The following is a 139,537-nucleotide window of genomic DNA, read 5'->3' as shown; positions in this document are numbered from 1 at the left end:
CACGATAAGGTGTGAGGACGTGGTGAAGGCCTTTCCGCATACTTTACATTCATAAGGCTTCTCTCCAGTGTGAGTTCGTATGTGCTCGGTTAGGCTTGAAGAAACAGTGAAGGTTTTCCCACAGTCCTTACATTCATAAGGTTTTATTCCAGTGTGAATCTGAACGTGCTTATTCAGGCACGAGGAATTTCTGAAGGATTTCCCGCATACTGTACATATAAAGGGCTTCTCCTCTGTGTGAGTTTTCACATGCTCATTCAGTAGATAAACCCTATTGTAGGCTTTCCCGCAGTCCTTACATTCATAGGGCTTTTCCCCGGTGTGTGTCCGCATGTGTTTAGTGAGGCCTGAGCGCCCCGTGAAGGCTTTGCCACACTGCTTACATTCGTAGGGTTTCTCTCCAGTATGGATTCTCGCATGCTCAGTCAGGCTTGAAGAAACAGTGAAGGATTTCCCACAATCTTTACATTCATACGGTTTCTCTCCAGTGTGAGTCCTTACGTGCTCGGTAAGGCCTGAGGATGTACAGAAGGCTTTCCCGCAGTCCTTACACGTGTATGGCTTCTCGCCCGTGTGAGTTCGTATGTGTCTAGTAAGGCCACAGCGCACAGTGAAGGCCTTCCCACAGTAGCTGCATGTATAGGGTTTTATTCCAGTGTGAATTCGAACATGATTATTAAGGCATGAGGAATTTCTAAAATATTTTCCGCAAACCACACATGCAAAGGGCTTCTCCCTCCTGTGAGTTTTTACATGTTCATTCAGTAGATAAAACCCACCGCAGGCTTTCCCACAGTCCTTACATTCACAGGGCTTCTGTCCAGGGTCTGTCTGGACGTGTTTAGAAAGACCTGAGCATCCAGTGAAGGCTTTTCCGCATTCTTCACATTCACAGGGCTTCTCTGCAGCATGAATTCTTACATGTTGAGTCAGGCTGGAAGAAACAGGGGAGGCTTTTCCACATTCTTCCAATTCACAGGGCTTCTCCCCAGTGTGGACTGGCACGCGACTAGTAAGGTAGGCAATGTATCTAAAGGCCTTCCCACATTCCCTACATATGTGGGGATTCCTGACAGCATGCATTTCAACAGGTGGGGCACAGCCTGTGGAGTGAGTGAGAGCTTTCCCACACTGTTTCCATTTCCATGTTCCTTCTCTGTTGTGACTTCCCGCACGCGCCTGAAGGTATGACTGATTAAGGAATGCTTCCCCACAGTCGCTGCAGTCAAGAGATCTGTCCCGACTGCATGCTTGCTGGGAAACAACATTTGGAGTAGGGCTGAAGGCTTTTCCACACTGACCCAACGTGGAAAATTGCTCTCCAATTTTGAACAAGGTTTTCTGGCATAGAATAAAAAAGTCTTTTTCATAATGATTAGACACACAACTGTCTCCCGTATTTTGAGTTCTCACGTGTGTGCTGAGGCCTGAGTGTTCACTGAAAGCTTCTCCACGCTGCGTGTGGTCACAGAGCTGCCCTCCATTGTGGCTTCTTGCCTGTTGGTGAAGAATGAGTGGTGGTCAGGGGGTTGCTGAGGCTGATTCATAGATCTCACCCCGCTGAAGACAGAGTATGACGATGATGATTACAATTTTTGCCATTTTCATAACATGCAAGCAGCTCCTGCCCTGTAGACGTCTTTCATGTCAAATGAGGAACCCAACTGCAAGAATCCTGTGCCATCGGGACGGGCGCGGTGGCTCATGCCTGTAATCCCACAACTTTGGGAGGCCGAGGCTGACGGATCACCTGAGGTCGGGAGTTCAAGACCAGCCTGACCAACATGGAGAAACCCTGTCTCTATTAAAAATACAAAATTAACCGGGCATAGTGGCACATGCCTGTAATCCCAGCTACTCAGGAGGCTGAGGCAGAAGAATGGCTTGAACTAGGGAGGCAGAGGTTGCAGTGAGCTGAAATTGTACCATTGCATTCCAGCCTGGGCAACAAAAGCAAAACTCCATGTCAAAAAAAAAGAATCGGCCGGGCGCGGCAGCTCACGCCTGTAATCCCAGCACTTTGGGAGGCTGAAGTGGGAGGATCACGAGGTCAAGAGATCGAGACCATCCTAGCCAACATGGTGAAACCCCATCTCTACTAAAAATACAAAAATTAGCTGGGCGTGGTGGCACACGCCTCTAGTTCCAGCTACTTGGGAGGCTGAGGCAGGAGAATCACTTGAACCCAGGAGGCAGAGGTTGCAGTGAGCCAAGATCATGCCACTGCGCTCCAGCCTGGTGAGAGAGTGAAACTTCATCTCAAAAAAAAAAAAAAGAATCCTGTGCCATCTGCTCTAACTTCGAAAAGTCTGTGCGCACAAAACAGCTCTGCAATCTCAATACCTCATCACATGTGTGCTGATGTGTGTCTGAAGCACCAAGTTTCAAGACAGGATGAGGTCCTCCCAAATTCCGCACATTCAGAGTGTTCTCTACAGACAACCCCTGCCTGAGTGAATCCTGCTTCTCTAAATTCTCTCAATTTTGCTCATTTTCTATAGTGGAATTCCCAATCTTTTATGAGTGTGATAAATAAAAAAATCTCTCTTGTTAATCTTACCGTCTGTGTCTCATTTGATGCTCTGAACCAAGATCTATCCTGCCGAAGTGCTGGCCCTTTGGTTTTAAGTCGCCATTCTGAAAAGAAAAAAAAAAATGACCTAAAAACAATCAAACTCATTGGTATTTGCTTTCATATAAGACATGGCAGAAAAAAAAATAAAGCAAAGATAGATTTGAAGAGTTTGGCTATGTGTAAAATTTGGAATCATAGGAACTGGGAGTCATAATTTAGAAGATTTTAAAATACATTTGGTCCATAAAAAAGAAATGTGAGGTGAACAGAAACAGTATTATCAATGAAAGAAAGCAGGAAAGATCTGGACAAAGGGCATACATTAAAAACACAAACTTGGCTGGGCGTGGTGGCTCACACCTGTAATCCCAACATTTTGGGAGGCCGAGGCAGGTGGATCACGAGGTCAGGAGTTCGAGACCAGCCTGACCGACATGGTGAAACCTCGTCTCTACTAAAAATACAAAAATTAGCCGGGCATGGTGGCACACACCTGTAATCCCAGCTACTCAGGAGGCTGAGGCAGAAGAATTGTGTGAACCCAGGAGGCGGAGTTTGCAGTGAGCCAAGATTGTGCCACTGCACTCCATCCTGGGCAACGGAGCGAGACTCCGTCTCAAAAAAAAAAAAAAACCCCACAAACTCAAAGAACAAAAGAGCAGGTTTTTTATGAGATCACAGGAAAGGGAAAGTCCAGATCAGATGGAAAATAAGGAATTATGGGAAGCTCAGGATACCCAGAGCTTTTGAGTCCAACAGCCTCATGTTCTGTGCCAGAATGCATCTTAAAACGTGCACTCAGGATCCTTCCACAGCCGCTAAACTTGAAACTCAGGATCCTTCCACAGCCGCTAAACTCGACACTCAGGATCCTTCCACAGCCGCTAAACTCGACACTCAGGATCCTTCCACAGCCGCTAAACTCGACACTCAGGATCCTTCCACAGCCGCTAAACTCGACACTCAGGATCCTTCCACAGCCGCTAAACTCGACACTCAGGATCCTTCCACAGCCGCTAAACTCGACACTCAGGATCCTTCCACAGCCGCTAAACTCGACACTCAGGATCCTTCCATAGCCGCTAAACTTGACACTCAGGATCCTTCCACAGCCGCTAAACTTGACACTCAGGGTCCTCCCACAGCCGCTAAACTTGACACGATCCTCCCACAGCCGCTAAATTCGACACTCAGGATCCTTCCACAGCCGCTAAACTTGACACTCAGGGTCCTCCCACAGCCGCTAAACTTGACACGATCCTCCCACAGCCGCTAAACTCGACACTCAGGATCCTTCCACAGCCGCTAAACTTGACACGATACTCCCACAGCTGCTAAACTCGACACTCAGGATCCTTCCACAGCCGCTAAACTTGACACGATCCTCCCACAGCTGCTAAACTCGACACTCAGGATCCTTCCACAGCCGCTAAACTTGACACGATCCTCCCACAGCTGCTAAACTTGACACTCAGGATCCTTCCACAGCCGCTAAACTTGACACGATCCTCCCACAGCTGCTAAACTCGACACTCAGGATCCTTCCACAGCCGCTAAACTTGACGCGATCCTCCCACAGCTGCTAAACTTGACACTCAGGATCCTTCCACAGCCGCTAAACTTGACACTCAGGATCCTCCCACAGCCGCTAAACTCGACACTCAGGATCCTCCCACAGCCGCTAAACTCGACACTCAGGATCCTCCCACAGCCGCTAAACTCGACACTCAGGATCCTTCCACAGCCGCTAAACTTGACACTCAGGGTCCTCCCACAGCCGCTAAACTTGACACAATCCTCCCACAGCCGCTAAACTCGACACTCAGGATCCTTCCACAGCCGCTAAACTTGACACGATCTTCCCACAGCGGCTAAACTCGACACTCAGGATCCTCCCACAGCTGCTAAACTTGACACTCAGGATCCTTCCACAGCCGCTAAACTTGACACTCAGGGTCCTCCCACAGCCGCTAAACTTGACACGATCCTCCCACAGCCGCTAAATTCGACACTCAGGATCCTTCCACAGCCGCTAAACTTGACACTCAGGGTCCTCCCACAGCCGCTAAACTTGACACGATCCTTCCACAGCCGCTAAACTCGACACTCAGGATCCTCCCACAGCCGCTAAACTCGACACTCAGGATCCTCCCACAGCCGCTAAACTCGACACTCAGGATCCTCCCACAGCCGCTAAACTCGACACTCAGGATCCTCCCACAGCCGCTAAACTCGACACTCAGGATCCTCCCACAGCCGCTAAACTCGACACTCAGGATCCTCCCACAGCCGCTAAACTCGACACTCAGGATCCTCCCACAGCCGCTAAACTCGACACTCAGGATCCTCCCACAGCCGCTAAACTCGACACTCAGGATCCTCCCACAGCCGCTAAACTCGACACTCAGGATCCTCCCACAGCCGCTAAACTCGACACTCAGGATCCTCCCACAGCCGCTAAACTCGACACTCAGGATCCTCCCACAGCCGCTAAACTCGACACTCAGGATCCTTCCACAGCCGCTAAACTCGACACTCAGGATCCTTCCACAGCCGCTAAACTTGACATCGACCAGGGGTGCTCTTCACACTTACTCACCTTGGAGAACTCTCCATCCTGCCCTCATCTCCTCTTCCTCCTCCAGCCAATAGATCACGCTGGGTTTGAACAGGTGATGTCCTGATCATAGGGAAAGAGACATCGATGGAAGAGGCTCAGGCAGGGGATGACAAACCTACCCATGAACAGGAACTACATTTCCTTTTTTTTATTTTTTGAGACGGAGTCTTGCGCTGTCGCCCAGCCTGGAGTGCAGTGGCCCAATCTCGGCTCACTGCAGCGTCTGCCTCCTGGGTTCAAGTGATTCTCCTGCCTCAGTCTCCCGAGTAGCTAGGACTATAGGTGCCCGCCACCACGCCTGGCTAGTTTTTTGTATTTTTAGTAGAGATGGGGTTTCACCGTGGTGGTCAGAATGGTCTCAATCTCCTGACCTTGTGATCTGCCCACTCTGGCCTCTCAAAAGTGCTGGGATTACAGCCCTGAGCCACTGTGCCCGGCCTCCCAGAGTGCTGAGATTACAGCCCTGAGCCACTGCACCTAGCCTCCCAGAGTGCTCAGATTACAGGCGCGAGCCACCGCGCCCAGCCAGGAACTAAGTTTCTTTTTTTTTGAGATGGAGTCTCACTCTATCACTCAGGCTGGAGTGCAGTGGCGCGATCTCGTCTCACTGCAACCTCCGCCTCTTGGGTTCAAGTGATTCTCCTGCCTCAGCCTCCCAAGTAGCTGGGACTACAGGCGTCCGCCACCATGCCCAGTTTTTTTGTATTTTTAGTAGAGATGGGGTTTCACCGTGTTAACCAGGATGGTTTCAATCTCCTGAATTTGTGATCTGCTCGCCCTGGCCTCCCAAAGTGCTAGGATTACAGGCGTGAACCACCGTGTCCAGCCTCCCAAAGTGCTGGGATTACAGGCGTGAGCCACCACATCCGGCCCCCAAAGTGCTGGGATAACAGGCGTGAGCCACTGCGCCCGGTCAGGAACTACATTTTTTTTTTTTTCTGAGATGGAGTCTCGCTCTGTCGCCCAGGCTGGAGTGCAGTGGCGTGCCAGGAACTACATTTCTAAAGAATGCAGTGAAATTGTTTCAAAAGGGCTCAAAGTGCAAATACTCCATCCTTCTATGCCCCAAAGAAACTGGTTATCTCTGATTCCTGAAGCCCACATTCAGGCTTAAATATACATGTAAAAACCACAAGGACTCTTATTCAAATAGGAAATAACAGAAGTGCAAAAAGAGATCTTCATTCACTTGGGAAACTACTACCCAGTGGTTCTCAGCGTTAGAGTGAATTGGCATCATCGGGAGGGCTTGTTAAAGCAGAGATGACAGGCCCACCCCCAGCAGACATTCTGATCCAACATGTCACAGGTGAAGCCTGAGAATGCACATTTCTAGATGAGTGACAGTGATGCTACTGATCCCAGGACCACATTCTGGAAACGACCACACTAGAACCCCAGGACCACATTCTGGAAACGACCACACTAGCATCAAGCCCATTAGCGCAGTCATTATATCTGTTACTTCCCATGGTACTCGGCTTTGCCATCACCAACCCTGGAACACAGTACAGACACATCATGTACTGGTTCCACAGAAGTTGCAAAGGACAGTGGCAGCCTCACCTACTGAGGCCAGGTTCTTGTAGTTTTCCAGCATTACGTCTCTGTAGAGGTCTCTCTGAGATGGGTCCAGTAAAGTCCATTCCTCCTGGGTGAAGTCCACAGCCACGTCGTCAAAGGTCACCGAGTCCTAAATCATCACACATGACGGTTGGAGCCTTCCAGCGTGTCCATGAGTATTAACTGCAGAATGAGGAGGCGGGGCCCTACGCCGACGGGACTGTGAGGCCTCCTGCTGTCCACCCCATGGCCCAGTGGTCCCGGGAACCCTTCTCTGCCCACCATACGCACTGTCCGTCTCCTCCAGTCACACAGCCGGAACGGCACCTCTAACGTGTGAACTTCTCTCACCACACTCACTGGGCGCTCCCCTTGCCTTATGTCCCTCTCCTGAGCACACTACAAACAAGTGATAACTCGTGATGTGGAAGTAAGTTCCCAGAGAGGACACCTTCCCCTTCCATGTGTCAGAGCACTCAGCAAAGTAACAAACATGCATTTAGCACAACAGTCAAAATAATGAGTAACGCTGAGGCCAGGTGCAGTGGCGCAACCCTGTAATCCCACCCCTTTGGGAGGCCAAAGCGGGTGGATCACCTGAGATCAGGAGTGCAAGACCAGCCTGGCCAACAAGGCAAAACCCTGTCTCTACTAAAAATACAAAAATTAGCCAGGTGTGGCGGCGGGCGCCTGTAATCCCAGCTACTTGGGAGGCTGAGGCAGGAGAATTGCTTGAACCTGGGAGGTGGAGGTTGCAGTGAGCCGACACTGTGCCACTGCACTCCAGCCTGGGTGACAGAGCGAGACTCCATCTCAAAAAAAAAAGTAACACTGAAATACGGGGAGGGTTTTCACAGTAACACCTGACCACCCAGGTTCTTCTCCCTGGGGGCATTCAACTAGGGACTCGGTCCTTGAGTGAGGCTGTGGAGACAAGTCTGCTCAGACAGAAACATGTCTATCTGCTGAATGACCAGTATGTTATTTTAAGAAAAATACAGTTTTGGCATACCTGATAACAATTTATCAGACAGCCAGCCACCATCCCTGCTGCCTGTGTCTGTTCTTCATGAAGGCAGATTGAGTCCCTAGGAACATGACCTCCTAAAAAACAAAGAAGGCAAGAAGGCGTGAGAACCCAGAGCTGACCCTAATTCCATGCTCATGGACCCGGAAGTTATTCCATCCTAGCAGGGAATTCCCACGTACTCCTGCACACTCAGGAAAACACACGCACACAGCCATACAGTGCCTCAGGAGAAAACACACACACACACACACACACACAATCATACAGAGCGAGGGAATTCTCACGTACTCCCGCACACTCAGGAACACACACACACACAGCCATACAGTGCCTCAGGAAAACACACACACACACAGATATACAGTGTCAGGGAATTCCCATGTACACCTGCACACTCAGGAACACACATACACACAGCCATACACTGCCTCAGGAAAACACACACACACAGGCATACAGTGCCTCAGGAAAACACACACACACACAGCCATACACTGCCTCAGGAAAACACACACACACACAGCCATACACTGCCTCAGGAAAACACACACACACAGGCATACAGTGCCTCAGGAAAACACACACACACACAGCCATACAGTGCCTCAGGAAAACACACACACACACACACACACACACAGTCATACAGAGCGAGGGAATTCCCATGTACACCTGCACACTCAGGAACACACACACACACACACACAGCCATACACTGCCTCAGGAAAACATACACACACACAGCCATACACTGCCTCAGGAAAACACACACACACACAGCCATACAGTGCCTCAGGAAAACACACACACACACACACACACACACACAGTCATACAGAGCGAGGGAATTCCCATGTACACCTGCACACTCAGGAACACACACAGCCATACACTGCCTCAGGAAAACACACACACACACAGCCATACAGTGCCAGGGTAGTCTGTCTCGCCTGGTGACACAGAAGGTTTGTGAGCTATGCCGCCCATCAGGAAATGGTTAACAGGCTCCTATTGCAGATACGGAACTGTACGCCTGGAGAAACATGAGTCTTCATTTGCCCGTGGTGAGAAAACTCATGAAGGAGTTTACGCATCATCCCTCCCCAAAGCACACACTCTGGGGCTGACTTACAGGCCAGCGTTCTCTGGCTCACTCCAGCAGCTGCAATAGGAACCCGGAGCGTGACTACTCAGGCCCCATCCATGGGACTCACACCGTGTATCACGACCTAGAGCAGAGGCTCTGAGAAGGAGTCCCACCAGGACTTACCGTGGGCCAGGTCAGGGGCTGCCATCCTGGGAGGCTGATGGAAGCGTCTGAATATTCCTTTCCCGAAGCCAAGGCCACTGCAGGGCGGCTTGTGAATCTATGTGGAAGGTGTGGTCTCCATCCCTCCTGACCCAGGGATGGCTGGATCCCTATTTCCTAGCAACCATAATGAAGAAGCATTACTTCCCAGTTATCAAACCTCACGCATTAGCTTGTTTCTGCAGATGATATATGTGAAAGCCACTATATCCAGTTTACTCTGTTGAGGACTAGTAATATCCATGTCACCTACTGAAAAGCAGTATATGGGTCAGAAGACACAGCAGAAGCCTTATTTAATGATCAGAACAGCCATTCACAGATTTCACCCGTGTTTATACCTAAAACAGCCTGGTTTCAGATAACACAAACTGGTACACATCATCCACTTAGGAAGTGGTGAACCATGAAGGTTAGCTGGTACAGGTTCGACCATCTCGTCACAGGTTTTTTTTGTTTGTTTGTTTTTGAGACGGAGTCTTGCTGTCACCCAGGCTGGAGTGCAGTGGCGTGATCTCAGCTCACTGCAAGCTCCACCTCCCAGGTTCAAGCAATTCTCTCACCTCAGCCTCCCAAGTAGCTGGGACTACAGGTGCCTGCCACCACGCCCAGCTAATTTTTTGTATTTTTAGTAGAGGTGGGGTTTCACCATGTTAGCCAGGATGGTCTTGATCTCCTGACCTCGTGATCCGCCCACCTCGGCCTCCCAAAGTGCTGGGATTACAGGTGTGAGCCACCGCGCCCCGCCCTGGTCTCGTCAGTTTGTACTGCTGAGTCTGTGGTAACTCCCCAGCAGGACAAAGGCAGGTCTAGAGCTGTACTTTCTTATTCTCCCAATGAAGTGACTAAAACAGTAAAGTTTCACATGTCAGAAAAACATGTCCATTCTCCTTGTATCAACTGTCCTTACTATTAGGTGTCTGAAACAGGGCGGGGGCAGGGTCTTTGGGCTAAAAGACCCACAAATGTGTTCAGTTTGTTGTCACCTGCACAGGCTCTTTTCCCTCCTTCAAAAAGGGATGTAATATTCAGTTCTCTGCCTTAACATCATCCCCAGAGGACCTGACCCTCAGACTGAACTCATACACTATGTTGACATAAGGCTGGTTGGATACAGTGAACAGGAAATGAACACATTTTAGATACCTTCATATGAAATATACACAATAGAGGGCTTGTGATTCAGGGGCCATAGTTTCTACGAGTTCAGTAGTCTGGATTACATAAACACGTCCCCTCCAATATGCACCTCCAAGTTACTGCACCTCATGACACCTATAACCAAAAAAGAGGCACAACACTCTGCAGATCTTTTAATTTTAGGGGCAACGTATATAACAGCATTAATGCTCTACACAGTTGCCTGTAAGGCTGCCAGTGCCAAGTGTGGATCACTGCACGTTCAGGGTGCAGGACAAACTTCTTAAGCACTTGGTGGAAATGACCCAGCAGACCCACTGACACAGTGTCCATGGTAAACAGGATACCGCTGGATGCCTCTGGCAAGCACTGATAAGACTCAGAGCACAGCCCTCTGGGATTTTAGAGTAAATCTACACCCTCTAAACGGTCATCTATGCAGCTGGCCACTTACCTTTTGAGAAACAGGCTGGGGCTTGGAGCCAGGACAGAGCAGACAAGGAACAGCTAACATGGGACATGAGGTGACTAAGGCTGAACTCAGCCATCTGAGACCTCGTGGACCCAAAGGCATAAGGTGCTTGCTATCCGCCCTTTGCCAACCTCTCCTCTGAATTCAATTACAAGTTCACAGGAAGCAGCAAGAAATGGAGGAATATTTAAACGTATCACGAGAAAACAATACCAAAGTCAATATGATAGAGAGACCATAGGAGTTGTTCTAGGTGAAAAGACATAAACGATGGGAACAGATAAACCTTGAAGGGCTCTTAGTCCCCAAAATACCCAACAGCGCAATGTTGGAAAAATGTTGAGAATCCTAGATATTACACAAAGTGGACAGTGGATGACCTCCTTCTTCTTCTTATTTTTTGAGATGGAGTTTTGCTCTTGTTGCCCAGGCTGGAGTGCAATGGCACGATCTTGGCTCACCGCAACCTCTGCCACCCAGGTTCAAGCGATTCTCCTGCCTCAGCCTCCCGACTAGCTGGGATTACAGGCATGCGCCACCATGCCAGGCTAATTTTGTACTTTTAGTAGAGACGGGATTTCTCCATGTTTGTCAGGCTGGTCTTGAACTGCCGACCTCAGATGATCCAACCGCCTCGGCCTCCCAAAGTGCTAGGATTACAGGCGTGAGCCACCGTGCCCAGCGGACCTTATTATTTTTAATTATTATTATTATTTTTTGAGACGGAGTCTCGCTCTGTCTCCCAGGCTGGAGTGCAGCGGCGCCATCTCGGCTCACTGCAAGCTCTGCTCCCGGGTTCACGCCATTCTCCTGCCTCAGCCTCCCGAGTAGCTGGGACTACAGGCGCCCGCCACCACGCCCGGCTAATTTTTCGTATTTTTAGTAGAGACGGGGTTTCACCGTGTTAGCCAGGATGGTCTCGATCTCCTGACCTCGCGATCCACCCGCCTCGGCCTCCCAAAGTGCTGGGATTACAGGCGTGAGCCACCGCGCCCGGTCTATTTTTAATTTTCTTAGGTGAAATACCAGTATTGTGGTTTCAGTAGGCTAATGTCCTTATCCTTAATAGACGCTTTACCAAGTATTTAAAGGTTAAGTATCATGTGTGCCGTTTATTTTCAACTTACTTACACTCAAATAATAGTTCACCATAAGGTTTATTTATTGGGGGAGAGAGAAAACATGGCCCAAAGCTAAAAAGGAGTAAAATGATTGCAGTGGATATTCCTCGTAGTAGATGTTCACATTTTTATTAGATTCAGATTTTCTAAAGCAAAACGTGAGAAAAAATACAGTTAGTCGAAACACGTTGTTCACCGTGGATTCGATCACTCCAGGACCAGCGGGATAACGGCCGCATCCCTCCTCCCCAGGGGCCGCGCCTGGAAGTCCCGGCGGCGAGGGACGCGCGCTCCCGCTGGCCCCCACGGGCTAACTTCCACCGGGAGCTGCACGCCCGGGGCGCTCAGGGGTCTACCTTATGCTTCGGCCCCAACGCAATGTGCCAGCAACAAAAAACGTCAAAGCCGAAGCCAGATTCTCACAGAAACTCGCCCTGTTCAAAGTGAAGAAAGCAGAGGGCCCCTCTCTCACCAGCTCCGCGGAATGCAAGCGCTGCCCGGGTCCACCGCGAGCGGCGGCGACTTTCCCTTCTGGAAGCGGTGCCGGGGGCGCAAGGCGCGAGGCGGGCGGGCGACCACTCCCGGGCCAGCTTCCCCGCGGACAGCCCGAGGACACGCGCGGAACTCCCCGGCGCCGGGACGCATCGCCGCAAGAACCCGATCAGCTGTCGGACAGGCGGAGGCGGGGCCGGCGCCGGCGCCGGAAGAGGTGCCGGCGCGTCTTTGGCGTCACTTCCGCCTCCAGCCTCCGGGCCGAAATTTTGGCCTATGGCGCGGAGAGGTAGTAGTTTCTTCCGTGAGGGTGCGGGAGGGCCCCGGGGCGCCCTCGGGAACCGGGCTGGAGGCAGAGACAGGCCCGGAGGACCAGGCGGACGTAAGGATCAGGCCTCTGGACGCAACTGCGGAGCCGGAACAGACCAGGAGGGCGAGGCTGGGCGGGTACAGCCAGAAGTGCTCGTCGCGAGCGCGGCCGGCGATTCGGCCACAGCCAGAAGCCCGCGGGTGCCGGGAGTGCTCGGTCTTCTCTCGATCGCTGCGGGGAGTCACTGGCCCCGTTCCTTATTATCTGTCTGATCATCACGCCGAACTCTTAACAGTTGATTCCATTGCATTTTCAATGTAGTATTTTTTTTTCTGTAAATGTTCATCTATTTTTCCCTTCAAATATGCGTTTCTGTTATTTTTCTAATGTACCGTAGGGGCCAAGACCACCTATACTACTTTGCAAAATAGAACTGATACCAGGAGTTCTCCCAAGGTTCATTCAGAAATGTCACACGATTCCAGTAACAATACGAAAAGGGTTTTTTTTGGAACCAGGCATATTGATCCTGGAGTTCACATGGAGGAACAAACGTCTCATAACGAAGACGACACGGACAAACAAGCGCAGTGCCCGACAGATATGAAAACAGCCTCTGTCATTAAAACTGTGTGCTACTGACACATGAAAGGAAACAAATGGAATATCCAGACATCAACCCAGTAACATGGAAATTTGGTTCATAAACATAATTTCAGAGCAGTGAAACAAATATGCAGTTTATAATGAAAGGTGCTAAGACAAATGGTTAGCCATCTGAGAAATGATGAAATTAATTCTGGACCTCACAGGGATAAACTCCAAACGGATCAGGAATCTAAATGTGAAAAACAAAACCAAACCACATGTGAAGTGTTCACGTGATTTCGTGGCTGATTAAGAAACAAGATGTGCCCAGGAGGTGGCAGTGGCGCACAAGTTTGACAGGTTGGAGGGTGAGGGAGTCTCACGCACCATGAGATTATCCACAGGCTTCAAATTGGGGGTCACTAAGAAAAGAGAAAAAAATGGGCGTGGGGGGGCGCGCAGAGAACTCCCAGAGAAGAAGGAGATCAGACAGGGGGAGGACTGACGTGACTAGATCACGTTTCTCACCAGCCTGACAGGTGTCTGAGTCACAAAGCTCTGAAGGGCAGCAAGGACTTGCAGTCTTTAGAGCCCCAGGATTTATCTTATCTATGGCTAGCAGAGATTGGACACAATTTCACGAAGTATACAAAGCAACCACATGGTAAATGGTTCAACACTATGCGTCTTTGGGATGTGTTTTATTTATTAATTTTGAGACGGAGTCTCCCTCTGTGGTCCAGGCTGGAGTGCAGTGGCACAATCTTGGCTCCCTGCAACCTCCGCCTCCCAGGTTCCAGCTATTCTCCTGCCTCAGCCTCCCAAGTAGCTGGGATTACAGGTGCCCACCTTGTAATTTTTAGTAGAGACGGGGTTTCACCGTGTTGGCCAGGCTGGTCTCGAACTTCTGACCTCAGGTGATCCGCCCACCTCGGCCTCCCACAGTGCTGGGATTACAGACGTGAGCCACCGCAGCCACCATGCCTGGCCTTGGGATATTTTTTTTTTTGTTTTTTGTTTTTTTGAGACGGAGTCTTGCTTTGTCGACCAGGCTGGAGTGCAGGGGCACAATCTCGGCTCACCGCAACCTCAGCCTCCCGGGTTCAAGTGATTCTCCTGCCTCAGCCTCCAGAGTAGCTGGGATTACAGGCACATGCCACCACGCCCAGCTAACTTTTGTATGTTTAGTAGAGATGGGGTTTCAGCATGTTAGCCAAAATGGTCTCGATCTCTTGACCTCGTGATCCTCCCTCCTCGGCCTCCCAAAGTGCTGGGATTACAGGCGTGAGCCACCACGCGGATATGTTTTAAGTAACTGAATGTATTAAAATTTGACTTTGGCACTAGCAGGCTATTGTGAATAATGTTGCTATGACTATCGTGTACAACAATCTCCTGGATCCTTGTTCTCAGCACTTTTGGATATATATGCAAAAGTGGAACGGCCGGGTCACACGATAATTCTGTCTGATGTTTTGAGAAACCACCGTCCTGTTTTCCAGAGTGGCTACATCATTTTGTGTTCCCATGAGCAGGTGCACAAGGTTCCAACTTTACCACATCCAACCAACACCTCCCTCCTATCTAATGGCTAAGAGCTGTCACCACCGGGGCAACGTGATCTCACTGTGGCTTTTGTTTTCATTTCCCTAACGTTTAGTTGTGCTGATCATTTTTCATGTTCTTATTGGCCATCTGTTATCTTCTTTATTACAAGTCCTTTTTTGAATTAAATTGGTTTTGTTATTATTCTTGAGTTATAGTTCTTAATAAACTGAATATTAATCCTTAATCAAACACATGATTTGCAAATATTTCCTCCGATTCTGTGGGTTTCCTTTTCACTCTCATGATTGTCCTTGGATGCACAAAATTTATAATGTTGATGTAGTCCAATTCATCCAGTTTTCTTCAGTTGCCTGTGTGGGTGATTTCATAACCAAGAAATCATTTCCAGTTCCAGTGCCATGAAGTTTTTCCTCTATGTTTTCTTCTAAGAGTTTTATACATTAGCACTTACATTTAGGTTTTTGATTCATTTTGAATTAATTTTTATATGTTGTATAAAGTAATGGTCCAGCTCCACTGTTCTGCATGTAGATATCCAGTTTTCTCCAGCACCATTTCTCCCCCAGGCTCTATTGAGGTATAACTGACAGATTTAAAAAAATCACATATACTTAAGGTGTGCAACATGATGATTTGATATATGCACACACTGTGAAATGACCATGAGCAAACAGATTTACACATCCATCCCCTCACCTAAGCACCTTCTTTTGAGTGTGTGGTGAAAACAGTTAAGATCTACTATCTTAGCAAATTCCAATCATCATACAGTACAGTATTATTAACTAAAATCTCCATGCTGTAGATTACATCCCAGATCTTACTCATCCTTTAACTTAAAGTTTGTACCATCTGACCAACATCTCCCCATTCCTTCCACCAACCCCATCCTCTGGCACCCAACATTGTACTCTCTGCTTCTGGGAGTTCAGCTTGTTTGGATTCCATCTGAGGTTACATAGGATTTCCTTTCTTTTTTTTTTTTTTTTTTTAAAAAAGGCTAAATAATATTCGTGTGTGTGTGTGTCATAGTTTTGTTTTGTTTTTAGAGATAAGGTCTCACTCTGTTGCTCAGGCTGGAGAGAGTGCGATGGCACAGTCATGGCTCACTGCAGCCTTGAACTCCTGGGCTCAATCATCCTCCTGCCTCAGGATCCTGAGTAGCTGGGACTACAGGCATGCACCACCACACCTGGCCTTCTTTTTCAAGATTGGTTTAGCTAATTGAACTCCACTGAGATCCCATATGTGCATTTTATTTCTTTTCTTTTTTTTTTTTTTTTTTGAGATGGAGTCTTGCTCTGTTGCCCAGGCTGGAGTGCAGTGGCACAATCTCGGCTCACTGCAAGCTCCGCCTCCCAGGTTCATGCCATTCTCCTGCCTCAGCCTCCCGAGTAGCTGGGACTACAGGCACTCGCCACCATGCCCAGCTAATTTTTTTGTATTTTTAGTACAGACGGGGTTTCACTGTGTTAGCCAGGATGGTCTCGATCTGACCTCGTGATCTGCCTGTCTCAGCCTCCCAAAGTGCTGGGATTACAGGCGTGAGCCACCGCACCCGGCCCTCATTTTTTTATTTATGTTTTTTGAGATGGAGTCTCACTCTGTTGCCCAGGCTGGAGTGCAGTGGCTCTACCTTGGCTCACTACAACGTCCGCCTCCCGGGTTCAAGCAATTCTGCCTCAGCCACCCAAGTAGCTCAGATTATAGGCGTGTGACACCATGCCTGGCTAACTTTTGTATTATTAGTAGAGACGGGGTTTCGCCACGTTGGCCAGGCTGATCTCCTGACCTCAAGTGATCTACCATGTTGGCAAGGCTGTACTCCTGACCTCAAGTGATCCGCCTGCATTGGCCTCCCAAAGAGCTGGGGTTATAGGAGTGAGCCGCCGCACCCCGCCTGTGCATGGTATTTTAAAGCTGATTTTGGAAGTACTTTAACATCACTGCTGTCGTATTCTGCTGGTCACAGAGACCAACCCTACTATGATGTGAGAGGACTACACAGAGGTATAAATCTCAGGAAGCAAGAATTACTGGGGCACATCATCCTCCTGGAACAGAGAAGAATTTGGCAACATCCAACAAAACGACAGGTGCAATCCAGCAATCCTACTTCTCAACATTTTTCCTGAAGGCAAATCTCTTAACAATTCAAAAACGCCTTAGATGACCAATTGCAGTCAAGTAGTCGGGTAGCTGAGTGTAGCGTGGTGCATCCAGCAGTGGAGTGCTACGCAGCTACGGAGTTGAAGGTCTCTATGAGCTCCTATGGAGTGATTTCCAAGATACACCATTAAGTGAAAATGTAAACTGCAAAACAGTAGCTACAGTAGGAAACCTTTTCTTTAGAAAAATAGACTGGGCGCGGTGGTTCACGCCTATAATCTCAGCACTTTGGGAGGCTGAGGTAGGCGGATCATTTGAGGTCAGGAGTTCGAGACCAGCCTGGCCAACATGGTGAAACCCCGTCTCTACCAAAAAATGCAAAAATTAGCTAGCCATGGTGGTGCACGCCTGTAGTCCCAGCTACTCAGGAGGCTGAGGCAGGAGAATCGCTTGAACCTGGGAGGTGGAGGTTGCAGTGAGCCGCGACTGCGCCACTGCACTCCAGACTGGGCGACAGAACGAGACTACATCTCAAAAAAATAATAATAATAAAAGGAAAATAGACAATAAAATATACATGTATATTTATCTCTTCATGTTGAATACGAGGAAATACAGATAAGATTATTCAGAAAATAATAACGCACAGGTTGAAAAGGATGGTAGGATGAGAACAAGGTGGAAACGATGGGGACAGGGAAGGATCTCTGAAGATAACATTCTGTTCAGTCCAAACCGAGTTATTTCTTTACATTCTTAATTTTAAAAAATCAACATAGGGCCGAGCGCGGCGGCTCACGCCTGTAATCCCAGCACTTTGGGAGGCCGAGACGGGCGAATCACGAGGTCAGGAGATTGAGACCATCCTGGCTAACACGGTGAAACCCCGTCTCTACTAAAAATACAAAAAATTAGCCGGGCGTGGTGGCGGGCGCCTGTAGTCCCAGCTACTCGGGGAGGCTGAGGCAGGAGAATGGCGTGAACCCGGGAGGCAGAGCTGGCAGTGAGCCGAGATTGCACCACTGCACTCCAGCCTGGGCCACAGAGCGAGACTCTGTCTCCAAAAAAAAAAAAAAAAATTAGCTGGGCATGGTGGTGGGCATCTGTGATATCAGCTACTCAGGAGGCTGAGATAGGAGAATTCCCTGAACCTGAGAGGCGGAGGTTGCAGTGAACTGAGATTGCACCACTGCACTCCAGCCTGGGTGACAGAGTGAGACCCTTGTCTCAAAAAAAAAAGCAACAAAACCCAACAGGGATAGAGGGACACATAAAATGTAATATGCACAGAAACAATCAAACTGAACTTGGTCTAGAATGAGTAACAAAACCGTGTAACAGGAAACATAGTAAAGACTGAGCTTGGCGGGGCCCAGTGGCTCACGCCTGTAATCCCAGCACTTTGGGAGGCTGAGGCGGGCAGATCACGAGGTCAGGAGATTGAGACCATTCTGGCTGATACGGTGAACACTGTCTCTACTAAAAATACAAAAAATCAGCTGGGCGGAGCTAGGAGAAAATTAGTGGGTGTGGAGGCTCAGCCAGGAAAATGGTGTGAACCCAGAAGGCGAAGCTTGCAGTAATCCCAGATTGTGCCACTGCATTCCAGCCTGGGTGACAGAGAGAGACTCTGCCTCAAAAAAAAAAAAAAAAAGACTGAGCTTGAGCATTAGGAGGACACCACATCCAGCGGCCCACGCCCACGGGCAGAGATGAGAATGTAGAGGCCTCTGTTCTGCCTAGGAAGTGGCTCCCTCCCTACTCTCCCACCACTTCCTTATAGAATTTTTATGAATTGTGGATAGGGCATTTGCAATGTTGCCTAGATTGGTCTTGAACTCCTGCCTTCAGCAATCCTCACGCCTTAGCCTGGGATTATAGGCATAAGCCACCATACTGGCCTCCCACTTCCTTAAAGGGGCCATTCAGGCATTTGCCTGTGAATTTCTAGGTATATATACAGTAAGTCCTCACTTAATGTCCATGTAAACAGGTTCTCAGAAACTGCGACTTTAAGGGAGATGACATAAATAAACCAATTTTTAATTATCAGCATTATAAGAAAGCAACATTGAACAAAATGATGTTATTCAAGGACCTGTTGGATGTCGTTTTGCGTAAAGTCACAATTCCAAGACCCCCGGACGGCAATAAGTGGAGACTTGTGGTAGTTACCATCCTCTGGCTCCCACTACTTCACCCTGCTCCCCTCCCCTCCTGCTCTCTCTGCCCCACTCTTGCCTCATGGACCACTCTTCCCTCATGGGACCCACTCTTCCCTCATGGGGACCACTCTTCCCTCATGGGGACCACTCTTGCCTCATGGACCACTCTTCCCTCATGGGACCCACTCTTCCCTCATGGGACCACTCTTCCCTGATGGGACCCACTCTTCCCTCCACTCCTGGACCCCACCCTGCCCAGGGTCTGTAGGTAATAAATCTTTGAATGTGTTTCCTATTGCAGTGGTTGAATTTGCGCCTTCCACCAAAAGGGCCGGGGGGGCCCAGGCTGCATTTTCCTGGAGACCCGGGGCAGCGGGGGGATACAAGGGCAGGCTCCCAGGGCCAGAGCCATGGTCAGGCAGGCACAGGCTGGACACAGGTCAGACAAGAGCCACGGGGCATCTGTCAGCATGAGCAAATTCCCCATGGGATGGACCCCAGATCGCAGGTTAGACGATGAAGCATTGGGCCTTCCACCGTGTAAAAGCTGCGTCCGGTCACAGGTGCATGGCAAATGCCATGTCCAGCCCCTTTGTTTCCCATGAACGCAGGGCTGCCAGCTGCCTGTCACTGGAACCCAGTTTAGCTGAGGGCTCTCCAGACAGGGTGGAGGGAGTCCTTGGAGGCTCTGCTGATACTCAGCATAACCAAGTGACAGATGGCGGCCTGGCCCCAAACTGCAGCTTGTGTGTGTCACAACCACAGTGAAGAGCCTCAGTATGCGTTCCAGGTGAGAGCAAGCGAGTAACTTTGCTCATCTCTCCTGCTGAATGCAACACCAAACCTGGACAGAACGTATGGAAAAGGTCGCTGAAGACTGAGAAGTAAACAGCAGCAAGGAGAACTGGGAAAATACCAAATTTTGAAGCTCTGCCAAGATGATGCAGGGAAGGTGAGCCCCAAATTCGGGCTTGGCCCAGGAGGGTTCTTGGCTTCACCCAGGAAAGAATGTAAGGGTGAGCCTGAGGCAGGAGGAGGCAGGGTTACGGAGGCAGCCATGTATGGAAAGTGGCTGCTCCTTGCAAAGCAGGGCTACCCCACAGACAATGCATGCAGAGTAACTGTAGATGGGCTATTGACTGCTGTATGTATGTATGTATGTACGTATGTATGCATGTATGTATGTACGTATGTATGCATGTATGTATGTACGTATTTATTTATTTATTTATTTATTTATTTATTTATTGAGACAGAGTCTTGCTCTGTCACCCAGGCTGGAGTGCAGTGGCACAATCTCAGCTCACTGCAAGCTCCACCTCTCGGGTTCACGCCATTCTCCTGCCTCAGCCTCCCGAGTAGCTGGGACTACAGGTGCCTCCCACTACGCCCAGCTAATTTTTTGTATTTTTAGTAGAGACGGGGTTCCACCGTGTTAGCCAGGATGGTCTTGATCTCCTGACCTCATGAACCACCCGCCTCGGCCTCCCAAAGTGCTGGGATTACAGACATGAGCCACCACGCCTGGCCTTATTAATTTTTTTGAGACAGTCTCGCTCTGTTGCCCAGGCTGGAGTGCAGTGGTACGATCTTGGCTCACTGCAACCTCCGCCTCCTGGGTTCAAGTGATTCCCCTGTGTCAGCCTCCTGAGCAGCTGGGATTACAGGTGCCCACCACCACACCTGGCTAATTTTTGTATTTATAGTAGAAATGGGGTTTTGCCATGTTGCTTGAGCTGGTCTCAAACTCCTGACCTCAAGTGACCCACACGCCTCAGCCTCCCAAAGTGCTAGGATTACAGGTGTGAGCCACTGCCCCCGGCCAGCAGCTGTATTTATACCCACTTTTAATTGTATGCAAATTAAGGGACTTTTTAGAAGTTTCTGGAGTTTCTGGAGTTTCCAGAACCGTGTAAGGTCACTTTCGGTCATTTCCGTGGCATGTGGCCATGGTACTTGATCTTCTTTGGGTGTGTGGTCTTATTTCTTTCGTTCATTTGTTTAGTTTATGGGTGCCCTTTTATTTATCAGCCAATTTGATAGCATGCTAGACATAACACACATCACATAAGCAAAGCAACCTAAACAAGAGAGCTGGATCCAAGTTATTTACAAAATTGGGACCTCTCTACCTGGCTACACTTTGTTTGCTCTAATGGGTGTGGAAGACGGGTGAGGCAGGGAAGGGGATCTCAGAGTGGCAAATAAGGAAGGGCGGGGGCGATATTGGCTCACCCAATATTGGCAGAACACACAGCAGGGACACTTACCTGTCCACGGAGGCCAAAATGGCACTGCCCGGTTGCCCCCAGGTCTCCCTGGTTTGCAGGGGTTCAGCCATTAGGAGGGGAGCGGCGTGTGGTTCTGCAACCAGCCGACCAGAGGAGTGGGTGTCATGAACCAGCCGACCAGAGCAGTGGGTGTCATGAACCAGCCGACCAGAGCAGTGGGTGTCATGAACCAGCCGACCAGAGCAGTGGGTCTCACACGAGGTGGTGCTGTGGCCACTCGGCTCCGCCACCTGTCAGGAAAGATGATGGCCCTTGAAAGAGCCTGTGGCTAGTGTCACAGGTCTGCAGTGTCACAGCGTTCCACTGTCCCAGCCGCGATGTTTGCAGCTTTGATGGCCATGGCGCTGGTCACTGTCTCTCACTGACCTGCCACCTTGGGTCATTTGCTGCCCTGCCAATCACCGCCTCTCTGCCTCTCACTGTCTTCTCTTCATCCCTTTTTGGCCGTCAAGGTGATGTAGGGCAGGTGAGCCCCAAAACTGCAGCTTGGCCCAGGAGGGTCCTTGACTTCACCCCGGAAAGTATGCGAGGGTGAGCCAGCGGTGGAAGATGCAGCTTTACTGAGCAGCCATGCACAAAGAGTGGCTGCTCCTTGCAGAGCAAGTCCAATCAACAGGCAGAGCACCCAGAGCAGCCACGGGGAGGCTGCTGACAGCTGTATTTACCCATGTTTAATGACACACAAATTAAAGAGATTATTGGCCGGGTGCGGTGGCTCACGCCTGTAATCCCAGCACTTTGGGAAGCCAAGGAGGGCAGATCACGAGGTCAGGAGATTGAGACCATCCTGGCTAACACAGTGAAACCCCGTCTCTACTACAAAATACAAAAAATTAGCCTGGCATGGTGGCGGGCGCCTGTAGTCCCAGCTACTGGGCAGGCTGAGGCAGGAGAATGGCGTGAACCCGGGAGGCGGAGGTTACAGTGAGTCGAGATCGCGCCACTGCACTCCAGCCTGGGTGACAGAGCGAGACTCCATCTCAATACAAAACAAAAAAAGCAAAAACAGAAATACCTCAAATCAACTTAAAGAACCAGAAACGAACAACCAAAACCCAAAGCTAGTAGAAATAAGAAAATAATAAAGATTAGAACAAAAATAACAGAAATGAAAAAAAGGATGAAACCAAAAGTTGATTTTTTGAAAAGATCAACAAAATTGACGAACTTTTTGCTAAATGGACTAAGAAAAAAGAGAACACTCAAATTACCAATAGCAGAAATCCAAGTGGGGACATTACCACTGATTCTACAGAAATAAAAAGACTGTAAGAGAGTGTTATGAAAAAAGTCGTACACCAATTGTATAACCCAACTGAAATGAACACATTCCCAGACACACTAAAATACCAAGACTAAATCAGGAAGAAGCTAGAAATCTGAGTGGACCTGTAAGTAGTATGGAGATAGAATCACTAGTCAAAATTCTGATAAAGAAAAACCCTGACCGGCGCCGTGCTCACACCTGTGATCCCAGCACTGTGAGAGGCTGGGGAAGGCGGATTACCTAAGGTCAGGAGTTCGAAACCAGCCTGGCCAATATGGTGAAACCCCATCTCTACTAAAAGTACAAAAAAATTAGCTGGGCATGGTGGCACACATCTATAGTCCCAGCTACTCGGGAAGCTGAGGCAGGAGAACTGCTTGAACCCGGGAGGCAGAGGTTGAAGTGAGCTGAGATCACGCCACTGCACTCCAGCCTGGGAGACAGAGTGAGACTGCATCTCACAAAAAAAAAAAAGAAAAGAAAAAAAAAAAAAAGAAAAGCTCTAGACCTGATGGCTTCACTAGTGAATTCTACCACATGTTTAAAGATGATTTAATGTTAAAAATTCTCAAACACTTCCAAAACACTTAAGAGGAGGAAATACTTCTTAACTCTTTCTATGAAGCTTGCATTACTCTGACACCAAAGCCTGTCAGAGATATCATAAGAAAACTAGAGACTAATATCCCTTACGAACATTAACGTAATAACCAACAAAATAGGCTGGACGGGGTGGCTCATGCCTATAATCCCAACACTTTGGGAGGTCGAGGCGGGCAGATCGTGAGGTCAGGAGATTGAGACCGTCCTGGCTAACATGGTGAAACCCCGTCTCTACTAAAAATACAAAAGATTAGCTGAGCATGGTGGTGGGCGCTTGTAGTCCCAGCTACTCAGGAGGCTGAGGCAGAAGAATCGTTTGAACCTGGCAGGCTGAGATTGCAGTGAGCCAAGATCGCGCCACTGCACTCCAGCCTGGGCGACAGAGCAAGACTCCGTCTCAGAAAAAAAAAAAAAAAGTCATACATGAAAAACCCAAAGCAACTGTCTTACAGAATGGTGAAAGAATGAACTTTTCCTTTAAGATGAGAAATGAGGCAAGGTTGCTGGCTTTCACCACTTGGATTCAACATAGTACTGGAAGTTCTGGCCAGAGCAATTCGGGAAGAAAATACAATAAAAGCCACCCAAATTGGAAAGCAAGAAGTAAAATAATCTGTTCGCAGAGGATATGATCTTATATACAGAAAATCCTTGAAGATTACACACACAGACAAAATGTGTTCGAACTAATAAATGAATTCAGCAAAGTAGCAGGATACAATGTCAAAATGCAAAACCAGTGCATTTCTATGTACTATCAATTAACAATCTAAAAAGTATTTACAAAAATAATTCTGCTCACAATAGCATCTTGGCCAGGTGTGATGGCTCACGCCTGTAATCCCAGCACTTTGGAAGGCCGAGGTGGGCAGGTCACTTGAGGTCAGGAGTTCAAAACCAGCCTGGCCAACATGGTGAAACCCCATCTCTACTACGAATACAAAAAAATTAGCCAGGTATGGTGGCAGGCACCTGTAATCTCAGCTAGTTGGGAGGCTGAGGCAGGAGAATTGCTTGAACCCGGGAGGCAGAGGTTGCAGTTAGCCAAGATCATGCCACTGCACTCCAGCCTGGGTGACAGAGCAAGACTCCATCTCAAAAAATAAAAGTAAAAGAATAAAATACTCCCGAGGCGGATGGATCATGAGGTCAGGAGATCGAGACCATCCTGGCTAACACAGAGAAACTCCGTCTACTAAAAATACAAAAAATTAACCGGGTGTGGTGGCAGGTGCCTGTAGTCCCAGCTACTCGGGAGGCTGAGGCAGGAGAATCGCTTGAACCTGGAAGGCGGAGGTTGCTGTGAGCAGAGATGGTGGCCACTGCACTCCAGCCTGGGTGACCGAGCGAGACTCCATCTCAAAAAAAAATAAATAAATAAAATAAAATAAAATACTTAATAACTAACTTAACCAAGGAGGTAAAAGAATTGTGCAATAAAAATATACAAAAAATTAAAGAAAGCATAAACAAATGAAAACACATCCCATGTTCATGGATTAGAAGAATTAATATTGTTAAAAATGTCAACACTGCCCATATAAATCTACAGATTCAATGCAATCAATTTTGATTAATTCAAAACACTATTAATTCTTCTATCAAAACATTTTGATAGGGAATTCGTATCAAAGTCCCAGTGACATTGTTTTTACAGAAAAATTCATTTAAAAATTAATATGGGCCAGGCGCAGTGGCTCACGCCTGTAATCCCAGCACTTTGGGAGGCCAAAACAGGCGGATCACAAGGTCAGGAGATCGAGACCATCCTGGCTAACATGGTGAAACCCCGTTTCTACTAAAAATACAAAAAAATTAGCTGGGCGTGGTGGTGGGCACCTGTAGTCCCAGCTACTTGGGACAAAGCTGGAGGACTCACAGTTCCTGATTTCAAACTTACTTCAGGCCGGGCACACTGGTCCACGCCTGTAATCCTAGCACTTTGGGAGGCTGAGGCAGGTGGATTGTCTGAGCTCAGGAGTTTGAGACCAGCTTGGTCAACACAGTGAAACCTCATCTCTACCAAAATACAAAAAATTAACTGGGCTTGGTGGCATGTGCCTGTAGTCCCAGATACTCGGGAGGCTGAGGCAGGAGAATCACTTGAACCCGGGAGGCAGAGGTTGCAGTGAGCCAGGATCACGCCGCTATACTCCAGCCTGGGTGACAGAGCGAGAATCTGTCTCCAAGAAAAAAAAAAAAAAGAAGAAGAAAAGAAAAAAACTCACTTAAAATCTTCAGTAATTGGGTTGGGTGCGGGGGCTCACTCCTGTAATCCTAGCACTTTGGGAAGCCGAGGTGGGTGGATTGTCTGAGCTCAGGAGTTTGAGACCAGCTTGGGCAACACAGTGAAACCTCGTCTCTACTAAAATACAAAAAATTAGCTGGGCTTGGTGGCGCGTGCCTGTAGTCACAGATACTCGGGAGGCTGAGGCAGGAGAATCTCTTGAACCCGGGAGGCAGAGGTTGCAGTGACCCAGGATCACACCGCTTTACTCCAGCCTGGGTGACAGAGCGAGAATCTGTCTCCAAGAGAAAAAAAAAAAAAAAAGGAAGAAAAAAAAACCTCACTTAAAATCTTCAGTAATTGGGTTGGGTGCGGTGGCTCACGCCTGTAATCCCAGCACTTTGGGAGGCCGAGGCAGGTGGATCACCTGAGTTTGGGAGTTTGAGACCAGCCTGGCCAATATGGAGAAACTCGGTCTCTACTAAAAACACAAAATTTATCCGGGCATGGTGGCGCATGCCTGTAATCCCAGCTACTTGGGAGGCTGAGGCAGGAGAAATGCTTGAACCTGGGAGGCAGAGGTTGCGGTGAGCCAAGATTGCGCCACTGCACTCCAGCCTAGGCAACAAGAGCGAAACTCCATCTCAAAAAAAAAAAAAAAAAAAAATCTTCAGTAATCAAAACAGTGTAGTACTGGCATGAAGACAGCCATCTAGACCAATGGAATAGAATAGAGAGCCCAGCAATGAACACTCCTAAATATGGTCGAACGATTTTTGACAAGGGTGTTGAGACCAGTCGATGAAGAAAGGACAGTGGTTTTTCAACAAATGGTGCTGGGGAAATGAAATATCTTCATGCAAAAGAATGCAGCTGTACTCTTACCTAACACCAGATACAAAAATTACCTAAAAATGGATCAAATACCTTAATGTAAGACCTTAATTTATAACACTCTTAGAAGAAAACATAGGGCAAAAGCTTCATGACACCAGACCTGGCAATGATTTCCTGGATATGACACCCAAGGCACATGCCAGAAAAGGAAAAACAGATTGACCTTCATAAAAATGAAAAAGTTTTGTGCATCAAAAGACAATATTAACACAGTAAAAGAGCTACTCGCAGAATGGGAGAAAATATTTGGAAATCATATATATATAATAATGGATTAATATCTAGAACAAAGAGAGAACTGCTAACGCTCAATAACAACAACAACAACAAAAAGGAACAGCCCAATTCAAAAATGGGTAAAGGACTTGGACAGATATTTCTCCAAAGAAGATACACAAATGACCAATAAGAACATGAAAACATGTTCAATATCACTAATCATTAGGAAAAAGCAAATGAAAACTACAATGAAATACCATCCCATATCTATTATTAGGATGACTGCTATCAAAAAAACAGAAAATAACAATGTAGGTGAGGATGGGAGAAATCGGTACCTTGCTGCTGGAAATGTACAATGGTGCAGCCACTGTAGAAACAGTCTGGTGATTCCTGAAAAAGTTAAAAATAGAACTACCCTCTGATTCAGCAATTCCATTTCTAGGTATATACATTGAAAATAATTCAAAGCAGGGTGTCAAGGAGATATTTATATTTCATGTTCATAACAGCATTATTCACAATTGCCAAAAGGCGGAAGCAACCTAGTTTACAGAAACAGATGAATGGGTAAACCAAATGTGACATATCCATACAATGGAGTATTATTCTGCCTTTAAAAGGAAGGAAATTCTAACATATGGAAGGATATGAATGAATCTTGAGGACATTATGCCAAGTGAAATAAACCGTTCACAAAAAGAAAACTGCTGTGTGATTCCACTTCTGAGAGATACTCAGTGTAGTCAAAATCACAGACAGAACATAGAATGCTGGTTCCCCGGGGCGAGGGGGAGGGGCTATGGGGAGTTATTATGTAACGGGCATCGAGTTTCTGTTTTACAAGGTGAACAGAGTTAAGGAGCTGGACGGGGGTGACGGCTGCACCATACTGTGAATGTATTTGATACCACTGAACTGCACACTTAAAATGGTTAAGATGATACATGTTGTTGTGTTTTACCACAATAAAATAACAGAAACCAAAGGGAACATGGGTGTTGGCAAGGATGTCGGGGAACGGGCACCCTCCTGTATTGCTGGTGGTGAAATCGAGCCACCGCTGCGGAAAACCGTTCTGCGGTTTCACAAACAGTTCACACCCTAAGGCCCAGCTATTCACGCCTAGGTATACACCAAAGATAAATGGAAACAGGCACCCAAATACTTGTACGAAAATGTTCATCGCGTCACTGGACACAAAAGGCAAAAAGTGGAAACAACCCGCTGTCCATCAACAGAGGAAGAGAGAAACGTGTGGGCTCCATCCACGGAATATTCTTCACTCCTGCCAAGGAACGCGGGCGTGATCCCCGCTCCACCGCGGACGAACCTTGAAGACGCGATTCTAAGCGAAAGACGCCGGAACACAAAAGCCACAGCACGTAGGGCTCCACTGAACGGAGGTCACAACAGGCTGGTCCGCGGAGCAGGGCGGGGGCTGCAGGGCCCGGGAGGGGCGCAGAGAGCGGCTGCCGACGGGCCGGGCTCTGCTCGGGTCGAAGCTGTTCCGGAGCCCGGGAAGGTGCTGGTCCCGCAACACTGTGGGGGGGCCCCACTGAGCTCAGCCCCGCGGCCCGGTTTATGTGACGTGAGTTCCACCTCAATCTAAGTGTGAGGAAGCGAGCAGCGTTCTTAAACGCAGAAACGTGCCAATTCGAATTGTTAACGCGAGCGCAGAGCCCACTGACAAAGCAAAGTAAGACAAACCGGGAGTCAGAAAACTCAGCGACCCACAGGATCCACCGTGATGTTTCTCACAAATGTTACCGCGAAAACAATCGGACTTGAAAATAAACGCGACCTACCTGGTTCTCGGAAGGGGAGAAGGATCCGGGCGAAAGGCGTCAGTGCTCCCTCGCTCGCCCCGTAGACGCCGCGCAGGCCCCGAGCTCCCGAGCGGCGGTTTCAGAACCCGCGGGTCACCGGGGAGCTCCTCCCGCAGAACCAGCCGAAAGCTCCCAGCGCGGAGGAGGGCGGGCGGCTGCCCTCCCCGACCTCGCCCGCCCGCGCGGACGCCCCCGGCCCCACACGGGGACCACCCCGGGACGCCCGCCGGACCCCGCGCGCCCGCGGGCAACCTGTGTGCACCTGCGCCCCGCACGCACCTGAGCGCTCCCGGCCACGCCCCTGCCACGCCCCCGGCCCCCACGTGCCGCCCTCACGGGGCCCCGCCCTCTCGCCGTTCGGCCGCAAGCCCCGCCTCTCAACCTCCCCGCCCCTTAACCTCCCCGCCCTATGCCCCATATCGGGCCCCGCCCCACTCAGGCCCCGCCCATTCACGCCTTAGGCCCCGCCCCCATGCAACCCCGCCCCACACCCCGCCTCCACAGGACTCAGTCCCCGCCCCTTAATGCCTCGCCCCGCCCCCCCCAAGCCCCGCCCCAGGAGCCCTCCCTGGTCCAGGCCCCGCCCCGTCCCGAGCGCAGCCGGCGGCCGATGGAGCAGGAGGCGCGGGTGCTGAGAGCTGCGGGCGGCTTTGGCCGGGCCCGGCGCCTGCTGGCCGCCGCCTCGTGGGTACCCTGCATAGTGCTGGGGCTGGCGCTGAGCTCCGAAGCGCTGCTTACCGCGCAGCCCGCGCACCACTGCCGACCGGACCCCACGCTGTTGCCCCCACCGCTGCGCGCCCTGCGCGGACCCGCGCTGCTGGACGCCGCCATCCCGCGCCTGGGGCCCACGCGCGCCCCGAGTCCCTGCCTGCTCCTGCGCTACCCAGATCCCGCGCCCCGCACCCGCCCCGGCCCGCGCCCCGCGCCCGCGAGCAACGGCACCCGGCCCTGCACACGCGGCTGGCTCTACGCGCTGCCCAGCGCCGGCCTCCTGCAAAGCCCGGTCACCCAGGTGCGCCCCCGTCCCTGCTGCCCCGCAGCCCTCCCTGCTCCCAAACCGCCGAGGCCCTGGGTGTCCTTTCTCCATCCTACCTGGCGCCTCTGACCCGGGCCCCCCGGCCGTCCTCCTGGGCTTCCTGCTCCGGGGCGGCCGCCGGCCCGACGGTGCGGCAGACGGGCGCGCACCAGCCAGGCCCGCGGAGAGGCTGCTCCCAGGGGCCGGGCGGGGGCTGAATCTGGGCCTGGGAGCTGCCAGGCGCGGGGCGGCCTGGGGCGCCGGAGGATTGGAGCTGAAGGCGAGGGCGGCCCGCGCCGGTGGGGGAGCAGGGTCTGGAATTTGCTTCTTGACCACCAGCGTCTTGAGCAGACCGTGGCTTTGGGCTGGCTTTCCAAGGCAGAGTCTCTGCTTGGAGGGACTGACGTGGTCAGCACAGATTGGGGAAGGTGGGCTTCCCATCAGTGAGGCGCGCAGAGGCTGGGCCAGAGACCGCATTGCCTGAAGGGAAACCTTGATGGTCTGCGTGAGAAGAGATGGGGAGGCGGGCGGCAGGGACCTCCAGGCCCCTTTCATCCCTTTCCACGCTGGGACTGAGACCTGGCCACCCCTGAGGCAGCCTTTGCCCCGCGGCCCCCACCCCCCACCCTGGGAGGATTGGCCCCATTGTGGAAACTGGGACGGGGTTGCCACATCTTCGCAAGGGCTGCCTGGGGCCCTGGAACCCGCCGGGCTTCTCTCTCCACCCTGCTCCCTCCCACCTCCAACCTGCCCTCCTGTTTGGTGCCTGGATCCAGGAATGCCCCATCAGCTTTCACAAAACGTCAGGTTTGAAAGTAAAATCTCAGGTATAGCATGGCCCCCAGCAATAGATTAAGTTTGGCAAGAAGACCCAGGAACTAGAAGGGGTGGGGGGAGGCGCAGAGCTGAGGTCAAGGGTCAAGGGCCTCACCGGGAAATGCCGCTGAGCACAGCTCTCCAGCCGCTGCCCGAGTCCCTCTTGAAATGGGCAGGGCAGGGAGGGCGTGGGTACCAGCGCAGGTGCTGGGGCTCATTTCTTAGGCCTGTGTCATGGCTATGACCCTTGGCCGGCAGGGGTGGGGGCTGTATCTATGACGCCACCAAGGCCGTGAGTGTCCCTGGGGTGCCTTGGAATAGGAGGTGGAAACAGGCCCGACAAGAGCTGGCTGTGGGGGAAGAGCAACGGTGTGTGGAGGTGGGGAAGGCCCTATCTAGGGACAAGCAGAAAACTTAGGGTGGGCAGATCCCCCCGACCCCTGTGCAGGGGCTACCAGAGACCAGAGAGGCTGCTGTGTGACCTGGACCAAGCCCCTTGCCCTCTCATGCCTCAGTTTCGCCTTCTCTCCACGGAGGGATTGAGCAGGACATGGAGGGCCCCTTCCAGTAGCCATTCTGGGACTCCCTGCACCTGTCCCCAGGGGAGGGTCCTGAGCTGGCTTCCACGTGGCTGCTGTTCCCCATAGTGGAACCTTGTGTGTGGAGACGGCTGGAAGGTCCCGCTGGAGCAGGCGAGCCACCTCCTGGGCTGGCTGCTGGGCTGTGTCGTCCTGGGAGCAGGCTGTGACCGGTGAGGCCCCTTCCCTTTTCCTGCTGCCCAGCAGCCCTCCCCTCCGCGTGCTCTCAGGGTTCAGCTAGACCTGGTGCTGCCAGGATGAAGGTTGGACCCTGGGTCATCCTGACCCTGTCCAAGCATGTCCCCCGCTGCCCAACAGGTTTGGACGCCGGGCAGTTTTTGTGGCCTCCCTGGTGCTGACCACAGGCCTGGGGGCCAGTGAGGCCCTGGCTGCCAGCTTCCCTACCCTGCTGGTCCTGCGCCTACTCCATGGGGGGACATTGGCAGGGGCCCTCCTCGCCCTGTACCTGGCTCGTGAGTACCCTGTCACTGGGGGAGGGGCAGTGGATGGCCCGCAGGCCTCTGAGGCTCCCTTGCCGAGGGCCCCGAGCTGCAGGGACAGCGAGCAGTGAGTCCCTCGGGCATGCTGCTCCTGGGCAGGTCACCAGTAGGTCCCCGCAGTTCCCAATGGAACTGTTCCAGTCCTCCCCGAGGCCTCCACTTCAGCCTGTCTGTGTCTGCCCAGGCCTGGAGTTGTGTGACCCCCCGCACCGCCTGGTCTTCTCCGTGGGGGCTGGCCTTTTCTCGGTGGCGGGCACCCTGCTGCTGCCCGGCCTGGCTGCGCTTGTGCAGGACTGGCGTCTTCTGCAGGGGCTGGGTGCCCTGATGAGTGGACTCTTGCTGCTCTTTTGGGGGTAAGTGTGGTGGGAGCTGGACCAACAGCCCTCGTGGGGGCTATGTAGTTTCGCTCTGCACCGACGTATCCCATGCCAGGTAAACGGCTGGGTTACAGGGTCACAGAGAACCACAGTGACGTCCTGCCCCTGAGCCTGGGGGTGGGGTGGGGACCCTGGCCTTTGCCTCTCCTTCCAGGAGGAGGTGGAAGGAGCCGTGGGCATCCTCACCAACCCTGCAGGTTCCCGGCCCTGTTCCCCGAGTCCCCCTGCTGGCTGCTGGCCACAGGTCAGGTAGCTCAAGCCAGGAAGGTCCTGTGGCGCTTTGCAGAAGCCAGCGGCGTGGACCCCGAGGACAGTTCCTTGGAGGAGAACTCCCTGGCTACAGGTCAGGCGCCTGCCAGGGAGGACAGAGATTCAGGTACTGGAGGAGGGCTTCGGAGAGGCACAGCTCCTCACCCCCCTCCCCTCACGTGTCTGCGGCTACAGAGCTGGCCATGCTGTCTGCAGGGAGCCCCCAGCCCCGGTACCACAGCCTCCTGGGGCTCCTGCGCACCCGAGTCACCTGGAGAAACGGGCTTATCTTGGGCTTCAGCTCGTGAGTTGAGGAAGGGCTGGGGTCCTGCACCATCCCCCAGTGGTGGGCATATGGTCCCCAGAGTCCCTGGCTCTGGCTGGGCCCATAGATTGGCCCTCTCTCCCAGGCTGGTTGGTGGAGGCATCAGAGCTAACTTCCGCCGCAGCCTGGCACCTCAGGTGCCGGCCTTCTACCTGCCCTACTTCCTGGAGGCCGGCCTGGAGGCGGCAGCCTTGGTCTTCCTACTCCTGACGGCAGATCGCTGTGGACGCCGCCTCGTCCTGCTGCTGGGCACCATGGCCACAGGCCTGGCATCCCTGCTGCTCCTCGCTGGGGCCCAGTGTGAGCTTGGGGCCCCGCAGGCCATACAGGAGCCATTGTGTTTGGGCTGAGGGTCTGCCCCACCAGGGGGCCATAGTGCCCACGGGAGCAGCCTGGGGTGGCAGCTCAAGGCCAGCTGCTGTTTGTTTTCCTCTGATCCTTGTGGAAGGCCCAAAAGGATCTTTTGTGACTGGCCTAAAGTAAGGAAACTGTCTGAGCCTAAGACACCTGCCCCGGCCACAGTGCAGCAGGGGCATGAGTGGTCGAGAGGCTGGGCTGGGTAAAAGCTCTGCCCAGAGTTCCAGGTGGCGGAGGCCGGCCGTGGGCTGGTGTGGGAGGGCCCATATACTCACGGCCGGCCACGTGGTGTGTGGAGCTGGGTGCGAAATGAAATGCAGGCCTTGCTTCCAAAGTATTCGAGATTTTAGGACGGTTCTCGAAATTGCAAAGACAGTGGACAGCAGAGCAGTAGCTGAGCGTGGGCCCGAGTGGAGGTGGTTGGTGTGGCTGCGGCTCAGGGTCAGGATTCTAATATCCTTAGAATCCAAACCAGGCTGGAATGAGGCTGCAGAGGACAGGTTCCCCCGCCAGGTTTCTCAGGGGGGCTGGAGAAGGAGGCTTGGGAAGTGGGTCCCCAGACAGTGGTGTGGTTCTCTGGGGAAGGGCCCTGAGTGGCCAGAGTGGAAGGCCTGGGGGGAGAGCCTGGGAACCCCTGTTCTTTGTCCCCAGATCTGCCAGGCTGGACTGTGCTGTTCCTCTCTGTCCTGGGGCTCCTGGCCTCCCGGGCTGTGTCTGCACTCAGCAGCCTCTTTGCGGCCGAGGTCTTCCCCACCGTGATCAGGTGAGCTTCAGGGTTGCCCGGCCACGCAGCAGGGTCCAGGGCCTCTCATGGGGAGGAGGGGCCAGGTGGACAGGAGGCCCTGTCCCCATACCCCACCCAGGTTCCTGCCTGTGATTCCTCCATCCAGTAAAGACTCGGGGTAAAGCGCTGCGCTGCTCCTAGATGGTGGGGGCCACTGCTCACAGAAGGCTCTGGGCAGACGGCTCAGGAACTGGGAAGGGGAGGGAAGGCCATGCAGGCCTGAAGCCAGGGGTGCGGGGTGGGGCAGAGATGAGGAAGCCTCCAGGAATGGCAGAATTCCAGGGGAAACCATCACTTTCCAATCTTTTTTTTTTTGAGATGGAGTCTCGCTCTGTCACCAGGCTGGAGTGCAGTGGTACGATCTCAGCTCACTGCAGCCTCCAACTCTCTGGTTCAAGCGATTCTCCTGCCTCAGCCTCCTGAGTAGCTGGGATTACAGGCACGCACCACCATGCACAGCTAATTTTTGTATTTTTAGTAAAGACAGTGTTTCATCATGATAGCCAGGATGGTCTCGATCTCCTGACCTCATGATCCGCGTGCCTCGGCCTCCCAAAGTGCTGGGATTACAGGCATGAGCCACTGCGCCCGGCCACTTTCCAGTCTTGAAACGAACAGAGCAAAAAGTGCTCCAGGACGGGAAGGAGGTTTTTCCAAAACAATTTTTCAAATTATCCTCAACCAACAAACCTTAGGCTGTGCGGAGGCCGGGCCTTCCTCCCGCTCACTCTGGAGTCACACGTGTGTCCCCCAATCTGTTGCCCCACCAGCTGCCCCCAACGCACTCTCTCTCACAGGGGGGCCGGGCTGGGCCTGGTGCTGGGGGCCGGGTTCCTGGGCCAGGCAGCCAGCCCCCTGGACACCCTGCACGGCCGGCGGGGCTTCTTCCTGCAACAAGTCGTCTTCGCCTCCCTTGCTGTCCTTACCCTGCTGTGTGTCCTGCTGCTGCCTGAGAGCCGAAGCCGGGGGCTGCCCCAGTCACTGCAGGACGCCGACCACCTGCGCCGCTCCCCACTCCTGCGGGGCTGCCCCCGCCAGGACCACCTGCCTCTGCTGCCGCCCTCTGACTCCTGTTGGGCCGGCCACACCCCGGAGCAGCACTAGTCCTGCCTGGTGGCCCTGGGAGCCAGGATGGGACCAAGGTGAAGGCCTGGGGCATGGCTGAGTACCCCAGACATCTGGTCCAGGGCAAACATATTCCTCTCAGAAGCCCGTGTCTCAGTGCAGGTGGAGCTGTGGGGACAGCATGAAGGTGTCCCCAGCCAGGCCCCAAGCACTAGGAGGCCCTGGGTCTCCCCCCCTGGCCACACCCAGTAGGTGTGGAGGATAAAGGCTTCTGTGGAACTTGGCATCCTCCCTGGTTCTTCCCTCAGGCCACACCTGGGGCCTAGAGGGGCCTCACCTGTGCCTGCTCCCCACCTCTGGGCTCACTAGCGAGGAGCCAGGGTGTCAGCAGCTGCTCTATAGCCCCTGTCCAGGTAGTGGCAGCCCCGGCCGCCCCCTGCCCCAGCCAGGCAGGGTGATATGGGGGCCTGGCCCTCAGGTCCCTGCCAGGCCAGGCCTCCCTGGCCCCATCCCCCTCATGGTCAGTGTGGCACTGGGCGCCCGTCCTGCATGAGAGAGACTAGCACGTTTTTCATTCAGATTTACCCAGGAGGTTGCTGTCTTTCATACAAAGATGAGGTCCACTGGTAGGAGGCAAAGGTGGGACTAGGGAGGTGACCCCCATGGGGCCGATGGAGAGAAACTCTTCCCACCCTGGCAGGAAGGGGCCTCTTCCTGGCTGCCCCATCCACATTCAGGTTCTGCCCCCAAACTTGGGCCCTCGCCTACAGGAAGGAGGCTGCCCCAGGCCTGGGGGGGTCGGGCCTGGTGACCTCAGGCTGCCTCTGCAGGGGCCATGACTGCCATGCGGCCGGGGAGTGGCGTGTCCAGTTGCGCTCCAGGGTCAGGCTGTCCGGCCTCTGTGTCTGGGTAGCAGTGCCCCGGGAGAAAGACCCTCCCTGGCCCGGTGGTCCCATCTGGCCCCTCGCTGCAACCCTCACGGGTGCCCATACATGTCTGCCAGCCGGGTGAAGCGGGGCCCCCAGTCCCTGAGGTAGTCGTAGTCCTGGTCCTCATCGCCCTGGCTGGACAGGATGGAGCTCAGCGTCCCCGCCACCGAACCATCACCCTCGTAGTCATAGATGAGGGCTGTGTCGTAAGGCGGCACACTGGGATCACTATCTGCAGCCTCCAAGCCCTGTAAAGAGGCCCGGAGAGCTCAGGACACATGGAGGGGCCAGTGGGTGCCCCACTGCCGTGGCCACAGCCCAGGGCAAAGTCAGCTCAAGGCATGGGCTCAGGAAGGGGAAGCTGCCCACGTCTGGGGCGAGGTCTGAGGGGAGGCAAAGTGTCCTGAGGGCATAGCAGCAGGGTGGTGAAGAGGGTGCCATGGACTGCCCCCTTCCTCAGGATTAGGCCAGCGGCCAGCCCGTCCCCTGGGGCTCTGCCCTGCCCCAGCAAGGTGGGAAGGGGTTGCTCCCCATCACCCTGGTCTCCTCGCCCCCGTGGCAGAACCAAGGCAGAACCTGAGCCTCCTGGACACCCCCATCCACAGGACGGCCCGCCTGCCTTTCGGAGGCTGTCTGCATGTCCGTCCTCTCAGCTCGTGGGGACACACGCTCCTAACCGGGGGTGTACACCTTTGCTGGGGGCTTTCTTCGAGCCAGGTGCTACAGGTGCAGCCAGGCACAGATAAAGGTTCCCTGTGCGCCCCACACCCTAGATTCCCCGTGTTCTCATTCACCCTGTGGATGGCAGGGAATCATTAACGCCGTGTCCAGAAGGGCTCCTATGGAGGCCCTGATTCTGCTGAGAGCCTCCGAAGCCCAGGGGATGCTCCCGGGGCTCCCCCCCACCTCCATGGTGGACACAGGGCAGTGGATGGGTCTGTGGCTGCCGCCACTCCATCTGTGCAAAGACCCGCGTCGTGGGTGGAGGCTGAGGGCCCAGCTCGGACCGTGGCAGTGGGGCTTCCACACTCCCGCCCGCACACCATCTTCCTCTGCGGTGCCCTCGGACGGCCCGTAAGTACATGCAGGCGCCAGTTCTTGCATGCATGTGCAGGTGTGTGTGCACCTGTGCGTGCCTGTGTGTACTGGGGTGTCCCCAGGAGCACCTACATCATTGATGAAGTCGGCGATGTCCAGGGGGCTGGTGGGCAGCGCTCGGGGTGGCTGAGGGTGCAGGCGGCCCTGCGGGGCATCTCTGCGAAGTGGCGGCGGCCCCAGAGGCAGGCTCAGCGCTGTTGGGTGACGCAGCTGGCTGATGTCGTAGGCGTCCTGTGGGCGAGGAGGTGGAACAGAGCCAGGCATCCCTCGGGTGGCCCTGGTGGAGGTCTCAGGTACAGGCTCCCGGCCAGCTTGTTGTAAGAAGGCCCGCGTCCTGGGTTCCTTGGGGACCCCTCCCCACCCACACCTGCCCCCTCACCTGGTCCTCCTCCCCGCCTCCCTGCTCATCGTAGTTGAGGACATTGTCTCGAAGGTCGTCCTGGGGGCCGTGCAGCAGCCCCTTGCCCCGCGACTGCTTCCGGAACCGCGCCCGGAGTGCCACGAGCAGGACTAGCACTGGGGAGGGGAATGAGGGGACGCAGGCTGGGGCCAGGCACAGGGCGCGACTTCAGGGGACCGGGCTGCGAAGGAGGTGGGAGGAGGGGGCGGGGCGGGGCAAGGCTGGTAAGCAGGGGTGGGGTTGAGGGGGCGGAGCTTGGGGAAAGGGCGTGTCTGGCATGGAGGAGCCGGGGTTGGGAAGGGGCGAGGTTAGGGAGGAGGGGGCGGGGTTGTGGAGGACGGGGCGTGGCTGGCAATGAGGGGGTGGTGTTGGGGAGGAGGTGGAACTGGGGAGGAAGGGGCGTGGCTGGTAATGAGGGGGCGGGGTTCGGGAGGAGGGGGCGGGGTTGGGTGGAAGGGGCGTGGCTGGTAATGTGGGGGTGGGGTGGGGAGGAGGGGGCGGAGTTGGGTGGAAGGGGTGTGGCTGGTAGTGAGGGGCGGGGTTGGGTGGAAGGGGCGTGGCTGGTAATGTGGGTGTGGGGTGGGGAGGAGGTGGAACTGGGGAGGAAGGGGCGTGGCTGGCAATGAGGGGGTGGTGTTGGGGAGGAGGGGGCGGAGTTGGGTGGAAGGGGCGTGGCTGGTAGTGAGGGGCGGGGTTGGGGGAGGGGCGGGGTTGGGGGAGGGGCGGGGTTGGGTGGAAGGGGCGTGGCTGGTAATGTGGGGGTGGTGTTGGGGAGGAGGTGGAACTGGGGAGGAAAGGGCGTGGCTGGTAATGAGGGGCGGGGTTGGGGGGAGGGGCGGGGTTCGGTGGAAGGGGCGTGGCTGGTAATGAGGGGGTGAGGGTGGGGAGGAGGTGGAACTGGGGAGGAAGGGGCGTGGCTGGTAATGAGGGGGACGGCCTGGGGAGGAGAGTCCGAGGGTCTGAGGGTCCAGGTGGAGGTGGAGCTCTCACCCAGCAGCAGAAGGGCGCTGGCCAGCACGATGACCAGTGCGCCCAGGCTGAGGCCTGTGCCCCCCGCCAGCAGCGCGGCGGCCCCCAGCAGACAGACGCCGTCCTGGCTGCAGCGGCACACGGTCACGTTCAGCGGCTGCTCGCGCTGCTGGGGCGGCTGCCCGGAGTCCCGGAGCAGCAGGCTGAGGCGGTGCAGGCCTTCGGGGACCTGGTGTCGCGGCCGCAGGCGCGCGTGGCTCACTGCGGAGGGCGCCCGTGGTGAGCGAGGGCCTCCCGAGGCCGCCCCCACTTCGCCTGCCCTCCTCGCGCAGAGACAGGGTGGGGATCCCGAGATCCTGGGCCTGGGTCCCCCCCACCCCCATCGTCCTCTGGGCACAATGAGTAACCCTGCTCTGCGCGAGGATGCAGCAGTCGGGGGCGGGGGGAGGGGGGGACGGGAGGGGACCCTGTTGCAGGACCATGGGGTTGCACGCCCCTCGCCCTCCTGCCCCCGGTCGGAGGCCGGAGTGTGGGGGTGGGGGGAGCGTTGGGATGGGGGGAGCGCGGCGGTGAGGGGAGCGCGGCGGTGGGGGGAGCGCACCGTTGACCTGGCTGAGGCTCCAGTTCCGGCCGAGCTCTGGGAGCCTGGGGCTCAGCTGGAAGTGGAAGGGGGCCCCATGGGGGGGCAGGTCCTCATCCGTGGCGCCCAGGAGGAGGCCTGGGCCCTGGTGCGGCTCGCTGCACAGGCTGCCTGGCGGCGGCGGGACCAGCACGGGTGCATGGTCGTTCACCTCCAGGATCTCGATGGACAGGGTGCCGGTGGCGGTGCGGGGCTGGGAGGCTGCAGGCGAGGAGGCCGCGGCTTAGTGACCCCACCCCAACACCCCAGCCCACCCCACCAGTCGGCTCAGAGGGGGTGCGCAGCTCTGAGCCCCAGGGCGACATGGGCAGAGCCCTCCAACACTGGCAGGGGTGCTCAGCCGGGACAAGGCCAGGTCAGGGAGCCCCCAAGCCCGCGGCGCCGCTCACCGTCATCCTGGGCCAGGACGATGGCTCTGTACCAGCCGCCCTTGAGGAAGGGGGACGCCGGGCTGAGCACGCGCTGGGTCTGGATCCGGCCAGTGGCTGCGTCCACTTGCAGCCAGTCTTCTGGGTCGTAGTCCTTGGAGTAGCTGATGCAGGGGACGGGGAAGAGTGGGATCTGAGTTTACTCCAGGGCCCCACAGGTGTGGTCAGGTATGGGTGCATGACACGCACTGCATACACACACAGGCACACACATACATACCACATGCATGTATACATGCACACAACATATACACACGCACACACACTGCCTTACATACTACATGCATGCACACACCACAGCACACACACATGCACATATATACACATAGACACTCCCCCACACCTTGCACACACCACCACCACACACCTATACACCACACACATGTACCACACATGTGCACACACATATGCACATACACATGTACACACAACCCATGTGAATATGATGGGAGCTGCAGTCACCAGCACCTTCTGTGAGGAAACTGAAGCTCAGGGAGGGCAGGCGAGCTGTCCAGGGCCCTGAGATAATTGTGTGGCAACCTAGTTAAGCCTCAGTTGGTGCTGGCCCTTCCCGGGCCCCGTGGACACAGACAGGGATACACAGGGCCAGGCTTGGGGTAAAATGAGATGTGAATGACCAGTCCCTTGGGAGCAAGGGCCTCCTGGGATGGACACGGCTGGCAGGGACAGACTGGTGTGCACAGGCTGGAGTTGGGCCTGCCCTAGGGGGTGAGGTCACCCCAACATGCACACACGGGCATGCTCGGGACTCGAGACCCTCCAGACCTTCAGGAACCCACACCAGCAAATGGCTCCTACACCCTCTGACCCTCAGAGCCCAGGGGTCAGGGGCACCCGAAGCAGGAATGGGGCCGTTAGCCTCCTCTGCCTCTCCCAGGGCCTCAGGAGCCCCACCTGAGCCTCTGCAGCTGCTCTGTGTCAGGGTCCCAGGCAGAGAAGGTGGCCACCAGAGTGCCTGGGGGTGCCCCCTCTGCTAGGCTGGTCCGAAGTGGGTTCTCCTGGAACACGGGGGGCTCGTTGGTGTCCTGCACATGCACACGGACCTTGGCCTGGCCCCGCTCAGCCCTGAGGGCGGCCGCCTGCAGTGGGGCCTCATTCTGCACTGACACTTCGAGTTCGTAGTGTTCACAGCTCTCATAGTCCAGGGCCTGAGGGAAGGAAGCACAGCCCGTCACCCACCCAACGCAAGTGTGGGCACCCGAGGGCCGATGCCATGGGGGAGCCACTCCTTGGGTCTGTCCAGAGCGCCTGTACTTTCCTTCTGCCCCTTTTTAACCTTGAAAAAAACAAATTATGCAGGGCGAGAAGGCACAAAGAATATTATTAAAATGCTGGTTGTGTGTGGTGGTGGTTGGGGAGCAGACCAGGGTTCAAGCACACGCTCCTCAGGTGTTTCAGCGAGAGCCGTGGGGGGATGGTGCCAGCCCCTGCAGTCACTTGATTTTAAATAAAGGAGATCGTCCTGGGTGATGTGGGTTGGCTTTATCCACTCAGGTGAAGGCTTTGAGAGCAAAACTGCATTTTCTCTGCCTCTAAACTGCTGCATCGGCTCCGGCCTGTGGTCTGCACGTTAGACCTGCCCAGCCAGACCCCAGTACCCGCATGACCCAGCCAGACCCCAGTACCCGCATGAGCCAATTTCTTGCAGTAAACCACTTACTGTGTCAGTATCTAAATACATCCACATCTACACGTGCGGACATATCTGTGCATGTGTCTCCTATCTCCTCTTTCTCTGGTAGAACCAGGACTGACACAGGTGTGCAGCTGTGTTTTTGTACATGGATTCCATATGAAAGGAGGAAGGCTGGACAGAACAGAGTGGTGTAGGGTGTCCCCTGCCTCTGGCCCTCAAGCCCCATGGGTAGCGTGGCCTGGGACCCAGTCCTCAGGCTGGGGTGCTCCATGCCCTCCCCCACTCTCTCACCCAAGGACGAACACAAGGTCCCAGCTGGTCAGAGGATGTAACCCTGCCGGGAAGGGGCTCAGACCCCAGTGTGGGCAGCGTGGGCATCTGTGTGTGCCGGCATCTGTGTGTGCCGGCATCTGTGTGCCAGCCGGGGGCCGCTTACCTTCACAATGGACAGAACACCCTCGTTGGTCTTGGGGTCCGTGCGGATGGTGAACTGCCCGTCGGGGTCGCCTTCCAGGATGGTGAACCTGGCCACCCAGTTGGGGGAGCCTGGCAGGTCCCTGTCCTCTACCTCCAGGCGTCCCACATCCACTCCGCTGACGGCCTCTGTGGCCTCCATGAAGAACTGGGGGGGGAATCCCAGCCCCAGTTACCAGCAGGGCTGGGGGGACAGCATGGATGGGGCCCCCAGGGCCCTCAGCCCACCCTCCCCTCCCACCCTCCCTCCTGCCTCCCAGCAGGAACACCCTCCCTTGCTCCTGTCGAAGCTGCTCCCCACCCAATGGGTGTCCTCAGGTTTGTCTGTTTTGTGAGTCACTGTCCCCCAGGGGCCCCCATGGTCCTCCTCTGCGGGCTCAGCTTCGTGCTCCCTTCCCACACAGCAAAGGCCGGAGGGAGACTTGCTCCCCAATGCTAGAGGGCGTCAGAGGATCCCAAGGGCTGCTTCTCCCCAAGGGCCTCTCTCCCAGCTCCAACTCCATTCACATTCACACGCTGCCACGTGCCACCCCAGGGCCCCTCCAGCTGGGGCTTCTAGCCACCCACGTGGAGTTCCTTCTCCAAAGCACACCATCCTCCTGCCCCATCATGAAGCCCCTTGCCTTCTGCAGGAGCCCAAGAAGGGAAGGCAGCTCTAAGCAGGGGCTACTTTCGAGGGAGGGACAGCAGCAGCACCTCATCCCTGGTGAACTCGGGGGCATTGTCATTGATGTCATCAAGGGTGATGATGGCTGAGGCAGTGGCTGTGAGGCCGTCTCCAGACATGTCCGCCACCTGAAGGGTCAGATTGTACACCGCGACCACCTGGGGATGTGGGGCACAGGGTCAGAAGTTGAGGGCCCAGGTGGGGCACATGGGGACTGGTGAGGGGCAGGAGCCAGGCCACCTGGCCAGCTCAGTTCCTACGGGAGCGCCCAGTGGGTGTTGAAGACCCCAAGTGGCCCTGAGAATCCTGCCCCGATCCTAAGTGCATGGGGCTGTGATGCTGCCCCAGCCTATGGCGCTGGATAAGCATTTACAGAGCGCCTACTGTGCCCTGGGTAAGCGTTTACAGAGCGCCTACTGTGTGCTAGGTAAGCGTTTATAGAGCGCCTACTGTGTGCTGGGTAAGCGTTTACGGAGCACCACTGTGTGCTGGGTGTTTACAGAGCACCTACTGTGCACTGGGTAAGTGTTTACAGAGCACCTACTGTGCACTGGGTAAGCATTTATAGAGCACCTACTGTGTGCTGGGCACCTAGCACACCAGTGAGCTTGGGTCCCTGCCCTGGGGAACCATGGTTAGTGGCAGGGACAGAAATGGACAAAGACCACGTAACAGTGTAACCAGGAGGGCTTCCCAGAGGGGCTGACTCAAGGGGGGTCTTCTGGGAGCACAGAAGTCCGACAGCAAGGGGCAACAGGGGCCCTGACAGAAGGAGCTAGTTACTTACTAGCGGGGAGCCGTTGCCATGAGGCTGAGGGGGGTGGGGCTGCTTGGGGAGCCCTGCCCTGTGCCAGGCCCCTCATGCCCTACTTGGACCAGACCCCTCCCACCCGGGCCAGCGTGGCTCCTGTCTGTGCATCAGTGGGTTCACCCCAAGCCGTCTCCTCAGGAGCCAGGGCCACTGCAAGCTCTGCAGCAACAGCAGGGACAGGAGTGTCTGGGGTGGGCAGGCTGGGGGCAGAGGGACCCACAGGAGATGGGCTGCCCTGGCCGTGCGGGTGTGGAGCTGCTGGGGTGCCACCTCACCTCGCGGTCCAGCCCCACTTGCACTGTGCGGATCTCCCCTGTGAGCTCGTCGATGCTGAAGAGCTCGGGGCTGCCCTGCTGCAGGATGGAGAACCGCAGCGCTGCGTTGTCTGTCTCAGGGTCGTCGGCGTCTGTGGCCTCCGCCCTGGTCACATAGGTGCCTGGGAAGCACAGGGAGGCGTGAGGGCCAACGTCCACAGGGCCGATGGGCTGGGGGCATTGTGAGGGGCGTGGGGGCACCTCGTGTGCACAGGCTCCACGGTTCCAGATGGGGCAGTCAGTCCATGCTGCTGTTCGTGTCACCGAGGCGGCCAGCACACGGCAACCCCCAAGTCCAGATGCTTCCCGCTGCCCCTGAAGCCCACCGTGCCGTGTCCAGGCCACCTATTTGGTCGAAGCCTTTTGCCTGGCTTGTGCTGTTTCTGGGGTCGGAGCACAGGAGCATTGGATGCAACCTGGGTCAGGTGCTGGCTCCCGTGCCTGCCCGGTGCAGGGGCTAAGGGCGCTGGGTCAGACTGGGCTAGCTAGCGGGGGCCTCCAGGAGCTGCTGGCATCCAGGGTGACAGAGGATGCACGGGCAGGATAAAACAGAGGACGCACGGGCAGGATAAAACAGAGGACGCACGGGCAGGATAAAACAGAGGACGCACGGGCAGGATAAAACAGGGGACGCACGGGCAGGATAAAACAGGGGACGCACGGGCAGGATAAAACAGGGGACGCACGGGCAGGATAAAACAGGGGACGCACGGGCAGGATAAAACGGGACGCACGGGCAGGATAAAACAGGGGACGCACGGGCAGGATAAAACAGGGGACGCACGGGCAGGATAAAACAGGGGACGCACGGGCAGGATAAAACAGGGGACGCACGGGCAGGATAAAACAGGGGACGCACGGGCAGGATAAAACAGGGGACGCACGGGCAGGATAAAACAGGGGACGCACGGGCAGGATAAAACAGGGGACGCACGGGCAGGATAAAACAGGGGACGCACGGGCAGGATAAAACAGGGGACGCACGGGCAGGATAAAACAGGGGACGCACGGGCAGGATAAAACAGGGGACGCACGGGCAGGATAAAACAGGGGACGCACGGGCAGGATAAAACAGGGGACGCACGGGCAGGATAAAACAGGGGACGCACGGGCAGGATAAAACAGGGGACGCACGGGCAGGATAAAACAGGGGACGCACGGGCAGGATAAAACAGGGGACGCACGGGCAGGATAAAACAGGGGACGCACGGGCAGGATAAAACGGGACGCACGGGCAGGATAAAACAGGGGACGCACGGGCAGGATAAAACAGGGGACGCACGGGCAGGATAAAACAGGGGACGCACGGGCAGGATAAAACAGGGGACGCACGGGCAGGATAAAACAGGGGACGCACGGGCAGGATAAAACGGGACGCACGGGCAGGATAAAACAGGGGACGCACGGGCAGGATAAAACGGGACGCACGGGCAGGATAAAACAGGGGACGCACGGGCAGGATAAAACGGGACGCACGGGCAGGATAAAACAGGGGACGCACGGGCAGGATAAAACAGGGGACGCACGGGCAGGATAAAACAGAGGATGCACGGGCAGGATAAAACAGAGGACGCACGGGCAGGCTGAACAGAGGACGCACGGGCAGGATAAAACAGGGGATGCACGGGCAGGCTGGGTAGAGGACACACGGCAGCCGAGCAGAGGACGCACACTGCGTCTGTGTTGGCCAGAGCCCCCGCCCCACCTGCTGTGGGAAGCGTTACTCCGGAAGGTGCCGCTAGAGGAGCCGCACGTGACAGGACCAGGTGTCACCTCCCCCCATTTCCCTCTCCTGAGGTTTAGGCCTGACCCCTCTGGCAGCTCAGGTGGACTCAGCCACCGAGGTGAGGTGGGAAGGATGGGCTTCGGGCCACCCTGGGGAGCAGCTCCTGGCCGGCTGTGACTTCCTCCCGGGACAGCTGGAGCTGGGATGTGCTGTCACCTGGGGCAGAACGAGGCGCGGAGGCCACTGCCACAGACATGGGAAGGAAACTGAGGTGGGATATGAGCCTCCAAGCCTGAGCCTGGGCCAGGCCTGGCCACAGTCCCTGGTAGCTGCAGACACGAGGGGGCCTGTGCCCTTCCGCCGGGTCTTTACCACGGGCCCCCAGGGAGGTGGGAGCAAGTCCCCGTGGCTGGAGCTTATGGGTCAGCCTGGGTTTAGGGTGAATCACAACCTAGAGATGCCTGTGGGTGCTCCGGACCCCGTGTGAGTACAGGGTGAGGATGGGGTGTGCCTGGCTCCAGATGGCTCCCTCAGCAGGAGGGAGAAGTCATTTGCTTTTGGGGGAGAACAGGACCCCTGAAAAACCTCCACTCCCAGGCTCAGATTTTTGGGTTTGAAATTTATGTTGAAATCGGAAGTGGCAGGAGTTGACCTGTGGAAACGGACCTGCCTTGGAGACTTGTTTACTTATTTTTAGACTCTCTGAGGGGCCTCGGGAATTCTTGCTTAAGGGAAATCCTGGACTTCACAGAGCCCTTCCCTGCAGCCCCTCCCGGCCTAGGGCTGCGGTCCTGTCTCACCTGGGGCTGAACCCTCCAGCACGCGGCCGGTGAACGCCTCCTGCAGGAAGGCTGGCCGGTTGTCGTTCTGATCCACAACTACAATCTCCAGGTCCGTGGGGTCCTCCAGGGTGGATCCTCCCAGGTCCAGGGCAAACGCTCTTAGCTGTTCAAACACAGAGCAAGGGCTGGCTCTGTGGCCCCCAAATTTCTGTAGCTCCCGTTAAGGCCACATGCGAAAGAGACAGCACGTTCAGGCTTTGTCTCCAGCTGGAAACACCAACTTAAACAGGCGAGAAACAGCACAGGGTGGGGCATCTGTCACAGCGGCTGAGGACGTCCCTGAATGGGAGCCACCTTCCCTTAGCAGACAGGGCAGGTGCCACTTTCCCTGCTTGCCTTGGCAGCCAGGAAGCTCACAGCTGCTTCATGTGTGACTAAAGTAAGGCTCTCAGAGGGTTCCTAATCTCTCTCCCTTTCTTTCTATGGTCTTCGTTCCTCCTGAAGTTTTTTTTTTTTTGAGATAGAGTTTCACTCTTGTTGCCCAGGCTGGAGTGCAATGGCGCGATCTCAGCTCACTGCAACCTCTGCCTCCCGGGTTCAAGCGATTCTCCTGCCTCAGCCTCCCAAGTAGCTGGGATTACAGGCACCCGCCACCACGCCCAGCTAATTTTTTGTATTTTTAGTAGAAATGAGGTTTCGTCATGTTAGCCAGGCTGGTCTCGAACTCCTGACCTCAGGTGATACGCCTCGGCCTCCCAAAGTGCTGGGATTACAGGTGTGAGCCACCGCGCCCGGCCTCCTCCTGAAGTTTAATTCCCCTGTGCGCATGACATTTTAAACTGCCTCCCATCCTTTTGGAGAATGGGCACAATTACAGTTTCCAAGTGAGAAATACTCTCTAATAACTTTTGATGTAAGGGATCCAAGGACTGGTTCTCAAAGTCTAAAGGAAGATTCGGGGCAAATAAAAGGAAATTTTGCTTCCTGCAGAGGCAAAGGCAGGAAGCGTCCTTTCCCCACATGTGGTACAAAATTACTTTTCTTATTTTTTTTCCTTTTGAGATGGCGTCTCGCTCTGTTGCCCAGGCTGGAGTGCAGTGGTGTGATCTCGGCTCACTGCAACCTCCACTTCCTGGGTTCAAGTGATTCTCCTGCCTCAGCCTCCCAAGTAGCTGGGATTACAAGGTGTGTGCCACCACACCTGGCTAATTTTTTGTATTTTTAGTAGATATGGGGTTTTGCCATGTTGGCCAGACTGGTCTCGAACTCCTAACCTCAGGTGATCCACCCGCCTCAGTCTCCCAAAGTACTGGGATTACAAGCATGAGCCATTGCGCCCAGGCCAAAATGACATTTTGGAGAGGGCAGGCTGGGGATGGGCAGGCTGGGGGAGGGCAGGCTGGGGAAGGGCAGGCTGGGGGTGGACAGGCTGGGGGAGGGCAGGCTGGGGGAGGGCAGGCTGGGGGAGGGCAGGCTGGGGGTGGGCAGGCTGGGGGAGGGCAGGCTGGGGGTGGGCAGGCTGGGGGAGGGCAGGCTGGGGGTGGACAGGCTGGGGGAGGGCAGGCTGGGGGAGGGCAGGCTGGGGGTGGACAGGCTGGGGGAGGGCAGGCTGGGGGAGGGCAGGCTGGGGGTGGGCAGGCTGGGAGAGGGCAGGCTGGGGGTGGGCAGGCTGGGGGTGGGCAGGCTGGGGGAGGGCAGGCTGGGGGAGGACAGGCTGGGGGTGGACAGGCTGGGAGAGGGCAGGCTGGGGGAGGGCAGGCTGGGGGAGGGCAGGCTGGGGGAGGGCAGGCTGGGGGAGGACAGGCTGGGGGTGGACAGGCTGGGAGAGGGCAGGCTGGGGGTGGGCAGGCTGGGGGAGGGCAGGCTGGGGGAGGGCAGGCTGGGAGAGGGCAGGCTGGGGGTGGACAGGCTGGGGGTGGACAGGCTGGGAGAGGGCAGGCTGGGGGAGGGCAGGCTGGGGGAGGGCAGGCTGGGGGAGAGCAGGCTGGGGGTGCGCAGGCTGGGGGTGGGCAGGCTGGGGGAGGGCAGGCTGGGGGTGGGCAGGTGCCTGCAAGGAGTGCAGACGGGGTTCTGGGATTCTGGGCTCTAGGGCTCCCTTCTCTTGCTCCCACTGCCCTTTTTCTTCTTCTTCTTCTTTCTTCTTCTTCCTCCTCCTCCTCTTCTCCTTCTCCTTCTCCTCCTTCTCCTTCTTTCTTCTTCTTTCTCCTCCTCCTCCTCTTCTTCTTTCTTCTTTTTTTTTTTTGAGACAGAGTCTCACTCTGTCGCCCAGGCTGGAATGCAGTGGCGAGGTCTCAGCTCACTTCAACCTTCGCCTCCTGGGTTCAAGCGATTCTCCTGCCTCAGCCTCCTGAGTAGCTGGGACTACAGGCGCATGCCAGAATGCCCAGCTAACTTTTGTATTTTTTAGTAGAGACGAGGTTTCACCATGTTAGCCAGGATGGTCTCGATCTCCTGACCTCATGATCTGCCTGCCTTGGCCTCCCAAACTGCTAGGATTACAGGCATGAGCCACCGCGCCTGGTCCTCTTTTCTTCTTCTTTTTTTTTTTTTTTTTTTTGAGAGAGGGTCTTCCTCTGTCACCTAGGCTGGAGCGCAGCGGCGCAATCACGGCTCATGGCAGCGTCGACCTCCCACCTCAGCCTTCCAAGTAGCTGGGACCACAGGCACGCAGCAACACTGCTGGCTAATTTATTTTACCATTTTATTTTTTTCGTTTTACCATTTTGTCTTTTGTTGAGACAAGGCCTCACTTTGATGCCTAGCCTGGTCTCGAACTATTGGCTTCAAGCGATCCTCCTGCCTCGGCCTCCCAAAGTGCTGGGATTGTGTGAGCCACCGTGCCCAGACAGGGGTGCTGGGACTGTGTGAGCCACTGCGCCCGGCGCTCACTGCCCCTTCTCTGAGAATCCCAGCCCCCAAGGGGCATCAGTGGTTTCTTCCCTGACTAACCCCACTCCTGAGAACAGTGGCGGCCACTGGGATCAACATTATTTTGGGGCCAGGCATGGTGGCTCAAGCCTGTAATCCTAGCACTTTGGGAGGCCAACATGGTGAAACCCTGTCTCTACTAAAAATACAAAAATTAACTGGGCATGGTGGTGGAGCCTGTAATCCCAGATACTCAGGAGGCTGAAGCAGGAGAATTGCTCGAACTGGGGAGGTAGAGATTGCAGTCAGTTGAGATTGTGCCACTGCACTCCAGCCTGGGCAGCAGAGTGAAGCTCCATCTCAAAAAAAAAAAAAAAAAAAAAAAAGTCGGGCACGGTGGTTCACGCCTGTAATCCCAGCACTTTGGGAGGCAGAGGCGGGCCAAGGTCAGGAGATCGAGACCATCCTGGCTAACACGGTGAAACCCCGTCTCTACTAAAAATACAAACAATTAGCCAGGCGTGGTGGTGGGCACCTGTAGTCCCAGCTACTCGGGAGGCTGAGGCAGGAGAATGGCGTGAACCCGGGAGGCGGAGCTTGCAGTGAGCCGAGATCGTGCTACTGCACTCCAGCCTGGGCGACAGAGCGAGACTCCATCTCAAAAAACAAAAAACAAAAACAACAGTATTTAGAGATTCTTCACGACACTGCTGAGCTCCCAGGACCAGCGTGTTGTTGGCTGTGGTTGAGCCACAGAAGCTATAGCTCCTCCCCGGCAGAACCAAGCCGCTCCCCCACGGGACCTCTGTCTGCCCTCCAGTTAAATGGGAACATAACCCTAAACAGCTGCCTCCTCCAGCTGCAGGGCCTCGGTCCCAAACCCCTGTACCTGCCCCGTCACTTAAGGGTGCCTGGATCTTGCAGGAGAAGCAGTCTGGCCTGAAGCCCACCGAGCTGGGAGGAGAAGCCTGGTGGGGGGGAGAGGCACTGGCTTCCCACCAGGCCTGCTTGAGGGGCACAGGTCAGACCGCGCAGCTCCGCACCCTGAAGCGGTCGGTCTTCTCGCGGTCCAGCATGGCATTGAGGAAGACCTTCCCCGTGAACTTGTCGATAGAGAAGACGCCCCGGGGCTCCTCGTCTACGCCGGGTCCCTGGATGCTGTAGATGACACTGCCCAGCTGCTGCTTGTCTGACTTGATCTGTGGGGCAGGAAATGGGGTTGGGGAGAGCTGCTCCGGGCGGGGGCCTCTGTCCTCTCTGCAGCCCCTCAGGCCCCTCCCCGGCTGACAGCAGGGCAGGTCTAAGTCTCCTAGTACTGGAGGACGGATCCTGGTACCCAATGAGGGCTGTGCTGGGCTGGGGACAGCTCAGCCTGTGGCCCCAAGGGTGCCCCGTCTTGCAGCCTCATTTCAGGCTCAGCCCCTGGTGTCCTCAGGGCCCTGGTCTCTTGGGCGATTTTGGGTATGTGAAGCTGAGGCCCACGCAAGGCAGTTCACCTTCACCTCCATCTACTCAGCGTTGGCAAACACGCAGACAAAAATCACACCGGAGCCTGCAGCCTAACGTGGAGTGTGTCCACCCAAGGCGCATGTGGGGTGGGAGCAGCTGTGGACTCCCCCTGCTGCCTGGGGCAATGGGGAGGGTTTGAGCCCTGCTGTAGAAACCACGTTGGAAGCCCAGAGCCCTGGCAAGGTGGGCGAGTCCTGCCCCAGCTCTGCCCTGAAATGGGGCCCCGCTGACTCCCAGGAGACCTTTAAGAATGAGGGAGGCCCACTGGGACCAGCCCACCCCTTTCGCCCCTCCTGCCCCCGCCACCTGCTCACCTGAACCAGAGGGTAGGGGAGACGCTTGTGGTTCTCGGATACGCTGATCGGGGGGATGACCCAGGCCCTCCGCACACGGCTTGGGGCAGGCGCCCGGCGCCAGGGGTATAGGGTGGTGGGCCTCCTCCATCCAGGAACCCCCAAAGACAGGCAGAGGCTCTGCAACAAAGACAGATGCATCCCACAGCACGCTCTCCCGGAGCCCTGGACAGATGCGTCCCACAGCACCGTCTCCTGGAGCCCTGGGCGGCAGCGTGTAGCTGGGAGCTGTGGCTGGTGAGGAGGCCACAGGGCTCAGTGTTTCCCTCAGCCCGCGGGTCGGTGCTCATTGGCGAGGGGCAGCTTCCACACACGGGGCTGCGTTGTACGAGGGCAAAGGCATGTGAGCCCCGCCCCCGTCAGACTGAGCTGGGGCCTTGGTGGCCACACCCCAAGTACTGGCCCTCAAAGCCCCCACCCAGCTGTCCCGCATTCTACTGGGCCCACACAGCAGGGCTGTCTGCAGCCTCTGGCGAGTGCATGTGGGTGCTGGGAGGTAGTGCTAGGGTTCCAGGCCTCTGGCTGGAGGGACACCTGAGATTCACCCAGCGGGGGCACAGCCTCACCCCAGGTGCCAGGGTAGCCATGCACACAGAAAGCCCCTGGGCCAGCCAGGGCTGGGGAGACCGTGGGGTCCTGACTCGGAATGACCCCAAGAAGACAGTGGCGGTGCCCGTGGGCACAGTGGGCTGGCTGTGGAGGGTCCGGGGGAGCGGCAGGGGAGGTGCCTGCAGGAAAGTGCCCGTCCCCCTCCACCTCTCCAGGCTACTTTGTGGGAACGGAACCCCGGGATGCGAGAGTTCAGCTCCAGTCCATCAAGAGCAGCTGGAGATGTATCCGCAATTCATACAGCGGCGCCCAACTGGACTGCTGTGTGGCAGAACCGGCCTGCAGCTGCTGCTGGTCTGTCACGCCCCACCAGGTCAGGGCTGGGCAGCCAACGCTGGTGGTGCGGGTTCCTGAGACTGGCTGGGCCAGGGCCAGGGCTGCCTCAGTGGGGCTGGGTGGGGTGGGGCCTGTTGTGGCTGCACAGCCAAGAGGGACATGGCTGGCGACAGAGGGGCAGCCCAACCCCCAGCCTCACTGTTCTTCTCCCAGAACAGGGTACCTCGGTGCAGTCTTCACCTCTTCACCCCAATACTTCAGCCGCTGGGACCCTGGCATGCCCATCTCCTCCTCTCCCACATCAGGGGCTGGGGTGCACTGTTTGTAATGCACACAGGAAGCCCTGGTGCTCGGGTATGGGGCCTGGGCAGAGTGTGGGGCTGCAGAGGGAGACACTGTGCACCCCACCCTACTCCAGGGCCAGGACAACCTCGGGCCAGTAAAGACCCCAAAGTGGAGGTGGCTGCCCCCAAATTCTCCTGAGGTCCTGACGGTCAGCAACTTTTGTGACCACAGATGGCTCCACACCCACCCCTCAGATGGGGAAACTGAGGCCTAGAGAAGGGACCCAACTCCAAGAGCCAGGTGGGGAGGGGCACTCGTAGTGACCCCAAAAGCACATCCTGAATTTTCTGGTTTTAAAAATGTGGTCACCATACCCAGCTCCTAGCCTGGGCCTTGGGCCTCCCTCCCGGGGTGCCCGGCCCCACCTTGGTCAAAGGGAAGCTTACAGACGGTGGGTCCTGCCTGTCCTGGGATCCCCAGGACACCTGTGCTTGGGACCCCCCGAGCCTGAGGAGTCAGTGTTTCTGGGTGGGCTGCATGGCTCTTCCTGAAAGACCCCTGACCCTAAAGCACAGCTTGGTGGGAGCTGCCGCAGCTGACAGGACATGGCTCTGGGCTGACCCCAATCGGCTCGGCACGGACATGGGGGTCACCCTCGAGCTCCCGCGTCAGGCCGATGCCTGGTGCACCTCGTTGGGGCACAGAGTCTGCTTGAACTCGGTGAGGGCAGCAGGCGCCAGGGTTGGGGAAGAGGCGGGGGAGAGGGAGATGAGGGAGGAGGAAACAGGGCTGCCCTCTCCCCGTCCCCTGTGCCCGGGCCTGGCTAGGAGCTGTCTGTGCCTCCCTAGTCCTGGGGGTCTCCAGGCTCCCGGCCTTTCTCTTGGGTGACCCTCCTCCCCAGAGGCCCCCTCCCACCCAACAGCACTCTCCTAGCTGCCAGAATGTTCTAGATCTTCACCATCCAAGACCCACAGGCCACATGGGGCTGCTGAGCCCTTGAAATGTGCCTGGCAAAAGTGAGGAGCTGTGTTCCCCTTTCACCTCATTGTGGTTAAGGCCCCATGTGTGGCCAGCACCCAGCCCCACACGCCCAGCGCTCACAGCCCCAGTCAGCCTTGGTGAGGGTCCCCCGACCTTCCCAGCCCCCCACTGCAGGGCTGTGGGGGTGAGAGACCCAAGGCCCTTCCCGCCCCCCACCGGCACCATGTGTAGTGAGGGTGTGGCGTCTGCATCATCCCAGTGACAGGGGCTACAGAGGAAGATGCTGAGTTGGGGTGAGCAGGGTGGGAAGCTTCCAGGACCCTGTGGCCAGGGTTGTGGTGGGGGTGGCAGCAGCTCCCCAAGGAACAGACCCTAACGCAGAAACGGGGCAGCCTCCTGCGCCACCCGGCTGGGGAGGGGACAGAGACCCCTGACGGGGCAGCCTCCTGTACCACCCAGCTGAGGAGGGGACAGAGACCCCCTACCCCGTGCCGTGCTCTCCGGGGCACCCCCACCCAGGACAAGCCCTCAGGCTGCTGGGCTGCCATGTGGGGCAGGCGGACGGGTGGGAGGTGCTGGGTGTCCTAGGCAGGCGATTGGGAGTCTGGGAGCAGAGCAGGCCTCAAACATCACCCACCATACACAAACTCCTCAGCTCCCCTTTCAGACAGGGCCCCCATCTCAATATCATCGTCTTGGCAGCCTGCTCCTGAGCTCCTTCCCCATCTCAACATCACCATCTTCACGGCCTGCTCTTGAGCTCATTCATCTGGACAGCAGGTGGGCTGGGGTCTAGGGAGGCTCATGGGACTCCCCAGCCAGCACCAGGTCCTGTGCCTACTACAGAGGTGTGCCGGCCATGCCACACCAACACCTAGAACAGCTCCCCACATTGTGTGAGCAGAGGGAGCGCCCAGTCAGCCCTGGTGAGCGGGACCCTGCATGGGAGGCCTCACCCAGCTCCCCGCTGGAAGGGGGCACCCACTTCAGGCGGGGTGGGGCCCCATGAAATGGAGCACTGAGAACTGGGGGGTCAGAGTTGGGCCAGCCGGGCCACCCCTGCCCCTGCAGAACCACAGATGTCGATGGCTACTCTGGCCACCACGTCCCTGCTGGCTCCGAGGCTGCCAGCTCTCCTCAGCCCTGTGCCGATACCTCACCCTCCAGTGCCGCCTGCTCCTGCTGGCTTTGCCGAGACTTCAGTCTAAGCAGGGGCCAGGACGTGGGGGCAGGTGGCCTTGAGAGGAGGCAGTGGCTGGGGCCTGGTATGTCTGAGTGGGCAGGGGCTGGGAAGGAGATGTTGGCATGGCCAGGAAGCCTGTCAGGCTGAACCCCCATTAGGCTTGGCCTCTGTCCTCCACCACTGGCCGCTTACCCTGTGTGGACGAGCAAGGCCCAGGCTGCCCATCTGCCCACCCTGAGATGGGGCATTGGGGCCTCTCGCTCTGACTGTCCCGTCCCCAGGGCTGGCCCAGCACACAGAGGTCCCCACAGGCAGTGGCAGCAGCCTCCAAAGCAGGGCCACCTTCCCTGGGGTTCTTGGCCCTCGGCCAGCAGGACCTGGGCCCCCTCCTCCAGCAGGACCTGGGCCCCCTCCTCCATGGCCTCCTGGGAGTCCAGAGAGTAGCAAATGCTTTGGCAGAAAGCAGGGAGAGGATGGGGTGGGGGCTCCTCAGGCTCTCAGGCTGGGGACCCTGCCGGGGAAGCTCTCTGCCAGCTGACAGATGGCGGCCCTTGCCTCGGAGCCTGCCAGCACCCACAGAGCACAAGCCACTTCCAGGGCTGGGCAGCTCCTGCCAAGTGGAAACCTGCCTGCCCAGCGTGGGGCCTTCATCAGCCTCGGTGGGCACAGGGTTTGTTTCCGGCCCTGGCTGGGCAGCTTTGCGCTGGGCCTGGGAGGCACCTCCCTCTCCCCCTCCCCTTTGGTCCTCCCAACCCCCCAGGAGCCTGTGGTGGTCCCTTCACTTCCCAGCTCTGGACAGTGAGGTTCAGAGAGCCTGAGGCATTTGCTCAAAGCCACACAGACAGAGCCAGGAGTCACATGGGGTCTGAGACCCAAGCTAGGTTCTGAACTGCATGCTCTGAAGGAAATCCAGCTGCAGAGCCACACCGGCCTTGGGCTAGGCCTGGGCATGGGGCAGGGAGACCCCAGGCTCTAGGAACCCCAAGTGGCTGAGGTGGAGGGGCCACCCCCACCCGGGCAGACGTTTCCATCCCTTCCCTGCCCAGCTGCCACCAAACCTGGGCCAGCCCTGTTCCCCCACCCTCCAGCTGCCTCCACCAGAGACCCTCCAGTCACGCTGGGCTGGGTGCCGTCAAGGCAGGGGCTGGGAGTCCCGGGCCCAGGCCTGTCCACAGCCTGAGTTCACCAGGTCACAGCAGCCGCAGAGCCTTGGCAGGGCTCACTTGCCCAGATCATAGCCGGTGTGGGTGTGGGTGGGCAGGCAGGCCACGGCCCACTTCCGGCTCTCGGGGGTGTTCTCAAAGCTGGCTCTTTGTCCTCCCACCCCATCCCCGTCCCAGAAGACGTGGCCAGTGGAGGGAGGGCCTGGGAGCCGTCTTGGGGAGATCGGGACATCCGGTGCCCAGGACAAAGCCACATCAACGCAGCCAGCCCACAGCCCTGCACCTGGGCTAGGGGACACAAGCATCCTGGGAGGTGGATTTTGTGGACACCCGTCCACTCCTCTCTATCCCCCACCCAAGCCAGGCAAGACCCATGGACATTAGTGACCCGCTTCCCCACAGTGGGTCCCCAATGACACCCCCAAGCTCATCCTCCACTGGACCCTTAGCCAAGAACCTGGAGGGAACCATCTCGAAGCCCTTGAGACGTCTGGGGCCACCACCCCGCAGCCGAGCTCCTGGGACTTAACGCCTCTCTTGGGGTCTGCTCCTAGCCTGACACTCAACCCCAAGGGGCTGCTTCATGAGAAAGCTCCGCACACACTGAGCGCTCGCTACAGTTTACAAACACCACTGCGAGGGGGGAATGAGAAGCGGTTCTGGGGCCAACCTCGCACTCCTGCTCCCCCGATTTTCCAAGGAAGGGTGCTGCGAGATTCTAGGAACACACTTGGTGGCGCGTGGGTGGGTTTGCCTGGGAAGGGAGTGTGAAGGCCCCTCAAGCTTCTCAGGCTTCAACCCCTCCCCCAGGCTGGAATCTGGGGCCACCCTGTTCCTGGATGGCCAGGCATGCCAGGAATGGCCCCAGCTGTTGGCCTGGCCCAGAGAGGCTGGAGCATCTTCCCTGGGCCCCACCCTCTCTAGCTGCTGCGGGCTTCAGAGAAGGGATGGGGAAGAAGAGGCATGGAGGCAGCTGTCCCTTCCAAAGCACAGTGTCTGGGGCTGTCCTGCCACTGTGGGAAGAACAGTGGCCTGGGAGCCACTTCCCTTCTTGGCCTCGGTCACAGTCACCCGAGCTAAGAGCCCCCGCCTGGCCCCCAGGGTGCTGCTGACTCTGTCTCCCAGAGACCAAGGGGCTCCCAAAACCCAGATGCAGAAGTGGGACCCTTCCCAGCAGGCTGGGGTTCTCTGTGAGTCAGCAGTGCTGCCTCAGACCTCAGCCGCCTCCCAGCTGGGGTGGGGTCCCCGGTGTAGGGGACCAGCAACTAGGGATGGTGTGGGTGCAGCAGGCTGACAGGGGCCAGTTCTGAAGACACCCTCTGGGTGGGGCTGAGTGAGCTCAGCAATCAGAGGTGGCCGAAGCAGGGGAGCAAACCCTCACTTGGAGAAGGCCCTGATGGGCCCACGCTGCCTGCCTGGGGTGTCACCAGGAAGCGGCCCAGGACCCCGAGGCTGCCCAGGAGAGCGCACAGTCCTGAAAGCTGAGCTGGTGGGGGAGGGGCAGGCAGGGTCCTGACACTGACATATTTTGCCTCACAGTGCAGTGAATTTGAGCCTTGGCTATAGTCCCCTTGCCAGCTGGCCCCCACCTCCACCACCTCCCCCAGCCTCCAGCTGTCGGGGTAGGGGGCTATTGTCCCCCAGCCCTGGAGGAGAAAAGAAGGAACAGTGAGAGGGGAGGCTTCTGGGGAGGGAGAGGTCCTGCCTGCCTCCCCACCTGCCACAGAGCCCCCTGGGGCCTGTTGAAAGGCAAACACTCCCAAATCCAAAGGAAGAGGTCTCAAGGAATGTTTTCACAGGCGCCAGCCTCCCCGCCACCATGCCCGGGGTCGGGGTGCCAAGGAAGAAACTCTGTCCCCAGAGCAGGTGGGGAAGGGCCCTGGAGGCATGGAGCCCCCCGGGCTGCACCTCCCGGCAGAGGGCTGAGGGGTGGAGGGCCAGGGGGGTGAGCACGCATGCTGAACCACTGTCTCCCCCCGCCACTGTCTCCAGATGGGGGAGAGGGGGGTGGCAGGAGCCGTGGTGCCCCTCAGGGGCAGCTGCTGGAGGGTCTGGCTGGCCAGGCGCCTGGTCAGCTGCCAGGGGCTGAAATTGGAGCCAGCTGGAGCTGGGAGGCCTGTGGGAATGAGGGGACTCAGGAAGCCCCTTCAGTAGGGGGCTGGGAAAGGAGTGGCTTCCCTTACTCACTGTGTCCAGCACTCCCTGACCACCGCAGGACCACAAGAGCAATGAATGCTATGAGCACCGCTAAGCCCTTTATGTGCATTCTCTCTTGAATTGGCAAGAGAGAGGCTGCCCTCCTGTACCCAGTGACGTCCCAACCACAGCCGGCCATGCCCCAGCCCAACCCAGTCCCTGGGGGCTGAAGCCACTGAGGCCACATCCTCCATGTCTAGGTCCCCCTAGGGTGTGAGGAGACGTGGCTCCAGCTAGGCAGTACCCATGGCGGGTGTGGGGGGCTGAGGCCTGGGCTTCCTTCCACGCTGGCTTGCTCCCACGTTGGAGAGACCACGGTGCCAGCAGTCCAGAGAAGAATTTTAGGGGCAGAGTCCAGCAGCCTCTGGGGGCTGGGCCCCCAGGCCCGATCACCCCAGGCAGCTGCGGCAGGGTCCCAGGTGAAGCCCAGGAACAGAGCCCCCAGGGCTGCCACACGCCACTCTGCAAGGCCCTGTGTGTTGGGACCTGGCTCGGGCTCGGCCCTCCCGATCAAGAAGTAGCGGTGAGTGTGAGTTCCTGGGGGCAGAGCCTGCAGCCACCCCTGTTGGCTGGGAACTTGGGGTGGGGGGTTTGGACATCACCCAAGACTAACCAGGGGTCCTGTGCCCACCACAGGGAGTCCCTATGGAAACCTGGCCCCCAGCCCCCCAGAGAGGGGGACTCCTGCCCCTCCCCCTCTCTCTGCTCCACTCAAGACTGGCAATGCCCCAGACCCTGGCAGGGGTCCCTCCAAAGAGAGGGCACGGCCTGCTGGGTGGTCCCTGCCTGAGGTCCCTGACCCCAGCAGGACTCTGCAGTCCTGGGGGTGATTCCACCAGGTGGAGTGTTTGGTTACACTCACTCCCCACAACCCCTGGGATGCTGCCCCCAGCCCAGGGACCCACCCAGGGCCACTCTGCTCACAGGCCCCCAAAGGCGGCCAGGGCCAGTGGTTCTGGGGGAGACCTGTGCGGCTGCAGTTGAAGACACTGTCCCGCAGGGCCGAGGGAGGCAGCGGGGACCCCCGCAGGTGCCGATGCCTTACCTGGGCCAACAGCCCGAGGATGAGGAGGAGCGCGGCGTCCATCGGGGCCGGGGCAGGAGCGGGGCCGGAGTGCACCCGCGACCCGAAGGCGCGCGTCCAGGCTGAGTGACAGCGCAAGTGCGCGGGGCGGGCCAGGGCCAGCGACAGCACGTGTGAGGGGGGCGGGGAGGGGCGGGGCAAGGGCTGAGTGACAGCACGAAGGAGGCCTCTGACGGGCCGAGGGCCGGCCTGGGCAGGGCTAAGGCTGAGTGACAGCGCGTGGGCAGGCGGGTGGGGCGGAGCCTCTGGTGGGCTAGGGCGGGGCCGAAGGCTGAGTGACAGCCCACATGCGAGTGGGGCAGGCGGGGCGGGGCCGGGGCCGAGGGCTGAGTGACAGCGCAGGTGCGCCTGCGGGGCGGTGACCGCACGTGGCTGGTGGGGCGGAGCCAGAGGAGGATGGGGCGGGCGGGGCGGGGCGGGGTCGAGGGCTGAATGACACCTTGTGAGAGTGCGGGGTGGGGCCGGGGTGGGGCCGGGGCGGGGCCGAGGGCTGAGTGATAGCTTGTGCGGGGCTCCGGCGGGCAGGGCCAGGGCTAGGTCGGAGACACCCCGGCTGCTGCGTCGGGAGCAGAGCCAGAAGCCAGGCTGTGGGGAAGGCAGGGTGGGTGCGGCCGGGTCAGGGACCAGCTGGGATTCCTGGCTTCTTCATTTCCTGCTCCTTGGGCCCCGGCTCGCCCCTGCTCCAGGGCGTCTGCACTGCAGTCCCTGCCGGGGGACGCCTCCTGAGCACTTTCTTGGGCCCCTCGCCGCTCTGGCTGCGTCTCCTGCGCCTCCCCGCATCCCACTGAACACTAGGCCCACCCTCCACGCACCTCCTCGTAGCCTCATTTTGCCCAGCTCCTATTCAATATGGAACTGCTCTGGTTCACACGCCTCTGATACCAGCGGGGCTCGTAGGACACCCCCAATTTCCCCAGTCCACGCGCCTCCTCCAGCATCCCCTTGTTCCCCGAGGCCCCCTGCCTGGAGCACCTTCCTTCCTACAGAACTCATTCTCATCATCCCTCAACACCCAAGGTCAACGCTGCCGCCTCCTGGAGCCTCCTTGCCACCTCGGCCAGAAGCCCTCCCTCCTGTTGACTGTGGCACCTGCTCTCCCCTTCGAGACCCCGCCCCCTGGGAGGGCGTGGGTGTGGCTCAACACTTGCACAGGCCCAGCGCACGGTCAGGAAGGTCCTGGAGAGAGGGTGGAGGGGGCTGGAGGCAGGAGGACCCTTTCTTTTGAGCAGGCAGGGTGGGGAGTGGGGGTTGCTGACCAGCCCAGGGCCGGGCTGGGGAGCCCATTCCTCTCTGTGATGGGAGCAGACCCGGTGCCTCTGCTCTCCTGTCGACTGCGGGTGGCTGTGCAGGTGCAGGCACCATCTGTGCACTTGGCCTGCTTGAAAGGAGGCCAGGCTGCCCGGGAGGCTGTCCCTAGCGCTCACTGCTCCAAGATGAGAGAGGGCAGGGAGTCCATCTGCAGACTGGGAGGCCTCTGGGGCTGGGGTGTAGCCTGTTGGGGACCACCGTCCTGCCTCTGTGGTCGGTGACCTCAAAATAGAGGTGAAGCCCTCTGAGTGCTTTTGGTTTTCATCCTCATGGGACTAGTGCAGGTGAGGTAGAAGTGCTCGCCCTCCCCCCAGAAAGAGATCTGGGGAGCTTGCCGTCTGCCAACCCCAGCTCCTCTACGCTTCCACCCTGCACCCACCTTGCTTCAGCCACCTGCCTCCCACCCACCTCAGGAAGAAACGGAGGCCAAATCCCTCCTCCATGGGATGTGGGGGTCTCTAAGGGAAAGGCTAAGCTGGGCCAGGTCCTGGGTGAGCCCCAAATGCAGGGCGGGGCCAGGGAGGCAGCCGGCTTGGCCACTGCAGGAGGGTGTGCTCCCTGGTTGGCGGGCCATCCCCCAGGGGCAGGTGCCCCCAGCGAGGGACCCCACTCCACATGCTCCCAGGGCAGCAGGAAGGTCAGGAGGCAGAAGCCTGGGTCCAGTCCCAGCTCAGAGCCTTGGGCTGGAGGTTTTCCCCCCGGGCCTCAGTTTCCCCTTGTGTCAGAGGAAGGTGGCAGGGAAGGGCTGGGTACCCTGAGTCTGGAGGTCCTGTGCAGTGGGGAGCAGGGGTACATTTTCGGCTGCAGGACCATCAACCCTAGAAGAGCCCTCCTCTTTCTTGGTGGACCTGGAGACGCCGGACCCTCCCTCTGCACCCCAAGCCTCCAGCTAGGACCCCACTCTGGGCCTTCTCCTCCTTTTTCCAGAGTCTGCAGTCCTGAGCCTTTGGGACTCACCCCCATCACTCCTGCCCTCTGCCTTGCCCACCTCAACTTTCCAGCTCAGGGGATGCGCCTCATGGGCGTGGGGTGGGGGTGGGGCCGGCCGAGGTATAGAGGGGGCTCCCTGGTCCACAGCCTCAGTTCCCACCCTATTTCCTCTCCCCAGTATGAGAAACTGGGGGACAACAAACAGGGTCCCGGACCCCCCAGGAGCCTTGCAGTCTTGGATGTCTCAGAGGTCCCCCCACCCCCCAGCCCTGGGCCGCTCCTCCCGACACCGCAGGCAGTATTCCAGGGTGGGCTGAGGACTTTCCAGCTTTCTCACGATAGATGCAGGCAGGTGCCGGTTTTCAGCGGAGACGCCCTGGTGCCTGCTCTGGAGTGATTCTGTAATCGCACAGTGCAGTAACGGCACTTGACCCTCGATTATTAAATTGTATTTATGTAATTACAGTGTATAAATACACATGCACACCCCAAACACTAAGAGGCAGGCGTGATGCAGGACGCTGGGGTTGAGCAAGGTGTGCTGGACAGGGGCCGTATGGAGGCCCAGGGCTTAGGCCAGACACAGCCCCGTTACCGGAAAGGCAGTGGGGGCTGGAGGGCAGGGGTTAGCAGGTGTGAAGGCGGCTCCTACCCAGGATGCAGGGCGTGGAGGGCAGAGGGGAGACGTCCAGGGAGTTTGGGTGGCACCCGACACCAAGGGAGGGGATCCCAGTGTGAGGAGGTCCTGGTCTTGGTCTGGGGGCTGTGTCCATTCCAGACCTGACCTGAGGCTGGGGTGCCTGTGGCAGGGGCTCTGGGGACTCACTCTGCAGGTAGCAACTGCTCTCTGAGGACCCCCTGGGCAGATGCTCTGTCTGACAGGCAGGGCCTGAGGCTGGAGGAGGCCGGGGTGAGGAGACAAACACAGGTGGGCCCTGGCCGGGAGCCATGGGCCATGCCCTTCCAACATTCTGCTCTGGCCGGGAGGCTGCCTGGGCGCTGGGGTGAGGCCGACACCCAGTCCTGGGGCCATCAGAGCACAGACCAGCCCATCTAGGCAGATGAAGGTCCCCATGGAGTGAGTGAGGGGTGGGGAGTGGATCCGGAAGGGCTGGGGCCACCAGCCCCCACGGCCCCTGAGCCCCACAGCCCCTGAGCCCTGGCCTGAGCACCTGTGGCTGGCTTTGGGTAGTGGGCCTTGCAGAGGGGCTTTCGCCCATAAGTTTCCCCGGGACAGAGGAGACGCAGCTGGATCTCGGGGCGTGGAGGAAGCCAGGCAATGTCTGTACCTGGGGCCTTCCTGGATCCCGCTGTGCTCTGGCTCTCTGGACTCAGGGGTGATGCTGCCCCCACATTCAGGCCACCAGCTGCGCCTGGCGGCCACAAGGGGTCAGTCCAGGTGGGCTCAGAGGAGCCCCATCAGGTATGGGGGTGCCGTTTTTGTTCCGAAGCCCCTGACCTCCCCTGCAACACACATGAAAAGAATATTCGACAAGTCTGTTTAAAAAATCTTGGGCATTCAAAACACACGGACAGACAGACAGACGGACATGTTGGACAGGAGGGGCTGCTGGTGGTGGGGGGGTGGTGCTGGCCCTCCTGAGGACCTGGGGACAGCAGGTCCCTGGAGCCTGATGGTGAGTCCTGGCTCTACAGGGAGTTGGGTACAGAGGGATCAGGGGGTGGCGGGCCTGTCCGGGCCTCCCTCAGGCCTGTCCCTGAGCTGGGGAAGTGGGGTCCTGTCCTGCCCGGCCACCCTGACACTGGTCTTGCGTCCCATCCCCCCACAGTGACAGAGGAGCTAACCAGGCAGTGGCTCAAGGCGCAGCCGTAAGAGCTCGGGTGGGCTCAGGACTGGCGGGGTCAGGGCTGGCGGGGTCAGGGCTGGCGGGCTCAGGGCTGGTGGCTTGGTGGTCACACCCACCAGCCCCGGCAGGGGGCAGTGTGGCTCCAGGGACGCCAGTGGAGGCGGGTGGGGGAGGGGCAGCGGGCTCCTCCTATTGCTGGAGGGTCTTCAGGGCAGAGCTGGGAGGGGACGATGGGCCCTTCCCTGCTTCCGTCTCCACGCTGGACATGTCTGCCCACTCCAGGCCGGCCCAGCACTGTCACCAAGCATGGACGCCTTGACTTCCTGCCCTTGGAGCCCCAACCCGGGCAGGGATCAGGGAGGCCAGCAGCCAGGCATGCCCCAGGGAAGGGCTGCAAGTGTGGTCCATGCCCACCTCCCTTCCCCTGGCCCCGAGCACTGGGAAGGGGGATGGGGGCAACTAACCTGAGGTCTCACCTGGCGTTAGCCCTGAGACCACCCCAGCCTCCCCAATGGCTGAGGCGAAGGCGCAAGGGTGGCCAGGCCAGCAGGGACTCCTGAGGTCGGGCCAGGCCCCAGCAAGGCTGAGGCTGAGTGGGCGGAGCTGGCCACAGAGATGGGGACGTGGGACAGCACCGTTGGGGGAACCAGAGAGTGGAGGTCACCAGACTGCTCCCGATGCTCAGGCTTTTGCAGGGATCCATAAGCTGCAACGGCCCCCAGTCAGCACCCTCCCAAGACAGGCTGTGGCTGGGGATGGGGCTGGGGCTGACGGTGGAGTGGCCCACACCCCCCAAGGCCCCTAGAGTCCACAGCAGCCGGGTGTGGTGAAGTCTGACCATCCCCATGGGTAGTGCCAGAGCTCCCAGCTGCCTTGTGAGTCATGGGGGCGGGAGCCTCATTTAGCTGAACCCCAGAAGGGCAAGTGGGGCATGGGTGGCCTTGTCCTGCCCCAGCCCAGACAGCTGTGGTCCCGGAGAGAGTGGCTGTCCAGCCCCCCACACCATGCGAACGCTCCCCTCCCCAGCAGATTCCACCCACAGCAGGCCCATCTCTACGCAGTTCCGGACATCTGTCCTCTCCCCCGCTGCGTGGGTCTGTGTCCCCAGCAAATCCCACCCACGGCAGGCCCGTCTCTACCCAGTTCCGGACGTCTGTCCTCTTCCCCGCTGCGTGGGTGTCTCTGTCCCTCCCTCAGTGCCCCAGGCCTCTGTCTCTGTCCTTTATCCCCATAACTCAACACTGTGACAGGAGGGGGGCGGGGCAAGAGGGAGCAGGAAGGGGCTGCAGAGGGGAGGAGGGGCTCCGCGAGCTCTGGGGCCCTGGAAGGAAGGTCGTGTGACCGGGTCCTGTGACAGGGTCGTGTGACGGGAAGCACAGGGCGGACCCCCCAAAACTGTCCTCCCCGTCAGCCACAGGCACTGACCACCCAGGAGAGGACAGTAAGAGCTGCTGGCTGCCCAGGGAGGGCGGGCGGGGGTGCTGCCCTTTGCAAGGACAGGAGCTCCTGGGCAGGGAGAAGGGCATGGGGTAGGGATGGGAGTTAAAGGGACCCTGGCTGCATCTATAGTCCAGGGGGCTGCCGCCTGGCCTGCACTCCAGGTCTCTGCCTCATCCCCAGTGTCCCCGAAGGTGGCCTGCGCCCTGGGGCATTGGCGGCCCCCTGGCCACCCAGCCTGGCTCTTGGAGCTAGATGGTGCCCAGACTGGAGGAGGCCAGGGTGGCTGGCTCCTGACCACCTCTTCCTGTTCCTACCATCCCGTCTCCTGGGTGGTGGTTGGCACCTGTGGAGGGCAGGGCTGCCTCAGGAGCTGGCAGCTCTCAGTTCTGATTCCTGGACACGAAGAAACTTGGGGTAAGGCTCCCAGTTCTCAGAGAGGCTTTTTGAGCTTCCGGCCTCGTCATCGGAAGAGCCCAGTATTACCCTGGGTCATTCCACACCCTGCCCTTTGTGGGGACCGGCCAGGGCCAGGGCTGGGAGAGGACGGTCCCATCTGCTAGAAGCTTCTGGAAGGATGGGCTGCCTGGTGGCAGGCGCTTCTGGGCCAGAGCTGGGTGGGAGGGAGGGCAGAAGCCAGGGGGCGTGTGCTGGACACAGAGGGCACCAGGTCCTCTCCGCTGCCTCCTGCTCTTCCCAGCACAGCTGTGCTTCGCACCCCTGCAATTGGGGCAGAGAGGAAGGGGTTAGGGGTCCCTGAGTCAGCTCAGGCAGCCCCGCCCCTCCCCACCTCCTCCATCGTCTTTCAATCAATATCAAGTGGACGGGAGACAAATTTGGGAGCAAAGAATCCCAAGCAGCCATATAAATCACAGTAACGACCATTCAGATTAAATCAGTCACTGTAATAGAATCAATTTCGCTGACCCCGCCGGTCTCCCCGCGTTTAATCTCCGTCTCCAGCTGCTGGTGGGAGAGGCGCTGTTCAGCGACCCCTCAGATGACCCCTCCAGGCCTGGCCCACAGGCAGGGCTCTGTGGCCATCAGGGCTGGGAAGAAAGGCTGGGCCATCCTGGGGAAGCTATGGGGGGATCAGGGCTCCAGGGCCCAGCCATTCCTGTTATCCTCTTTCTCCAGACAGAGTGGACTTGGACCAGGGGAGGCCCAGGAAGAGGCCTGCACCCAGGACGGTTCAAAAACCATCGGACAAGTCCGGAGCCTTCCCCAGGGCCAGGATTCCAGGCTGAGGAGCCACACCCCGGGATCGTGCCACTGCTCTCCAGGCTAGGCAACAAGAACAACACTCCGTCTCAAAAACAAAAAAAAAAGAAAGAAAGAAAGAAAAGAAAAAAGATATTATTTATTAAAATGAAGTCCCTTGAGACAAGAAGTTGAAAAATGTTAGTAAATTTAACTAGTGACTGTAAAACAAAGCCTAGTAAACAAACAAAACTGAAACTGGACAAGCCCTCCCAAGATGACCAGGAGGACTCTGCGGGTGCCCCAAGGACGTCACTGCCTGTCATGGCCTCGGGGGATCCGTGGGGTGAAAAGCTATAAACTTGGTTGGAAAAAAACCCTGCAGATCTTATAGCATTTAAAAATGTTAAAGGCTAGCTGGGCACGGCGGTGACACATGTCTGTGGTCGCAGCTACTTGCAGGCTGAAGTGGGAAGATGGCTTGAGCCCAGGCTCCGTTGCTACAACATTTTTAAAAGAAAATTAGCCGGGCATGATGGCACATGCCTGTGGTCCCAGCTTCTCAGGAAGCTGAGGCAGGAGGATTGCTTGAAGTGGGGAGGCTGAGGTTGCAGTGAGCCGAGATCGTGTCACTGTACTCCAGCCTGGGCGACAGAGCGAGACTCCGTCTCAAAAAAACAAAAAACAAAAAATAAAACAAAAAAAAAAAGAAAGAAGAGATTAATGCATTTGAATACATTAAAATTTAACAACTCTGCACATGCTTCGATAGAACAAATGAAGTCAAAGGCAAGCCAAAGGCCAGCCACGTATCCAACGTATAATCGCAAAAAATATTGACCAGCCCAACAGGAAATGGGCAAAGAACTGGAACAGGCGACTTGCAGGAAAATCAAATGGCCCAGAAACATATTTGAGATGTTCCACCTAACTTGTAATGAGGGAAATACAAGTTAAAATAAGAAGATTCCACGTCACACTCAGCACCGCGGTGAAAACTCAACATCTCCCATTGGGATGTTGGCCCATTGGTGAGATGGGGCGTCTCACACCCACTGTGCACAGCCTCCTTGGAAGGCATCAGGCAAAATCAAGTAAGTAGAAGACATCTGGGCCTACGATCCAGTGACTCCACTCGCAGGAATATCTTCTGGAGAAATTCTTCCACTGTGCAAAAGAGGCTGCACCTGCAGCCGACTGTAGCTTTGCTCTTGGACGGGGAGCATCCACTGGCTGGGGTCAGTGCACACCCCACAGAGTGACCTGAGGACAACCAGGCGAGGCAGAGTCAGCACACAGGAGCCGAAACATCCCTCACAGAGGAGCTGAGCTCTGCGGGCCCCACAGGAGCCAAAACATCCCTCACAGAGGAGCTGAGCTCTGCGGGCCCCACAGGAGCCGAAATATCCCTCACAGAGGAGCTGAGTTCTGCAGGCCACACGTGCCAGCACTGAAACCTAAACCCATGACATCACTCAGGCCTCGGGGCCCCCGTGAGCAGCGAGCCCCATGGGCTGCGGAAGGCGTCCACCTGGTGACAGAGCCCAGAAGCTCAGGAGGGCTCAGACTCCATGAACCTGGGCGGGGAAGTGCATGGGGTTGGTTGGCCGTAATCTTCTCTCTTCCATCCTCAATGTGTAAAATGTTTTTTTATTTTAAAAATGTTCTTAATCCACATTAGTAGATTTCACTCTCCTGGGGACAGCAGAAGCGGGAGGTGGACACGTGGGCTTCCGTGTAGACTGGGAGGGGCTGCGTGGACTCTGCCCACCGATTAGGAAGCGTGGGTCCGGGGCCTGCGCCCACCTCCCCAAGCTCAGCCTGTGGCCAGCTCTGCCGGCTCCTGAAGGGCCTTGAGGCTGCTCTGATCCTGCTGTGGCTGTCACCACATGCTGGGGCCCAGGGCAGCCGCACCTGGAGGGTGGCTCTGAGGCCAGATCTGTGTTGTTTATGGACACTTATGTGTCTGTGTGTGTGTGCTGTGCGTGCGTATTTGTGTGTGTGCACGTGCACATATGGGCACACCTGTCAGCATGTGTGTGTGCGCACGTGTGGGGGTGTGTGCGCGTGTGTGGGGGTGTGTGCGCGCGCAGCCCATTCAGCTGGTGTAGGGTGTCGTCTTTTTTCTAGCTAAGACGTGGCTGTTCCCCATGAGGTGGGAATATGGGCATGCGGCTGATGCATTAAAGGCAACACGTGCTGCTCACGTTGCTGCTGTATTAATGAGCTTCGCTGTGTGGCAGAGGAGGGCCGGCAGGCGGTAATGAAGGAGACTGACGACTCCGTGGCTAGAATAACTGAATGGTTGTGAGCGTCTGGTCAGACTGGCAATGGGGGGCGTGCCCTGTGAGCCGACGACGAGGGGCTGCCTGGGTGGGCACCAGCTTGTGCTTTAGAGAGGACTGAGGGTGTGGCTGGGGCCACCATATGCGAGTCCGTCTCACTCCTCTGAGACGCACGGGTGTGCAGGTGCGCCCACGTGTATGTATATGTGACACGCTGCACTCATGCTCGCTGATGCAGACTCACACATGCGCCCACGTGTCCCAGGGAGACTGGAGCAGGGCCCACAGGGGAATGAAGCTGGGATGGGTGTCACCAGGGAGGTTGCATCACACAGGGGCGGATGCAGAACAGGGGCAGCGGCTGGCCCAGGATGGTCAGGGCCTGGCTGGTAGAGCCTGGGGTCCTGTACCCACCCTGTGCTCCTAAGGCCCTGGGCCAGCCTGGGAGCGCCATGGGTTCTGAAGATGTGCTTACTGGCCTGCAGGCACCAAGCTCCACCCATCCCAGCTTGGACAGGGCCCTGGGGAGCCCACTGGTCAGGGACTGCGGGCAAGAAGAGGACCCCTCTGCTGAGCCTGCAGCCTGTGCCGGGAGCTGGGCTAGGAACCTTCTGGAACGTGCCTTCCATGGAACAGAACCTTCTGGAACGTGCCTTCCACATGACGGAAACTTCTGGAACGTGGCTTCCACGGGACAGAACCTTCTGGAATGTGCCTTCCACGGGCTGGAAACTTCTGGAACGTGTTTTCCACAGGACGGAACCTTCTGGAACTTGCCTTCCATGGGATGGAACCTTCTGGAACGTGCCTTCCACGGGACCCTCTCATGCCCTCGCATGACTGCACCATTTTCTTGTGTCACCGACGAGGACATGGGCTCCTAGCCGCCAAGTGACCTGTTGGGGGCGGGGCTGGTGCCTGCTGTCCCAACTTAAGGACTTGCCACAGCTTAGGACCCATGGAAGGAAGGTAGGGGGAGGTGCTGAGGGGATGAAGGGCAGAGCTGGGCCTTGGGGCAAGGCCAGTGGCAGCGCCGGGCTCCTGGACACAGCAGATGCCCCAGGGAACCGGCCCTGCCCTGCCCTGGAGACCCCTCTGCCTCCGAGTCCTCCACGTCCTTCCACCTGGATGCCGCCACAGCCCACCTGGGCCTGGCTTCACGCCCCCAGCTCTTGCCGGGTATGACGGGTGGGCATGGAGGGTGCCTCAGCCCAGCCCAGGGAGGACCAGCCGCGTGGCAGGAAGGCGGAGGGAGTGCCCGGAGCCAGCAGGGCGGCCACCGAGACCCCGCACTGACGCAGGGACCGAGGCACCTGGGGCGGGTTTCCGGGAGAGCCCCGCGATGGCCCGTCCCTTCCTCTTAGGGTTCCCGCCCAGGGCGGGCTGGTGTGGGGACCGGGAACCGGCGTGACCCAAGACAGGTCGCCCGCGTGTCCTCTCACATCGGATTCCACCAACACCAAAGTTCCTTCTGGAGGCTCCTGGGAGGCCTCTTCCGGCTTTGGGAGGCCTTTCCTTGGCTGGGGGCCCCTCACGAAGCCAGCAGCGGTGGGCCAGTCCCCCTCACGCCCGCCTCTGCCACGGCCTCCCTCTTCCACTCAGCAGGACGGAGGTACCCTGTGCCCTCGCGGGTCACCCACGGCAGCCTCCCTGTTGAGGGAGCTGATGGGCCATCCACAGTCGCAGGTCCCCACTGCTGTGTGAACCCACAGGTCCCAGGGAGAGGAAGCGGGGGTCTTTGGGAGAGGAAGCGGGGGTCTTCGGGGCCGTCATTTTGCCACCCACAGATGGGAGCCTCCTCATGGGGCATCTGGCCTCAGTGGCAGCTGGAGAGCCACAGGGGCTGTGGGGTGCCCAGCAGGGCGGGCTCAGTACTGCCTGCAGGACCACCCTGCCGTTAGGGCGACTCGGCGGCTCGCAGCCTTCTCAGCTCAGTTCCTATCAGCTGACCGAGGCGGCCCCACCCTACCTGCCCTTGCCCTAGGAGCTGAGGATCTCCATCCAGCAAGACTGCGAACCAGGCCACCTCTGAGACTGGCTGCCACAGACCACGTGCTGGCCCTGGCTGCCCGCTAAGGCCGGGGGACACCCTCCTTGAGACTCCCAGGGTGAGGCTCAGCTCCTGAGGACCGAGCGGAATCTGCATGGCGCTCCCTCCCCATCCCCTCCGCCTCTCCAGATCTCCTGCCTGGCTCAATGCACATCCATCCTGGGCCCTCCCAGCCTTACGTGGCCAAGCCGTGGCCTTGCCCACCTGCCTGGACCATTCCCTCCTGATTAGGTGCGATCTGCAGACAGCAGTGTAAGTACTGCATGGAGGAGCCACGGCCCGACGCCCACAGCACGCGCCAGGTCCGTAAGCTGCACCCAGTCCAGCCTGGTGGCTCCCCGTGTGAGCCTGAGCTTGCCGGCCAGAGGGGACGACCTTGGGCTTTGGCCCCAAGCCCGTGATTCACACCTTCGCCCTCAACTCACCTGCCTCAGCTGCTCATGTGCAAAGCAGGCTGAGCACGCTGCCTTCAGTGGGTGTGAGAACCCCGGGAAGGCACCTCAAGGGGTGTCAGAACCTGGCAGGCGCCTCCAGTGTGGGGTGAGTGTGCGCTGGGTACGTGAGGACCTGCGCCAGCACCCTCTGCCCACCCTCAGAGGGGCTGGTGCTCAGAGGGTGCCTGTTGGACCCAGGACCCACCCCTTCCGTGCACCCGCCTGTGGGGACCTGCGGGCTTCCTGCTCAGAGAGAGGCAGATGGACCCCACGCTGCTACTGCGGTCGTCCATCCCGCGACAACAGCGCGTTCCTGAGCCGTGCTCATGGCTGTGCCGGCAGCTGGCAGGGGAGGCTGCGGCCGTCGGGCGTGATGGATCATGAGGCGCAGTCACGGATGTTTATCCTCCAGTGACCTCGTCTCTCTTGTAGCTGCTGAGGAGAAGCACGTGGGGCGTGATCATTCGTATTGATCAATTTGGTGAGCTGCTCATTCGCGACGTCGTCAATGTTTTCACACAGGGTCCACTTTACTCTTCCAGGCAGGAAAGCGGCTGCACTGACCTGCTCTGCGGCCAGGAAGGAGGGGACAGAATCGACTCCCAGGGGGCCTGGGGGGGGAGTGGGAGTCTGCTCTGGCTCAGGAAGGCTCTAGAAGGGCCACCAAGAGCAGCCGCAACAGTGCACAAGGACCTTGTGATGAGAGCTACCTGAGCGAGTCCCAACCTGATCAGATGCACAGTGTGGGGGGAGCCGGGGCCCCATTGCAGCTGCCTCGGGGAAGTGATAACCACAGGCCCAGCTGAGCCTGATGATGACGGGGGAGGGAGGGACTGGTGTGCACACAGGTGTCCATGTGCATGTATGTATGCAGGCGTGTGTGTGAGACACATACATGTGATATATGCAGGCATGTGTGTGAGACATACCTGTGGTGTATGCAGCTGTGTGTGACACACCTGTGGTGTATGTAGGCATGTGAGACACAAGTGATATATGCAGGCGTGTGTGAGACATACATGTGGTGAATGCAGGCGTGTGTGAGACACATACATGTGATATATGCAGGCGTGTGTGTGAGACATATATGCAGGTGTGTGTGTGAGACATACATACCTGTGGTGTATGCAGGTGTGTGTGTGAGATACACACACATGTGACATATGCAGGTGTGTGTGACATACATACCTGTGGTCCACACCTGTCTGCACACATCTGTTACTGATGGTTAACTCAGTGGCCGGCGCACTCACCACCTTCTCACCATGGCCGGCAACAAGCTGCTATTCTGCACCAGGACCTCCTCTCAGCCTCCCAGCAAAGGAGGCCGGAAGCTTTGACACGAGGGTCCGGGAGCCGTGGCTCCTCCAGGTCAGTGGTGCCCACAGCGCTTGCCATGCCGCCCACTGCCTCGCTCTATGCTGTGTCTGGTGCTGCGTGGGTCGCGAGGCTCCTGCTCGTGACCCTGGTGCCACCAGGACAGAGTCCAGGTGGGAGGGCACTGTGTGGTGTGTATGTGGCCAGTCCCCATGGACAGGACTCCCGAGGGAACAAAGCCCCCACTCCTTGGTCAGGGCTAGAAGGGCCCGGAGAGAGCAGCAGCTGCAGTTCACAGAGTAGGGAAACTGAGGCAGAGCAGGCTCGGCCTTCTGTGTTGGGCCTGGACACCTGGCAGGAAGGCAGCCCCAAGGGCTGCTGTTGGGTGGGAATGTGGGCCCAGCTTGGCACTCCTGAGCTGCCTCAGGCCTGGCCTGTCCCGGGGGGCATCTAGGCCTCAGTGGACCCGCCAGCCTAATGCCTGGGCTGCTGGCCCGGGCCCTATCTGTTGAACGAATGGAGGAGGCAGGAGCTGGGCCCATGGTCTCCCTGCCAGGGAAGCCGCAGGTGGAGGAAAGGCAGAGGGCGGCAGGGGTTTCACCCTGGCCCCTGATGAGGGAGGGGCAGAAAGGACGGGGCAGCGGCTGCCACAGGCTGTGTGTGGGAATTGCTGGCAGCAGCAGGCACGGTGCCACAGCTTTGGGGGTCACTAGGAGTCCCGCCATCCCCTGGTGCCTGAGAGAAGCTGGGCCACCCGCCTGGGAGCAGCTCCTGGCAGCACCCCTGTGTCTGGCTGGGGTCAGAGCTGGTGACTTTTCAGATTCAAGCCAGCCTCCCTAGGAGGTCAAAGGCACCAGGCATGTAGAGGGGCTTCTGACCCAGCTGGTGGCAGCCTGCTCCCAGGGCACCTGCTCCTGGGTCTAACTTGTGTGGCATGGAGGCGCCCAGCAAGGGGCGGGGTGTGCGGGGTGAGCGCTGCCAGCCATGTGGGACTGTGGTATCCTCATGGAGCTCAGTCACGGTGACTTCACAAACAGCACCCCCCCAGCCTGTGTCTCCAGAGGCCAGGTCAGCACCAGAGGCCAAGATGGGGAATAAACTGGGCTTTTATGGGGAGGGAGGAGAGGATGAGTTCCCTCCAGGATGGGCGTGTTCTCGGCTGGTGGAGCAGAGGGGAACCAGGGGCCTGGCTGGGCACTGGCGGACTGTGTGCACGAAGGCCGACCGGCCTGGCACAGGGACCAGATGGAGAGTCACTCGTGACTTTAGAACACGGCATTCAACCACATATCCTTGGAGCACCGTATTCTGGTCAACGAGCTCCAGGCTTTCTGCAGTTTCTGGTCAGTGAGCTCCAGGCTTTCTGTAGTTTGTGGTATTGTCAGCAGAAAGTTACTCTCATTATTTTGAAAGCATGATATATTGATATATACTATCGGATAAAGCAAATGATTATGTGAACTTTTTAGGAATCAAAAGTTTCAGGATTAAAGGAGAGAGATGCAAACGTAAAATTAGTGGAATTAAGTAAAAATATTTCTATGTTAAATTTGACCTTTTCCCAACAGAAGTCATTTCCTTAGCTACTAGCAAGGCCTATCCACAAACGTCTGGACTGTAGTCTCTGAGTGCTATTCCCTTGGGTCCAGGCCTCCGGCGGGAGGGCGTGGCCCCTTCCTCTGACTGTTCTCGGGGTCAGGCCATGGGGATGCACAAGGCCACACCATGAGGCAGGAGTTCGGGTGGGGTAGGGCCGTGGACTGGGGCACCCACCCGTCCTGGAAAACAGGGCTGGGACGCTGTTCTGTGGCCTCAGACAAGCTTGGTGGGCGACATGCTTAAGTGAGCAGGGGCCCCAGGCCACGTCCAACTGTCCGCGAGGCACGTGAGCCTGAGATGGGGCTGGCCTCCTGCCCGGCACACTCGTTTCTGGCCACTCTTTCAGACGTGCATTCTGGGGGCAGAATGTTCTGGGTAAGTTTAGGCCAGACACTGCTGGGCTACGACTGTTACTTCCCAGAGGCTGCGGGGAGGAGGCAGCCTATTCTTCTGAAAATTGTCCAGAAACTTCTGGATTCTGCACGTGGCCCCTGTGCATCTGAACTGACCCTGCTAAGTAAATGCAACGTGGGTGCACCCAACATTCACAACACACGTTCTTGAGGTTTCTGCATCGGCCACGCCTGTGGGCTCCAGAGCTGGGTCTGGGGAAAAGCTGGCGAGCCACAAACATGAGCTGGGGGCCATGGGGCAGGTGGGGGTCTGTGTAGAGACGGTGATGGGAGGGAGGGTTCACTGGCTGAGGGGCTGGTGTGATGACCTGGAAGGTCCCTGCACTGGGGGGTGAGGCAGGGTCACGGCAGAGCAGCTCCAGGGCCGTCCGTCCACGCACTTTCTGTGACACATGCTGATGGACACACAGTAGTGTGCAGGGTGGCAGGTGCCCCCACAGCGGGAGCTGCTCTCCTCCGAGAGTGGCACCAGGAGACACCCGGAACCCATGGACAGGACTGGTTCTGGGAGGCTTGTGAACCCTCAGCTCCTCCCAGGAGGGCCCCCTGGGTGGCTGCCCAGACCTCCTATGTGGGCTGGGAGACACTGGCTCTGGGTGAGGCACAGGCACGTGCAGACATGTGTCTGCGTGCAGTCACAGGCACGGGCAGACGGCGTGGGACAGGGACTTGTTTCCTCTAGTGGAGTCTTTATTTCTTTTTGGGGGGACACCTCCGGGACCTGCCCTGGAGAGCCTGGCAACTGCAGGGCACTGTGGGGCGGGAGGTGCCTGAGCACATGGGGCCAGGGGCTGGCTGCATCGTGCTGCACAGGTGAGGTCGGCGGTGACCAGGCAGAGGTGACACCAGGGACGGTCTCCTTGAGCTGCAACAACTGGCCCGAGGCTGGGGACCCCACATGGTGATTTCACCCAAACAGTTCTTGATTCTACGTGACCTGATTTGGGGGGTTCAGGTTTAAGGGAGGCCAGGTCTTGGACGGGCCCCCGTGGTGCTCGGTGTGAAGGGGACGTCTGCTGCTCCCCGCCAGACCCGCAGCCCCCATCTGCTGGGTCATGAGGGGTGGAAGTGCCTGATGAGCGCCTTCTTGTCAATCTTGCCCATCTGGTTCCGCGGGATCTCCTCCACCAGCACCAGCTCCGAGGGCACTGCGTACGGGGCCAGGACATCTCTGCAGAGACAAGCACAGCCTGAGGCGCGTTGCCCCGACACTGCCCAGCGGCAGGAGCTCAGGCACCCAGCAGTATGGACAGGTGCCCCTGGGACCCTGCAGCCTGGCCAGGCGCCTCGGCCAACCTGAGGCCAGGCAGGTGTACTGGGCGACCGCAGCTGTCTCTGCCCTAGCAGCCCAGGGGTGGGGACTGCGGGAGGTGCCCGGCATGGTGTTATCTCTGGTACCACAGAAGCCAGGGTGCGTGCAGGCCTTGGGCGAAGGCACGCCTGAGGATAGGACTGCGCAGAGCGGCCTGCGGGGCAGAGGGGCCCCCACACCGGGCCAGGCCTTCCAAGACCCCTGGAGCTGGAACGCCCCATGTCACTCTGTGGCTCGTTCCCCTTCCAGAGGAGGTATGTGGGAGTGGGTGGGCAGGCGGGGCAGGGGCAGTCTGCCCTGCATGGGGTATTTGAGATGGGAGTAAATGCCGCACAGTCCTGCAGACACAAGCCTGTGTGGCAAGAGGCCTCACAGAGCCCCACAGAGCCCTGCACAGCAGGGACGGCCCCTAGGGTTTGACACCTCCACTCAGGGTCCCCCTTCCTCATAGGCGAGAACTCGGTGGGTGGAGCCAGGGCAGTGGGCGGTGCTGATGCCGGTGGGTGGGGCCAGGGCAGTGGGCGGTGCTGATGTCGGTGGGTGGGGCCAGGGCAGTGGGCGGTGCTGATGCCGGTGGGTGGGGCCAGGGCAGTGGGCGGTGCTGATGCCGGTGGGTGGGGCCAGGGCAGTGGGCGGTGCTGATGCCGGTGGGTGGGGCCAGGGCAGTGAGCGGTGCTGATGCCGGTGGGTGGGGCCAGGGCAGTGGGCGGTGCTGATGCCGGTGGGTGGGGCCAGGGCAGTGGGCGGTGCTGATGTCGGTGGGTGGGGCCAGGGCAGTGGGCGGTGCTGATGCCGGTGGGTGGGGCCGAGGGCAGTGGGCGGTGCTGATGCCGGTGGGTGGGGCCGAGGGCAGTGGGCAGGGACGAGGCGCTGGGATCTGAAACTGAGACTGTGGTGGTGCTCGGTGCTCCTCCATTCACCATTAAAGAAAGAAGGAAAGGAAGGGAGGAAAGAAATGAGATTAACCCCCAAAAGGGGGGATGGTTGTGCGGCCGCCGCCCACCAGTGATGCCCTGAAGGCAGCGGCCGTGGCCCAGGCGCAGGAGGGGCTGGTTCAGGGCGTCCAGGCTGCACTGAGCCGTGTCAGAAACGAACTTGATGGCGATTGTTCAGGTTACTGTTCCGCGGAAAAGTCCAGAAACCAAGTGTCGTGGTTTCTTGACGCTCTTTGTGGAGAAAGTGTCGCCTGCCGTCCAGACGCGGCCAGAGACCCAGCACAGGCCCCCTGCCCACCTACCTGCCCCTGCCCGTAGGCCTCTCGCGGCAGAGGATGGAGTCGGCCCAGCCCAGTCTCCCGCTCTCCAGGGGCAACTGGCTTCGACCTCGGTGTCGCTGTCAACCTCGACCTCCACATTTCCAAATCGCATTTTTCTTTTTTTCTCTTTTCTTTCTGGGACAGGATCTCACTGTTGCCTGGGCCGGAGTGCAGTGGTGCAGTCATGGCTCACTGAAGCCTCGACTTCCTGGGCTCAAAGGATCCTCTCGAAGTGCTACACGCATGCGTCACCTTACCCGGCTCCAATGTTCCTATCAAATTTATTTTGGCACGTATATATTTTATAGTTGTATAAAACGATTACAGGCATTTAAATGGAGGTGTAATTTACACCCAGCTGTCCTATGTACAGTGTGGTGAGGGATGTGTAGAATTTTTTTTCTTTTGAGACAGAGTCTTGCCCTGTCGCCCAGGCTGGAGTGCAGTGGTGCAATCTCGGCTCACTGCACCTCTGCCTCCCGGGTTCAAGTGATTCTCCTGCCTCAGCCTCCCAACCAGCTGGGACTACAGGCGCACGCCACCATGCCTGGCTAATTTTTGTATTTTTAATAGAGACGGGGTTTCACCATGTTGGCCAGGATGGTCTCCAACTCCTGACGTCAGGTGATCTGCCCGCCTCGGCCTCCCAAAGTGCTGGGATTACAGGCGTGAGCACCGCGCCTGGCCTGTTTTATTGAAGCAACTGCCCCCCACTCTAAGTAGCGCCCAGACTGAAAGGGAACATGGCCGGGTTCCCAGAAGCCCCTCTGCCTGCCTGAGCCACTCCCAACCTCCACGTGTAACCAACGTCTCGGCTTCTAACAGCAGACAAACTCTGTGTTGAATGAGACTGGGTGGCAGTGGGGAGGGCAGGCACCCCTTCCTGGCCACAGGAGGAAAACGCCCAGCAGCTCCCCATCGAGCAGGATGTAATCTGGTGGCTTTTTAGAGACTCCCTCATCAGGTTCAAGGATTTTCCTTCTTCTCCTAGTTTGCTAAGAGTGCTTGTTATAAAAGGGTTTTGGCATTTGCAAATGCTTTTTCTGTATCTATTGAAATGATATGATTTTTCTTCTTCATTCTGTAAATATGGTGAATTACCAGTGGCTCACGCTTGTAATCCCAGGACTTTGGGAGGCCGAGGCGGGTGGATCACTTGAGGTCAGGAGTTCGAGACCAGCTTGGCCAACATGGTGAAACCCCGTCTCTAATAAAAATACAAAAATTAGCTGTGTATGGTGGTGCGCACCTGTAATCCCAGCTACTCAGGAGGCTGAGGCAGGAGAATCGCTTGAACCCGGGAGGTGGAGGTTGCAGTGAGCAGAGATCGTGCCACTGCACTCTAGCCTGGGTGACAGAGCGAGACTCCATCTCAAAAAAAAAAAATCTGGTGAATTGCACAGACTGATTTTCGAATATGAAAGTAAAAAACCTTCCACTCCTGGCTTAAATGCCGCTTGATCATGACGTGTTGTCTTTTTGTGCATTAACTAGATTTAATTTGCTAACGTTTTGTTAAGGATTTTGTGTGTCTGCCCATTGGGAACACTGTCCTCTCGTTTTCTTGTCTGGTTTTGATTTCAGGGTAGTGCTGGTCCCATATGGGGAGTTAGGAAGTGTTCCTCCCCGCTCTGTTTCGTCAGAGACTTACTTTGTTGTGTCTGGTTTTATTTTTTGCCTTCAATGTTTGAGAGAATTTATCAGTGAAGCCTTTTGGGCCTGTTATTTGCTTTGCGGTTTTAAATTGAGAACTCAGAACTGTTCAGTCTGTTTCAGTGTTTGCGTCAGTCTTGGTAATTTGTGTCTTTTAAGGGAGTTATCTATTTCATCTGAACTGCTGACTTCACTGGATATAGCAGCCCTCCGTGCTGCCATCCTGCCTGTCAGAGCCCGCAGGCCTGAGGCGAGGTTTCGCTTCCTTCCGATGTTTAGAATGCTGTTTTCTCTCCCTTGGTTGGGTGTTCTTTCCATCTGAAAACTCATGACCTTTGGTGTGGGGAAATTTGACTGTGAATTTCCTCCCTGGATATCTTCTTTTTGGAACTCCCATTAGACAGCTGGAACGTTTCCCTTCCTTTCACGGTGAACGGACAAGCACTGCAGTCTCAGCCTGAGCCGGGCACAGCAAGCAGGACTCAGGGCTGCAGGGGAGGTAGCTATGGGCCAGGTACAGCAAGGGCCTGGCTCCAGGGCTCCTGCAGGACTGGCGGAGTCCTGGGCTGTGACCGCATGGCTGGTGGCCTTCCCTGCCCGGTCCTGTCCCTCACAGGTGGCTTCTCCCCAGTGGGCCCTCAAGTGCCCTGCACACAGCTTCCCGTCTCAGGGTCTTCTCACAGCCACTGTCATAGCCCAAACAATGCTGGGTGAGGAGCCTGACGTGAGAGATGCACAGAGCAGGAGCAGGCGGCCTGGTGTCCCTGGGCAGGGGCAGCCTGGTGTCCCCATGCAGAGGGCAGCTCTGAGGACAGCCAAGGGCTGAGGAGCGTTGGGACTTCAGTTCCTGCCAGCTCGGACCCTGAAACTCTAGCACAGCTCTCAGCACTTGACACCTATCTTTTCTTCTCAAGGTAACTGTTTAGTGAAAGCAGCAGCTGCTGCTGAGTGACAGTGCTCCGGCTGTGTTGTGCAAGCCCAGGCATGTGTGGTGCCCTGATGCTGCCCTGATGAAGCAAGGGTTTCTGCTGTCTGTGGAGTCACATCGGACAAGCCGAAAATATCTTCAGTGCTCAGGAGAAGGCAAGTCAGGGCGGAGGCAGGAGGGTGCGTCCAGAGAGGGAACAGAACAGAGACAAATGCTTGGTCTTAAATAATTTGCTGTAGGTGAGCTCTTCCTCCTGCTCCACCACGTGGGACATGCCTGCCTCCTCTTCCCCTTCTGCCACGACTGTAAGTTTCCTGAGGCCTCCCCAGCCCTGCTTCCTGACAGCCTGTGGAACTGTGAGCCAGTTAAACCTCTTTTCTTTATAAATTACCATCTCGGGTAGTTCCTTATGAAAGAAACAGGAAGCAGTCAAATGCCCAGATAGACAGGGGTGGGTCCCTGGTGAAATCCCACCTTCAAGCCAAAAACAGCCTGAAACCTGCAGCCCAGAGTGAGAACTTCTATTCCTGTTTGCCCACTCTTTCCCACTGGTTCTTTCTGAATAATGCTTTTTAACCAACCAAAGATCACCTTTTCCAATGCTACCTACAGCCTGCCCCTCCCCACTCTGTGCTCAGAAAAGCCCTGGACCCAGGCACACCCAACGCTGGGCAGCTGAGCACCCTCGCGTCCCCTCTCCGCTGAGAGCTGTTTCATCGCTCAATAAAATTCTTCTCCACTCTCCTCACCCTTTGAATTGTCAGTGTAACCTCATTCTTCTTGGACGTGGGACAAGAACTTGGGAACCAATGAATGCAGGTATAAGCTATAACACAGGTGGGCTGAGCCAGTGCATAAGCCAAGCATGGCCCAGTGGGTCGAGTGTGTGGGTGCCTTCTGTGGCAGGCCTGGGTTGGGGATGTGACCGGCCACGGAGGTCCCTGGTTGGCAAAGTGGCTGAACAAAATCTGGCATCATTTATAGCAATGCAAGACTGGACTAACACAGAAAATTGGTACAGGGAAGTGGGGCATTGCTGTTAAGACACCTGGAAATGTGGAAGCAGCTTTGGAACTGGGTAACAGGCAGAGGCTGGAACAATTTGGAGAGCTCAGAAGAAGACAGGAAGATGAGGGAAAGTTTGGAAGTTCCTAAAGACTTGTTAAATTGTTGTGATCAAAATGCTAATAGCGATATGGACAATGAAGTCCAGGCTGAGGTAGACTCGGAGGGAGACGAAGAACTTATTGGGAACTGGAGCAAAGGTCGCTTTTGTTAAGCATGAGCAAACAGATGACCTGAAACTGGAACTTAGATTTAAAAGGTAAGCAGAGCATAAAAGTTTGGAAAATTTGCAGCCTGACCACATGGTAGAAAAACAAACAAACAAACAATTTTCTGGGGAGGAATTCAAGCTGGCTGCAGAAATGTGCATAAGTAAAGAGAAGCTGAATATTAATTGCCAAGACAATGAGGAAAATGTCTCCAGGCGTGTCAGAGACCTTCATGGAAGTGCCTCCCATCACAGGCCTGGAGGCCTCAGAGGGAAGAATGGTTTTGGGGGCCACTGCCCTGAGGGACACCGGCCCCTGCATCCCTGTTGCTCCGGGGCTAAAAGGGCTCCAGATAGAGCTCAGACCACTGCTCCAGGGCAGTGAAGAGGAGAAAGACGGGGTTGGAGCCCCCACACCGAGTCCCCAGTGGGGCCCTGGCTACTGCAGCTGTGAGAAGAGGGTCCACACAGAGTCCCCAGTGGGGCCCTGGCTACTGCAGCTGTGAGAAGAGGGTCCACACAGAGTCCCCAGTGGGGCCCTGGCTACTGCAGCTGTGAGAAGAGGGTCCACACAGAGTCCCCAGTGGGGCCCTGGCTACTGCAGCTGTGAGAAGAGGGTCCACACAGAGTCCCCAGTGGGGCCCTGGCTACTGCAGCTGTGAGAAGAGGGCCACCGTTTTCCAGACCCCAGAATGACCCACCAACAGCTTGCACCGTGTGGTGCACCTAGAAAAGTCACAGGCACACAACAGCAGCCTATGAGAGCAGCATGGGGGCTGCACCCTACAGAGCCACAGGGGCAAAGATACCCATGGCCTTGGGAGCCACCTCCATGCATCAGTGTAGCCTGGATGTGAGACATGGGTCTTAGGAGATTATTTGGGGGCTTTAAGATTTATTGGTCTGGGTGGGGTTGCTCACGCCTATAATTCCAGCATTTTGGGAATCTGAGGCAGGTGGATCACTTGAGGTCAGGAGTTCGAGACCAGCCTGGACAACATGGCAAAACCCCATCTCTACTAAAAAATACAAAAATTAGCTGGGTGTGGTGGTGCAAGCCTATAGTCCCAGCTACTTGGGGAGGCTGAAGTAGGAGAATTGCTTGCAGGCAGAGGCTATAGTAAGCTGAGATCATGCCACTGCACTCCAGCCTGGGCATCAGAGCAAGACCCCGTCTCAAAAAAAAAACAAAAAAAAACAAAAAAAACCAAAAAAAAACCCAAACCAAAAAAGAAAAAACCAAAAAACAATTCAGTGACTGCCTTGCTAGGTTTTGGACCTGCCTGGGGCTCGCAGCCCCTTTGTTTTGGCTGGTGCCTCTCTTTTGGCACTGGTGTATTTACCCAATGCCTGTGCCCCCACCGTATTTGGGAAGTAACTTGTCTTTGATTTTACAGGCTCATAGGCGAAAAGGACTTGCCTTGTCTCAGACGAGACTTTGGACTGTGGACTTCTGAATTAATGCTAAAATGAGTTAAGACTTGGGGGACTGTTGGGAAGTAGGATCGTATTTTGCAATGTAAAAAGGACGTAAGATTTGGGAGGGGCCAGGGAGGAACAATATGGTTTGGATCTGTGTCCCCACCCAAATCTCATGTTGAATTGTGATCCCCGCGGTTGGAGGAGCCACCTGCTGGGAGGTGACTGGATCACAGGGGTGGATTTTCCCCTTGCTGTTCTCGTGATAGTGAGTTCTCACAAGACCTGGGTGTTTGAGAGTGCGTGGCCCCTCCCTCTCCCAGCGCTCTGTGATCCCTCCCTCCCTGCTCGCTCGCTCTGCGGCCCCGCCCTCCCCCGCTGCTCGTTCTGTGGCTCCTCCCTCCCCTGCTGCTTGTTCTGTGGACCCTCCCTCCTCCCTCCTCCCTCCGTGGACCCTCCCTCCTCCCTCCCTCACTCTGTGGACCCTCCCTCCTCCCTCCTCCCTCCTCCCTCCGTAGACCCTCCCTCCTCCCTCCCTCACTCTGTGGACCCTCCCTCCTCCCTCCTCCCTCCGTAGACCCTCCCTCCTCCCTCCCTCACTCTGTGGACCCTCCCTCCTCCCTCCTCCCTCCTCCCTCCGTAGACCCTCCCTCCTCCCTCCCTCACTCTGTGGACCCTCCCTCCTCCCTCCTCCCTCCGTAGACCCTCCCTCCTCCCTCCCTCACTCTGTGGACCCTCCCTCCTCCCTCCTCCCTCCTCCCTCTGTAGACCCTCCCTCCTCCCTCCCTCACTCTGTGGACCCTCCCTCCTCCCTCCCTCACTCTGCGGACCCTCCCTCCTCCCTCCTGCTCCGGCCATGTAGGATGTGCTTGCTTCCCCTTTGCCTTCTGCCATGACTGTAAGTTTCCTGAGGCCTCCCCAGCCATGCTTCCTGTATAGCCTGTGGAACCATGAGCCAATTATACCCCGTTTCTTTATAAATTAAAAAAAAAGAAAATAATTTACTGTAGATGAAACTGAAAGTTTCCTTTCTGAGCTCAGCCTGGCTCTGCCCTGATGGTCCTATGGGACACCCTTCTGTCCTGACGGCCTTTGACGAGGCCACAGCTCAGGTTCAGCCCTGGGTGTGACCACCAGCACTGCTGGCAAAGGGGGAGGGTCTGTGGATCCCATGCATCAGAAACCACTGGGGGTGAGACAGGTGGGAGAAGTCCTTGGGGAAAGGTTCTGGGTAAGGTAAAGGCAAAACAAAAAATGCAGGTGAGTTTAAGGACTGGGTGGTGGTCGCTGTTGAGGAACGGGCCCTGCCCTGGGCATGGAGGTGAAAGTGAATGAGTGAGGGGATGGTGATGGTGCTGGGGTCTCCGTGGAACTGACTGGACATGTGTGAGGCACCTTGAGGACCCCCCAGGGCAGGAGAGGGAGAGGCCGTGCAGGTGCCAGCGGAGGATGGGTGGGCCTTGCAGTTCTGTTGGGGCCCAGCACTGGCTTTGGGGCGGCACGTGGACAGGCTGCCCGTGGCCTGGCGGGGAAGGGCCCAGCACGTGCGGCCAGCTGGTGTCAACCCTAGATCTCAGCTCCATGCACCTCCTGCATGGGCCTGGCCTGGCTCATTCGGGATCTCTCCTGGGACCAGGACGGAACCCACCACAGGCCACACAGGGCCCTGTCCCAGGAATGTGAGTTTCTGCCCCCTCAGAATATTGCCACCAAGCACGGCTCCTGCCCCCTGCCCTCGTCTCTGCTTGCTGGGTGCGGCCTTCAGGTCTCTAAGGACCCTCACTGCTGGTCTTTCTTGATCCCTCACCTCCACCTCTAAGATGGACGATGCCAAAACCTAGGGTGGCCCTCACCCCTGGACCCCCAATACCCCACGAGTGCCCCCTGCCCGCCCCACCCAGCCCTACCTGGCCCACTCTTTGAGCTCCCTGTGGGACAGTGAGTGTCCTTCTCGGAGGGTCACCACAGCAGTGACCCGCTGGCCCCATGTCATATCCGGAACTCCAATCACAGCCACATCTGCAGATAGAAGAACAGTTTGAGGACATGGGAACGTCTCAGTCCCATGCTTCAGGCACAGGCCGAAGAGTGCCTGGACACACAGGAAGAGCGCAGTCTGGCCGCAGCCCTGGAGCCCGTCCTTGGAGAGGCCCCACTCCAATCACCCGTCCTGGTGCCGGCTGGGCCTGTGGGGAGGGGAGTGAGGACGGACTCCCCACGGTGGATCTGGGGGCTGGGCACTCACAGGGGCTCTGCCTTCCCATCCCTTGGCTCTCTGCACTCTCCCTGCCACCTTCCTGCAGGGGCATCATGCAGATGGGAGCTGCGCCTAGCTGCCACCTTCCTGCAGGGGCATCATGCAGATGGGAGCTGCGCCTAGCCAGGCCTGGGAGCTCTGGTGGGCACGGGGTCAGTGGCTCCAACACCGAGCAGGCTGTACCCCCACTAGCCCCATGTGCCCTGGCCAGGGCAGGGACCAGAGGTGAGCATCACAGGGACCCCTGCAGGCAGCTGGGACGGCGTCGCCTCATCTGCAATCGTCTAAAACTCAAACATGGAAGGCAGCACCCATCTAGCCTGGCCTCCCTGGCCCAAGTCCGGCCACGCACCTGTGATGCTGGGGTGGGCCAGCAGGTGCCACTCCACCTCCAGGGCGCTGACCTTGTAGCCTCCGGTCTTGATGATGTCCACTGAGGTCCGGCCTCGGATCCAGTACTGGCCATCCTTAAACACCACGGTGTCCCCTGGGGAAAAGGGGCTCTGGTTAACTGGCCATCCTTAAAAACCACGGTGTCCCCTGAGGAAAAGGGGCTCTGGTTAACTGGCCGTCCTTAAACACCACGGTGTCCTCTGAGGAAAGGGGGCTCTGGTTACTACCCTGTGGCAACCCCAACGCAGAAGCAGCTATGCCAGGTAAGCCCACATTCCTGGTGGTCACGACGTGTGTCCCAAGGTGGGACTGTGCCCATGATGTGGGGTCTGCCCTTCCTGTGGGGTCCCTTCCCCATGCTCAGCTGTATGCACTTCCTCCGGGGCAGGTCAGCAGTGGGTCCAGAGCCTGCCAGGACCAGGAGGTGCCAGGAGCCCTGCTGGGCCCATGGTCTGCAGACACCCTGCATCAGTAAGCCGGCTCAGACCCTGTTTCTGTCACAGTGATTGATAATCACTGGCCATGGGTGGGATGCGTGGCCTTTTCTAAGCAACAAGCACAGGGTCTGATGCTTTGACCCTCCCTCAGGATGGGTGCCAGGGTGTCCTGGGCCTCCTGGCTGTGCTGCTACTGCTGCAAGGGCCCCCAGACGGCGCCCCGGGACTGCAGCATAGAGGGGCCGCCCCTCATGCAGGCAGGCTCTGGGGGAGGGGCCAAGGCCCACCAGGCCCTGTCCTGCCATTTCTCTCAGGCCCAAAAAAGAATCCAGGCCAAATATTCAGTAAAACAAGTGAACCAGACACATTACAACATCTCACCACGGTGGGGTCCAGCAGTGGCTGCCCACGCAGAGGCCACAGGGAGGGGCTGGTGGCTGAGGAGGGCAGGGCCTTTCCTGGGTGCCCGGAGCCTCCTGCTGGTGCCCATCTTATACCCTCCATACCTGACCATGCTGGTCCTGGAACAGTGGCCGGGGCTGCCCCACATTTTCCTTCCTAAGGCAAAGCCACGACATGGCCCTTGCTCCGCCCCCGTGCAGTTCCTGGAGGCCTCCTGTGGGAAATGAGCTTCCCCCGTTTTCTTTCTTTCTCGAGTAGCTCAACACAGACACCACCAGCCACTGAGGGTGGGGAGTCGGGAAGAGCGGGCTGCAGCCTCAGAGCCTGTACTCCCAGCCCGAAGCTGTCTCATGACGCATGGGCCCATGGTGTGCGTGCCTGCGAGCGTGTGTGCAGCTGGGAGGGTATGCGTGACTGTGAGCGTGCACACACACACGTGTGTGCCCGTGGCCGTGGGAGCACGCAGGGCGTGTAAGGGCAGTGCTGAGGCCTCAACTGTCTGCTTCCACACACCCCGCACTCCACATGGGTTATTAGCTGGAATAAGTCATAAATACTTCATTATACATCATGCTGTTGGACGCGGAAAGGCCCCATCCATCACCTCGCCACTCCTTGAGACCCATGGTGTGCTCCTCAGTCTGTTAAACAAGACGGATGGGTGTGCCCAGGTGGGCTCCAGGCTTATTTATGGAGCTCTGGAACTCTGGAACTCTGTGCTGATGGGAAGCAGAAAAACGAGAGGCTCCCTGCCAGGAGAGTGGTCTCACTGCGGCCCTGGGGTAGTCTGACTGGGCGGCTGGAAGGGGGCGTGCAGGTTGGGCTGTGGGCGGGGGTGGACACAGCCTGTCCCAAGTCCCGTGGGACCCGCCATGGCTCCTGCTCCCGCTGTGCAGCCTGGCTTGTGTGTCCCCTCTGGACCAGACAGCCACCAATCTTTCAACAGCATCTCTTAATCGCACCGAGCCACCCCGTCCAGGCTGCTCCTGCCCCATGGATGCCACAGCTGCTGACACCAGGGAGGCTGCCAGGCGCTCAGGGCCCTCCACACAGCTTCTGTCCTGGCTCCACCCTGGCCTGCACCACCCAGAGACCCAGCGCAGCACGGAGCCACTGCCCTGCTCTGGTCCTGCCGGAGAGGCCATCATTGCCCACCACCAAGGCTGACGAGTCCCCGGCACCCTCTTGTGCTGTCTGTGTCCTGGCTCCAAGGATGCACCAGTTACTCACGGGACTGAGGCTGCACCACAGCTACGCACAGCACTGAGGATGTACCACAGTTACGCACCAGGCTGATGCTGGGAGAAACTGGGGGGATGGCACAAGGAGCTCCTGTGTGTTATTTCTAACTTCCTGTGAATCTTTTTATAAGTTTTAAAAATTTGCTTTTTGGTTTATGGAGCAATTTTCTTCCCAATCTCCAGTAGCACCAGCCCCCTGAGTGGGCTCATCACATGATGAGTCACGCCAACGTCGGCAATGGATTATGATCGTGCAATAACTTGTTAAAGAACAAATTCACATGAACTTAGTTTATGAATACAAGGAATGAGTGCTACAAACACAGGAAAGGCCCATCAATGGCTGATTAGATGCAAGACCCGACCTCTCCGCCCACTGCGAGACCCCCACGTCTCCTTAGGTGTGGGTGTGTCTGCAGGTGTGGCTGTGTTTCTGCAGGTGTGGGTGTGTCTGCAGGTGTGGGTGTGTCTCTGCAGGTGTGGGTGTGTCTCTACAAGTGTGGGTGTGTCTGCAGGTGTGGCTGTGTCTCTGCAGATGTGTTATATCTCAGCAGGTGTGGCTGTGTCTCTGCAGGTGTGGCTGTGTCTTTGCAGATGTGTTATATCTCAGCAGATGTAGGTGTGTCTGCAGGTGTGGGTGTCTCTGCAGGTATGGGTGGTGGATGTCTGCAGGTGTGGGTGTGTCTCTGCAGGTGTGGGTGTGTCTCTGCAGGTGTGGGTGTGTCTCTACAAGTGTGGGTGTCTCTGCAGGTGTGGGTGTGTCTGGTGTGGGTGTCTCTGCAGGTGTGGGTGTGTCTGCAGGTGTGGCTGTGTCTCTGCAGGTGTGGATATGTCTGCAGGTGTGGCTGTGTTTCTGCAGGTGTGGGTGTGTCTGCAGGTGTGAGTGTGTCTTTACAAGTGTGGGTGTCTCTGTAGGTGTGGGTGTGTCTGGTGTGGGTGTCTCTGTAGGTGTGGGTGTCTCTGCAGGTGTGGGTGTGTCTGCAGGTGTGGCTGTGTCTTTGCAGATGTGTTATATCTCAGCAGATGTAGGTGTGTCTGCAGGTGTGGGTGTCTCTGCAGGTATGGGTGGTGGATGTCTGCAGGTGTGGGTGTGTCTGCAGGTGTGTGTCTCTGCAGGTGTGGGTGTGTCTCTACAGGTGTGGGTGTGTCTGCAGGTGTGGGTGTGTCTCTACAAGTGTGGGTGTCTCTGTAGGTGTGGGTGTGTCTGGTGTGGGTGTCTCTGCAGGTGTGGGTGTGTCTGCAGGTGTGGCTGTGTTTCTGCAGGTGTGGCTGTCTCTCTGCAGGTGTGGCTGTGTTTCTGCAGGTGTGGGTGTGTCTCTGCAGGTGTGGGTGTGTCTCTGCAGGTGTGTTATATCTCAGCAGGTATGGGTGTGTCTCAGCAGGTGTGGGTGTGTATCCCCAGGGGTCGAAGCCCTGGTGCTGAGATCTCCCAGGAGTGGTGGCACTGAGTATCTGCCCATCCTCTCTGGCTCTGGGCTGTTTCTGGCATGGTCAGGCCCCAAGACCCTGATGCAGGCCTTGTTCAGGGGTCTCTCCCTTCCTGGGCCTGGCTGCCTCTGCCCCAAGATGCTTCTCTCGGAGCCAGTGCTCAGGGAGGACTGGTGGGGGCAGCCTGGGGAGTCGTCCATTCCCTGGGCCCCAGTCCCCAAATCCCCGCTTCTCAGTGCTAGCCCTGCCTGGCCTCCAACTCCAGGGTCGTCACAGGCCCCAGCTGCCTGCGGTGCTGCAAGCGCGGCTTCCACTGAGCCATGCGGAGGAAGAACTGTAGGGGTCAGTGTGGAGCATGCTGCCATTCTCAGGGCCCCAGGCTTCTGTGCTGCACAAAGTGGCAGCTATACCTGTCGGAAAAAGGCTGTGTCTGAGACTCCTCCGGCAGCACTGAGCGAAGCCAATCAGTGCAGGACTGAGACCTGTCTCTCTGTGATGGATGCCTGTCTCGGGGACGATTCTGAGAGGTGCTTCTGTGCCCAGAACGCCTGCGTGGCATGAGGGGACCCTCAGTGCTCAGAGCACGTGTGTGGTGTGCAGGGCCCTCAGCGGATGGTGGCAGTCGTGTGTCCTTCCCACCCCGGGCATCAGAGGGTGGTGCCGCTCTTGGCCCAGCCAGCACCACAGGGCCGGCTCCCCACTCCAGTGTCAGAATCCCCATTCTCACTGCTGCCTGGAGCTCCTTCCAGGTGTAGGGAGAGACTTCCCACTGCTCACAGAGGAAAGCCCAAGTCCCACATGCGTCTCCCGGGCCTGGATGCCTTTGCCCAGACACCTTGGCCTGGACGTTCCTGGCATCTTCCTCGCAAAGGCCCCCTCTAGGCCGGGGCCCTTCAGGGTCCCTCCTGCTGCACACACATGGCCCCTCTGCTCCCGTGCCCCTGGTCCACCTCCTCTGGCTAGTGTCTTGTCTGCAAGGCCTGGGCACCCCCACCCAAAGGGGCCGCCCCGCTGCTTCCCTCCCAGCCCTGAGCTTGCCCCTTGGAACATGTCAGGCTTTGTTCTAGCTTCTCAGCGCAGAGCAGCCTCAGCTCCGAGGGTCGACATCTCCCTGCCCATTCCCGGAGTACTCAGCGCCCGCCTCGCCCGCCTCACCCGCCTTGCTGTGCCTTTGCCAAGGGGAAGAGTGGCTGGTTTTGTTCTTCCAGGCTGGGACGCTGCTATCAAGGGCTCAGGGGCATCGGAGCCAGGGTTTAAACAAAGTCTCAGCCAAGCAAGAGCGGGTCGGACACCACGGGAGGAGGTCCTGCGGCAGCGAGGGTGACTCAGAAGGTTCAGAGGGCTCCAGGGCAACTTGCAATCATTGTGAAATGCACGTCAAACAAGTTAAATAACCTTTACTTTTTATAACAATCTATTTATCAAAATGCATGGATTCTGGAATCGGAGTCGGCTGCCAATGGGCTGTGTATCTCCTCGGCCTGATGTTTGCATTAAAGCAGTTTTGTTCTGACAGATACAATGTAGCGATCAATAAACTCCTATTACCTGGATTTATGAGCTGCTTTTGAATTTGGTGCTATTTCATGTCTCTGCCTTCCACTGTAATTGAAAATAAATCTTCCAATACTCAGATTCGAATTCTCTGGAGTGTGGGTGGGGTGAGGCGCTGCGGTCTCCAGTCCCCCAGCGAGACCTTGTCTGTGGGCCTCGGAGGAAGCACTCCTGGCCGGGGAGGTGTCCTGACCCGCACGCAAGATAAGAACAGCGCCTGTTCTGCTGTGCAGATCCGGTTCCCAAGCCTGGATCTGGAGTGACACCAGCCCCCAAAGCCCGATCCCAGGAAACAAAGTGAAGAGAGGCCCAGACCCAGCCTGTCGGACTTTTGCTCCCAAATGGCACTGATGCCAGCAACAGAATGTGAAGCTTGGCCCCTGGTCCTTGAGGAAAATGCCGAGGGAAGCCCAAGACCCTGCCCAAGGCCCCTGCCCAAGCCGCTGCTGTGAGATCTCTGCCCCCAAGACCTCTGCCCTCTGCCCCCAAGTCCCCAGCCTTCAAGCCTGAAACAGGTGCCCCCGTGTGTGTGTATAGAGAGGCAGCTGGAAACCAAGTCACATGAAAGGGTCCACCAGTTGCCCCTGGGCACCTGGCCAGGGGAGGTGGCAGCAGGGAGGACAGACTGAGGCTCAGACGGGCAGCGGGGCAGGCGGCCTCCATTGCGGCCAGGCACAGGCCACCGCCCAGCAGGAGGGAAGGTGCTGGAAGCTCAGGTGCCCGTGGACACTGGAGGCTTCTGCACCTGGACCCCAGTACCATCCAGGTCTCCTCTGTGGGCCAAGGGTGGAAGAGGCTTCTCGAAGGCAGAGGGACTCCCAGTGATGGCCTGAGACCCAACTCCCTGACCTGGGCTCAGGGGTCTGGGGACAGAGGAGACCCTGTACGTTAAAAAGAGGGGGTCATGGCTGGGCGCATTGGCTCACGCCTGTAATTCCAGCACTTTGGGAGGCCGAGGTGGGGAGATCACGAGGTCAGGAGATCAAGACCATCCTGGTCAACATGGTGAAACCCGTCTCTACTAAAAATACAAAAATTAGCCAGGCGTGGTGTTGGGCGCCTGTAATCCCCGCTACTCTCGGGAGGCTGAAGCAGGAGAATTGGTTGAACCTGGGAGGTGTAGGTTGCAGTGAGCCAAGATGGCGCCACTGCACTCCAGTCTGGCGACAGAGCAAGACTGTCTCAAAAAAAAAAAAAAAAAAAAAAAGGGGGTCACCAAGTGCCAGGATTCAGCACGGCTGTGGCACCAGCAAATCTGAAAGCCAGAAAATGATAGAGAAGCGACTTCTAACTCTGAACCCCATACCCAGCCAAACCAGCAAGCAAGGCTGAGGGCAGAACAAAGAACCGGGCAGACACGCAAGTCTCCAAGTACGGACCCTACACACCCGCCTCAGGAAGCCCCAGGGGAAAGCAGTCCCCAAGCTGGGGGCGGAAGAGGGAAGAGGAAGATGCTGTGGGCTGGGAGCAGAAGTCCTGACCCGGCAGGAGGGAAGGGGTGGTGGTGACGGGGAAGGAGGCGCCATGGGGAGACGAGCCCAGCCCATGAGGAATTGGCACCAGGAGACCAAGAAAACCAAGACTTTCCCGACTCTGGAAAACAAACAAAGAGGAAAAACCTCAGTGTCTCCTGGGCTCAGTTCTCAGCGGCGACTCCATGGTCTCAACAGTGCAGATGCCGTAAGGGACTGAGCCGGGCCGCGCCTGAGGAGGGACCTCCTCTGTGGGACTCAAGCCATGGCAGCAAAAAGGAGTCTGGAGGTGGCGGCGCTGGCGGCCCTCAGGATGTGGGGACCGCACAGAAGCAGCAGCCGGCGAGTCTGGGGAAGGGGCATGGCTGTGGTTCTTCTTCTCAGACTGCTAAAACTACTTGGGTCTTTAAGCCATGGATGTGTAACTTTGGCTTAAAAAAAAAAAAAAAGTAAAAACACTCACCCTGTGCCCAGAGTCCTCATGTGTTTTCTAGGGAACCCAGGCTAAGATACATCTGAAGGCCATGCCCGTCTCATGGGCCTGGTGGCCCTGCAGGTTGCACAGAAGGGCATCTTGCAGGAGGGCTGGGGCCACCCCTCCTCAGCATGGCCCATCAGTCAGCTTGGCACCTGCAGGCAGCAAAACATGGTCCCTCTCAGGAGCTGTCAGCGTGGACGTATGGCTCTGAGAAGGGAAGAGAGGGGCTTCACAGCACAGCCTGGCTGAGTGTGGGAGGCCCAGCGAGGTCCCTCTGCCGGATGAAAGGGGCTGGGGCAGGCATGGCCATTTCAGCACCTGTCATCCCCGCGATCGGCTCTGACCTCGGTTGGCACCCTTGGCGCAGAGGCTGGCACCAGCCAGACGAGCCTTGGTTGGGTCTTGGGGCCCCACCAGGATGCCTGTGTTCCTTCCCTTGCCCCACAGAGGTGCCCAGTGTCCTGTGATGGCAGAATGGCCAGGAGAGAGTTTTGGCCAATGAGACAAAGGCCCCAGGGCTTCTGAAAAGGTCCCTCCCCTGGACGAAGGGACAGCTGCAGGAACAGCCCAGGTGCCCCCATCTGACCTCAAATGTGCCATCAGGCCTGGGGCTCAGCGTCCACCTTGTCACCACAGGGAGAGGCTGTGGGAGGCTGAGAGGCTATGGGCCGGGACCACGACACTGCCGGTCCCCACTTGGCCTCCACAGTACCTGCCGGGGAGCTCTGGCTCCACAGGGGAAACCCCGGTGGCTGGGGCTGCTGTGCCTCTGATTTTCGCTTCTTGAGGCCAATGAGTCCCAACTAAATCACAAGGTCCCTTTAACCCTTTGCCACTGGCCCAGACATAAGCACCCAACGGCTGAGACCCAGAGGGTTCTGGGGATGTCCAGGGACACATGGAGCCCCAGCTGGGCCCCGGAAACAGCGTACTCTTGCTGCTGCCCCTAACATGCCTCAGACAGGGTGACAAGTAAGCTAGTGCCCCGCAGTGGTGCCCGTGAGCACGTGGAGGGTCCGGGTGGCTGGGCTGATGTTCAACCTCGGGGGATGGGGCCACCTGGGCCCAGCGCCCTTCTCGCTCCCTGAGCAGAATTTCTCAGTCTGGAGGTTCTCCAGTCCCCCACTCCCCTCTCCCCATCCTTCCCTGTGAGCTCCTGGTGGTCCTCCCGGGACCTGGGGCTCTTCCCCTCAATCCTTCCCCGTGAGCTCCAGGTGGTCCTCCCCGGGATCCCTGGCTCTTCCCCTCAATCCTTCCCCGCGAGCTCCTGGTGGTCCTCCCGGGACCTGGGGCTCTTCCCCTCAATCCTTCCCCGTGAGCTCCTGGTGGTCCTCCCGGGACCTGGGGCTCTTCCCCTCAATCCTTCCCCGTGAGCTCCAGGTGGTCCTCCCCGGGATCCCTGGCTCTTCTCTAAGGAGCTCGGTCATCAGGTTTCCTCTCCTGGCTGGAGCCTAAGACGCCATTCACCCCTGCAGGGATGCCGCCCTGCCCCACCGCCCCTCTCCTGACCCCTGGATGCCCCCAGGAGGGGCTGCTGCTGCTCCCGCACCTGCCCGGCAGAGGTGCCCACCTCCATGTCACCTTCCACTCGCCCCAGGCAGCAAATGTGCGCGTGTGTCTCTGAGCGAGGGCACATGGAGTCAGAGCATCTGAAGAGATCATTTTGGCTGTCAGAGGAGTTACCTGAGACAGACCTTTGACATCTCCTTGAGCAGCGGCGGAGACCCCTGGCCTCACAAGCCCGCCGTGTGATCTTGAGGCAGAAGCAGGCTGTAGGCACGGAGGCAGGTGGGGGAGGCAGGAGCGGCCGCCATCAAAGCTGGCAACCTCTCTTCTCATCCTGACCCGGAGGAGGCCGCTGAGGAGCTGTATGCCGGCCTCGGCCATCCTGGCCATCCTCGGCTGTGTCCAGCCATCCCTGGCTGTCCCCTGTGCCCGCCAGCTTAGGCCAGAATCCATGTGGGAGTGTGGGAGGAGGGGCTGGCCAGGGAAAGGGTTAAGTTTAATTTCTCCTGATTTCTATTTAATATCATGCTCGCCCGGCAGGAGCGGCAGCTGTGAGCTGATTGCAGGCTCTCATTATGCAGCGGCATCGCTAATGGCCTGTGACAAAGGCATGCGGCTTCCAGGCCTTACCCCCGAGAGCCAATTAAACACACATACTCCCTTCCTGTTTGCAGCACATTACAATGAAATTAAACCGAATTTCAAAATCATTTTCTCCTAAAGACGTCTCTTTACAATAATTAATGCACACGATTCCGCCCCGGCTGAAACATGCATTGGCACTGGTGACTGCGAGCGTTTCCGCGCTCACAGCCCCGCATCTCACACGGCTGCCCTCCCAGCGGCTCAGGGAGCCCCGAGATTCGCAAAATCCACAGGGCTGTGGTTCCTGTGCTTTCAAAGAAAAAAACATCTTCAGCTTTTTATCTGAATTTAAAAATAAAAGAACCGGCCAGGCACAGTGGCTCACGCCTATAATCCCAGCACTTTGGGAGGCTGAGGCGGGTGGATCATGAGGTCAGGAGTTCGAGACCAGCCTGGCCAACGTGGTGAAACCCCGTCTCTACAAAAAATACAAAAATTAGCCGGGTGTGGTGGCGGGTGCCTGTAATCCCAGCTACTTGGGAGGCTGAGGCGGGAGAATTGCTTGAACCCGAGAGGCAGAGGTTGCAGTGAGCTGAGATCGTGCCACTGCACCGCAGCCTGGGCGACAGAGCAAGACTCCATCTCAAAAATAACTAACTAAATAAATAAAAGAACCGCAGAGTGAGTCGGGTTGGGGTCGGGGCATTCAGAGGGCGCTGGAGGGACACTCAGAGCAAGAGCTGCTCAAGTCGGGTTCCTGTAATTCTGCATTTGAAGGGAAGTCATGGACAGGCTTGTTCCCCCAGATCAGCGTGCACTAATGGGGATGTATAAAAAAGATAAACTGGGAGGGAGTGTTTGATATGCTGACCACGTCCTGTCACAGAGACGCTTCTAGGGCCCCAGCCCCGGGTCCTCTGCTGATGTCCAGCCCACGAAGGTGCCTCCCAGGGTACCTTGGGAAGCCTATGAGATGCTGCGTGGGGCACTGGCCTCTGCTCTAGGGGTCACGGAACCTTCACTTTGCAAACGTGCGGAACGACCACACACCTAGCACACCTGCCTCACAGCAGCACATGCTCCAGGGCCTCTGGGACCCACAGGATCAGGCCATGAGGCGGCGAGGCTGTGGGCCAACATGGCCCCTTCCAGCATCCCTCAAGGAGCCCATCCCACCTGCACGCTGCAGCCCCTGAGCTCTGCTCCCTGTGGAAGGACATGGGGCAGATGCGTTTCTGATTTCGGGCCAGCAGATTCTGATGCATGAAAATGGGCCTCTCTTTTTGGAAAATATTACTTAAAGGTTATTATAAAATAATGATGTTCGGCATAAAATACAGACAGGCCAAAAAAAAAAAAAAAAAAAAAGGAAAAGAAAAACCACCGCAATCTCACCACCCAGGGGTCAGGAGCAACGTGCACATCTTCCGGATAAATACACTACAATGAGTACCTGCAGCCACACACCCACGTGTGTCCACTCTCCAAATGTCCACCCATGCGCGTCTGCTATCCGAACGTCCACCCACGTGCGTCCGCTATCCGAACGTCCACCCACGTGCGTCCGCTATCCGAACGTCCACCCACGCGCGTCCGCTATCCGAACGTCCACCCACGCGCGTCCGCTATCCAAATGTCCATCTGACAGACAGGACTAGCTGGATTTCCTAGGCCGACTAAGAATCCCTAAGCCTAGCTGGGAAGGTGACCACATCCACCTTTAAGCATGGGGCTTGCAACTTAGCTCACACCCGACCAGTCAGGTAGTAAAGAGAGCTCACTAAAATGCTAATTAGGCTAAAACAGGAGGTAAACAATAGCCAGTCATCTATCTCCTGAGAGCACAGCGGGAGGGACAATGACTAGGACATAAACTTGGCAACGGCTGCCCTCTCTGGGTCCCCTCCCTTTGTATGGGAGCTCTGTTTTCACTCTATTAAATCTTGCAACTACACTCTCTTCTGGTTCGTGGTTGTTATGACTCAAGTTGAGCTTTTGCTCGCCGTCCACCACCGGTGTTTGCCGCCGTTGCAGACCCGCCGCTGACTTCCATCCCTCTGGATCCGGCAGGGTGTCCGCTGTGCTCCTGATCCAGCGAGGCGCCCACTGCCGCTCCCGATCGGCCTAAAGGCTCGCCATTGTTCCTGTGCAGCTAAGTGCCCGGGTTTGTCCTAATCAAGCTGAACACTAGTCACTGGGTTCCATGGTTCCCTTCCGTGGCCTACAGCTTCTAATAGAGCTATAACACTCACCGCATGGCCCAAGATTCCATTCTGTGGAATCCATGAGGCCAAGAACCCCAGGTCAGAGAACACGAGGCTGCCACCACCTTGGAAGCGACCCGCTGCCATTTTGGAAGCTGCCCGCTACCATCTTGGGAGCTCTGGGAGCAAGGACCTCCTAGTAACACATCCACATACATCCACTATCCAAATGTCCATCCATATACGTCCACTATCCAAACGTCCACCCATATACGTCCACTATCCAAACGTCCACCCATATACGTCCACTATCCAAACGTCCACCCATATACGTCCACTATCCAAACGTCCATCCATATACGTCCACTATCCAAACGTCCATCCATATACGTCCACTATCCAAACGTCCATCCATATACGTCCACTATCCAAACGTCCATCCATATACGTCCACTATCCAAACGTCCATCCATATACGTCCACTATCCAAATGTCCACCCATATACGTCCACTATCCAAATGTCCAAATATCCACTGTCCAAATATGCCCCATGGGGTGGGACGTGGGATCCTGGGACCAAGCCAGCTTCTCACAAAGGAGGGGGTCAGGCAGCAGCGGCTCAGTACAGGGTCAGGGAGAGCAAGAGGGTGGCAGTGGGGGCTGCCAGCAGGCTCCAGGGGCGCCGCCGTCTCTCCTGACCACCACAGGCTTCCTGGGCCACCTCAATCAGGTGGGCAGGTTCCCGCTCACCCACAGGCCTGTTCTGGCAGGCAGAGAGAATGCGCTAATTTGTGGAACAGTAAACAAACAGCCACACTGCAAACCAACCGCACTGTGTCAGCTGACTTCTGACCCCGGTGGGGAGAAGGATGTGGAGGGCACAAGTGTGGCTAAGCGTGGGGGTGGTGAGGTCTCTGGGTGCAGGGGTGCACCTCGGAGGTGGAGGGTGCCCCAGCCCATGAGGGGCAGCAGGGCCACCAGGAAGGGCTGCATGGGGCCCGGCGTCTGTGGTCAGGGTATGTGCGTGCCTGAGTGGCTGTCGCGCTGAGGGACAGTGTAGAAGCCTTGTCATGGGGCACCGGGGCCCCTGGCACTGAGGGACAGGGCCAAGGAGCCCGCTCTAGAGGCCGGTGGGGAGGCCGGGTGCTCAGGAGGCAGTGCCGTAACAGTGGCCTCCAGCCCCACTCCACCCCATCTTCCGCCTTTGGCTGAAAATTCTGGGAACTCCCAGCCTCGGTGTCACTCAACGTGGGCAGCGATGAGTTCCTGCCTGTCCCCTCGGGGTCTTCTCCACTCCCATGGGGCTGGGTCCTACCTGTCTTAAACCAGCCATCCAGGGTGAATGCCCTCTTTGTTTCTTCTGGTTTATTCCAGTATTCTGGAAACACAGAGGGTCCCCTCACGAGCAGCTCCCCCTCCTTTTCTTCAAGCCCTGGGGTCACCTGTGGAGGATGAAGAATGTGGAGGTCAGAGCCGGGCACACCCTCTTGGGAATGGTGCTTTCTGAAACTGCAGGCTGCTCCCTGCCCATCCAGGGCCACGTGTTTTCTGAAACTGCAGGCTGCTCCCGGCCCACCCAGGGCCACGTGCTTTCTGAAACTGTGCGCTTTGTTGAAATGCTTGGAAAACGCAGCTTTGATAGGTGGAAGCCAACCATGCTGAGCTAAGCGTTCCCGCCGTCCTCTACGGGCCCTGGTGCCCTGGCCGGGAGCTGGGTGTCCTTTCATTCCTCCCAGAACAGCCACAGAAGCACGTGCTCCTACCCCATCCTCTAGACTCGAGCATGTTATCGGCCCAGGCCTCAGCACTCAGAGCCTGGGCTGGATTCAGGCAGCCTGTCCACGTCTAAAACCTGTGCCCAAATCCCATCTTCGGGGGCATTTCTCAAACCAGGGAACACAGCAGTGGGCATCTGTCCACACCTTGCCCACAGGGGTTGGGGCAGCTTGGAGCCGGCAGCGCCCTCCGTAGGGCTGAGTGATCAATTACAAGAGGGAAGACTCCGTGGGAAGGGAAGGTGGGGCCGAGGGTGGAGGGTCCCTGGAGGCCCCTGTTAAGCACGCAGGCACTGCCATGGCCCCAGGAAACACAGCCTCACTGTTCTTCTGCTGTGACCATGGAGAGGGCAGGAGGGAGGCTGGGCTCTATGAGCCTGGGCTGGGGTTCCCTGCAGCACCAGGAGCAGATGGCGTGAGCACGCGGGAGGCCCTGGACACGGTGGGTCTGTGAAGACACTGGCCGAGCCCTCGGCTCATAGGTCAGGAGGGTCTGCAGAGGGCAGAGAAGGAGCAGGGGCTTCAGGTGAGCAGCTGCCAGCTCCATGACCCTCACCCTTCTCTACCGTGAAAGTGTCTGGCTGTGACCCAGGAGGTCAAGGGATGTGTACAGAGTCTCACTGAGGCTCATCACCTGCCATCTGGGATGGACTTCAGAAAACCAGGGGCCAGGGAAGTAGCTGCGAAATAGCAGAACACATTGATCTGATGTGGAGAAAGGACGCTCAAACGCCCTGCGACCAACACTGCCCCACGGCAGCCTCTGCCGAGTGTGTCGTCCTGCTGCCAACCTGCCAGCCTGGGCTCCTCCAGGAGGGGCTGACGCCACCCACGGGGGTGAAACACCTGTCCCACATGGTGATGGGGCTTTCCGTGCAGTGCCCAGCCTAACTCCTGGCTGCTCAGAGCCTTGTGTCTGTTTTTTTCAAAGAAACCATGGACTTTATCTGAATTTTGTGAATTTTTCCACGGCCGTCCTTTATCTGCTCCACTGACGTGGTCAGACATGTACAGACAGCAAGGCAAAGGCCCTACAAATAAAATGACATTGAGACCAATCCCAGGAAAGGAAGGTCCGACTTTGCAGAGTTAAGCCAACCAAGTCACAGCAAAACAAACACCTCAACATCTTCATAGAATGTCAATAAGACCAAGAATCTCATCCCTAACATTAAAAATGTCCGGGGTACAATACAAAGTTACTCAACACAGTAAAAAAACAGAAAAATAGCTACTCATATAGAAAAAGAATACAACAGCACTGAGACAACATAGTTATTGGAATTATCTGAAAAAGACTTTAAAGCACTATTATAAAAATGCTCCAAAAAGTAAGGGCACACTTTGGGAGGCTGAGGCGGGCAGATTGCTTGAGCTCAGGTGTTTGAGAACAGCCTGGGCAACATGGCAAAACCCTGTCTCTACAAAAAAGACAAAAATTAGCCAGGTGTGGTGGTGCATGCATGTAGTCCCAGCTACTTGGGAGGCTGAGGTGGGAGGATAGCTTGAGGTGGAGATTGCAGTGAACCAAGACTGCAGCACTGCACTCCAGCCTAGGTGACGGAGTGAGACCCTGTCTCAAAAAAAAAAAAAAAAAAAAGCAAGCAAGGGCAAACACTTGGAAATAAATGGAAAAATAGAAAGTCTCAGCAAAGAAATAACAGATATAAAGCAGAACCAAACAAAAATTTAAAAACTGAAAAATACAGAAATAAAAAACGTCATGGATTGGTTCAGGAGCAGGACGACGAAGAAACGAATGTGACAATTTAAAGACAGAGCAACAGAAATGACCCAAAATCTGAACAGCAGAGAAAAATCACCAGGAAAGTCAACACACAGAGGGCTAACATTCATGTTACTGGAGTGACAGAAGAAAAGATAACACTCAGGTGCAGAAAGTCGTTTGATAAAATTTGGCTAAAAACCCAAAATTTAGTGAAAACATAAGCCTATAAATTAAAGAAGCTGAGAGAATCCCAAACAGGACAAACCAAAAGATGTCCAAGCCCAGACACATCATAATCCAATCACCGACACATAGGGAGGAACAAGGGTTCCTACGCCCACTGATTTCTCCACGGAAACAATGGAGGCCAGAAAGAAGTGGAGTTGTATTATTATTATTATTTTTTTGAGACAGACTCTCACTCTGTCGCCCAGGCTGGAGCACAATGGCATGATCTCGGCTCACTGCAACCTCCACCTTCCAGGTTAAAACAATCCTCCTGCCTCAGCCTCCCAAGTAGCTGGGATTACAGGTGTGCGCCACTATGCCTGGCTCATTTTTGTGTTTTTAGTAGAGACGGGGTTTCCCCATGTTGGCCAGGCTGGTCTCTAATTCTTGACCTCAGGAGATCCTCTCCCCTCTTGGCCTCCCAAAGTGCTGGGATTACAGCCGTGAGCCACCACATCCAACCAAGAATCACATTTTTAAAGTGCTGAAAGAAAATAATTGTCAACCCAGAATTCCTAATCCAATGAAAATATCCTTCAGGAAGGAAGATAAAGACATCCTTAGATGAGGAAAAATAAGGTAATTTGTTGCAAGCAGATCTGATCTAAAAGAATTCCTGTAGAATGTCTGTCAGACAGAAAGAAACTGGTATCAGAAGGAGACTTGGTACATTGGGAATACAGGAAAAGCAACAGAAGTGGCAAATATTTGGATGAATGAAGTTGAGTTCCTTTCTTATCAAGTTCTCTAAAATATTTTTGACTGTTGAAAGCAAAATTACCATTTTGTCTAACGGAGTTTACAACAAATACAGGTATTACACTAACTACACTCTAAAGGCAGAGGGTAAGTAACTGATGTGGAGGCAGGGATGTGGCTCTACATTCTTCTGGAAGTGTTAAAATGTTGACTTTAAGTAGACTGTAAAAAAGGAAGTATGTATATTGCAGTCTCTGGAACTATTACTAAAAAACTATGCAAAGACATTTATGGTCAAAAACTTAAGAGACAAATTAAAATGGAATACGAAAAAATAACCTCAAAGAAGGCAGTAAAGTTGAGCAATAAAACCCTCAGGGAACAATAGTAAACAAATAGTAAAATGGTAGGCTTAAATTCAAGCATATCAATAATTACATTAAATGTAAATGGTCTAAACACACCAATTACAAAGCTTGTCAGGCTGGATTAAAAAAACACACATAATCCAACTGTATGCTGTGTATAAGAAACTTCCTTCAAACACAATTACACAGGTAGGTTGGAAGTAAAGGGACAGAACAATATATACCATGCAAACTCCAATTGAGAAATTAAAATAGGTATATTAAAATCAAAGTAAACTTAAGAGCAAAGAGCATTACCAGAGCATTAAATGTTAATAAGAGTCAATTCACCAATAAGACACAATCATTATAAATGTGAATGTACCAAACAACAGACTTTCAAAATACATGAAGCAAAAACTGAAAGCAGAAACAGGCAGTTATAGTTGGAAAATTCAACCCCTCACTTAGTAACAGAACAAGTGGTGAGAAAACCGGCAAGGATATAGAAGAACTGAACAACACGATCAAACATCTTCATCTAACTTACAGCACAGACATTTACTAAAACAAGCAGGACACACTCTTGCTCTGTCACCCAGGCTGGAGTGCAGTGGCACAATCACAGCTCACTGCAGCCTCAAACTCCCAAGTTCAGGTGATCCTCCCACCTCGGCCTCCTGAGTAGCTGGCACAAAAGGCATGTAACACCATGCCCAGCTATTTTTTTTTTTTAACTTTTTGTAGAAATGGGATCTCACTATGTTGCTCAGGCTGGGCTCAAACTCCTGGGCAGTGATTCTCCTGCCTTGGCCTCCCAAAGTGCTGGGATTACAGGTGTGAGCCACTGCGCCTGGGCAGAATATATACTCTTTTCAAGTACACCAGAACATTCTTGAAAAGAAACCACATTCTGGGCCATAAAACACAACTTAACAAATTTAAAAGAACTGAAATATACCAAGTGTGTCTTTTGACTGTAATGGACTTAAATTAGAAACCAATAACAGAAGATAATGGAAAAATATCCAACTATTTGGAAAATACGTGCTATACTTCTAAATAATGCACAAGTCAAAGAGGAAGTCTTAAGGAACATTAAAAATATTTTGAACTAAATGAAAATAAAAATATATCAAAAGTTAGGTCAGGCGTGGTGGCTCATGCCTGTAATCCCAGCACTTTGGGAAGCCGAGGCAGGTGGATCACTTGAGGTCAGGAGTTTGAGACCAGCCTGACCAACATGGTGAAACCCCATCTCTACTAAATACAAAAAATTAGCTGGGCGTGGTGGCGCATGCCTGTACTCCCAGCTACTCGGGAGGCTGAGGAAGGAGAATTGCTTGAACCTGGGAAGCTGAGGTTGCAGTGAGCCAAGATCACACCATTGCACTCCAGCCTGGGCAACAAGAGCAAAACTCCGTCTCAAAAACAAAACAACAACAAAACAACAACTAAATATCTCTATCTATCTATCTATCTATCTATCTATCTATAAATTTGGGGATGCAGCTAAAGCAATGCTTAAGGGCAACGTATGTCAAGTGTACACATTATAAAGAGGAAAGGTCTCAAATCAATAATGTAAAGCTTCACCTTAAGCAACTAGAAAAAGAGAAAGCCAGAAGCAAGTACAAGAAACCAAGAACAAAATTGGTGAAATTGAAAACAGAAAAACAATAAAGAAAAATCAATGTATCCAAAAGTGACTTCTTTGAAAAAAGAGCCATAAAACAGATAAACCTCTAGCAAGGATAACAAAGAAAAAAGAAACAGAAGACACAAATTACCAACATGAGGAATGGGAGCCACATAACTTCAGGCCCTGAAACCATTAAAAGGTTAAGATGGGAATTCCCTTATTAACCTTTTAATCAACCTTTTAATGGTTTTGTGGCCTGAAGGGAAACTCTACACAAGGAAATTTAACAGATTAAATGAACCAATTCCTCAAAAATTATATGTACCAAAAATCACCCAAGATAACCTGAACAGTCCTATAAGCACTAAAGAAATTGAATTCATAGTTCTTTTTCTTTCAAAAAAGAAACGTTGGTAGGGCACAGTGGCTCACACCTATAACCCCAGCACTTTGGGAGGCGAGGAGGGAGAATCACTTGAGGCCAGGAGTTCAAGATCAGCCTGGGCAATATAGTGAGACCCCAACTCTACAAAAATAAAAATAAAAAATTAGCTGGGCATGGTGGCACATGTCTGTGGTCCCAGCTACTTGGGAGGCTGACGCAGGAGGATCACTTGAGCCCAGGAGTTCAAGGCTCCAGTGAGCTATGATTGCACCACTGCACTCCAGCCTGCATGACAGAACGAGACCTTATCCCCCACACACAAAATAATAATAATAGAAAGAAAACCTCTAGGCCCAGATGATTTCATTGGTGAATTCCACCAATCATTGAAAGAAGAAATAATACCGATTCTACACAATCTCTTCCAGAAAAAAATAGAGAGAACATTTCCCAACTCATTTAATGAGGTCAGCATCACCCTCAAACACAACTCAAAGAAAGTACAAAAATGGGAAACTACAGACCAAAATTCTCATGAATACAGATGCAAAAATACTCAGCAATATGCTAGCAAATCAAATCCAGTACTGCATATAAAAAAATGACCCACCAGGACCAAGTGAGGTTTGTCCTGGGAGTGAAAGCTTGGTTCAATGTAATCTACCATATTAACAGCCTAATAAAGAAAAGTCAATCAATACCAACAAGCTTTTTGAAAATATTCAACATGCATTTAGTGATAAAAACTCTCAGCATATTATAGATAGGATGGAATCTGCAAAAAGCCAGTAACTGACACACTTGCTGAAAGACTGAATCCTTTCCCTAAGATGAGAAATAAGAAGGTCCACTCTGACTGCTTCTGTTCAGTATCGTATTGGAAGTCCTAGTCAGGGCTTTGGTCATACAGGTTGGAAAGGAAAAAATAAAACTATTCGTATTTGCAGAAAACATGATTGTATTTGTAGAAATTCCCAAGAAGTCTATAAAAATCTCCTAAAACTAGTAAGTTAATTTAGCAGGTAACAACTGAAGTATTTGAGGCCAACACACAAAAATCAATTCTATTTCTACCTACTAGCAATGAACAATTGAAAACTAACAACAGCAACAAAAACGTGACTGTGTGCAGCGGCTCACGCCTGTAATCTCAGCACCTTGGGAGGCCGAGGCGGGCAGATCACTTGAGGCCAGGAGTTTGAGACTAGCCTGGCCAACATGGTGAAACCCTGCCTCTATTAAAAATACAACAATTAGCCAGGTGTAGTGGCACACGTCTGTAATCCCAGCTACTTGGGAGGCTGAGGCATGAGAATCACTTAGACCCAGGAAGTAGAGGTTGCAGTGAGCTGAGATTGTACCACTACACTCCAGCCTGGGCGACAGGACAAGATTCTGTCTCAAAAAAACAAACAACCCTCCCCCCATACCCACCTGCCACACTTACAATAGTTTAAAAAGGAGAGGAAAAGGAGGAGAAGAAATAGAAGGAGGAGTAAAGAAAAGAAGAAACATTTACATATAAATTTAACACAATATGCTGAATACAACACAGAAGAAACCAAAGTATATCTAAGTAAATGGAGAGACACACCGTGTTCACGGATCTATGTAAATGGAGAGACGTACCGTGTTCACGAATCTACGTAAATGGAGAGACACACCGTGTTCACGGATCTACGTAAATGGAGAGACACACCGTGTTCACGGATCTACGTAAATGGAGAGACGTACCGTGTTCACGAATCTACGTAAATGGAGAGACACACCGTGTTCACGGATCTACGTAAATGGAGAGACACAACGTGTTCACAGATCTACGTAAATGGAGAGACACACCGTGTTCACAGATCTACATAAATGGAGAGACACACCGTGTTCATGGATCTACGTAAATGGAGACACACCGTGTTCACGGATCTACGTAAATGGAGAGACACACCGTGTTCATGGATCTACGTAAATGGAGAGACACAACGTGTTCACAGATCTACGTAAATGGAGAGACACACCGTGTTCACAGATCTACGTAAATGGAGAGACACACCGTGTTCACGGATCTAAGTAAATGGAGAGACATACCATGTTCATGGATTGGAAGACTCAGCATAGTAATTGTTAATTCTCCCCCAAGTTATCTCCCCTATCAGAATGGCTAAATTCCGATCAACATCTCTCTTTTTTTTTTTTTTTGAGGCAGTCTCACTCTGGTGCCCAGGCTGGAGTGCAGTGGCGCAATCTTGGCTCACTTCAACCTCCACCTCCCAGCCTCAAACAATTCTCGTGCCTCAGCCTCCCGAGTAGCTGGGATTACAGGCATGTGCCACCATACCTGGCTAATTTTTTGTATTTTTAGTAGAGACAGGGTTTTACCATGTTGGCCAGGCTGGTCTTGAGCTCCTGGTCTCAAGTTGACTTGCCTGCCTTGGCCTCCCAAAATGCTGGGAATACAGGCATGAGCCACCACACCTGGCTTTCCAATCAAGATCTCAAAAGGACTTTTTGTAGATATAGACAAGCTAATTCTTTTTTTTTTTTTTTTTGAGATGGAGTTTTGCTCTTGTTGCCCAGGCTGGAGTGCAGTGGCGTGATCTTGGCTCACTGCAAACTCCGCCTTCTGGTTTCAAGTGATTCTCTTGCCTCAGCCTCCCGGGTAGCTGGGATTACAGGCACCCACTACCATGCCTGGCTAATTTTTGTATTTTTAGTAGAGACGGGTTTCATCATATTGGTCAGGCTGGTCTCGAACTCCTGAACTCCGCCCACCTTGGCCTCCCAAAGTGTTGGGACTACAGGTGTGAGCCACCAGGCCCAGCTAGACAAGCTAATTCCAAAATTAATATGTGCACCAAAACAACTCTGAGAAAGAATAAAGTTGGTGAAATCACACTACAATTGTTAAGACCTACTATAAAACCACAACAGTCAAGACAATGTGGTGTCAGTAGAGGAATGGAAACACAGATCAAGGAAATAGAACAGATAACCTATATGTAGACCCTCTCAAATATGTCCAATTAATTTCTGGCAAAGTGGCAATGGCAACGCAATGCAGAAAGCGTAGTCTTTTCAACAAATATCACACACACACACGCAGTGTGCACACGGGTATCACATACACACGCAGTGTTGCACACGGGTAACACACACGTACATGCAGTGCGCACGTGGGTATCAGACACACACGCAGTGCGCGCATGTGTGACACACACGCAGTGTGTGTATGGGTATCACACACATGCAGTATGTACACAGGTATCACACACATACACACAGTACTCGCACGGGTAACACACGCAGTGCATGCATGGGTATCACACACATACAGTGTGCGCATGAGTATCACACACATGCAGAGTGTGCATGGGTATCTCACACACATATATACAGTGAGCACATGGGTAACACACACACATACACGCAGCATGTGCACGGGTAACACACATACACTCAGTGTGTGCACGGGTATCACACATGCGCAGTGTAAGCACGGGTATCACACACATACGCGCAGTGCACACACGGGTATCACACACGCACAGTGCACGCACGGTTATCACACACATACGCGCAGTGCACGCACGGTTATCACACACATATGCCCAGTGCACGCACGGTTATCACACACATACGAGCAGTGCATGCATGGGTAACACACACGTGCAGTGCATGCACGGGTAACACATACACACATACATGCAGTGTGTTCACGAGTATCACACACAGACACAGTGTGCGCATGGGTAACACACACATACACATGGTGCACACATGGGTATCACACACATACACACAGTGTGCACGAGTATCACACACACATGCAGAGTGCGCACGGGTATCTCACACACATACATACAGTGAGCACACGGGTATCACACACATACATGCAGTGTGCAAATGGGTATCACACACACATACACGCAGTGTGCACACGCGCCCCCACGTCCTATGACATTGTCAGGGAGTCCGGCCTGGAGCTTAGCCATATTGACTTTTGGGGTTTCCTTCAGGTCTTTTTCTCTGTGTGTATGTATGGGTGTAACAGCTGTGCACACACTACATGTATGTGTGTGTGATACCCATGCACGCACTGCATGTATGTGTGATACCCATGTGCACACTGCATGTGTGATACCCGTGTGCACTGTGATACCCATGCGCGCACTGCGTGTGTGTGTGTGTGATACCTGTGATATGTCACACGATGTGAGGGAGCGGTACGAGCCAGCCCCTCAGCGAGGTGATGGAGAAGGCTGAGCCCTGGGCCTGGCAGGCCAGCTGCCACCTGGGGAGGGTCCAGATACTCTGGCCCCAGGGATGATCCTGGGAAGGTGTCCTCCCATCCCCACAGGGCACATTCCTTCCTGCAGCTACTTTCTGTTTCCTGACAAATAGGACACCAAGCCTCTTAATTCAGGTCTGAAGGCCTGGTTGATCATCTGCCCAGGAACAGTCATGAGTCACTCCAGAGGCCTAGGGATGGCCATTCTCATGACTAGTCCTGAGGGAGCCCTTCTGGGGAGGGACGCCGGCCGGGACCCACACCTCAGCCCAGACAAGAGTGGATTGGACAGCCCAGCCGTCTGCCACAGCCTCACTTGAGCCATGTGGATCCGGGACCGTGGCAGTGAGGGGCACCCTTGGGCTTTGGGATGCTGTGGAGAGAAGGGCTACTGCTTGGGACTCAGATGAAAATACCAAGTGTGTCTGCGAGTGTGAGCGTGGGTTGGGGAGTCCCTTCACATGAGAGAGCAGCAGGTCCCTGAAGCTGCGGCTTTTCAGAGTTCACAGTGCCCATGCCGTCACCTGGTCGTCCTGGGGCGCCCACCCACCCCTCTGGGAGCCCTGAATCTCAGGTGTCGGAGGGCACAAACCCTGAGGCCCTCAGGCTGTGCTCCTCCCCACGAAGGGTCTCGGCCCCCGGTGGAGCCAGGCCCCGCAGGGCAGCTGTACTTGGCCTGCTGCACCGACTCCTTGGCTGAACTGGGAATGTTCCAGGGCCTGCTGCCAGCAGATGCAAACCCCCCGTACACTGAGATTTAAGCAGCCCCGGAGCATCTGTGCGGCTTCACCTTGCAGGGTCTCCCTGCATGCTTGGCACAGAGGCCCCTGTGTGGCGTCTCTGACTGTCAGGGTGCTCAGGTAGCTGAGGCTGCTGCTTCTATTTCAAGCCTGTTTCAGGGAAGAAACCAGCAGACACAAACTATTAAAGAAACTCAGGCAGGAGCAATCAGGTGGCGCGGCAGCCAATGCAGGTGTGAAGCAGTTAAGTTTTGTTTTAATTTAAGACAGAAATGCTCCCCACCCCCGCTCTGCCCCTTTCTCTGGCGACATTTCTACCATTTCCGGCAGAGCAGGTGCTCAGAGGCAGGAGCGTCAGCTGACTGACACCTGGAGAGGGCTGCTCAGCCACGGGGCGTCTCACTCCTCCACACGCCACTCACGTTCTGCTCTCTGCTGGGGACATTTCTGACTAGATGGTGTCCCCAACCCAGGCACAGGCTGAGCCCCGTCCCTGCAGACAGGGCTGGACTGGCTGAGCTGGGAGGTCCTCGAGGTGGGGGCAGGGGCACCACAGGGCACAGACTCGAGAGCCAGGAAAGGCCGGTGTATTCAGGAACCCGAGATGCGGGGTGTGGCCAGCAGCCTAGTACCAGCAGGGCAGAAGCAGGAATCCAGGAGAGGGGTGTCAGGGCAACAGCACGGGCTGGGGCCCTACAGAGGGCAGGGGAGGCGGGTACAGCAAGGGGCAGCCACCCAGGTGGGTTTCAGGAAGATGCCCCATGGCTCTCTGGGGGACACAGTGGAGGCATGGGGGATAACAGCCCACTGCAGGTGGCCCAGGCCAGGCAGGACACACCATGCGGCCCTCCACACAAGGTGCGGCCACTGAGTGGCCCCAGGTGAGAGGTTTCCGTGGGGAAACAGAATGCCCACTTCAGGGCCACAGGGGATAACAGCCCACTGCGGGTGGCCTAAGCCAGGCGGGACACGCCGTGCGGCCCTCCACACAAGGTGGGGCCACAAGGTGCGGTCATTACATGACACTGAAAGCCGCCCACATCCTACTTGTTTGCTGGAGCTAAAACATCCAACTGCGACCATCATTCCAACCCTCACGTGGTCACATGTGGAAACCAAGTACAAGGAGGGCGTGTGGCTGTTCACTCACGAGAGCAAGGCCCATGCCCCTCAGCCTCTGCACAGGGAGCTCAGTCGTGCCCGTGAGGGCCAAGATGGTGCCACAGAGAAGGAAATGCACTGAGATGAGACTCAGGATCCCTCGATCTTTGAAAACCTCAGGGCAACACAGTCAATCATGTGTGGTATCAGGTGTGGATACAGGCTTTAGAGAAAACAATTTCCTTTTAAATCAAGATTCCATTTCCCCATAATCCCTAAACCTTTCTCTGTGATGAGTTCACTTGTGATGAGCAGATTCTCATGTTAAAATCCTCACAGAAATGAGACAATGTCCTTTGTTCTTGTTCACCCTTGTCAGTTTTAGAATAATGCACAAGACAAGGAGGCCGCCAGAGTACCGCACAGGCGCCCACCTCAGCGTGCAGGGCCCCGTGAATCTCCCCACACCTGCTCTGGGGGCCTGTGGTCAGCGTTCCCTCAGGACAGGTGCCAGGGTCAGGCCAGTTCACATTTCTAACCAGATTCCCATCAACAATAATGGCCTCTGCTCTTTTTCTCTTCCCCTTAGCCAAGGCCATCATGGCCCACGTCAGCCTGTCCCCGTGGACGGGGCCCCTGGGAGGAGCTGTGTGCCCGGGTGTGAGTCCCTTTGGCGTTCCACCATGGGCTCCCTCTACCCACTGCTCTGTGAGCGCACAGAGAGACACGCAGCAGGCAGGGCCCAGAACACCAGCCGGTGCCCTTGGCAACACCAGCCAGCACCTGCAATGTCCAGGGGGCCGGTCCCTTGCATGGAGGGGAGTCTGCCTCCAGGGGAAAGATGCACCAGTGTAACCACCCTGGGGGGGCCTAGCCTGGACACACGGCCGCCCACCTGCCAAGAGCAGAGTGGCTTACCTTGGTCCCCCTCTCATCTCCCTCTGCGTGGATGGTGTAGGAGCAGCCGTCCTTCTGTGGGTTTTCTGAGACAATGCGCACCTGTACTCCAGGCAGCGGGGTCCCCACGGAACCTACAGGAGAGGAGAATCACTGAAGGGGAGGCTGGAGTGAGAGGAACCTGGAGGAGAGAAGCACGCGCTGAGCTCGGATTCTGCTGGGCTCCCGTGTGCCACGTGCGGGAGTCTGTGTGGAGGGAGCGACGTGCCCTGTGACCCTGAGAGAAGACGGCGTAGGAACCCGCAGGTGAAGACCCACACGATACGTGGCTGGCAAACACGGTGTGCTCAGGCCCAGCCGATGCCACAGCGATGGCCACGTGGCACAGCAGGCACTCACGTGGCATGCTGGGCTTGGCCTGCCCTGGGCCCCTCATACATCACTTTCCCAGTTACTTCCCAAAGCCTCACAGCTGCCCACGGATTCTGGTGTCATTTCCACTTTTACACACTTGCTGGCCAGGGAGGGCTGGCGCCTTGCCCTGATGGCCCCGGGGCTGTCCACGACGAGAGGACCTGTGTGTGCCCGGCACACGGCGGGCTAAGGCAGGATCTGCCCTATGTCCCCAGGAGGGGCTGTCCTGAACTCTGCATGGCAGGTGGACCACACTTTGTAGTGGCTCATTTATTAGACAGCCATGAGTTGCTCAGTGTATCCATCCCACCTGCACAGTCCCAACATGGCTAAAATGAAACCTTACACTGGCCAGGATGGGGGCAGAGCCCAGGTGGCGAGATGTGTCCCGCGGGCACACACGGGGCTGCCGCAGCCTCGCTCTGCCTGTGGTTTAGGACGCTGGTGGGACGGCAGAGGCTGCTCATGGAGTGCGGCCCTGGCGACGTGGCGTCAGCACGGGTGCGACCTGGGGGCAGAGCAGAGGCGGGACTTCCCGTCTACCCCAGGGCGTGAGGCCTTTGCCCTGGCCTGCGTCAGGGGAGTGCCTGAACGCTTATCACGTCTGCGAGTCCATGCTGAGATTTCAGGCACATCAAGGGTCAGCATCGAGGGTCAGTGCAGCGAACTCTGCACTCCATGGGGTGTCCCGGCCTCCAGACGCTTGGTGAGGGGCTGTCGGTGCCCGAATCGCTCTTGCTGATCCTGCTGGGCCTGTCCACGCCTGGGGTCCTGCAGGCGAAGCCGGGCTAGCGTGGTGCGCGGAGTGTCACCTCAGGAGCTCTCTGTGGTTCCAGGTATGCAGACGCCCCGAACCTCCACTCTGGTCAGAAACCCGTGTCACCACTATGGGGGGTATGGCGGGGCCGGCTTCAGCCCCCTTTCTTCCATCCTTTCTCCTCCTTTATGTTTTGCTTCTGAAGACTTCTACATGGGGGGTGAAACCCGCTTAACACATGACTTGCCATTTCAGTGCGCAGCATGGCAGTGTTCCGTGCACACACTGCACAGCCCCCTGCTCCCCACAGTCAGAACTCCCGCACGGCCCACGACCGCCACACCCTTCCTCCCCAGACCTGGCACCAGGTCTGCTGTCCGCGTCCGTGGTTTTTCTGTTCTGGGCGTTTCATACGAAGAGGAACATCACAGGCAGCCTCTCGCCTCTTCCTGGTGATGCCTCTACTGGGGTGGGGACGCAGCGCAAGGACACGGCACAGCTGGGGTCGGGGCGGGGGCCGCAGGTGGGGAGGCCGTGTGGCCGTCCCACACCATCTGCAGAGGCTGAAGAGGCTCTGGGATGGTGTCTGGATTCCGCAGAAGCCAAGCAGTGGTATTGTCCATGAGAGCTCAAGGAGTGGCCCCCACACTCCAGGTGCCACCTGTGAGAGCTCAAGGGAGGGGCCCCCACACTCCAGGTGCCACCCGTGAGAGCTCGAGGGAGGGTCCCCCACACTCCAGGTGCCACCCGTGAGAGCTTGAGGGAGGGGTCCCCACACTCCAGGTGCCACCCGTGATAACTCGAGGGAAGGGTCCCCACACTCCAGGTGCCAACCGTGAGAGCTCCAGGGAGGGGCCCCCACACTCCAGATGCCACCCATGAAAGCTTGAGGGAAGGGCCCCCACACTCCAGGTGCCACCCGTGAGAGCTCGAAGGAGGGGTCCCCACACTCCAAGTGCCGCTTGCTGTGCCCCGGGCATGTGACAGTGTGGACATGAGAGCTCAAGGGAGTGGACAGAGGCTGGCCCTGCAGGGGCCAATGTGGATGGGAGCACAGCTGCAGGCAGGTGGGGGGCACTGCCTTCCTGCCACAGCCCACCTCTAAAATCGCTGTCAGCCAGCCCCTCCCTGATAACTCTGACTGGCCTGTGGCCCCCGTCCTGGTGTCTGGGGTGCACTGGTGCTCTGTGTGCCTGGGACCCAGGGAACAGAAACCGCCAATGAGGCCCTGGAGCTCCCTGTCAATGCCACAGAGTGGCCCAGGAGCCATGAGCACCTCTGAGCTCAACCTCCAATTAGAGTGTGATTAGGCCCAGCAGTGGTCGGCCATGAATTATTCATCTCCCTCCACAGGAACTGCACACAGCAGGCCCGTAACCATAACACACGACAGAGCTCACCTCCACCCGCTTCTCTCTCTCTCTCCCGAGCACGGAGAGGGCACTGCGCAGCGAGGCCAAGCATGAGCCCAGAGCCCATGGCTGGAGCCGACCCGAGGGCCAAGGCCACGGCCACCAGGGTGGGGGTTAGAGCCTGAGAGTGAGGAAGGCTCTCCTCCACCGTGCCCTCTAGAAACACGGCTCAGGAGGCTGCATTTGAGTTTTTGTGGGGCATGTTGGATTTAATGCTGAGGCGACTTTACTTACTTTTTTCCAAACCAAAGAACTGACACTGCTGGTGATTTAAAGGCAAGGATAAAATCACAGATATATGATTCTGCTTTAGAGAAGAGGGAGCGTCCCCGGTGCCCAAGGGAACCTGCTGTTGGCTCTGCCTTAGAGAAGAGGGAGCGTCCCCGGTGCCTGAGGGAACCTGCCATCGGTTCTGCCTTAGAGAAGACGGAACGTCCCCAGCACCCAAGGGAACCTGCCGTTGTTAGCTGAAGACTCGGGGATTGGTGCGCTCAGGTTTCTTGCCCAATAACCCTGAAGCTTCAGGGTCTCTGGATCCCCCTCCTCAGCCGGGGACTCCTCTCCCTGTGCCATCTGTCTGGGGCTCCTTCCTGTTCGCCTAGAAGTTCTGATTCCAGTGTGGGGAAGGTGAGCCTTCCCCGGGTCTCTGGGCTACTATCTGCTCCTGACGCCCTCAGTGTGGACAGCGGTCCCTGGGCTGCTCCTGACACTCTCAGTGTAGACAGCGGTCCCTGGGTTGCTCCTGACGCCCTCAGTGTGGACAGCAGTCCCTGGGCTGCTCCTGGCACCCTCAGTGTGGACAGCGGTCCCTGGGCTGCTCCTGACGCTCTCAGTGTAGACAGTGGTCCCTGGGCTGCTCATGACTCCCTCAGTGTAGACAGTGGTCCCTGGGCTGCTCCTGGCACCCTCAGTGTGGACAGTGGTCCCTAGGTTGCTCCTGGTTTCAGCTTCTCAGCCTTGTATCTGTTCCAGTAAAAAAGGCTAGGGGGGCCACTGTCCATCTTCTCTGTCTTCTCCAGTCAGGGCCATCGAAGAGGCCACCATGCTCCTGGCAGCGTGGCTGCCCGGGAAGTGCGTGTGCGTGTCTGCGTCACTCACCAGCCTCACCAGCCGCATGACCATGGGCAGGCTCTGTGGGTTCTTGTGTGTGAATGGAAGAAATGACCCCATAGCAGGGGCTGTTTTGAGAAGATCAAACGAGAGGATGCCCACAAAGCAATGCTGTGTATAAACAGTCATCGTCAACTACAAACTGTCTGTGCAGACAGATTCTGAATACACAGAACTTGTCCTGCTCACATGTCCAGAACAAAGAGAGGACAAAGCCCGGAGCCCGTTACCCTTTCAGTCCTCACTTGCCTGCAGCCTGCAGCCTGCAGCCCTCAGCGAGCCAGGCTTTGCTCATTCCGTCCATATTACGTGGTGACTGTGGCCGTTGGCACTGGACAAAACCAGCACATCCTACTAAGAAGGACGACAATAAGGACAGAGACTCAACGGACCGGTCACATTTGATTTCAAGGTCCCCATCTAATTTCCACCAGAGAGCTTTAGCCACCGAAGAAACAGCTGGTGCCGCAGCCACCGTGGAGATGCGCAAATCAGCCCAGAGCAGGGGCCACGAGCACCGACGGCGGTTTCCTGGGGTCTGAGACTAACATGCGAGCCGGCCCAGGGCAGGGGTCACCGGCACTGATGACGGTTTCCTGGGGTCTGAGACTAGGATGTATTTCTCATCACTCACACTGACTTCTTTTCACAACATGCCCCCACCTGCCCACTGCCCTGGGCCCTGTTGCAGCAGGCCCTGCACTCTGTGTGGCCACCCCACTGGCAGCTCTGCATGGCAGCTGAGGATCTCACTGCCACAGCCGTCATTCTGCTCAGGATGCCCCGGCCAAACAGAGACTTTACACTCAGAATACACCTAGCAGCCCCCATGGCTCCCCAGGCCCAGCAAAGGGGCCTGAGCCTAGTCTCTCCTCCTCCCAGCCCAGCAGCCAGCCGGCCCTCACACTCACCCTGCAGGCCCCAGCACCGTATTGTTGCCTGGCACCAGCTGGTCCCTGCCTGGGCCTGGACCCCCATGTCCACACTTACCCTAGAGTCCCAGGAACCAAGCAGGCATGGAATGAGCCAAACGGCACACAGAAAGCAACGGGACAGAGCAAAGCCCAGGAGCCGACCCCCCAGGAGTCAACGGACTTTCAACAAAGATCCAAAGGGCTGTTCGATGGAGAAGGGAGTCTTTTCAACGAGCAGTGCTAAAAAGCTAGACAGCTAGACATTCATATACTACAAAAGAACTGTGGTCCATATCTTGCGCTATGTACGAAAATTAACTCAAAATGGATCATGGTCCCAAATGTAAGAGCTGAAACTATTCTCTGTGACTTTGGGCTATGCAAGAATTTATTAGATATGACATCAGACAATTCATAAAACAAATTGATAAACTGGGCCAAAATCTAAAACTCCTGATTTTAAAGACGCTGTTAGGTGAATGGGAAGACAAGCCACAAGCTGGGAGATGATATTTAAAATCACACAGCTGACACTTGCGTCCAGAATTTTAAAAAGCTCTCAAAACTTAAGAAAACAAATGCCCCAGTTGAAAATGGAATGACACAAACAGGAAGAAGTGCTCAGCGCCACCTATCATGAGAGAATCATGAACTCAACAAGACACCACCACCGCCCATTGGAGCAGCAGGTGCTCGTGACCTCCCGCCCATTGCAGGGGGAAGGGGATGGTGCAGCCGCTCTGGAGACAGCTCAGCAGCTTCAGACAACACAGCAATCTCTCTCCTAGGTGTCTGCCCAAGTGAAATAAAAACCCACATTGGCACAGAAATCTGTACACAAATGTTGATAACATCTTACGTGTCATTGCTTAAAACAGGGTCACAAGCAGTGGTGCATCCACACCACGGATGCCACTCAGCAGGGAAAGGCGCGAGCTGACGCGCACAGCACAGGCAGTTGACTGCGGGCGGAAGCCGGGCGGAAGCAGACAGGCTTGGAGGCCACGTCCTGCAGGATTCAGCCACGTGACCTCCCAGAGGAAGCAAAACCACAAGAGAAACAGGAACAAGGGGCCGGGCCTCGGGGGTGGAGGAGGTGCTGAGCACTAGGAAGGGAGTTTCTGAGACGAGGAACCCTTCTCTATTTTGACTGTGATGATGTTTCTTAAGACACACAGAGTTGCACGCCAGAGGGGAGAATTTTTACTGTGTCTGCAGGTAAGCAGCTGCACAGACAGATATGTGGGATGGTCTCACTTTAAGTCTGCACTGAGATCTCTCTTCTACTCTGGACAGACTGAAAGGGCTGCACAGAAAGAAGCAGGGCGGTCCCCAGCTATGGGCTCTGTTCCCAGAAGTCCTCGAGGAGGACCCAGGGCTGGAAGGGTGGGGTCAGATGCCAGTCAGAATGCCATGTGTTAGGGAAGGCTGGATGAGAGGGCCGGTGTCAGCAGCCCACATCTAGAGAAGGAAGACAGGTGCTTGACTCATCCCCCCCTGCTCACCACACCCCCCTCTCCTGGCACTGCTGCTGGTGCTGTGTGGCACCCGGACTCCAGACAGATGGAGGCTCCCACCACTGCTGACGTGGTCTGGAGGCAACAGCATGGCCTCCGGCCTTCCTCTGAGACGTGCACTGACGCCTGCATTCCAGGCATTGCTGTTCTTCCCATTGTCTCCCCAGTCATCCAGCCAGGGGCCGGCACAGACACCTCCCCCATCCACCCCGACTGAGACTTGGGAGAAGGCTGATCTGCCCAGAGGGGACAGGTCGAAGTGCATCCTCAGTGCTCTAGTGGCCTGTCCCACGGGGGAGCATCCTCCGTGCCGCCCTTCAGTCCAAATGTGGGTGGTTCGAGACTGGCCCACCTTGGGGGGCTCAGGACACAGTGGAAGAGGAACACAGCTGTGGGAAGTGCTCGTACCTGGCAGGCGCGCGGCGGTGGTCAGGGGCCCGGACAGAGCCATGCCGATCTCGGTCATGCCATACCGCTCCAGCAGGGTGTGGCCTGTGATGTTCTTCCACTTCTCCAGCACTGGGAGGGGCAAGGCGGCTGAGCCTGAGACCATGAGCCTACGCGGCACAACCAAAGGCAGGTTTAGCCCCTCCGGACGTGACCCTCGCGTGCAAAGGCAGCAGGTTTAGCCCCTCAGGACATGGCTCTCGTGTGCAAAGGCGGCAGGTTTAGCCCCTCAGGACGCAGCCCTCGCTTGCAACAGTGGCAGCTCCTTCATGAGTGCAGGAGCCCCAGGCCGTGGGTACAGTACCACTGTGTGACACCTGGGACCAACACTGCAGTCTGTGCTACGGCATAACTTTGTTTTTTGAAAATGATTTGTTGGGTGTATTTTAGAAGGAAGCAGGTCCAACAGCTAATAAGGGTAAACAATGTGCTTAGGGTCCATGGTGTCCCCTGCAAACTTCCTGCGCTGTTCACAACCACGCTCAAGAACAGCAGTGACCATGCAGCTGCCGACCACGGAGCTGATCACCGGTGAATAGCCACGGCGCTGCAGGCTGCGGCCAGGCACATCTGGGACTAGGGCCGGCTCAGCTTGCAGGCTCTGCAGCAGAATGTGGACACGGATGAATGGCTGCGGCACCCAACGGGTGGGGCCGGGCACACCCAAGGGGCTCAGAACAGCCCGCAGAACTGGAGCCATTTTGGCTCACAGGCTCGGCTCAGGCTTGGCAGGAGAACACGGGCCCTGAGAACCCTGAGTCCCCGTGCTCTCACACAGCATTTCCCGCAGCCTCACGGGCAGTAGGGAAGGCGCTTTTGTTTGCGGTTTGAGCAGAGTGGTCCCAACTGCTGCCCCTGCTTTACAAGGAGGCACCACTGACAGGACCCCCGCTGGGAGATCCAGATGGCCGAGGTCTCATTGCCTCTGTCACCCTGGAAATCACCTGATCCTCTCCTTCACTGACCTCGTTCTTGCCCTCGGTTCCTTAGATTTGGTAAAACATTCTGCTCATCCTGCTCAGCTCGGGGCCTGCCCAACCCCAGGGTATCCCAGCAGTAGCAGCAGCAAAACCATGGGCTCCAGTGGCCTCACAGAAAAGGGGCAAAGGAACGGCAAAGAGAGCGAAGCGGGTTTAGACATGTGCCTTGGACAACCCAGAATTCTCTCCAGGAATGAAGATGCCACTTCCCTGTGCACTTCCTGGGGACTGGGAGAAGTGCACGGCAGCCACAGACACACACACATCCCACTGGAAACTGGATGACAGTCGAGCCTTCAGTTCCTGCAGTGCACCGGCCACACCACCCCTCCCTCTCGCAAAAAGAAAAAATACCCCACCCACGACTCTGCTGGAGGTGCGGGCCTGTGATGCGTGTGAAGACTCACTGAGCCACATGTGCGCGTTTCCAGTTAGCGAACCACACTTCAACAGCCACGAGGGAAAAGAAACGTTCCCACGCCTGCAGGTTCATGGGAGAGTGCAGAGCAAACACATCCGAGTGGCCCAAAAGAGCAGCTCGTCCTGGGAGGGAGGGGTTTACCCAGGGAGCTGGGAGGGGAGGAGCAGGGCTGAGAGGAAAAGCAGGAGAACGTGCCCCAGGCAGGAGGCGTCACAGGGCTGCCCACGAAGGCAGGGAAACTGCATAGTAGAGGCAGGCGCCCTGGGACATGTGGGCAGACGAAGCAGGAGCAAGCGGGTCAGCTCACTGTCCTCACCCTTGTCCTTCAGACTCCATGACAGAGAGAGAGACGGACAGGAGAGAGAGCAGACAGACAGACGGAGACAAAGAGAGATGGAGAGATAGAGACAGATGGACAGAAAGGAGAGATAGAGAAAAAAGACAGAAAGACGGAGAGATAGATGAAGAGCGATGGAGAGAGAGAGAGAAGACAAAGACAGATGGAGAGTCTGACAAGACAGAGAAGACAGATAGATGGAGAGATGGAGAGATAGAGACAGAGAGAGACAGAGAGACAGAGAGTGACAGAGAGAGCGATACAGAATCCAGGCAGCTATCGATGTGGAAGAGATTATAGATATACACACAGACGGGTAGAGAGAGAGACAGAGACAGGTAGAGAGGTAGAGAAAGAGACGGGTAGAGAGAGAGGGAACATTGAAAGGAAATGGAAAGCACTGCTTCCCAGAACTTAGTACGAGTGGTTTATTAGAAATAAGTCGTATCTGTTGATCTCTAAGACTTTCTGAAGGGGAAGTGGGCTCTTTTCACTTACCTAATTTTTTCTTCACAAACTGCACGCAAGAAATCCTGGGCGTGTGGCTGGGTAAAATGCCTGTCGTAGTACTCCATCAGCTTGGTGTATATTGTGGGCACTGCCATAAAGACATTGATCCGCGGCGTTTCAGAACTTAAGAACTTTTCCCAAACCTACGAAGGAAAGGAAACACTTGGTAGAAAGATGGGCGAGCAGGCACCGGGATCCGCGGCGGAGGAAAGGGAGCGCTCGGTTGGGAGGACGAGCAGGCACCGGGGCCCGCGGGGAGGCTCCTGGCTCCAGGCACCACGTTCTCATGGTTCACATTTAAGAGTCTGCAGCGCCTCCCGTCTAAAAGGGGTGCATCAGACTCTGATCCCTTCCCACGGAAGCCATGCTGCGCGGGACAGCGGCGTCTGGCCTGTGAGGGGACGAGCAACCGTGAGAAGCGCTGGAAAAGGGCTTCGGGATCTGCGGCGTGGAGAGGCGTGAGTGGTTAGGCTCTCCCAGCTGCACAGAGGATGTACACCTCGGGGACGCTGGCAGGCGGCCCGGCTGCCCGCACACCTGAAGTCAGCACGCTTCCCCGGCGTGCAGGGACCAGTGAACGGGTGAAGTCTTTTATTTAAAAGAGTCAGTGAATTTTATATTTTACTCCATAATAAACATTTCTTGCTTACATATAAATATGTTTTAAGTTCCTCACTCATTAGCGGTTTCTCGCGTCGCCCATGAAGCTTCAGGAAGAGCTGGGGAGCCGCCCTCCTTCCGTGGCCCTCTCCACCCGCAGTGTTCCACGCGGAGCCCCGGACGCTGTGGCGGAGGGCGGAGGGCACGCCTCGTGCTGTGGGGTCAGCACCTAAGGGAGGCCCAGGACACACAGGACATATCTCCTCGCCCACACGGCGTTGAAACTGGGGTCGATGGATGCCGATGCCACAGTCCAGCCCCAGCCCGTCTCATCTCACTGGACTGCAGTGACGAGTGCCTCACCGCAGCTGCCTGGCAGAGAAAGGCAGGAATCTCCGGGGAAGAAATAATATCATTCTTTCAAAGACAAAGACTGGAACCCTTCAAAGTTACAAAGCATGTAAGGACACAAAGATGTGACCCCTAATTGAAGGGAAGAAATCTCAGGAAATTCAAACGTCAGAATCGCCAGACAAGCCCTTCAAATAACTGCAATAAGCAGATTAAGGAATTTAGAAGAAAAGATGAACAACGTGGGGAAAATGGAGAATTGCAAAAAGAAGTGGAACTGCAAAAAATCATAAAACTGAAAAACACAAGATCTGAAATGAATTCATTCAATAGACCTAATAACAAACAAGACACAGCAGAAAAGAGGAAAAAAGTCAGACACAGTCAATGGGCGTGATCTAGGCTGACCCGCAGACGGGAAAGCAAAGACACAGGCGACCAGAGTGCGGGAGACGGCAGCACCTCGGAGCAGCACCCACAACACTGCCATCGAGGGAGGGAGGGGGAACAGATAAGCAGGTGGAGAGAGGCCAGGCTCGCAGACGGGAACACTCCACGTTGTGAAGATGGCAGTTCTTCCCACACTGAGCTCCAGCTTCAAAGCAATCTTCCCAAAATTCCAGCAAGCTTTATTTTGCAGAAATTGATACACTTATCCTACGTTTTACACAAAAAGGCAAAGGACCCAGAAGATCCAAAATAAATTTCAAAAGGCAGACTAAAGGTGAGAACACACAGTTCCCAACTCCAAAACTGACGTAAACCAGAAGTAATGAACACAGTGTGATGCTGTGTAAGATTAGACAAGAGACCCACAGAACACAGTTGAGAGTCCAAAAATAAACCAATGCATAGATATCTGGTCAAGTGATTCTTGGCAAAGAAGCCAAGTCCCCGATAGGGGAAAGGACAAAAGGATAATCTTTCTCACAAATGGCACTGATACACTGAATATCTCCATGCAGAAGGTGACTCCTAGACCCTACCTCACACCATATGCAAAATTAACCCAAAGTGGGTCAGAAACCTCCATGTATGAGCTAAAACTAGAAAACGTCTAAGAAAAAACAAAAGGGAGTATCTTCATGACATGACCTGTGGTTTGGCAAAGACTTCTCAGATGAGATACCAAAAGCACAATCTATAAAGTTTAAAAATTGATAACATGAATTTATTTTAAAAATTTTTTTATAAAATGAATTTCATCAAAATGTGTGCTTCAAAAGACACATTAAGAAAATAAAAAGACAAGCTGCAGTTGGAGATATTTGCAAACCATACATCTGAAAAGAGACTTGTATCCAGAATACACAGAGAACTCTTACAACTCAATAAGAAGACAAATAGCCCAATTTAAAAATGGTCAAAAGATTTCATTAGACAGTTCACCAAAGATTACATATGTATGCAAACAAGAACATAAAAAACAGCACTGGGTGCAGTGCTCACGCCTGTAATCCCGGCACTTTGGGAGGCTGAGGCGGGAGGATCCCTTGAGCTCAGGAGTGTGAGGCCAGCCTGGGCAACATAGGGAGGCTCTGTCTCTACAAAAATAATTTAAAAGGAAAAAAGTAAAAATAAACAAAAAATGCTCAGCATCTGGCCAGGTGCGGTGGCTCACGCCTATAATCACAGCATTTTGGGAGGCTGAGGCAGGCAGATTACTTGAGCTCAGGAGTTCAAGACCAGCCTGGCCAACATGGTGAAACCCCGTCTCTATAAAAATACAAGAAATTATCTGGGCCTGGAGCTGTGCGCCTGTAATCCCAGCTGCTGAGATGGCTGAGGCAGGAGAAGCGCTTGAACCCAGGAGGCGGAGATTGCAGTGAGCTGAGACTGAGCCACTCCACTCCAGCCTGAGTGACAGAGCGAGACTCCATCTCAAAAAAAAAAAAAAAAAAGCTTAACATCAGTAGTCATTAGGGAAATGCAAACTGAAGCCAGTGACAAGTATTGGCAGGACGTAAAGAAATGAAAACTCTCATATGCTGCTGGAGAACATACAGCAACACAGCCATTTTGGAAAAACAGTTTGCCAGTTTCTTTTCTTTCTTTCTTTTTTTTTTTTTTTTTTTGAGACAGAGTCTTGCTCTGTTGCCCAGGCTGGAGTGCAGTGGTGTGATCTTGGCTCACTGCAATCGCCGCCCCTGGGTTCAAGCGATTCTGCTACCTCAGCCTACCGAGTACCTGGGATTACAGGTGTGAACCACGGTGCCCGGCTAATTTTGTATTTTTAGTATAGACAGAGTTTCACCATGTTGGTCAGGCTGGTCTCAAACTCCTGACCTCAAGTGATCCACCTGCCTCGGCCTCCCAAAGTGCTAGGATTTCAGATGTGAGCCACCGTACCCGGCCAGTTTGCCAGTTTCTTAAAGCATTAAACAGAACGTCACCACACAACCCATCAATTCTATCCCTCTGTGTCTATGTAAGATCAATGAAAGTATGTCTACAGAGATTTATACGTAAATGTTCATAGCAGCATTATTCATAATAGCCCCAAACTGAAACAGTCCAAATGCCCATCAGATGGTGAATGGATGAGGAAAATGTGGTATGTCCAGGTGAATGGATGAGGAAAATGCGGTATATCCATACGATGAAGTACTATTCAGGAACAAGCTATTAATACACACAGTAGAACATGGATGAAACTCAGAACCAACCTGCAAGTGAAAGGAGCTGGAATAAAAGACTGAGTGTGACACACCCCATTTGCACACGCTGCCATCTCAAACAAGGAAAGTCTAGAGGCAGAAAGCAGATTCGTGGTTGCCAGGAGCTGGGAATGGGGGGAAATGGACACTCGTTTGAGGTAATGGCTACATAATTCATAATTTACAATAGTGAATTTTGCGGTGTGTGAACTGTATCTCGATAGAGCTGTTTTTGAAAAGGGAAGGTGCAATAAAAACATTTTCAGTGAAACAAAATGGAGGGATTTGTTGTCAGCAAAGCTGCACTACAAGAACTATGGAAAAGAAGTTCTCCAGGCTGAAGGGAAATGAGTTAGGGGGAAGCACGGTGCTTCCTGGAGAACCTCTGTAGGGACAAATGAAGGCACCGGAAGAGGAGATGTATGGGTAACTTAACAAATGTTAAGGACTCCTGATATGGTTTGATGGTGTTCCCACCCAAATCTCAACTTGAACTGTATCTCCCAGAATTCCCACATGTTGTGGGAGGTACCCAGGGGGAGGTAATTGAATTATGGGGGCCGGTCTTTCCTGTGCTATTCTCATGATAGTGAATAAGTCTCACGAGATCTGATGGGTTTATCAAGGGTTTCCGCTTTTGCTTCTTCCTCATTTTCTCTTGCCGCCGCCACGTAAGAAGTGCTTTTTGCCTCCCACCATGATTCTGAGGCCTCCCCAGCCATGTGCAACTGTGAGTCCAATTAAACCACTTTTTCTTCCCCGTCTTGGGTATGTCTTTATCAGCAGTGTGCACACGGACTAATACAGTAAATTGGTACCAGCAGAATGGGGCTGGGGGCATATGAAACATGCAGCCACGTTTGAGAACTCTTCCGCAGTTTCCACTCAAATGAAACACATGTGTAGCCCGTAAGCCAGCACCGGGAGGTGTGGATCCAAGAGAAATGTCCACAGGGACATCTGTGTGAGAATGTTCACAGCAACCGTGACTTCTAATAGCCACAAACTGAAAACAATCCCAAGTCTTTCAAGAGCAGAATGGATAAGCGCACTGTGACTTCTGCACGCCAGGAAATACAACACAGCAACGTAAAAAGAACAAACTGCGTTTGATGCAACACACGGATCAACCGTCAAACAGCACAGTGAACCAGAAACACAAACGTGACACTGGGGCACGGAAAACGGAGCACGCGTGTAGCAGGATGGTGCTGAGGCGGGGAGAGCACGCGTGTAGCAGGATGGTGCTGAGGCGGGGAGAGCACGCGTGTAGCAGGATGGTGCTGAGGCGGGGAGAGCATGCACGCAACGGGACAAGGCTGAGGGGCAGGGAGCAGGCGCGGAGGTAAAAGACACGAAGGACGGTCTTTCTTGGAATTCATCCAAATCTTCAGAGGGCAGCTGCTGCCCTAAAGAAGGGCACTGAGAGCCGAGCGTGACCTCCTTCCTCTAGCACATCCCAATGCATTGCCACACTTCCAAGACCTGTAAGACCTGGAGGTCCCCTGAAGGACGCCATAACATTTAACTAGCAAGTGCTTCTGAGGCAGCAGGAACAGGCCTGTTGCTCTAACCTGAGCTGCCACAGCACAGACCCCGCCAGGTGGCAGCCCTCCTGAGTCCATGCTGCGATCCTGAAGAAGTCGGCCACGGCAGCGCTGTCGGAGACGAGTGACTGATCTGAGCCTCTGGCTGTCTCGTCAGCAGCGACTTTGATCTCCAGAGGCTGTGGCTGCACATCCATCTTCCGGCGTCCTCCTCCTGTCCCCCAACCCCATCTGTCACCTGCAGGCACTGACACCCACAGCCCTCTGTGCGAAGACACCGCGTCTAAGATCGTTCAGCACCACCGCAGGTGTCTGGTCACCCCACACTTGTATCCTACACATTCTTCAACACAATCTTAGACAAAACCCCAATGTTCAATAACGCTGACAGCTGGATTTTACACATAGAAATTCCTAAAGTTGGAAAACCCTGAAACTTGGAGTTTATGGAAAAGAGTTGCAATCTTTTGTAGCCACAGCATCAAATTTGTTTAAATATTAAGTTTTCGGCCGGGCATAGTGGCTTACGTCTGTAATCCCAGCACTTTGGGAGGCTGAGGCAGGTGGATCATGAGGTCCGGAGTTCTAGACCAGCCTGGCCAACATAGTGAAACCCTGTCTCTACTAAAAATACAAAAAATTAGCTGGCTGTGGTGGCAGGTGCCTATAATCCCAGCTACTCGGGAGGCTGAGGCAGGAGAATCGCTTGAACCCAGGAGGCAGAGGTTGCAGTGAGCCGAGATCGTGCCATTGCACTCCAGCCTGGGTGACAGTGCAAGACTCCATCTCAAAAAAAAAAAAAAAAAAATTAAGTTTTCACAGCATAGTTTAGAGAAAAATCCCAAGTAAGTGTCAAAAACGGTGAAGGTCTGAGGCTTTCCCATGTTGGTTAAAGGTCTGAGGTTTTCCTGTGTCTGTGGAAGGTCTGAGGCTTTCCTGTGTCTGTTGAAGGTCTGAGACTTTCCCGTGTCCGTTAATGAGCCAGTCTGCAGTGTCTGGAAGATGACAGCAGACCCCCAGGCAGAGACCCCAGGGCAGACACTCTCGGAGCAGAAATCCCTGGGCAGACGCCCTTGGGACACAGACCCCAAGGCAGGGACCCCCATGGCAGATGCCCCTGGGCAGAGACGCCGCAGCAGCAGCTCCCAAGCCGTGTGCCTGTGGGCACTGGAAAGGGCCAGGTGGTGTCATTCATGCAGTGCTGGAGAAGAAGCAAGACGAGAAAGCCCAGGTCCTTGACAGCTGGCCTGCGCCAGCACCCGCAACCACCTGCCTCTCGCCCTGAGGGTAACACACTCTTTACTCAGGAGGATGGAACCAACCTGCCCTCAGCTCCCTGGGAGATGTTCTGCCTCTGCCCCTGCCAGCTGCATCTCGCCCTGGTACGGTCCACAACAATGGCCATTGCTGCCTCTGCCCAAGTGACCATGGCAGACCAGCCACCGTCAGCGCCCGGGCAGCCTCCCACAGAGGTTCAGGGCCAGGCTGCCAAGGAGCAGGGGCCGAGGTGGGGCAGGTTGAGGGGGCCCAGTCACAGGCACAGAAACCGACACCCTGGACAGAGGTGACAGCCAAAGGAAAGGAGGGGCTCAAGGCGGAGAGGAGGGAGCAGCCCCGTCAGAGGAGCCCCCAAAGACACAGCAAAGGCATCGACATTGAAGGTCCCTACACACCAGGTGCTGCACCACCCACACAGTGCACTCACGGGGAACTCACTGCAGCAAAACCACTTTGACTCAACAGACGTTCACCAAGGACAGCTGTGTCCATGCAGGGCGCACCCCAGAGACAGCCACAAGGAGGGTCGGGTCACTGAGCCAGATCCCTACCAGGGGAGCCAGGAAGGCCTGGGGCAGAGCGCCAGGCAGATGTCTCTGGGATGGACCATGCAGATGAGGCAGCTGCAGTGTCTGCCATCTTAACAGACCACTGTGTCGCAGCTGGGGTCAGTGCTGAGATGTCCGTGAAAAATAAGGACTGTAGCCAACAAGAATGTGGAATGTGTCAGGGAGACGGGGCCCTCAGGGAGGCTCTTCAGGGGGTGACCCTGGCGACAGGGCCCTCAGGGAGGCTCTGTGGCTACAGGCGTCCTGAAGAGCAGTGGAGGGAGCTGACGGCTAATGACACAAGTGTGCTGGCAGCCACCTCTCTTTGGCACGGTAGTAACTGCTAGATTTTAAAGAGGTCTTTCTCTAAAGCCCAATGTTATCATCTGTGAAGAAACAGGCTCACTTGCTCTTAGAAAGCTGTTCTACATACTGGCTTCTCTTGTGAGACCTTCCCTCCAGTGGAGGCGAGAGAAGATCCCCTTCTCTTTTCCAAGTTTGTGCCCACTGTGAGCCAGGCTCCGCCCTTATTTTCCGGGGATGAGACTGAAGGTCAGAGAGGTGGAAGGCCAGATGAGCTGCCTTCTCTCCACCTCCAGCCACCATGTGGGGTCGGACACCCCGCGGTGAAGAGGACGGGCCTCTCAGCTGCAGCAGAAGCAGAGGGGAGGTGGGCGGGGCCTCTCAGCTGCAGCAGAAGCAGAGGGGAGGTGGGCGGGGCTGACTGCTTGCAGGGACCCCTTCCTGGAGAAATTCACACCTGACTAGGGTTTGGGTCCTGAGCTCCCGGTCAGAGGCCTCAGAGCTCCACACAGCCTTCGATGGGGCCAGAAAGACTTCAGACAGGAAGAGTCCTGGCAAGAGCGGTGAGTGTGGGGCTGGCCACTGGTGGCTGCCATGCTCTAGGCTTTAGGGCTGTGCCTCTGCTGGCCAGGATGTCTGCCCCGCAGAACAACCCCGCACAGACCAGGAGCCCAGTCCCAGGCATCTGGCCTCAGAGACGGGCTCTTCTGTGCTGAGAATGATCAAGATACGATCCAAATCCTAAGGGCTTTTCCCTACATTCACTTTTTAAACTTTTTTTCCTGTGAATAAAAGGCATATTCATTATACGGGCAGAGGTTGGTAAACGTCCATGGCCTCACCGGAGGGCTCCGCTCCGTCACACCTGTGACATACGTGTCTACGGCCTCACCAGAGGGCTCTGCTTCACCACACCTGTGACATACGCACACCTCATCCTTCCTGTGGGCTCAAGGCCTGCCCCTCATGCCCTCTGCAGCCTGGTGAGTGGCTCTCGCCTGCAGTCAGCACACAGGGCCACAGCAACTCCTAAAAGCCACTGCCATCCCCAACTGACAGGCGAGGCCCGACACTGTGCACAGGGTCCCGCCTCGAGCCCAGGTCCTTTCCCTCCAAAGCAGCATCCCTGATCTGCCCTGGAGACAGCCCTGCACAGGCAAGGCTGCGCGCAGCAGCTCGGCGATGCCTGCTCCCACCCCAGCGCTCTGTGGCCAGCACCGCATCCTTCCCTCCCTGCCTGCTCCAAGGGAGATGCCACAGAGGAAGCCATGCAGAGAGGGGAGACAGAGACTCCACAGCAGCCCTCCAGCTGGGCCAGTACTCTGGAGTAACCCTCTGCAGTAAGCAGCTCTCCAGCTGGGCCAGTACTATGGAGTAACCGAGGGCTGCCACACTGGCCACATCATAGGTCAAGGGGTCACGCCCTGCACCCTGGACCCTGCACCCTGAATGTGTCACCTCTCGCGGTGGTGGGAACCGCAGGTGGGTGAAGCGAAGGACCTCAAGATGGGAGATTATCTTGGAATATCCGCGTAGGCTGTACAAAGGGAAGCCGAGGGAGCCCTGACTACAGAGAGAAGAAGGCCGTGTGCCTGCAGAAGCAGAGCTGGACGTGAAGCAGCTGGAGCCAAGGGCACAGGTGGCCTCTAGAGCTGCAAGAGGCAGGAACGGACTTTGCTCTAGAGCCTCCTGACGGAGCAGCCCCACCACACCCAGCATCAGCTCCGCAAGACTCGTCTCAGAATCCTGGCCTCCAAGTGTGTAAGAACAAACTCGCATTATTTTAAACCAAGCGCGTGAGCATTCGCTGCAGCTGCAGGAGCTCGCAGGCAGCAGGGCCTGTACAGTCGCCTCCGCGCAGCCAATCTCACTATTTACGGTTTCAGTGACGCGTGGCCCACTGCAGTCTCACAACAGACGAGCACATTACTGGAAGGTATTTTGAAGAGAGAGAGAGCACTTTCACATAACTTGATTACAGTACATGGTTGTAACTGTTTTGTTATTGTTAACCTCTTACTGTGCCTAACTTATAAATTAAGCTTTATCATAGGTACGTATGTATAGCAAAAAGCATCGTAGGTACAGGGTTCCATGCTACCCAGGGTCTCGGCATCGGCGCGTCCCCTGTGGATAGGGGCGACTGCACACCAGGGAAAGGTGCCTGGTCTGACGGTGCGGCCAAGAGCTGTGACCCCAACCAGCGAAAGGCGCCTAGTCTGAGGGCGCGGCCGAGAGCTCTGACACCGACTCACCTGCTGAGCGCTGAACTCAGGCATCATCACACAGGTGGCTCCCACCCAGAGAGGACAGAGCAGCGCGTTGACCACACCATGGACGTGGTGCAGCGGGAGCACGTGGAGGATCACGTCGTCTTTGGTCCATGCCCACTTGTGGACCAGACCGGTCACCTGCAGGGGACAAGAGCACAGCTGAGAGCAGGAGCAAGACTGTGGCCCGCATGAGCACACACAGGCCTGGGGCTCAAGGACAGGAGCTCTGGGCCTCCCAGCTGAGGAAGGGGAAGGAGAAGGCTGGCTCTTTGTTGCCTCCCTCTAGCAGCCTCTCAAGATGACGACAAAACCACAGCAGATCTGCTGGGTCACTCACTCACCCTGGGGACAGAGGACAGCGCCACACACAGCCAGGGGCTTTAGGGAATTTAGAAGGTGAGGGAGTGGCTCTGCAGACACCAGGCTGACAGAGCTCCACCCCAGCATCGCCATCCCCAGCTCCACCCCTGCCCAAGCCTGGGACTCAGGGACCCAGCGCCATTCAGGCTGGAATCAACTCCCAGCCCAACCACTGGCTCAGCTGACAGCACTGCCCACACAAAGCTCTGCCGATTCGTGAATTATTGTCACCTGCTCAGCTGGGACAGAACCCAGGCCAGGCTCCAGGGCACATCCTCAGTTCTTACTGAGAAGCAGTGTAAGGCATGGCCCACTGAATCCTCTGTCCAATCTCACGGAGGACACTGCCTGCTGCCTGCACAGGCTCCAGGGAGAAGCACATGTGAGTGTCACTCCCCTCACAGAGGAGTCCGGAGCCCGTCCCTCCCGACAGGCACGCCGCTTCCAGCAGTGACAGCGCAGGCCACCCAGGGCCCAGCCTGCTGCGTGCTCATGGTGCCTCGTCAGCCCACAACTCCGTGGGGTCCACTTCCTGCCTTCCCCTTCACGGCTTTTGGTTTTCATTTTTACTTTATTGCTTCAACTGCATAGGAGACGTTATGACACTATACAAATGACAGGTAAGTGATGTGATTGGAGAGTTCTGGGAAGATGTGACTGAGGTCACAGGACACACAAAAAACGAGTAAGACGCGGGTGTACGTGGGGTCCTGGCCATGCATCCTAACACATGGCTGGCCTCTGAAAAGCAGCATCACAGGCAGTGAGTGGTCCCTTCTGACCTCATGCCGCACAGTCCTGGCGGGGTCACTCCGCGGCCCCTCAATCCCTCTACACCTGAAGGCTTCGCCCCTGCCTGAGCCTTTGTGCTCGGCCGCTCCCGGAGCCGTCCTGCGTGGCCAGTGAGGCCAGTGAGGCCAGTGGCCACACCCTGCGGGCCTGCGTCCGTGTATCTCACACGGGTCTGCAGGATGGTGACCACCGTGAACGACTCCACAGAAAAGCGAATGAAAAGATGTGCTTCTCGCCTGGAGCCCACCCAGAGTGCTGTGCCGTAACCGAAGCCATCCCGGCGCAGGGCGGCACTCACCACAGCCCTGATGTTTTGGTGCGTGCTCAGCACGCCCTTGGGCCTCCCCGTGGTCCCACTGGTGTAGATGATCATGGCACCCTTGTCCCTCCACCCCTGCTCTGGGACCGGGACCTCTGCCGGTTCCTCTACTGCTCCAGTGTAGATGGCTGGTGTGAGCGGCAGCAGCGGGACCCCCAGCTTCCTGACCACCGGGCTCAGGAGCTCCAGGTACTCCTGGCTGGCAAGGACCACAGAGCTCTGGGAGTCGCAGATGACATACTCCAGCTGGGCCGCGGGGTGCTTCCTGTAGAGGGGGACTGCCACGCCGCCGCTCATCCACGAGGCCCACTGGGCCACGACGTAGGAGACGTCGTTAGCACACAGGAAGGAGACCCTCTCCTCCCGGAGGTCCCCGCCGACACACCCGCAGAGCCTGCAGATCTCCTGGGACAGGCGAAGGCTGCGGGAATAAAGCTCCCTGTACGTGTGGCGGCCGTGCTGGTCAACCAGGGCGATTCTGTCCCCAAAGGCCAGGGCACGGGTGAACACCGGGGCACTCCTGTCCGAGCGGGCCACCGGGGCTGTGTGCAGAAGACCACTTCCTCTGTGTCTCGCAGGAGCCAGCCGGCAGGAGGCCAAGGCACAGCCCAGGCGCCGGAAGGTGAGCATCACATGGGACGGCATCGCACTGACAGGCGTTCCCAGGAGCCTCCTGGGGCCAACCTGGAGAAAGGCAAGGCACAGGACGTGAGTGCCCAACTGTCCCATCCGAACATGGCCAAGACAGGATTTAAAACACCTCCCCAGTACCCAGCCAGGTACGCCTGCTGCACCTTCAGTCATGAGGCAGCGCACCAGACAGGCCGTGTCCAGCCTTCCTCACCCACACTGCTGGAACGTTCCGTACGCGCCCAGTATCTCAGCTTTCTATTTCACTTCATGAGTTTAAGGATTCCCAAATCACACAAAATTCTAAACAATGAAATAAACTAGGTAAAACCAAGGAGAAGCATATAAAATTCAACATACTTAAGGTACATCCGAATAATGGGTTTTAGAATCCTGAGCCTGGAAAACCACCTGTGAGAGGGGGAAGTGAAGAGAAGGGCTCAGCACGGCCCCTGCTCACAACATACATGGCCTGGAGACCCCGCCCCCGGGGCAGACACAGCCCCTGCTCACAACAGGCATGGCCTGGAGACCCCGCCCCCGGGGCAGACACGGCGGTGCCTCTCTCAGACCTTCCCACACAGGTGCGCAGTGGAAATGTGGTGAGGTGCCAAGGTTCATTTTTTTTGAGATGGGGTCTTGCTGTGTCGCCCAGGCTGGAGTGTAGTGATGCAATCATGGCTCACTGCAGCCTCGACTTCCTGGGCTCATGCCTCCCGAGTAGCTGAGCCCACAGGCATGTGACACCACACCCAGCTTTTTTTTTTTTTTTGGTAGAGACAAGGTCTCACTGTGTTGCCCAGGCTGGTCCAAAGTCCTGGGGTTATGGCAGGTGTAAGCCATGCTTTTTTCCTTCTTTTCTTTTCTTTCTCTCTCTCCTCTCTCTCACCTTTTTTTCTTTTCTCTCTCTCTCTTTACTATCTATCTGAGATGGAGTCTCACACACTCTGTCTATCTATCTACCTATCTAAGACGCAGTCTTGGTCTGTCACCCCGGCTGGAGTACAAGAGCGTGATCTGGGCTCACTGCAACCTTCGCCTCCTGGATTCAAGTGATCCTCCTGCCTCCCAGCCTCCTGAATAACTGGGAGTACAGGTGCGCACCACCACGCCTGGCTAATTTTTGTATTGTTAGTGGAGACAAGGGGTTCACCATGTTGACCAGACTGGTCTCCAATTCCTGACCTCCGGTGATCCACTCACCTCGGCCTCCCAAAGTGTTGAAATTACAGGTGTGAGCTACTGCTCCCAGCCAAGCCAAGCTTTAAATCAGGCAATTCACGGGCTAGAAAACATGTTTTAGGTTGAACTATAATTCTCTCCTTTCCCCCAAAAAACTTAACTACTAAATAGCAAATAAATCAGCAGGAAGCGAGGGCTCCCTGGGAGGGCCTGCGCGGGCCCGCCGTCCGCTGGAATTCTTCATTCAGAGAAAGGAGACTGAGAACAAGCCAGGGTGCCTCCGCCTGTGGGCCCAACGCTCCTGACGCGTGAGGGCTGGTCCAGTTCTGCAACATGCATTCTGCGGCCAGAGGACACCGCCCACGGGACACTGCGCCAGGATGCGGACACCGCCCATGGGACACCGCCCACAGGACACTGCGCCAGGATGCGGACACAGGCCACGGGACACCGCCCATGGGACACCGCGCCAGGATGCGGACACAGGCCACGGGACACCGCCCACGGGACACTGCGCCAGGATGCGGACACAGGCCATGGGACACCGCCCACGGGACACCGCGCCAGGATGTGGACACAGGCCACGGGACACCACACCAGGATGCGGACACAGGCCACGGGACACCGCGCCAGGATGCGGACACTGCCCACAGGACACCGCGCCAGGATGTGGACACAGGCCACGGGACACCACACCAGGATGCGGACACAGGCCACGGGACACCACACCAGGATGCGGACACAGGCCACGGGACACCGCGCCAGGATGCGGACACAGGCCACGGGACACCGCGCCAGGATGCGGACACAGGCCACGGGACACCGCGCCAGGATGCGGACACAGGCCACGGGACACCACACCAGGATGCGGACACAGGCCACGGGACACCGCGCCAGGATGCGGACACAGGCCACGGGACACCGCCCCAGGATGCGGATACAGGCCACGGGACACCGCCCCAGGATGCGGACACAGGCCAGGGGCACAGCCCCGCATTCCAGAGCGAGAAGGGGTGGCACTTTCCATGAGGCTCCTGCATCCCTGGCCCTTTATAATCGAAGCTTTGCTCGACTCACGAGGGCACGGGAAAATCTGCTTTCTCAGGCTCTTTACGACCAGCAGAACCGACCATGTTTCCTTCCCAGCGCTGAAGCGGCCTGCTGGAGTAAACAACAGTCGCTTGCTCTGGTTTCAAGCCCCCAGCTTTACAGCTCCTTCAGGCACTGCGCTGTTCCTACTTCAGCCTCTGAAGTAAGAACAGGCTGGTCTGCCTCCCTTCCTGGGGGAAGCACCCTCTGGGCTCTGCTGCCACTGGGCACTCAGTGGCCCTCGGTCTGACAGTGTCCCAGGCCTGTGGCCAAAGCGTAGTCAGGTTGTCCGTTTGGTTTTCAGGGACTTTGAAAGAGTATTATTTTGACAATGATGCTACATCATCTAATACATATTAGGTTAGGTTTCGTCTCAGCATTTTGCCTCAACCACACTCTGTTCAGTAAACAAACAAGGCAACCACTTGTTCACACACAGAAAAGCGAAGGAGGCCAAGTTCAAACTCACCCAGCTCCCGAGCCAGAGAGAGGAGGTAAGGGGAAGTTCGCAGTTCACAAGAGCAGCAGGCACAGCTGCTTCAGCAGGTGGAGGGGCACGCTAAGGTGAAGGCACTGCAAATGCTCATCCTCCTGGGGCAGGCACCAGGCCTGGCGCTGGAACCCGGAAGGCCGGTGAGGACACCTGTCAATGGGCATCTGTGCTGAGGTCCCAGGCTGTGTGTCTAACGCTTCCCACAGGCACAACACTCAACACTCAATGGAGGAAGGGAAGCATGTTCATTTACAAGCTAAAGACAACATTATAAAATAAAGCTGTGAGCCTTATCTCCCGACAACGGGCAGCAGTGACCCCATGACCCTGTCGAGTCTCCTCCCGCACACCACGCCCCCTCTGTGGGATCTGTGCCCACGTTCAGCAGGTTCTCTCTCTCCAGCACATCTCTCACTAACTTGCGAGGGGAAAGCTACTGTGTTATTGTCTGTGGTTTGTACTAAACAGTTTTGTTTTCTGCTCTTAGTTTGAAACCATCACAACACTTCATAGTTATCTAACAAAACAAACTTCATGACAATGAAAATTGTCAGAGCCAAAGTATGTTTTGTGCTTAAGACCCTCAACTACTGGCCTTGGTTTTTGCTTGTTTGATTTGGGTGTCTGGTTTCCCCGCTAGCCTGGGGCTCTTTTGTTTTTTTTTGAGACGGAGGCTGGAGTGCAGTGGCGCGATCTCGGCTCACTGCAAGCTCCGCCTCCCAGGTAGCCTGGGGCTCTTAATGAAGTCCCCTGTCCCAGCCAGCAGAGGGATCTCCTGCCTCTGGCCCAGGCAGGAGGAAAACGAGCCACGCAGGGCCCTGAACCTCGGCACAGCTCCGTGGGCTGCTTGGACGTCCTGTGTGAGTCTTCTCTGAATCCTACCAAACGGTCAGCCCTGCAGGCCACATCATCTCCTGACACGAGGCACCCATGTTCTGCCCTCCACAGCTGTTCAAAGGTAGGGCCGTGGCTGGTCTGCCCACACACCTGGACTCTGCTACCATACAGAAACCCAGAGAATGGCAACAAAACAACTGGGCTTGACCAGACACAAGACACGAGATCGGCACGTGGGCTGTGCCAGCTTCAGAAAGCAGCAAACCAGGGTGGCCCCACCACGCTTCCTTCCTCACTTCCGACCAATCCTGCACTGCTTTACAGGTGTGAGGGCACAGAAACCAGGAGAATCCACACACAGAAAACCAACTGGGCACTGGGTGCTCTGGGTTACGGCCCCGAGGCCAGACTTCCACTGCTGAGAGCCACAGGGAGTGTCTGGGGTGCGCGGAGCAGGGGACAGTGCTTTCTGGGGTGCTAAAGAGTGGAGCATTAGGGCGGCCGGCGACACTCACTCAATGTAGAAGGTGCCTGTCACTGTGTGTAGCTGTTTCTCAATATGACAGAAGCACATAAAAGGGGGATGACGGCTTTCCTCTAACTAAAGCTGCTGCTCAGAAAAGGTTTCTGCAGACCACAAAGAACCGAGTTCTGACAAAGCGAGTTCAAGCTCGTACTGTGCACATGCTAACCACACGCTGTGCACATGCTAACCACACGCTGAGCACATGCTAACCACACGCTGAGCACATGCTAACCACACGCTGAGCACATGCTAACCACACGCTGAGCACATGCTAACCACACGCTGAGCACATGCTAACCACACGCTGAGCACATGCTAACCACATGCTGAGCACAAACAGCACACACTACCAGAGCACAGCCCCCCTTTCGGCATTTCTACAAATTCCTGGGTCACCCCGCAGGGCGAAGCCCCAGAAGAGTAAGAGTGGATTCCCCACAAAACCCAGAGCTCAGCAGAGCTGGTGATGCTGACGTGCACAGCTGGGCTGGGCAAACTCAACGTCAGGCTGAGAAGAAACTGCTGTTCTCCTGGGCGGAATCCAGAGCGCTGCCTGTGGGTGGGCACTCCTGCCACCAATCCCTGGGAGGTGACAGACGTGACTGGCCCCGTGTGAGATGGTTCTAGCTCCCAGAGAGCCCACGTGCTATGAGGAGAGGCCACGGGCAGGAGGGACGGAGGGGGGCCTGGTGGGGAGGCTTCCTATGGAGGGTGAGAAGGGCTGGCCCAGCCAGCGTCGGCCGAGGGAAGGGGGCAGTCCTGGCACCTACGGCTGTGTTCACTCAGGGTGTCTCGGGCACAGATGCCGGGAAGTGACATTGCTGGGTCATCTTTAATTTTGAGAAAGGCTGACAAAGTCCCCTCCAACGAGGTGCTGATTTATTCTCCCACCAAGCATGTGGAAAACGGAACCAGCCCCATCAAACCAGCTTTTAAGTCCCTCAGGCTTGAGACCACGAAGCACCCAGTCATCAGTTCTTTTCAGCACAGAGGTCGAATCCTCACGGTCATCGGACCAGAGCCCTGCCTCGAACAAGCAGACAGTCTACTCAGGGCAGATGGCTGTGCGTGGTCTTCCTGCACACCTCCCGGTCCAGAGGCACCCCAGCTCCCTCAGAGAGAACCCCACCTTTCAACCACTGGGACCCCTTCTACCATGGGGCTCCCCATCACCACCAGGAGCACAGTGTGGGGGGACACTGCCCACCAGACAAATGCAGTTCAGTCAGGGGCTTCCACCCTCATCAGCCACCTTCACACCCCTGCTACGCAGCACCCTGATAACCCGAGGTCAGCGGCGTCACCACGTGGCTGGGCAAGGACTCTAGTCAGCAGAAGCTGAGAAAGGTGCCTGAGCCAGGACAGCCTCCTTGGCGAAGGCGTGCTGGACCCACTGAACCACTGAACGCAGTGGCTCTCCAGCCCTTGGGGAGGGAGGCAGGACCTCTCGGTGTTCTAGCTATCAGGTTCTGAGGTCAGACCACTAAGGCACTGGGGCTTCTTGGGAACACACATGCAGCGCCAGCGGGATGCATCTTTTCCGTCTTAACCAGAGTGTTGATTAACGGCAGAGTTTAGAGTCACCACAGGCTTCGACTTGAATGGCCACTGCCTTTGTCCTCATTTCCTCACTGGCCTAGCCCTTCACTTCCCACCGCTAAGATGGCACAGTAACAAGACCTGCCTCACAGGCTTCACGTGAGAATGTATGAATGGCCTGGCACAGGCCAGGCAGAAGACAAATGGCCGCACCGTGCTCAGCAGGGTGCTCCCCGTGGAGCTTCGCAACAAAAATTACTAGATGAGAATGACACTGGCATTCAAATGAAGGGCTGGTTTCAACATGAATAAAATGACACCTGACCTGTTCACCACCACACCTGACCCCCCCGCCCCCCCAGACCTTGTGTTTGAAGTGGATGCCAGCACTTCCTCCTGTCGGCTGCCCTGATGAGGGTGTGGGGCAGAGGAGGGCTGTGCTCAGCCTGCGGGGCAGGATGCGTTTCAGCCTCACGCCTGTGGTTTGGGGAGTTGTTTTCAAAATTACATTTTTAAGTAACAGACATTCACATTGCATTCATGAGCAGTACATTCAAATAAAAAAAACCAAAAGGGAAAAATACACTTGAAACCCATATCCATTTTAGGAAGAAAAATACTATTTTACAAATGTCATCTGGAAAGGTGACACAACTATCCCAAGCCCACAGTTTAATCCACCATTTCTGTCTGCCTTGAGGAGATGGTTCAGAGCCAAAGGAGCAAGAGCAAGGGAAGCCTCATCTTATGTCCCCCAACACCTGCGGAGAGAACACCAGCCTGAGCCGGGCTTCACGCTATGAAGCTCCCAGGGTCCCCAGGGTCCACCGGTAGTAACACCTGTGCTCCTGGGTCCACCATGTGAACCCCCTCCTCAACAAGGTCTCAGCCTTGGGCCCTAACACGAATGTCTGTCCTCCCAGGCTGGGAAAGCAACAACTATGCCCCAGACACAATTTGTGTTCCTATCTCTAAACGTGTTCCCTTTCTGGCAAATTCCTAATCATTCTTCCAAGCCCAGTTCAAATATCACCTCTTCTTTTTCAGTTTTATTATTTATTGAGACAGCGTCTTGCTCTGCCGCCCAGGCTGGAGTGCAATGGGGCCGTCATGGCTCACTGCAGCCTCCGATTCCTGGGCTCAAGAGATCCTCGTGCCTCAGCCTCCTGTGTAGCTGGAACTGCAGGTGTACGCCACCACACCCAGCTAATTTTTACATTTTTTGTAGAGACAGGGGTCTCACCATGTTGCCCGGGCTGGTCTTGAACTCCTGGCCACAAGTGATCCTCCTGCCTCTGCTGCCCAAAGCGCTGGGATTACAGGCATGAGCCACTGCACCTGGCCCTGCCTGGTGGAATTTAGGCTCAGGACGGCAACATCAACTCCTGACTGCACCGGGCCTCACCCCTTTAAACCCTCCCTCTCTCCAGGGAATGGGCTGCCTGCAGTGCCTTCCAAATACTCCACGGCCGCACGTCGCCATTGTTTGCTCATAGATCTACCTGCCCTCAGGAGCTAGGCCGGCTGTGAACCTGTGCCCCACGCGCCCAGCAAGGTGCACGCAGCAAACAACTAAAACCGGGAGTACTTCAAGGGCGACTTCTGAGGCCCAATGAGAAATGGAAGTGAATTTATTCCAAACACAACCAAACACGATTCACTCAGGATGCCTGAACACGGACCCCGCCGGCTCGACGGTCTCACCGGGCCCGGCGTCCGCACAGCTTCTCCCCCGCACCCCGCGCGGGGGCCCCGCTCCCCACCGGACACGAGAGGCTCGGCGGCCCGGGAAGGCCGACGCCCGGCCCCAGGTGGCTCGCGGGGAAGCGACCGCGCCACGGGCCACGGCTCAAGCCCAGCTGCGGCCCAGGGGCGGGCGCCGGAGCCCGCGCCCCCGAGAGCTCTGCGCCCGGCCGACCCCGCCGCGGTCCCGTGGGCCCCGCCGCCCGCACCTACGAGACGATCGCGGCCGCGGGGCAGGATCTGCCTCGCCACAACTCTTCCTCGTCCTCCGCCGCGCGCGCGCCGGGGTCGGGCCGGGTTCCGGCCGGGTCCCGCGGGGTCGTGAGTCGGGCCGGAACCGCTTCCGGCGCCAACAGCTTGCCCGGCGCGGCGCGTCCGTCGCCCAAGCGCGTCCCCCCGGCGCGGCGCCGTGGCGGCGGGTTCCGGGCGCGCGTGTTCCCCTGTCCCGCCTGTCCCGTCGTGGCCGGGTCGGGGCCGCGGGCGTCTCGTGAGCCGTGGCCGAGGCAGGCGCCGTGGTCTCCGCTAGCCCAGGGCTGCCCGGATCAGAACGGCGCGCGGGACCGCTCCCAACGCGGATGGCTGGGCCTCGCCCCGTCCTCCCAAAAGGGGCTCCCTGGGCTTTGCGGCTGGGGGTCTGCACGCTGAGCTCCTGGGTGATTTTATTATTATTATTGTTGTTGTTGTTACTTCTTCTTCTTCGTATTATTTTGAAATGGAGTCTCGCTCTGTTGCCCAGGCTGGAATGCAGTGGTGTGATCTCGGCTCACCGCAACCTCCGCCTCCCGGGTTCAAGTGATTCTCCTGCCTCAACCTCCCAGTTAGCTGGGCCTACAGGCGCCCGCCATCATGCCTGTCTAATTTTTGTATTTCTTGGGTGATTTTAAACGGACCGCATTTGAGAATCTCTCCTCGAAGGGACTTGGGAACCAGGATACGAATATGAAGCTAGACTTTTGGATGGACAGTGGCGGAAAACGTTTAAAGCCAAACACAAAGTCCGGTTGGCTGAAATGTGAGGGTTTTTCCCCTAAAATAAATACTAATAACACAAAGACATGTACTGGCAAACAGTAGTACAAATTATCTGCAGAACCATCTGGGTGTGATGGCTCACGCCTGTAATCCCAGCACTTTAGGAGGCCGAGGTGGGCAGATCACGAGGTCAGGAGTTCAAGACCAGCCTGACCAACATAGTGAAACCCCGTCTCTCCTAAAAATACAAAAATTAGCCGGGCGTGGTGGCGGGTGCCTGTAATCCTAGGTACTCGGGAGGCTGAGGCAGGAGAATCTCTTGAGCCTGGGAGGTGGAGATTGCAGTGAGCTGAGATTGCGCCACTGCACTCCAGCCTGGGCAACAGAGTGAGACTGTCTCAAAAAAAAAAAAAAAAAAAATCTGCAGAACCTTGCACACTGTTTTTTTGTAAGTGTATTATTTTCTATGCCCATGTTCCTCTCGTGATGATTGCTGGGGCAGCAGTTATGTCCTTGGAAAGCTCAGGAAAGGGCACTTCAGGAGCCCGAGGATGGTTTTCCTGGGAGGAAGGAGCTGGATCTGGGGGAAGTTTGTAACACAGAGCATAGGAGAACAAACCCAAACTTCTAGTGCCTCTGGTTGCCACCCTGCTAGGTATCAAACAGAAAAACAAGTCCAACCCTCTGCCCCTGGTTGCCACCCTGCTAGGTATCATACAGAAAAAGCAAGTCCAATCGTCTGCCACTGGGACAGGCTTGATCTGGTGTCAGAATTCTGTCTGCTTCCAGGACTCAGCAGGCTGAATGGTGTTTCCAACGAGGGCAGTAGGAAGAGTAAGGAGGGTGTCTAACATCGGGATTCAGCCCCAGGACGTGTGTGCGCAAATTTCTGTCCCTGGGAAGTTGAAGAGCTCAGGCCGGGTCACCCACCTAGAAACAGGACTTGAGACAGGGTGACAGCTCCCATGGTCCTTGGCCATGGCTCTGTGAGGGTGGCAGTGGGGGGAGGGTGCAGTCTCCGAGAAACGGCCCAGTCATCCTATGAGTAGGGGTCCCATCCGTGCCTCGGCTCTGGTCAGCATCGTAGTGGCAGGTGGGAAGCAGGAGCAGTCAGGGATTAGCAGACATTGGAGGACAGCCTCTAGCCGGAGAGACGTGGGCTGAAACAACCAGCAGAACAACTGCAGGCAGCCAGGCTGTGCAGAGTGAAGAGACCCCCAAACCACCCCCGTTAGAACAACTGCAGGTAGCCAGGCCGTGCAGAGTGAAGAGACCCCCAAACCACCCCATTAGAACAACTGCAGGCAGCCAGGCTCTGCAGAGTGAAGAGACCCCCAAAACCACCCCGTTAATACCCTCAGGGAAACAAAGGAAGCGACAGCCTCCATGAGTCCAGAGAGAGATGCCCTGAGAAAGAGCGTTCCAGTAACATAAAGGGGGGCTGGAGGGGTCAGAATACAACAGCCTGAGTAAAAACCCTAAGGGAAGGGCTAAAGGACGTCTCCTAGAAACAGAACAGAAAGACCAAGAGATGAAAAACGGGAGAGGAAAGTTAAATCAGTGGGCTCAGGCAGGCATCCAATATGCTAAATACGGTAGTTTCAGGAAAGGAGGGCAGAGAAAACAGAGAGAAGTCAGCTGTCAGGTAAACTCATGGACATTAGCAGACGAAGGGCTGCAGAGCATCCAGCACAGGGAGTGAAAGTGGCCGCACCAACAGGCAGATGACGTCAATGTAGTTTAGAACATGGGGACAGGGAGGGTCCTAAGTGCCCACCTGGCATCTCACTGGGACATCCAAGAGACATCGGACCCCGATGTGGCCCCAGAGGATCTCAGGTCTCCCCTGCAGCAGCACCCCCACCCTCCCACTTTGCATCTCACCCTCGATCCTGGGGTTCAGTCTATGGGTCCCTCCTTCCTTCCCACACCACATTCAGTCCTACTGGTTTCTCCTGCAAATTCTCTCAGAGATTGTCCCACCAGCTCTGCTGTGACCATCCAGACCAGGAAAGCCTTGTTTCCTAAAGGAGTCCTCACTGGATTCATGAAGAACCCAACAGTGGCTGGAGTAGCCCCATTAAAACCTGAGTGGGATCCCGCTCAGAACCCACAGGGGGTCCTGCCCAAGCTCTTCTGTGGCCACCAGGCTCCTGAGCCCTGCCCTCCTCCCCTCCGGCCTTGTTTCCTGTGACTCCCGGGAGTCCTGGCCTGGCAGGCACGGGCAGGCCACCCCCGGGAAGACAGTGGACAGAGTGTCCTGTGTGTTTACCATGTTGAGAGGAGACTTGAACAATGCAAGCAAAGTTTAGGGATAGATGATCAATACATAGAAAACTAATCAAGAAAAATAAGGCAGAGATTAAACACTGGGAACACAGGAAGATGTGTTTCCCAGCAAAGGCGACGTG

The 139,537-nt window shown here is 56.1% G+C and overlaps 4 protein-coding genes and 1 pseudogene across 24 annotated transcripts in view; 1 reads left to right on the top strand and 4 right to left on the bottom strand.

The window, feature by feature from the left end:
- The window catches only part of ZNF778 (zinc finger protein 778), a 40,914-nt gene extending 12,258 nt beyond the window's left edge, over positions 1 to 28,656 (bottom strand). The window contains exons 1-8 of one of the 10 annotated variants that reach the window (XM_063654590.1): positions 28,376 to 28,656; positions 21,334 to 21,584; positions 9,059 to 9,214; positions 7,771 to 7,862; positions 6,762 to 6,888; positions 5,175 to 5,255; positions 2,561 to 2,637; positions 1 to 1,497 (exon numbers count right to left, since the gene is read on the bottom strand). The exon at positions 1 to 1,497 is cut by the window's left edge and continues 4,848 nt beyond it. In XM_063654590.1, the coding sequence (XP_063510660.1) occupies positions 1 to 1,497; positions 2,561 to 2,637; positions 5,175 to 5,255; positions 6,762 to 6,888; positions 7,771 to 7,862; positions 9,059 to 9,083 (1,899 nt within the window). In that variant the 5' untranslated portion in view covers positions 9,084 to 9,214; positions 21,334 to 21,584; positions 28,376 to 28,656. Of the gene's footprint in view, positions 1,498 to 2,560; positions 2,638 to 5,174; positions 5,256 to 6,761; positions 6,889 to 7,770; positions 7,863 to 9,058; positions 9,215 to 10,243; positions 10,379 to 12,302; positions 12,524 to 21,333; positions 21,585 to 28,375 lie in introns of those variants that run through there. The other 9 variants (XR_010124334.1, XM_054455414.2, XM_054455413.2 and 6 more) reach the window with 9 other exon arrangements.
- A 103-nt stretch (positions 28,657 to 28,759) lies between these two features.
- SLC22A31 (solute carrier family 22 member 31) lies at positions 28,760 to 34,746 on the top strand. 4 transcript variants are annotated; one of them, XM_054455420.2, is made up of 9 exons: positions 28,760 to 29,408; positions 30,875 to 30,978; positions 31,124 to 31,278; positions 31,490 to 31,658; positions 31,880 to 32,025; positions 32,127 to 32,235; positions 32,342 to 32,556; positions 33,265 to 33,376; positions 34,195 to 34,746. In XM_054455420.2, exons 1-9 carry the CDS (start codon positions 28,806 to 28,808, stop codon positions 34,499 to 34,501), a joined length of 1,920 nt encoding a protein of 639 aa, XP_054311395.2. In that variant the 5' UTR covers positions 28,760 to 28,805; the 3' UTR covers positions 34,502 to 34,746. The 4 variants fall into 4 exon arrangements, with proteins under 4 accessions (XP_054311395.2, XP_054311394.2, XP_054311396.1 ...); XM_054455419.2 differs by having other exon boundaries at positions 34,168 to 34,746; XM_054455424.2 differs by lacking the exon at positions 28,760 to 29,408 and adding an exon at positions 30,568 to 30,606.
- A 281-nt stretch (positions 34,747 to 35,027) lies between these two features.
- Positions 35,028 to 57,951, bottom strand: CDH15 (cadherin 15). The gene is made up of 14 exons (XM_054455412.2): positions 57,826 to 57,951; positions 50,049 to 50,207; positions 49,269 to 49,424; positions 45,376 to 45,520; positions 42,811 to 42,971; positions 41,754 to 41,882; positions 41,020 to 41,205; positions 39,842 to 40,095; positions 38,888 to 39,030; positions 38,460 to 38,699; positions 37,880 to 38,119; positions 36,869 to 37,005; positions 36,562 to 36,720; positions 35,028 to 35,639 (listed from the first exon to the last, which is right to left on the bottom strand). Exons 1-14 carry the CDS (start codon positions 57,865 to 57,867, stop codon positions 35,439 to 35,441), a joined length of 2,352 nt encoding a protein of 783 aa, XP_054311387.2. The 5' UTR covers positions 57,868 to 57,951; the 3' UTR covers positions 35,028 to 35,438.
- A 2,722-nt stretch (positions 57,952 to 60,673) lies between these two features.
- On the bottom strand, positions 60,674 to 62,794 carry LOC129015190 (uncharacterized; annotated as a pseudogene).
- A 10,520-nt stretch (positions 62,795 to 73,314) lies between these two features.
- ACSF3 (acyl-CoA synthetase family member 3) lies at positions 73,315 to 136,542 on the bottom strand. Of its 9 annotated transcripts, XM_054453122.2 has the most exons (11): positions 136,364 to 136,508; positions 131,486 to 131,659; positions 128,095 to 128,799; positions 126,627 to 126,782; positions 117,076 to 117,230; positions 114,801 to 114,949; positions 108,290 to 108,402; positions 95,759 to 95,885; positions 83,095 to 83,229; positions 82,393 to 82,504; positions 73,315 to 73,816 (listed from the first exon to the last, which is right to left on the bottom strand). In XM_054453122.2, exons 3-11 carry the CDS (start codon positions 128,758 to 128,760, stop codon positions 73,699 to 73,701), a joined length of 1,731 nt encoding a protein of 576 aa, XP_054309097.2. In that variant the 5' UTR covers positions 128,761 to 128,799; positions 131,486 to 131,659; positions 136,364 to 136,508; the 3' UTR covers positions 73,315 to 73,698. The 9 variants fall into 9 exon arrangements, 6 of the variants coding, with proteins under 6 accessions (XP_054309097.2, XP_054309096.2, XP_054309101.2 ...); XM_054453121.2 differs by lacking the exon at positions 131,486 to 131,659 and having other exon boundaries at positions 136,364 to 136,542; XM_054453126.2 differs by lacking the exon at positions 131,486 to 131,659 and having other exon boundaries at positions 136,368 to 136,535.
- Positions 136,543 to 139,537: the final 2,995 nt, after the last annotated feature.

Source organism: Pongo pygmaeus, chromosome 18 (assembly GCF_028885625.2).
Source record: "Pongo pygmaeus isolate AG05252 chromosome 18, NHGRI_mPonPyg2-v2.0_pri, whole genome shotgun sequence".
Lineage (NCBI taxonomy): Eukaryota > Metazoa > Chordata > Mammalia > Primates > Hominidae > Pongo > Pongo pygmaeus.
Note: the sequence above shows the minus strand (reverse complement) of the source record. Positions and strands in the feature narration are given on the sequence as shown.

Bases quoted from the DNA above. Each gene is read 5' to 3' on its own strand.
- CDH15 (XM_054455412.2), bottom strand. From the start codon at position 57,867: ATGGACGCCGCGCTCCTCCTCATCCTCGGGCTGTTGGCCCAG. The intron at 41,883-42,810 runs GTGAGGTGGCAC...CCACATCCCCAG, and splicing joins AAGTGGGGCTGGACCGCGAG to GTGGTCGCGGTGTACAATCT. The intron at 38,120-38,459 runs GTGCGCTCCCCC...CGCCCTCCGCAG, and splicing joins GAGCCTCAGCCAGGTCAACG to TGAGCCACGCGCGCCTGCGG.
- ACSF3 (XM_054453120.2), bottom strand. The intron at 126,783-128,094 runs GTGAGTGCCGCC...TGTCCCCTGCAG, and splicing joins ACCAAAACATCAGGGCTGTG to GTGACCGGTCTGGTCCACAA. The intron at 114,950-117,075 runs GTAAGTGAAAAG...TGTGCCGCGTAG, and splicing joins GTTTGTGAAGAAAAAATTAG to GCTCATGGTCTCAGGCTCAG.
- SLC22A31 (XM_054455419.2), top strand. From the start codon at position 28,806: ATGCCCCATATCGGGCCCCGCCCCACTCAGGCCCCGCCCATTCACGCC. The intron at 29,409-30,874 runs GTGCGCCCCCGT...TGTTCCCCATAG, and splicing joins TGCAAAGCCCGGTCACCCAG to TGGAACCTTGTGTGTGGAGA. The intron at 30,979-31,123 runs GTGAGGCCCCTT...GCTGCCCAACAG, and splicing joins CTGGGAGCAGGCTGTGACCG to GTTTGGACGCCGGGCAGTTT.